Source organism: Bombina bombina, chromosome 3 (genome assembly GCF_027579735.1).
Source record: "Bombina bombina isolate aBomBom1 chromosome 3, aBomBom1.pri, whole genome shotgun sequence".
Lineage (NCBI taxonomy): Eukaryota > Metazoa > Chordata > Amphibia > Anura > Bombinatoridae > Bombina > Bombina bombina.
Window position 1 is genome coordinate 888,569,790 of NC_069501.1, and position 144,179 is coordinate 888,713,968.

The following is a 144,179-nucleotide window of genomic DNA, read 5'->3' on the forward strand; positions in this document are numbered from 1 at the left end:
ATGATTCTGCCCTGATCTCATTTTACCCCTGCAATTTAGTTTACAGGGACAAGTTCTCTCTGTACCATCACTTGGATCTCATTTGAGAATTAATGTGAGAAAAAAGGCTTTTTTCTAAGTTCCATTACTGCACACAAACTTTTTAACATTTCTTTCTGTTACATTTACTCTCTGTTTCATGAATAATATATGAGTACACAGAATTTGCTTTACAATAAAAGCAACATGAAGCAAATGAGTGTAAACATATTGGACCAGATTACAAGTGGAGCGCTATTTAACACTCCCACTCGAGCGTTAACTGCGCTAGAAGTAAGCTTTTTTGCACGCGTTGGATTGAGTTCGTAGTTGAAAGTCAACTGTTTTTTGCTTGCGTGCTATCCCAACACATGTTAAAAGACAAACTTAAAATATCACGTCCACAGTAACCTATTTCCCCATATACAGGTAAGTCAATCAAGAAAAAGTGTGTGGGGGGAAATAACACCCTACTCACGCGCAAACACGTGTGCTAAGCCGACATGAAAATAAGAATATTTTACATCACAATGTTCTTCACATAGAAGAATATGTTCTATTTATAAAATAAATACATATTTCTACATATATCTGATGATATTTTGGTAAAATATATATTTACTAGTCCTAAAGCCTGTGTACACGGGCCAATTTATGCAGTACAGCGGTTCCACCCCTTGCTCTCTCTCTATCCCCCCTCTCTTCTGCTCTCTCTCCCCCCTCTCTTCTGCTCTCTCTCCCCCCCCTCTCTTTTGCTCTCTCTCTCCCCTCTCTCTTTTCCTCCCTCTTTTGCACTCTATCTCCCCCTCTCTTTGTGCTCTCCCCCTCTCTTTTGCTCTCTCTCTCTCCCCCTCTATTTTGCTCTCTCTCTCCCTCTCTTTTGCTCTCTCTATCCCCCTCTTTTGCTCTCTCTCCCTCTCTTTTGCTCTCTCTATCCCCCCTCTTTTGCTCTCTCTCCCCCCCTCTTTTGCTCTCTCTCTCACCCTTTCTTTTGCTCTCTCCCCCCTCTTATTTGCTGTCTCTCCCCTTCTATTTTGCTGTCTCCATTCCCCTTATTTTGCTCTCTCTCCCCCTCTTTTTCTCTCTCTCCTCTTTCTTTTGCTCACTTTCCCCCTCTATTTTGTTCTCTCCCCCCCATCTCTTTTGCTCTTTCTCTCCCCCCTCTCTTATGCTCTCTCTCTCCCCCTCTCTTTTGCTCTCTCTCTCTCCCCTCTCTTTTGCTCTCCCTCCCCCCTCTCTTTTGCTCTCTCTATCTCCCCTCTTTTGATCTCTCTCTCCCCTTTCTTTTGCTCTCCCTCCCCCTCTCTTTTGCTGTCTCTCCCTCTCTTTTGCTCTCTCTATCTCCCATCTTTTGATCTCTATCTCCCCTTTCTTTTTCTGTCCCTCCCCTCTCTTTAGCTGTCTCTCTTCCTCTCTTTTGCTCTCTGTATCTCCCCTCTTTTGATCTCTCTCTCCCATTTCTTTTGCTCATCCCCCCTCTCTTTTTCTGTCTCTCTCCCTCTCTTTTGCTCTCTCTATCTCCCCTCTTGATCTCTCTCTCCCCTTTATTTTACTCTCCCTCCCCCTCTCTTTATCTCCCCTCTTTTTTGATCTCTCTCTCCCCTTTCTTTTGCTCTCCCTCCCCCTCTCTTTTGCTGTCTCTCTCCCTCTCTTTTGCTGTCTCTCTCTTTTGCTGTCTCTCTCCCTCTCTTTTGCTCTCTCTATCTCCCCTCTTTTGATCTCTCTCTCCCCTTTCTTTGTCTCTCTCCCTCTCTTTTACTCTCTCTGTCTTCCCTCTTGATCTCTCTCTCCCCTTTCTTTTGCTCTCCCTCCCCCTCTCATTTGCTGTCTCTATCCCTTTTGTTTGCTCTCTCTATCCCCCCTCTTTTGAGCTCTCCACACAGCGTTGAACAGCTCTTCCGGCCCCGCCCACGCCACACCTGGCCCTGCCCACTCCCACTGACCCCGCTCCCATCTGCACCCCGTCCGCTCACCACCCAGACACGCCCACATCACACCCGGCAGCCCGTCACGCTACTCACTCTGAGGTCTGCAGTCTTGAAGGCCAGGTGTGTTTGTCCTCGCGCACAGTCTCTACTGTGCATGACAGCTTCGGACAAATACACTTGGCCTCTTATTATATAGGATACCTATATATATATATGATATAGGTATAGATATTTACAGATATATATAGTTATTTATAGAACATATTCCCTTACGTGAAGAACATTAGAATGTGAAGTATTTACAGTAAATACACAATATAACAATTTATTAAATATGAATATTGCATATAAATGTTTTTCAATGTTTTCCTCTACTTAACTGCAAAGGGCTCCAATGCACTTATGTATATGTCTATATATGTATACATATGTATTTATGTGTTTCTATGTGTACATATGTTTGAGACTTCATATCTTTGAGCTCTTTTTTTTTGCAATTTGTTTGTAAATATTTTTTTATTAGATATTAGTGTAAGTTTACTTTGCAATGTATTTTTGATGTGTTTTGTGCAAACAGTTAACCAGAGCACTGAGGACACAGTAATCGTTTTAGCATAAATCGAGATTGCGCTCAAGTTATTGTGTTTACTTTTAACAATACAAGTGAAAAGCCGACACGCGCAAACGCTATTCAGGGCCATATTGTTTATGAGAAGTCTAGGATAACTTCCCTGCTATTGGGCATACATATGTTTTATGTTATTATTATTATCAGTTATTTGTAGAGTGCCAACAGATTCTGCAGCGCTATAAACAAATGCGGAGTACAACAAAACAATTATAGGGATCAAATGGGTAGAGGGCCCTACCAAGAATTGCACTTTTGTAGTCAGCTCTTAAGAAGGTGATCAACAAACAGCTGGACTCTTAGGCTTACATGCTAAGGGGTTCAGGGGATAGCAATGGAGGAGAGGAACTGGTATAAAGAAAGGTTAGCATAGGTTATATGCATCCCTGAACAGTAGAGTCTTTAGGGAGCGCTTGAAGCTTTCAAAACTAGGGGAGAGTCTTGTGGAGTGAGGCAGAGAGTTCCACAAGATGGGAGCCAGTCTGGAGAAGTCCTGTAAATGGGAGTGTGATGAGGTAACAAGAGAGGAGGAGAGTAGGAGGTCGTTAGCAGAGGGAAGGGGATGGGAGGGAGAGTATCTGGAGACAAGGTCTGAGATATCGGGGGGAGCAGTGCAGTTGAGGGCTTTGTATGTCAGAGTGAGAATTTTGTGCTTGATTCTAGAGGCAAGAGGAAGCCAGTGAAGAGATTGGCAGAGAGGTGCAGCAGATGAAGAGCGACGTGTAAGGAAGATGAGCCTGGCAGAGGCATTCATTATGGATTGTAAAGGAGCTAGGCGGCAGGTGGGGAGACCAGAGAGGATAGAGTTGCTGTAATCGAGGCGGGAAAGGATGAGAGAGTGGATTAAAATCTTAGTTGTGTCTTGTGTAAGGGGGTGTCTAATTTTAGAGATGTTTTTGAGGTGGAAGCGGCAGGCTTTAGCCAAGGACTGAATGTGAGGAGTGAAAGAAAGATCTGAGTCGAATGTGACCCGAGACATAGGGCATGCGGGGTAGGGGTAATGATGGAGTTCTCGACAGTTATAGAGAGATTGGGGGTGGAGATTTTGGAAGAAGGGGGGGGAAATAAGTTGCTCAGTTTTGGAGAGATTTAGGTTGAGGTAGTGAGAGGACACCCAGGAAGAGATGTGAGAAAGACAGTAAGTGACACAGGTTAGCAAGGAAGGAGATAGGTCTGGTGCAGAGAATTTGATTTGGGTGTCGTCGGCATACAAATGATATTGGAAACCGTGGGACTTTATTAGGGAACCTAGTGATGACATGTAGATTGAGAAGAGAAGAGGACCAAGGACAGAGCCTTGCGGTACTCCGATAGAAAGTGGTGGCGGGGCAGAGGAGGCCCTAGAGAAGGCTACATTAAAGGTACGGTTTGACAGGTAGGAAGAGAGTCATGAGAGGGCTGTGTCACAGATGCCGAAGGGTTGGAGGGTTTGGAGCAATAAAGGGTGGTCAACAGTGTCAAAGACTGCGGACAGATCAAGGAGGATAAGCAGAGAGAAGTGACCTTTTGATTTTGCTGTAAGTAGGTCACTGGTAACCTTAACAATTGCTGTCTCTGTGTAGTGATGGGGACGAAATCCAGATTGCAGTGGGTCAAGGAGGGATTTTAATGTAAGAAAGTGGGATAGGTGTGCATATACTAGTTTTTCGAGAAGCTTTGAGGCAAGAGGGAGGAGGGAAATAGGGCGGTAGTTGGATGGGGAGGTAGGATCAAAGGAAGGTTTTTTGAGGATAGGTTTGACCAGTGCATGTTTCAGAGATGAGGGAAATATACCGGTGCTGAGGTAGAGGTTGAAAATGTGTGTGAGTATAGGGGTAAGGGTAGCAGAGAGGGAGGGGAGTAGCTGTGAGGGGATAGGGTCAAGGGGACAGGTAGTGAGGTGAGAGCGCAGTAAAAGTGCTGAAACTTCTTCCTCAGTAACAGGGGAGAATGAGCTAAGTTTAAGGATATGTGGGTTGTGGTTGATTGAGAGCATTTGAGGGGGTGAGAGAATGGAATTATGTTGAGAACTGATTTAGTTTCTGATGGAGTCGATTTTGTCTTGAGCTGACAGATAAGTTGTATTAGGAGGTGGGGGAGGGCTGAGAAGAGTATTGAAAGTGGAGAACAGACATTTTGGGTTTGAAGAAAGATTAGAAATAAGAGTAGAGAAGTAGTGTTGCTTTTGGAGATTAAGGGCAGAATAGTAGGAGTTCAAGGTGAATTTATAATGAAGAAAATCAGCTGAACTCCGAGATTTTCTCCAGTGGCGCTGAGCAGTATGGGAACATCTGCGTATGTACCGTGTCAGAGGAGTATGCCAGGGCTGAGGATGAGTGTGTGATTTCCGAGCTATGGTAAGAGGGGCCAGATTATCAAGGACGAATGTAATGGTGGATATTATAGTGGCAGATAGATTGGTCAGGGCAGGAAAAGGAGGAGAAGGATGAGAGGAAAGGTTTGAGGGAATTAGCAAGCTGTTGCTGATCTAATGACACAATGCTTCTGTGAAGTTTGGTGTGAGGATTAGAAGAAGGGAGAGTTGTAGGGAGGGATGATATGTTACAAGTAAGGAGATGGTGGTCAGAAAGAGGAAAGGGGGAGTTTGTGAAGTTTGAGAGAATTCATCGATAGCTAAAGATCAGGTCATCCGTCCATTGTGACAAACCGAAAGAGGTAGTGAGTTGCAGAAGTTGTTTTGCAGATTAGGCAGTGGGATTGACAAGAGGGATGTTGAAGTCACCAAGAATGAGGGCAGGGGTGTCTGAGGAAAGCAAATAAGGTAGCCAGGCAACCAAGTGATCTAGAAATTGAGTTGAGGAGCCAGGGGGTCGTTATATGACTGCAAAACGTATAGAGAGAGGAGAGAATAAGCAAATCATGTGGGTTTCGAATGAGGAAAATGTGAGGCAAGAGATGGGTTGTATTTGTTGAAAGGTGCATTGAGAGGAAAGTAAAATACCTACACCACCTCCTTGTCTATTACCAGACCTAGGAGTGTGGCTGAAGTGGAGACCCCCATGTGACAGAGCACCGGTGGATGCTGTGCCTAGGGGAGAGAGCCCGGTTTCTGTTAGGGCCAGAAGGTTGAGGGAGCGAGAGATAAAGAGGTCATGTATAGAAGTGAGTTTGTTGCAAACAGAGCGAGTGTTCCAGAGTGCACAAGTGAAAGGTGTAGTGGCTTTAGATGCACGAGGAATGTGAGTAAGGTTGGCTGAGTTTTGTTTTCTGAGTCTATGGGATGGTACACATGGATGTGTATGGCTAGGCAGTTGTTGGGGACCCTGATTAGGGGAGATGTCACCAGTAGGTAGTAAAAGCAAGAGGGAGAGTGACATGAGATGAGATACAGATTTGCAGTAATAAGACTGCTTTTGAGACGAGGTGCAGGGGGAGAGAGAGTGTTTAAGAATAGGTAAAGTTCATGTATTTGTAAATAGATGTAACTATATATATCTGTAAATATCTATACCTATATATAATCATGTATATATAGGTATAAATATATATTTCTCCTGTTAAGTGTGGTCAGTCCACGGGTCATCATTACTTCTGGGATATTAACTCCTCCCCAACAGGAAGTGCAAGAGGATTCACCCAGCAGAGCTGCTACATAGCTCCTCCCCTCTACGTCACCTCCAGTCATTCTCTTGCACCCAACGAATAGATAGGATGTGTGAGAGGACTGTGGTGATTATACTTAGTTTTATACCTTCAATCAAAAGTTTGTTATTTTATAATAGCACCGGAGTGTGTTATTCCTTCTCTGGTAGAATTTGAAGAAGAATCTACCTGAGTTTTTTCTATGATTTTAGCCGGAGTAGTTAAGATCATATTGCTGTTTCTCGGCCATCTGAGGAGAGGTAAACTTCAGATCAGGGGACAGCGGGCAGATTAATCTGCAAGAGGTATGTAGCAGCTTATTATTTTCTGACAATGGAATTGATGAGAAAATTCTGCCATACCGATATAATGTAAACTCAGCCTTAAATGCAGTAGCAGCAACTGGTATCAGGCTGTCATGTATGTATATTTTACACTTCAGTATTCTGGGGAATGGCACTTCACTGGAATTATACTGTATGCATAAGACTTTAGCCTAATTTGCAGGGACTAGCAACAGGCTTTTTAATAACACTTAATTTATTTATGTTAAACGTTTTTTGCTGGCATGTAAAATCGTTTAATTTTCTGAGGTACTGGGTGAAAAAATGTTTTGGACACTATTTTTTCCACTTGGCAGTCGTTTTTATTTAATTTATGACAGTTTACTGATCTCTCTCACTGTTGTGTTTGAGGGGGAGGGGCCTTTTTTGGCGCTTTTGCTACGCATCAAAAAATTCAGTCAGAAGTTTATTGTCTTCCCTGCATGATCCGGTTCATCTCTACAGAACTCAGGGGTCTTCAAAACTTGTTTTGAGGGAGGTAATCACTCACAGCAGAGCTGTGAGATTGTAGTTGACTGTGATAAAAAACGTTTATTTCTGTATTTTTTTTTTTTCTCTGCTATCAGGGTTAATTATCCTTTGCTAATGGGAGCAATCCTTTGCTAAAAGTGTGTTTTTTACAAAGATTTGATGCTATAACTTTTCAGTTTATCAATTTTCAACTGTCATAAATTTTTCTGTGCTTCTTATAGGCACAGTACGTTTTGCATATTATAGTAAATTACTTGAAAAGTATTTCCAAGTTGCTAGTTTATTTGCTAGTGTGTTAAACATGTCTGATTCAGAGGAAGATATCTGTGCTATATGTGCTAAAGCCAAAGTGGAGCCCAATAGAAATGTATGTACTAACTGCATTGATGCTACTTTAAATAAAAGTCAATCTGTACAAATTGAACATATTTCACCAAACAACGAGGGGAGAGTTATGCCGACTAACTCGCCTCACGTGTCAGTACCTGCATCTCCCGCTCGGGAGGTGCGTGATATTGTAGCGCCGAGTACATCTGGGCGGCCATTACAAATCACATTACAGGATATGGCTACTGTTATGACTGAAGTTTTGGCTAAATTACCAGAACTAAGAGGTAAGCGTGATCACTCTGGGGTGAGAACAGAGTGCGCTGATAATATTAGGGCCATGTCAGATACTGCGTCACAATTTGCAGAACATGAGGACGGAGAGCTTCATTCTGCGGGTGACGGTTCTGATCCAAACAGACTGGATTCAGATATTTCAAATTTTAAATTTAAGCTGGAGAACCTCCGTGTATTACTAGGGGAGGTGTTAGCGGCTCTGAATGATTGTAACACAGTTGCAATACCAGAGAAATTGTGTAGGTTGGATAAATATTTTGCGGTACCGTCGAGTACTGACGTTTTTCCTATACCTAAGAGACTTACTGAAATTGTTACTAAGGAGTGGGATAGACCCGGTGTGCCGTTCTCACCCCCTCCAATATTTAGAAAGATGTTTCCAATAGACGCCACCACACGGGACTTATGGCAAATGGTCCCTAAGGTGGAGGGAGCAGTTTCTACTTTAGCTAAGCGTACCACTATCCCGGTGGAGGATAGCTGTGCCTTTTCAGATCCAATGGATAAAAAGTTAGAGGGTTACCTTAAGAAAATGTTTGTTCATCAAGGTTTTATATTGCAACCTCTTGCATGCATTGCGCCTGTCACGGCTGCAGCAGCATTTTGGTTTGAGTCTCTGGAAGAGACACTTGAATCAGCTCCATTAGATGAGATTACACACAAGCTTAAAGCCCTTAAGTTAGCTAACTCATTTATTTCGGATGCCGTAGTACATTTAACTAAACTTACGGCTAAGAATTCCGGATTCGCCATTCAGGCGCGCAGAGCACTGTGGCTAAAATCCTGGTCAGCTGATGTTACTTCTAAATCTAAATTGCTTAATATTCCTTTCAAAGGGCAGACCTTATTCGGGCCCGGGTTGAAAGAAATTATCGCTGACATTACAGGGGGTAAAGGCCATGCCCTGCCTCAAGACAGAGCCAAACCTAAGGCTAGACAGTCTAATTTTCGTTCCTTTCGTAATTTCAAAGCAGGAGCAGCATCAACTTCCTCTGCACCTAAACAGGAAGGAGCTGTTGCTCGCTACAGACAAGGCTGGAGACCTAACCAGTCCTGGAACAAGGGCAAGCAGGCCAGGAAACCTGCTGCTGCCCCTAAGACAGCATGAATCGAGGGCCCCCGATCCGGGAACGGATCTAGTGGGGGGCAGACTTTCTCTCTTCGCCCAGGCTTGGGCAAGAGATGTCCAGGATCCCTGGGCGTTAGAGATCATATCTCAGGGATACCTTCTGGACTTCAAATCCTCTCCCCCAAGAGGGAGATTTCATCTGTCAAGGTTGTCAACAAACCAAATAAAGAAAGAGGCGTTTCTACGCTGCGTACAAGATCTTTTATTAATGGGAGTGATCCATCCGGTTCCGCGGTCGGAACAAGGACAAGGGTTTTACTCAAATCTGTTTGTGGTTCCCAAAAAAGAGGGAACTTTCAGGCCAATCTTGGATTTAAAGATCCTAAACAAATTCCTAAGAGTTCCATCGTTCAAAATGGAAACTATTCGGACAATTTTACCCATGATCCAAAAGGGTCAGTACATGACCACAGTGGATTTAAAGGATGCTTACCTTCACATACCGATTCACAAAGATCATTACCGGTATCTAAGGTTTGCCTTTCTAGACAGGCATTACCAGTTTGTAGCTCTTCCATTCGGATTGGCTACGGCTCCAAGAATCTTCACAAAGGTTCTGGGTGCTCTTCTGGCGGTACTAAGACCGCGAGGAATTTCGGTAGCTCCGTACCTAGACGACATTCTGATACAAGCTTCAAGCTTTCAAACTGCCAAGTCTCATACAGAGTTAGTACTGGCATTTCTAAGGTCGCATGGATGGAAGGTGAACGAAAAGAAGAGTTCTCTCTTTCCACTCACAAGAGTTCCCTTCTTGGGGACTCTGATAGATTCTGTAGAAATGAAGATTTACCTGACAGAAGACAGGTTAACAAAGCTTCAAAATGCATGCCGTGTCCTTCATTCCATTCAACACCCGTCAGTAGCTCAATGCATGGAGGTGATCGGCTTAATGGTAGCGGCAATGGACATAGTACCCTTTGCACGCCTACATCTCAGACCGCTGCAATTGTGCATGCTAAGTCAGTGGAATGGGGATTACTCAGACTTGTCCCCTACTCTGAATCTGGATCAAGAGACCAGAAATTCTCTTCTATGGTGGCTTTCTCGGCCACATCTGTCCAGGGGGATGCCATTCAGCAGGCCGGACTGGACAATTGTAACAACAGACGCCAGCCTACTAGGTTGGGGCGCTGTCTGGAATTCTCTGAAGGCTCAGGGACTATGGAATCAGGAGGAGAGTCTCCTACCAATAAACATTCTGGAATTGAGAGCAGTTCTCAATGCCCTTCTGGCTTGGCCCCAGTTAACAACTCGGGGGTTCATCAGGTTTCAGTCGGACAACATCACGACTGTAGCTTACATCAACCATCAGGGAGGGACAAGAAGCTCCCTAGCAATGATGGAAGTATCAAAGATAATTCGCTGGGCAGAGTCTCACTCTTGCCACCTGTCAGCAATCCACATCCCGGGAGTGGAGAACTGGGAGGCGGATTTCTTAAGTCGTCAGACTTTTCATCCGGGGGAGTGGGAACTTCATCCGGAGGTCTTTGCCCAAATACTTCGACGTTGGGGCAAACCAGAGATAGATCTCATGGCGTCTCGACAGAATGCCAAGCTTCCTCGTTACGGGTCCAGATCCAGGGATCCGGGAGCGGTTCTGATAGATGCTTTGACAGCACCTTGGACCTTCGGGATGGCTTATGTGTTTCCACCCTTCCCGATGCTTCCTCGATTGATTGCCAGAATCAAACAGGAGAGAGCATCAGTGATTCTAATAGCGCCTGCATGGCCACGCAGGACTTGGTATGCAGATCTAGTGGACATGTCATCCTGTCCACCTTGGTCTCTACCTCTGAAACAGGACCTTCTGATCCAGGGTCCCTTCAAACATCAAAATCTAATTTCTCTGAAGCTGACTGCTTGGAAATTGAACGCTTGATTTTATCAAAACATGGGTTTTCTGAGTCAGTTATTGATACCTTAATACAGGCTAGGAAGCCTGTTACCAGAAAGATTTATCATAAGATATGGCGCAAATACTTATATTGGTGCAAATCCAAAAGTTACTCATGGAGTAAGGTTAGGATTCCGAGGATATTGTCTTTTCTACAAGAAGGTTTAGAAAAGGGTTTATCCGCTAGTTCCTTGAAGGGACAGATTTCAGCTCTGTCCATTCTTTTACACAAACGTCTGTCAGAAGTTCCGGACGTTCAAGCTTTTTGTCAGGCTTTAGCTAGGATCAAGCCTGTGTTTAAAACTGTTGCTCCACCATGGAGTTTGAACTTAGTTCTTAATGTTTTACAGGGTGTTCCGTTTGAACCCCTTCATTCCATTGATATCAAGCTGTTATCTTGGAAAGTTCTATTTTTAATGGCGATTTCCTCGGCTCGAAGAGTCTCTGAGTTATCCGCCTTACATTGTGATTCTCCTTATCTGATTTTTCATTCAGACAAGGTAGTTCTGCGTACTAATCCTGGGTTCCTACCTAAGGTGGTCACTAACAGGAATATCAATCAAGAGATTGTGGTTCCATCTTTGTGTCCTAATCCTTCTTCGAAGAAGGAACGTCTGCTACACAATCTAGATGTAGTCCATGCCCTGAAATTTTATCTACAGGCAACTAAGGATTTTCGACAAACGTCTTCCCTGTTTGTCGTTTATTCTGGTCAGAGGAGAGGTCAAAAAGCTTCGGCTACCTCTCTCTCTTTTTGGCTTCGTAGCATAATTCGGTTAGCCTATGAGACTGCTGGACATCAGCCTCCTGAAAGAATTACAGCACATTCTACTAGAGCTGTGGCTTCCACTTGGGCCTTTAAGAATGAGGCTTCTGTTGAACAGATTTGCAAGGCTGCAACTTGGTCTTCTCTTCATACTTTTTCCAAATTTTACAAATTTGACACTTTTGCTTCTTCGGAGGCTGTTTTTGGGAGAAAGGTTCTTCAGGCAGTGGTTCCTTCCGTATAAAGAGCCTGCCTGTCCCTCCCGTCATCTGTGTACTTTAGCTTTGGTATTGGTATCCCAGAAGTAATGATGACCCGTGGACTGACCACACTTAACAGGAGAAAACAAAATTTATGCTTACCTGATAAATTCCTTTCTCCTGTAGTGTGGTCAGTCCACGGCCCGCCCTGTTTTTTATGGCAGGTAAAAAAAATTTTGAATTATACTCCAGTCACCACTACACCCTTTGGCTTCTCCTTTCTCGTTGGTCCTTGGTCGAATGACTGGAGGTGACGTAGAGGGGAGGAGCTATGTAGCAGCTCTGCTGGGTGAATCCTCTTGCACTTCCTGTTGGGGAGGAGTTAATATCCCAGAAGTAATGATGACCCGTGGACTGACCACACTACAGGAGAAAGGAATTTATCAGGTAAGCATAAATTTTGTTTTTACCCAAATACCATCAGATATTTGTAGAAATATGTATTTATTAATAAATAGAACATATTCTTCTTAATTGTTTTACTTTGTTCGTCATTTACCTTAAAAGTATAAATAAGGTACAGGTGTTTTACTATAAAATAATTTGTTTAGATTTACTTTAACTGTTTACTATAATGAACCTTCTAATTGGGAATTTTGCAAAATCATATAATTGCAAATTACCATTTGTATTCTAATATAATTACCTAATTACCAAGTTAGCTATTCACTAAAGGCAAATTGATTGCAAAGTTAAGGGGACATTCTAGTCAAAAATACTTTTATTATCAAATTTGCTTTATTCTTTTGGTATTCTTAGTTGAAAGCTAAACCTAGGTAGGCTCATATGCTAATTTCTAAGCCCTTGAATGCCATCTCTTATCTCAATGCATTTGACAGTTGTTCACAGCTAGAGGGTGTTAGTTCATGTGTGCCATATAGATACAATTTTTCTCACGGCCGTGGAGTTACTTATAAGAGGGCATTGATTGGCTAAAATGCAAGTCTGTCAAAAGAACTGAAATAAGGGGGCAGTCTGCAGAGGCTTAGATACAAGTAATCACAGAGGTAAAAAGTATATTAATATAGCCATGTTGGTTATGCAAAACTGGGGAATGGGTAAGAAAGGGATTATCTATCTTTTTAAACAATAAATATTCTGGAGTAGACTGTCCCTTGACAGTCCCGTAGACTGTACGCATTAAAACTGACTCACACAGTCCAAGTCAGTCAAGCTGCTTCTGTCAGAAACATGGTTTTGCTAGTATAAGTAGAGAAAGTCTGGTATCCACAAAGCTCAAATGTAGCCACCAATCAGCAAGCACTACCCAGGGTTCTGAACCAAAAACGGGCCAGCTACTAAGCTTACATTCTTGCTTTCTCAAATAAAGATATCAAGAGAACGAAGAAAAATTGATAATAGGAGTGAATTAGAAAGTTGTTTAAAATTGAATGCTATGGGGTAGATTTATAAAGCAGCGTATGCTGCTGTTTTCGCGTGAGCCTTCTGGCTCCCTGGAAACATAAGTTAAGAAGCAGCAGTCATAAGACCACTGCTCCTTAACTCATCCACCACCTTTGAGGTGGCGGACTGCAATCATCCCGATCGAATACGATCAGAATGATTGAAACCCCCTGTTAGCAGCCGATTGGCCATAGCGGATCATGTCCGCCCGACAAGTGATAAATCTACCCCTAAATCTGAATCATTAAAGAAAAAATGTGGGTTTCATATCCCTTTAAGAATGACTTGTGAAATCAAGATGGCATTCTGGGCTTGCAACCTTCTGCTGGTGGGATTCTCTAAAGGCAGTTTTACCTTGAGAATGGTGTGTGTAGTATATGTTCATTCCCTGAATTTAAGTATGTGTGGGAGATGTATACATTACAATAAGGCTCACACATATTTTTTTTAAAAAAAATGGTATCAAACAAATAAATGAGTTATTGAAATTTCATACTTATAAGTGCAAAACTCAAACACCTAGATTACGAGTTTTGCGGTAATAGGGGTGCGGTGCTAACGGGCAGTTTTCCCTCACCTACAGACAACTCTGGTATTACGGGTTTTTAGAAACCCGGCGTTAGCCGCAGAAAAGTGAGCGTAGAGCAAAATTTAGCTCCACATCTCACCTCAATACCAGCGCTGCTTACGGTAGCGGTGAGCTGGCAAAACGTGCTCGTGCGCGATTTCCCCATAGGAATCAATGGGGGAGAGCCGGCTGAACAAAAACCTAACACCTGCAAAAAAGCAGCATTCAGCTCTTAACGCAGCCCCATTGATTCCTATGGGGAAATACATTTTATGTCTACACCTAACAACCTAACATGAACCCCAAGTCTAAACACCCCTAATTTTACACTTATTAACCCCTAATCCGCAGCCCCCGACATCGCCGACACCTGCATTATATTATTAAACCCTAATCTGCCGCTCCGGACACCGCCGCCACCTACATTATACTTATTAACCACTAAACTGCTGCACCCAACATTGCAGAACCCTACATTATATTTATTAACCCCTAATCTTCCACCCCCAATGTTGCCGCAATCTAACTACATTTATTAACCCCTAATCTGCAGCCCCCAACGTCGCCACCACTATATTAAATGTATTAACCCCTAAACCTAAGTCTAACCCTAAACCTAACCCCCCCCTAACTTAAATATAATTTAAATATTTCTAAATACTTACCTATAAAATAAACCTTAAGATAGCTACAATATAACTAATAGTTACATTGTATCTATCTTAGGGTTTCTTTTTATTTTACAGGCAAGTTTGTATTTATTTTAACTAGGTAGAATAGGTATTAAATAGTTATTAACTATTTAATAACTTCCTAGTTAAAATAAATACAAATTTACCTGTAAAAAAAATCCTAACCTAAGTTACAATTACACCTAACACTACGCTACAATTAAATTAATTACCTAAATTAAATACAATTAAATACAATTTAAAAAAATATCTAAAGTACGAAAAAAAACAAACACTAAATTACAGAAAATAATAAAATAATTACAAGTTTTTTAAACTAATTACACCTAATCTAATCCCCCTAATAAAATAAAAAAGCCCCTCAAAATAATAAAAAGCCCTACCCTATACTAAATTACAAATAGCCCTTAAAAGGGCCTTTTGCGGGGCATTGCCCCAAAGTAATCCACTCTTTTACCTGTAAAAAAAAGTACAATACCGCCCCCAACATAAAAACCCACCGCCCACACACCCAACCCTACTCTAAAACCCACCCAATACCCCCTTAATAAAACCTAACACTAACCCCTTGAAGATCACCCTACCTTGAGAAGTCTTCAACTAACCGGGCCAAAGTCCTCAATGAAGCCGGGCGAAGTGGTCCTCCAGACGGGCAGAAGTCTTCATCCAAGCCGGGAATGAAGGCTCCTTTAAATGATGTCATCCAAGATGGCGTCCCTTGAATTCCGATTGGCTGATAGAATTCTATCAGCCAATCGGAATTAAGGTAGAAAAAATCCTATTTGCTGATGCAATCAGCCAATATGATTGAGCTTGCATTCTATTGGCTTATCAGCCAATAGAATGCGAGCTCAATCCTATTGGCTGATTGGATCAGCCAATAAGAATGAACTTCAATCCTATTGGCTGATTGCATCAGCCAATAGGATTTTTTCTACCTTAATTCCGATTGGCTGATAGAATTCTATCAGCCAATCAAAATTCAAGGGATGCCATCTTGGATGACGTCATTTAAAGGAACCTTCATTCTTCAGTTGGACTTTGTTTGAAGAGGATGCTCCGCGTCAGATGTCTTGAAGATGGAGCCGCTCCGCGCCAGAAGGATGAAGATAGAAGATGCCGTCTGGATGAAGACTTCTGCCCATTTGGAGGACCTCTTCTCCCGGCTTGGATGAAGACTTCTGCCCGTCTGGAGGACCACTTCGCCCCGCTTCGTTGAGGACTTTGGCCCCGTTGGGTGAAGACTTCTCAAGGTAGGGTGATCTTCAAGTGGTTAGTGTTTTATTAAGGGGGTATTGGGTGGGTTTTAGAGTAGGGTTTGGTGTGTGGGTGGTGGGTTTTAATGTTGGGGGGGTATTGTACTTTTTTTTACAGGTAAAAGAGCTGATTACTTTGGGGCAATGCCCCGCAAAAGGCCCTTTTAAGGGCTATTTGTAATTTAGTATAGGTTAGGGCTTTTTTTTTTTTTTTTTTCCAAAGGAGCTTTATTTCAAAAAATAAAAATATTAACATACATGCACAAACAGTGCTTTATAAAGAAGCAGTGTACATTTACAATTATACATTTTGCCCCCCGCTACCCAACATAGTGAAAAGTCTGTCATGTTTTTAGACCAAGTAGCTACGGAATTGGGGGTGGATGAGATGCAAGACTCCTATTTTCTTCCATTTTCTTAAATTTCCTTGCCGAGTGTTAACAGAGAAACAATTTATACATCACATGTCATGAAACCAGCAAATTGCTCCAGGGAGCAAATTTCTTAAAAGAAAAACAATTGCAAACTTCAAAACAACAGTAACAGTTATTAACAACACTCCACAGACATCAATCCTAGACCCTTATATATAAATTGCCTGTCCTACCATAATAGAGAGAGAAAGAGAGTATACAGAGAAAGAGGAAGAGAGAGAGGGGTTGAGGGTAGGGTTAGGAGGAGGGGGAAAAAAAAAAGGAGGGGGGGAGGGAGGGGAAGACACCAGATACAATTGGGTGGAATCCCTAGCACTTTCATGATCACTGCCCTACAGAGTGCTCGCCACTCCATAGCTGGATCAGCATCTCGTAGCTGTCCAACCTCCCAATATTAGCATAATGGAATCTTCCCAGGCTTAGTAAACTGTGCACTGCCTGTTTCCAATCTTTTATCAGGGGGATCTGAGATGTTTTCCACCTGGCCGGAATTAAATTCTTAGCACAAGTCAGCATTATCAATAATAAACACCTTTTAGTTGAGTCCTGAATCTTATCAGGGAAGTGAAACAACAACGTTTCAGCAACCTTTGGGATCACAATCTCCAAAACTGACTGCATGTGTTTCCAGACCTCTCCCCAAAAGCCCTCCAACATGGGGCAATCCCACCAAATGTGCGTTACAGAACCTATACCCCCACATCCCCTCCAGAATTTATCCGATGTATTTGGGTAGATCTTTTTGAGACGAGATGGTGTAAGGTACCACCGGCTCATCAGCTTATATTGTGATTCCTGTATGTGTGCAGATACCGAAACTGTCTTGGTAGTCATAAACACCCGCTGCCACTCCCTCATCTCCAGCTCATCCCCTAGCTCTGCCTGCCACTGTCTGATATACGTTGGAAGGCTGCCTTCTCCGGTCAGGAGAAGCCGATAAATCTTTGAAATTAAGTGTCTTGGGATGTCTTTTTGTGTGAAAAGCCCCTCGTAAGGCGTGTGATCTCGCAGAAATGATTGTTTATGTCTATGTGTTGTAATATAGTGACTTATTTGTAAGTACGCAAACCAAGGGACCTCGAGAAAGGGTTCGTTAGTTAGCAGGTCTTCTCTAGTTCTCATAGTCCTATTGGCTACAAATTGTCCGATCCGATTGTGTGTGGGGTGAGTGTGTTCAGGTGTAAGTTGGGCCTGTATCGGGATTCTCAAAGACTGGGGTCATCGGTGAGCACATAGTGGATATATGTGAGTCTATTCGCACAGTCCTGTCCCATTCATCTAATACTACGCCAATCATGGGGTTATTGGCCACCAACACTGTTCTATGTTTTTTGTCAGTCCAAGGGAGGGAGGTGAGATTCTTTAGTCGAAGGATATTAGTTTCCAATTTTATCCAATCCTTTTGAGGATCATTATGGCACCATTCCACTACCCTCTGAAGAAGAACCGCCCATCTGTAACAGAGTATATCTTGGAGCCCCAACCCCCCCGCCTCTCTAGGGAGATACATTGTCTTTCTATTCACCCGAGGTTTGATGCCTTTCCATACATATTCCTCCATCAGCCTCTGTAGAGAAGGAAGGAAGGAGTGCGGCAGAGGGATTGGCAAAGTCTGTAAGACATATAGTACTCTGGGAAGAACATTCATTTTGAGAACATTTATGCTCCCTAGCCATGAGATTGTTTAATGTCTCCAAGTAGATAAATCGTTGGAAATTTCTTTCCTGAGTGTAACATAATTGGCCTCAAATATATATGTAACCTTGGCGGAGAGCTTTACCCCCAAATATTTTAGTGAGGTAGAATTAATGACAAATGGGCTATAAGTTTTGAGCCATTGCAGAGTTTTCGGGGTTAATTTAATACTTAGTAATTCAGATTTGGTGTTGTTAAGATGAAAATATGATACTTCCCCGTATTTCTGAAATTCAATTAACAAAGCAGGAATAGAAGTTTCTATCTCAGTGATGGTAAACATGAGATCATCTGCGTACATTGCAATTTTGTACTCATTACCATTTACCTGAACTCCCTGAACCAGGCAGTTGGCCCTGATGTTACACGCCAGCGCCTCAACCGATATAGCAAACAACAGGGGCGACAATGGGCACCCCTGCCGAGTGCCATTTGTAATCTCAAAGGGGGACGAGAGAATGTTATTCACCTTAACTCTTGCATTGGGCGTGGAGTATAGAGAAAAAAACATTCTTAAAATTTTTCCCCAAAGCCTATCTTTTCCATCGTACGTCTAAGAAACTGCCAATTAACTCTGTCAAATGCCTTTTCTGCGTCAGTTGACAGTAATGCAAGCTGAATGGCGTTAGCTTTAGAGTATTCAATTAGCTGTAAAACCTTCAAAGTATTATCCCTCGCCTCCCTCCCAGGGACAAACCCCACCTGGTCCTGTGAAATCAGTCCAGGGAGGATGCTATTCACTCTGTTTGCTAGAGTCTTGGCCAGTATCTTTACTTCAGTGTTTAGTAACGAAATCGGTCTATAACTCTGAGGTAAGTCTGTGGGTTTGCCTGGCTTTGGTATTACTGTTATATATGCAGTCAACATTGAAGCAGGCAGCGTCTCGTTTCTGAGGTATTAGTAAATAGAGTTTGCATGTGGGGGAGGAGGATAGGCAGGAAAGTTTTATAGTATCTAGCTCCAAACCCATCTGGACCTGGGCTTTTTTCATTTGGCAGATCTAACAATGCGGATTGTATCTCTTCTTGTGTAAGGGGGGACTCAAGGTAATCTACAGTCTCTTTCGTCAGAGTGTTCATGCATGTTTCTGCTAAGTAATCCATTATTTTAATAGTCCTCTGCTTGTCCAATAGGGTAAGGGAGGTCAGGGAAGTCTTTAGGTTGTATAATTTGCTATAATAATTGCAGAAGGATTCCGCTATGGCTGTGCTGTCTTTTTGAGTCCTGCCATCTTTATCTCTGATCGTGTATACATATGATTTTAGTTGGGAGCGCTTGAGGGCTCTAGCTAGTAATTTCCCTGCCTTATCACCACCCTCGTAATATGTTTGTTTCAGAAGCAGTGCCTTTCTTTGGTTTCTTTGGTTGTCAGTAAGTCAGTGTCAGCGGGGGACCTCTTATGTTGCTCTTCTAGTCTCCCTATCTGCTTGAGAGTGTTATTGTATTTTTCCCTATTTTGCCTCACTATTCTACTTTTGTGATCTATAAGAATTCCCCGGATAACACTTTTGTGGGCCTCCCATACAGTGGTCATTGCAAGGTCCTCGGACATGTTTAAGGTGAAATATTCTGTCATCTTAGTGTTGATGTCCTCCACTACGAGCAGGCAGGACAGCAAAATGTTGTCTAGACGCCACAGATAGGGGGTTGCCGGAGTATCCGGCCAATTCATCAAGCATGAGACCGGTGCATGGTCTGTCCATGTAATAGATGAGATATCGCTATGTGTGACATACTCTATGCCCTGTGAGTCTGTGTAAAGGTAGTCGATACATGAGTATTTTGAATGTGGACTAGAATAGTAAGTGAAGTCTGTCTCTGCTGGGTGCATTGTACGCCATATATCATGCAGTAAATGTGTTTTCATGGTGTTGTTGATATGTTTGAGAATATGATGTGAAAAACTCGATACACCATTAGAGGTGTCCATTTTAGGGACAAGTGGCGCGTTAAAATCACCTCCCAGGATCACAATTCCCCTGGAAATTTCCAGAAGCTTTGTGGAGAGTGTCCTGAAGAAAACGTGCTGCGCCGTATACACATTGACCAGTGTAACAAGTCTGCCATACAAAAGCCCCACCACTATAAGGAATCTACCTGCTCTATCACGCTCCACTGTTTGTACTTGAAATGGGACTCTGTGATGTATGAGAATTCCAACCCCACTGTGTTTGTGAGGCCTTCATGCGAAGAGAGCAACTGGGTATCTGCGATCATGCCATTTTTGCTCTTTGTGCCTGGCAAAGTGGGTTTGTTGGAGGAATAATAAGTCCCCTGTAGGCGATGCAGCTCCCTGGTAACTATAGATCTTTTCCCAGGACTATTTAGTCCCTTTACATTTATAGTAACAAATTTAGTCGGATGAACCCTTGGTTCTCTTCCAGGGGGTGCCATAATGAAGAGGGAAAAAAAAAAAAAAAGGGGGGGGGGGAGTGAGGAGGAGGTAGGTGAGATAGAAGGGAGTATAGAGGAGGAGGGGATAGGGTGGAAAGGTAAAACGCGAGTAAAGAGAGTATAAAGGAGGGTAAATATATAGGAGAAAGGGTGAGAGTTTAGCGGAGTGTGATGGGTAAAGAGTTAGACAGAGAAAGTGTCTGAATGCAGGTCAGGTATACAAAGTGGATTATTTACCATATACAGATAAGGCAAATTCAAATATTGCTACACCTTGTCCTGTGGTATAAGCAATACAACAGTAAAACTTTTGTGTAATACAAACTCTAAGGGGAATGTGCCTATGGCTGGTCTAGTCATAATAGTATATAATGAGCTATAATATAGGTGAAAACTGAAAAGTGGCATCTAAACCAGATACCAGTTATTAAACAAGTATTTTAAGGCATATTAAAATGTATTAAGTGAACCGAGGGGGGGGGGAAGAGTATAAAAAAACAATGGGGGGAATTAGGAATGCCCTTGAATATCAACACAGGTGTAACCATGGCTGCCAGGTGGTGTCCTACTACTTACAAATACATCATATGTGACCAATTATTTGTGTGGTTGAACAAACAACATATGGACGCTAAATGTATCTAAATGACGCATATAATAAACATAGAGATAACAACCCTTACCCTTCTACCTGTTGAGGATCTCTGTGAAAGTATAGATTATTAGGCAGTCCATCTCATCAGATCCTATATAAAGAAAAAAGCAAAGTTAAACCAGTCAATAGTATTGCCAGTCCTCTCCGGCTGTTACTGTTGTTGAACATCATCCTGTGGTTTCCCAGGCTGTTGTAGATCCTCATAAACTGGGACTGGTACTCCCAGTGCAGTACAAAAGGCTTCCAAGTCGTCTATGGTTCTATAAATGGCCGTGCTTCCATTGTTGGTGGCCACAATGCAGGTTGGAAAACCCCACCTGTATTGGATTTTGTTGTGTTGTATAGTAGTGAGGAATTTCATTTCACTGCGTTTCTGAAGGGTCGCAGGGCAAAGGTCTGAAAACACTTGTATAGTGATGCCCACGTGCTGAATTGGCTGCTTGTTCCTACTGTGTTGGAGAATTTCTTCCTTGTCCTTAAAGTTCAGGAGTTTAAGGACCACATCCCTAGGAGGTGCTTTCGCTGAGGGTTTAGGGCGCAAAGCCCTATGAGCTCGTTCTATGACAATTTCTGGTGACATAGGGGTGCCCTTGATAACCCTGAATAGGTCTTGTAAATATCCCTGCAAAGCAGTGGGATTAACACTTTCCGGTATGCCCCTAATTCGTAGGTTATTCCGCCTACCGCGGTTATCCAAGTCCTCAATTCTTTCTAGCAAGCTGTGTATTAGTGTTTTGCTGCACCTGGGGTATTGTCTCCTTTATTTGGTCTTGCATGGTGTTCTGAGCGTGCTCAATATTTGTGACCCTTTGGGTCAGATCTGACACATCTTTGCGCAGCTCCCCAAACAGATTTTTAATCTCACACACTACATCTTTAATATCTTGTTTAGAAGAGAGGGTTTTTAAATCTTCTTTTGTGACATATTGTGCAGGAGGGGAAGCCCCTGTAAGAGAGTGGTCTTGTTCCACAGCCAGGGAATCATTTGGAAGTGTGAAGTCCACAGAAGATTGAGACTCTGGGCCTTTTAGGTAATGGTACATGTTCCTAGTTTTTGAGCCTATGTCACCCATGCCAGATTTTTTATTAGCCATGATGTCTGGGAAAAGATCTTGTAATCAGACTTGTGCTCAAACCAATAAAGCAGGAATGTCAGTAGTCTTTTGGGCCTTTTGGAACAGCCTTTGTAAACACAGTTTATTACTTTCTTTATTTTTATTGTTTTATGGCCTGTCTCCAGCAGACTGTTGAAACAGAACAAAGTCTCACAGTATGTGTGTCTCAGATATACAGTTTCTCCCACACTGCAGTCGTTAAAGGAAGCCTGCTGTGCAGTGTTAAGATTATACACGTTTTGCTACTCTATGAGGGCCACTCGGTTAGAGAATGCACAAAAACAAGCTGCTTCCCATGTCTAACTTACTTATGCTAATGTGGTTATTACTACCCCCGGTGACAGCCGCTCACACTGAGAAAGTGACAGCCGCCATCCTCCGGGCTCTTCATCGCACCCCCAACCTTCACCATGTAATTGTATATTATGCCGCCTCCGGTATTTTAAGTTCCTTCGGGTTTTATGTCTTACCCGGTTGCTGCTGTGTTGGAGGCTCGCCGCGTGGTTGTACTGACCTGACTCTGGAGCCGCGCGCTGGGCCTGCTGCGGGTTGATAATGGATGTCTCCCCAGTGCGTTGCTCCGTTTGGGTATGAGTCAGCGTATGAAGCCTCAGTGTTGGGGCGGCAGGTCCGTATGTACACTACACCAGTGTACAGTGGGAACGGTCTAATGTTCAATGCAATGGCCAGCTCAGCCTCTGGCACATCTCAGGATTTTGCTTGGGCCTGAAGTCTGAAGCCGCAATGTCGCTCACTCTTCACTCCTCAGTACAGTTATCGGCAGAAAATAAATAAATAAAAGATATTCCCCTCGGTTCAGTTAGGGTATGTTCTTGTCTAATTTAGCTCTACTCAGCTGCGGCCATTCTCCAGCACAGCCAGGCTCCGCCCCCTAGGTTAGGGCTTTTTATTATTTTGCAGGGCTTTTTATTTTATTAGGGGGATTAGATTAGGTGTAATTAGTTTAAAAAAACTTGTAATTATTTTATTATTTTCTGTAATTTAGTGTGGTTTTTTCACACTTTAGATAATTTTTTTAAAATTGTATTTAATTGTATTTAGTTTAGGTAATTAATTTAATTATAGTGTAGTGTTAGGTGTAATTGTAACTTAGGTTAGGATTTATTTTACAGGTAAATTTGAATTTATTTTAACTAGGTTGTTATTAAATAGTTAATAACTATTTAATAACTATTCTACCTAGTTAAAATAAATACAAAGTTGCCTGTAAAATAAAAATAAACCCTAAGATAGATACAATGTAACTATTAGTTATATTGTAGCTATCTTAAGGTTTATTTTATAGGTAAGTATTTAGTTTTAATAAATGTAGGTAGGTGTCGGCGATGTTAGGGACGGCAGATTAGGGGTTAATAAAATTTAACTAGTGTTTGCGATGCGGGAGTGCGGCGGTTTTTAGGGGTTAATATATTTTTTATAGTGGCGGCGATGTCTGGTTCGGCAGATTAGGGGTAAAAATTTTATTTTAGTGTTTGCGGGGGGGGGGGGGGGCCTGGGTTTAGGGGTTAATAGGTAGTTTATGGGTGTTAGTGTACTTTTTAGCACTTTAGTTAAAAGTTTTATGCTACAGCGTTAGCCCATAAAACTTTTAACTACTGACTTTTAAATGCGGTATCAGTCTTGACAGGAGAGGCTGTACCGCTCACTTTGAGGAAGACTCGTAATATCAGCGTTAGGCAAATCCCATTGAAAATATAGGATACGCAATTGACGTAAGTGGATTTGCGGTATTTTCAAGTCTGGACAAAAAAGTGAGCGGTGAGCCTGTCATTTCAAGACTCGTAATACCAGCAGGCGTTAAAAAGCAGCGTTGGGACCTCTCAATGCTGCTTTTTAAGGCTAATGCAAGACGTCACTCGTAATCTAGCCGATAGTGTCTAGTTTTCCTTATTGTAAAATTTGTTTCCCCATCCCTGCGTGTGCTAAACAAGGGGGGTTCTATGGGTGTAGCTGAAAGTTCTCTGTCAGGTATCAGCATATTTTTGAATAATTTTAATTATTTCCCTCTGAAGATCTCCCTATTTTATTACAAACTGAAAAGTGGTAAGATTGAGGCAAAATTCACAAAACACTTATTACCCTAATAGAAAAACACCTGAATATAAAAATAGAGGCAATTGTAAGATAATATACACTGACAACAGGGTACTCTGATTTTAAATGGTGGCAGTTTTGTGCCCTCTCCCTGCTGATCCGCTCTCCCCTGCAAAGTTTCCCTTTCTAGCAGACTTCATTAATTACTATGGCCTAGATTTAGAGTTCGGCGGTAGCCGTCAAAACCAGCGTTAGAGGCTCCTAACGCTGGTTTTGGGCGCCCGCTGGTATTTGGAGTCAGTGATTAAAGGGTCTAACGCTCACTTTTCAGCCGCGACTTTTCCATACCGCAGATCCCCCTACGCCATTTGCGTATCCTATCTTTTCAATGGGATCTTTCTAACGCCGGTATTTAGAGTCGTTTCTGCAGTGAGCGTTAGAGCTCTAACGACAAGATTCCAGCCGCCTGAAAATAGCAGGAGTTAAGAGCTTTCTGGCTAACGCCGGTTTATAAAGCTCTTAACTACTGTACCCTAAAGTACACTAACACCCATAAACTACCTATGTACCCCTAAACCGAGGTCCCCCCACACCGCCGCCACTCGATTAAAATTTTTAACCCCTAATCTGCCGACCGCCACCTACGTTATATTTATGTACCCCTAATCTGCTGCCCCTAACCCCGCCGACCCCTGTATTATATTTATTCACCCCTAACCTGCCCCCCACAACGTCGCCGCCAGCTACTTACAATAATTAACCCCTAATCTTCCGACCGCAAATCGCCGCCACCTACGTTATCCCTATGTACCCCTAATCTGCTGCCCCTAACACCGCCGACCCCTATATTATATTTATTAACCCCTAATCTGCCCCCCTCAACGTCGCCGACACCTGCCTACACTTATTAACCCCTAATCTGCCGAGCGGACCTGAGCGCTACTATAATAAAGTTATTAACCCCTAATCCGCCTCACTAACCCTATCATAAATAGTATTAACCCCTAATCTGCCCTCCCTAACATCGCCGACACCTACCTTCAATTATTAACCCCTAAACTTCTGATCAGCCAATAGAATGCGAGCTCAATCTGATTGGCTGATGGGATCGGCCAATCGGATTGAACTTGATTCTGATTGGCTGATTCCATCAGCCAATCAGAAAATTCCTACCTTAATTCCGATTGGCTGATAGAATCCTATCAGCCAATCGGAATTCGAGGGACGCCATCTTGGATGACGTCCCTTAAAGGAACCGTCATTAGTCGGGAGACATCGGAAGAAGAGGATGGATCCGCGTCGCCTGCTTCAAGATGGACCCGCTCCGCACCGGATGGAAGAAGATCGAAGATGCCGCTTGGAGAAGATGTTTGCCGGTCCGGATGTCCTCTTCTTGCCGGATAGGAGGAAGACTTTGGAGCACCGGATTATGGATCGCCAACCCCCGCTTGGGTTGGATGAAGATCTTGGAGCCAGGACGGATCGGTGATACCTGGATGGTGAAGACAAGGTAGGAAGATCTTCAGGGGCTTAGTGTTAGGTTTATTTAAGGGGGGTTTGGGTTAGATTAGGGGTATGTGGGTGGTGGGTTGTAATGTTGGGGGGGGGGTATTGTATTTATTCTTTTACAGGCAAAAGAGCTGAAATTCTTGGGGCATGCCCCGCAAAGGGCCCTGTTCAGGGCTGGTAAGGTAAAAGAGCTTGTAACCTTTTTAATTTAGAATAGGGTAGGGAATTTTTTATTTTGGGGGGCTTTGTTATTTTATTAGGGGGCTTAGAGTAGGTGTAATTAGTTTAAAATTGTTGTAATATTTTTCTTATGTTTGTAAATATTTTTTTATTTTCTGTAACTTAGTTCTTTTTTATTTTTTGTACTTTAGCTAGTTTATTTAATTGTATTTATTTGTAGCAATTGTGTTTAATTAATTTATTGATAGTGTAGTGTTAGGTTAATTGTAGGTAATTGTAGGTAGTTTATTTAATTATTTTATTGATAGGGTAGTGTTAGGTTTAATTATAACTTAGGTTAGGATTTATTTTACAGGTAAATTTGCTATTATTTTAACTAGGTAACTATTAAATAGTTCTTAACTATTTAATAGCTATTGTACCTGGTTAAAATAATTACAAAGTTGCCTGTAAAATAAATATTAATCCTAAAATAGCTATAATATAATTATAATTTATATTGTAGCTATATTAGGATTTATTTTACAGGTAAGTATTTAGCTTTAAATAGGAATAAGTTATTTAATAAGAGTTAATTTATTTCGTTAGATAAAAATTATATTTAACTTAGGGGGGTGTTAGTGTTAGGGTTAGACTTAGCTTTAGGGGTTAATCCATTTATTAGAATAGCGGTGAGCTCCGATCGGAAGTTTAGGGGTTAATAATTGAAGGTAGGTGTCGGCGATGTTAGGGAGGGCAGATTAGGGGTTAATACTATTTATGATAGGGTTAGTGAGGCGGATTAGGGGTTAATAACTTTATTATAGTAGCGCTCAGGTCCGCTCGGCAGATTAGGGGTTAATAAGTGTAGGTAGGTGTCGGCGACGTTGTGGGGGGCAGATTAGGGGTTAATAAATATAACATAGGGGTCGGCAATGTTAGGGCAGCAGATTAGGGGTACATAGGGATAACGTAGGTGGCGGCGTTTTACGGAGCGGCAGATTAGGGGTTAAAAGTGTAATGCAGGGGTCAGCGATAGCGTGGGCGGCAGATTAGGGGTTAATAAGTGTAAGGTTAGGGGTGTTTAGACTCGGGGTACATGTTAGAGTGTTAGGTGCAGACGTAGGAAGTGTTTCCCCATAGGAAACAATGGGGCTGCGTTAGGAGCTGAACGCTGCTTTTTTGCAGGTGTTAGGTTTTTTTTCAGCTCAAACAGCCCCATTGTTTCCTATGGGAGAATCGTGCACGAGCACGTTTTTGATGCCGGCCGCGTCCGTAAGCAGCTCTGGTATCGAGAGTTGCATTTGCGGTAAAAATGCTCTACGCTCCTTTTTTGGAGCCTAACGCAGCATTTGTTTGAACTCTCGATACCAGAGTTAAATTTATGGTGCGGCCAGAAAAAAACCCGCGGAGCGTTAACAGCCCTTTTACCGCCGAACTCTAAATCTAGGCCTATGGAAGGCATCTCACAACTTGCAGGGATGCCCCCCCCCCCCCCCCTTTTTAAAGAATTCCCTCATGGAAGCCCAAGGGAATGTCAACAAGGGTTGTGGCAAATTTTAGATAACAGGGCCTATATTACTTTTTCTTGATTACAAGTCACATGCTCTTGATACATTGGCAACAATCTTTGTTGTGTTAACAGTTATTAAAGTGTGTTTTTAAATATATTAATTGTATTTAAGCAATTAAATACCAATTATACATTAAAAAACATACTCCTGAAATTGTTGTAAGCATTACAGGTGTAATCTTAATATTAGGGTGGTTTGGACAGAGAGAAACAATTTAATACAGGTACTTAATTGGAATCTCCGCTGCAAGTGTAGCAGTGATATTTTATAGAAGGAAACAAAGCAAAACAGTACATATAATATTTCTTAGCCCTGCCCCTACACCTTACTAGAGATAAACTATGCCCTGCATGATTCCCTGCTTGCTCCATTTTCTAGCTTGTTTTTTTTTTTACATATTTGTCTCAAATGGTGGACTATGCTGACTGTGTGGAGTTTTATAGTGATACTATTCACTGATTTACTGTTTTAATTATTGGACCATTGATGTGTATATACTATGCAATTTAAAGGTGTTTTATGTGTTTCGGCTGTGTGTTGACTAGTAAGAAGGTTTAAACATCAGTAGAACCATCTTGGAACGGAACCATAAAATGTTGAGTTTAAACTTAATTTCAAGTTAAAGCAATTTGTAAGACAGGATGCTTGAAGTTGTGTCAGTTACAAATTGGTTTAGGTAGTTTTTCTTTATTGTCAGTTGTTTGTGAATAGCTGGTCTGATTTATACAACCTGCTTTTTTCTGTTTTATGGAAAAAAACTTTAACCGTTAGAAGGAGTAGTTGGCTCACCTCATTATGAGCAAAATTAGAACGTAGTGTGCTATTGAGTTTGTGTGGTATGCTTTGCACTAGGACTAGGTCATCCGCAGCATAAGATTTAGTATTACAGGTTGTAAGTAAACTTGTTCTACCAAAGCATTCTTAATTTCTTAAATTCCTAATTTTTTCTCCCCTTTAATATGTTCCCAATGATTCAGTCTATCAGCTAGAGTGCATTACATTATTTACAAATAGCTCCTTTATTTTTATATCAGGATATGGAGATGCTGCTTTTGCCTATGGTATCCCTAGCTATACTGAAAATGTCTTTATTTAAGTATAGGCTAAAGAAAAGAAGTGTACACATAGCCAGCAGAAGAAATTACTCTCCCAGTGGGAGGTAGGGGAGATAAGTAATACAATACTAGTTTTCAATTTTTCTCTCTAAGTGCCTGATGATAAAAGATTCTCATGTTTGCAATATATAGTTCAGACTTCACAGGGGCTGAATGCTAAAAGAAGTCCCAGAGAGATGAGAGATGCCTTCCATAAAACTCTCTGCTCAGATGAGATGATCTCTCACACAATTCTAGACAGGCACATTTTACTTTACTTATCTAAAGGGTGTTTTTTGCATTTCTGTATGTAAAGGAGAGACAAGCCCAGTGCAATAATAGCACTGCATGACTGTAATGCTCGTGGGATATTTCCCTATCAGACCAAACTTGGCCAGTAGTCTTCTTATCCTGGCGTCAAGTGGAAGGATAAGGAAATATCCCAGAATAAAGTGAGTTTATGAAATTAGATAAGCAGTACTCACGGTAGACAGGGTAGTCCTTCACGGCAATTAGGTTAAGACAGAGAAAGATCAGAGACAGACAGAGTTCAGCAACAGAAAGACAATCCAGCAGTTTAGCAGTTCAGGGGTAAACCAGAAGAATGGTCCAGAACAGGCAGAGGTCAGCAACAAAAGGTAATCCAGCAGTTTAGCAGTTCAGGGGTAAACCAGTAGAATGGTTAGACAGGCAGAGTTCAGGCAATCCAGCAATTCAGGGGTTAAACAGCAGAGTGGACAGACAGGAAGAGTTCAGTAACAATAAGGCAATCCAGCACTTCAGGGGTTAAACATCAGAGTGGTTAGACAGGCAGAGTTCAGTAACAATAAGGCAATGCAGCAATTCAGCAATAAGTAACACCCAGGAGCACACACATTAAGTCCTATGCTTGGGCAGTGTATGCAAGTTATGCAGGTACTTACATAGGTGCCGATTTGCACCAAGGAGGACACAGCAACCGCTGTGTCCCTGGCAACAGCCAGAGCGGCTCAACGGGAGTGGCCTGTAATAGCCCCCACTCAAGGTTTCCCTCCGGGAACCAGAGTCGGCTTCGAAGAGTGAGCAGCATGGAACTTGGAGACCAGAGGTGGAGCAAGCTAATTACAGGCAGGAACCCAGGAACGCTCCGCCACAGAGTATCCCTTCCAATGTATGAGGTATTGGAGCTGCCTGTGCCTGATTCTGGAATCCAGGATTTTGGCAACCTCATACTCTGGTTCTCCATGAATCAGAAGTGGAGGAGAAGGATGTCTGAGTCGAGTATGTGTTTTTGATGTAGGGTTTAAGCAAGGAGATGTGAAAGACTGGGTGAATATGCAAGGTCTTAGGCAAGACCACTCTATAGGCAACAGGAGAAAATCTTTTGAGGACCTTCTAAGGACCAATATACCGAGGTCCTAATTTGTGACAAGGTTGATGTAAGTGGATATGTCGGGTAGAGACCCAGACATAATCACCTACAACAAAGGCACGAATATTAGTTTGATGATGATCGGAAAACCTCTTGTATATGGAGGTGGTTGAGTGTAACTGAGAGCGTATTCATTGCCAATGGGTAGTGAGGTCAGTGAAGCAACGTTCTGCAGCAGGGGCTCCTGTGGATTGAGCAGAAAGACGAAAAACACAAGGTTGATAACCAGCTGCGGCCTGGAAAGGAGAGCATTGTAGAGATAAATGCCAATGAGTGTTCTTTGCCAGTTCAGCTAGGGGTAATAACCCAGACCAATTAGTATGCTGTGAATTGACATATGATCTGAGATAAGCTTCAAGATCCTGATTGGTTCTCTCCGTCTGCCCGTTAGTCTGGGGGTGATAACCAGAGGACAAAGAAACCGTGGTTCAAAGTAATTTGCAAAAGCTTCTCCAAAAGGTAGAAATAAATTGAGGTCCTCTGTCAGAGATGATATAAACTGGTATACCATGGAGTGGTACCACATGTAACAGAAAAAGAGTGGACAATTCTTGGGCTGTAGGTAACTTAGGTAAAGTTACAAAATGAGCAAGTTTGAAGAATAGATCCACCACAACCCAGATGACTGTATGATTGTCAGAAGGAGGGAGGTCTTCAACAAAATTCATGGCTATGTGTGTCCATGGTTGTTTTGGTATGGACAATGGTTGAAGTAGGCCATGAGGTAGGGAATCCTGAGAGTCCGACCTCATGGTATGCCACCACAAGTGTTGGGAAAGGAGTTTAAAGGTTCTAGTCAAACCAGGATGACCTGACAATGCGCTGTCGTGAAACCAGGATAGCACAGGAGAGCAAAGGATTGGAGGAACATAAAGGATCTCAGGAGCAGCAGGGGCTTCAGTGGGTTTTCTTGACTAGGCACGTTGCAAACTTTGAAGAAGAGAGGTGTTGAACTGAGCAACCACACAGGAAGGGGGTATGATGTTTTCGATAGGAGCTTCAGAAGAGTCGTTAGACTGAGGAAACTGACGGGAAAGGGCATCAGCTTTTTATTCTTGGTCCCAGGAAGGTAAGAGACTAAAAAAGTTACAACGGGAAAAAAATAGGGCCCACCTGGCCTGTCAAGGATTGAGTCGATGAGCAGTCTCTAGGTACGTCAGATTCTTGTGATCAGTGAGAATCTGATTGGGGTTGGCGGTACCCTCTAGCCAATGATGCCATTCAGTTAGGGCCATCTTAATGGTTAAGACATCATGATTACCCACATCATAATTCCTCTCTGCAGGAGTAAACCATTTAGTAAAAAAAAGGCTACAGGGTACAACTTGGAGGTTTAAGGGTCCGTTTGGGTTAAGACTGCACCAGCCCCTATCTCGGAGGCATCAACCTCTAGAGTAAACTGTAGGTCAGGATCAGGATGGCAGAGCACATGAGCAGAACAAAATACCTTTTTCAGATGAGGGAAAGCATCCACAGCTACAGGAGACCAAATTTTTGCAGTCTCTGTTTCGTGCAGTCAGCTCAGTAAGTGGAGCAGCGATTTGGGAGAAGTTCTTTATAAACTTGTGATAATAGTTGGAAAACCCCAAGAATCTCTGTAGTTCCTTTAATGAGGTGGTTTGAGGCCATATAGTTTGGCTACCAGAGAATTATTTCTGAGGAGAAGAAGTACCTGTTTTACATGCTTATGATGCTCCTCAAGGGGGGAGGAGAATATAAGGATGACATCCAAATAGACGATGACAGTGCAATTAAGGAGGTCGTGGAAGACATCATTGACAAATGCTTGGAAGACAGCAGGGGCATTGCACAACCCAAAAGGCATTACAAGGTATTCGTAATGCCCTGATCTCGTGTTGAAGGCAATCCTCCACTCATGTCCTGGGAAGATACGAATGAGATTTTACACCCCACATAGATCTAACTATGGTAAAGTAGCAAGCATTTTGGAGTGAATCACATAATTTAGTGATCAAAGGAATAGGATAACGATTCTTGATTGTAATGTTGTTAAGGGCTCTGTAGTCGATACAGGGTCTGAGGCCACCATCGTTTTTACTGACAAAAAAGAAGCCAGCTCCGGCAGGAGAAGAAGAAGAAGGGCGAATAAAGCCTTTAGCCAAGTTCTCTTGGATATATTCCTCCATGGACTTGGTTTCAGCTTTGGATAAGTCCACCCATTAGGCAGTGCGGCTCCAGGAAAGAGGTCAATTTTGAAGTCAGTGAGGTGGCAGCACATCAGCTGCTTTTTTTTCAAAGACCTCCGTAAATTGTGCATATACTGAGGGAATATTAGAAGGGGTCAGAAGGCTGGCTATAGGGATGTGATGCAGTAAAGTAACTTTAGCCAGGCAGGAGTGAAAATAGGATATACCCGAGGAGGCCAACTGTCCCTCAGTCCAGTCGAATTGAGGATTGTTTTTATGTATCCAAGGAAGACCAAGAATAACTGGTTGTGCAGGAGAATGAATGACATCAAACTGCAACTGTTTGGTATGCAGGACTCCCACAGTCATGGTTAGGGGCGCTGATTTGAAATAGATTAAACCTGATTCAAGGGGAGTGCCATCCAGAGTGGTTATTTTAAGACATTGTTTTTTTCTGTAGAAGAGGCAACCCTGCCTGAATCGGGAAATAATGAACTAGAAAATTTCCAGCTGCCCCTGAATCAATAAAGGCTTGAGCGTGGACAGAATTCTGAAGAAAGGTAAGGGTAACAGGTACCAGGATCCAAGAAGATTTTTTTATCCTCTAAGTGTTCGCTTTTCCCGACAGTATATCACAATTCTTAAGTTGGTGTGAATTAGAACCACAATAGAAACACAGTCTTAATCTCCATCTTCTCTGTCTTTCAGAGTCAGAGGGCTTAAGGGAAAAGAGATCCATGGGTTCTTCTTCAGAAGTAACTGGAGGTGCTGAAGGGGTAGAGGATAGTCTAGAGACAGAACAGGTAGGAGGACGAGAGTGAAGGTTTCTGCGAGTTCTCTCTCTCTTTGATGCACTCATGTAGGTCTCTCCTGAAGGCCGCTTTGAGAGCACTGCCATCCCAACTGGTCTCATGTGCCAAGGTGCGAAACTCGATGGCATATTGTGCCACAGATCTATTGCTCTGGTGGAGATCCAAGAGAGAGTATTCTGCAGCAGAAGTGTGGCCAGAGGTCCCAAATGCAGAAGATAATGCAGAAATGAAGGTATCTGTGTTGTTCTGTAGCTGAGCACTCTATTCCAAAAGGGGAGAGACCTAGGCTAGAGCCTTGTCTTTCAATAAAGAAATGATAAAAGTGACCTTTGACTAATGAGACTGGAAGGTGTGAGGGTTATTGCGGAAGTGCAGCCTGCACTGGTTGACAAAACCCCTACAGTCGGTAGTACCATCTATACTTGTCAGGCAACGGTATCCGGGGTATACTACCAGAAACGGGGGGGGGGGGGGTTGCGGTACTAGCAGCAGGGACTGGCTGTGTGAGAACAGGAGTGGCATTTTTCTGTACAAGCAGTGAGGAGATCATAGCGGTTATAGTCTCTAGCTTAGAATCCACATTCTGCAAGTAAATGGCATGGGTTCCCAGGGTCTGTCCCTAAAGAGAGACTGCTCTTGCTACCTCATTTGGGTCCATGGCCCAAGTATAATGTAATGCTCATGGGATATTTCCCTATCAGACCAAACTTGGCCAGTAGTCTTCTTATCCCGGCGTCAAGTGGAAGGATAAGGAAATATCCCAGAACAAAGTGAGTTTAAGAAATGAGGTAAGCAGTACTCATGGTAGACAGGGTAGTCCTTCATGGTAATAAGGTTAAGACAGAAAAAGGTCACAGACAGGCAAAGTTCGGCAACAGAAAGGCAATCCAGCAGTTTAGCAGTTCAGGGGTAAACCAGAAGAATGGTCCGGAACAGGCAAAGGTCAGCAACAAAAGGTAATCCAGCAGTTTAGCAGTTATGGGGTAAACCAGTAGAATGGTCAGGAACAGGCAGAGATCATCAACAAAGCTGTTTAGCAGTTCAGGGTAAACCAGTAGAATAGTCAGACAGGCAGAGTTCATTAACAATAAGGCAATCCAGCAATTCAGGGGTTAAACAGCAGAGTGGTCAGACAGGCAGTGTTCAGTAACAAAAAGGCAATCCAGCAATTCAGGGGTTAAACAGCAGAGTGTTCAGACAAGCAGAGTTCAGTAACAATAAGGCAATCCAGCAATTCAGCAATAAAAACACCCAGGAGCACACACAGTAAGTCCTATACTTTGGCAATGTATGTAAGTTATGCAGGTACTAACATAGGCGCCGATTCGTGCCAAGGAGGACTTCAAAAGATCCAACTGGCTTGAGAGGGTAATAGACGTGTGGCGATGACGTTATCGCTGCATGCTCACAGCAACCGCCGCGTCCCTGGCAACAGCCAGAGCGGCGTGACAATGACAATCCCTTACACTTAATACACATATACACTTATATTTTGTGATTTGTATTTTATATTACTTTACACTTAAGATTGGGTACTGTCAATATTATTACATTTAAGCTTTGAACTTTCTCTTTTGTATGCTAATGCATTCAGATTTAGACCCAAAAGTGATTTTACAAATTCTGCTAATTTTTTTAGATTTTTTGTGTTACTTTAACAAATTAGGATTGTACTTTGTATATTTCTGTGTATCTTTTACATATTACATTGCACTTTTGTATTGTTCTATGGTACCAAAAATCACAGCTTGAGAAAGTGGGAGGGAAAGGGGAGTTCACAGGGTTGAACAGGGAAGTTCCAAGTGTTAAACAGGGGAGTTTTCAGGTTATGCCTAAAGCTCTCTCACAATTCTTGTAAAATGCTCTAAGCAGTTTAAACAAACTGGTATCACTGAATTATATCATCAGCTGTATGCAGGTGAAGTTTGCTCAGAATTCACAATTCTCTTATTTAACTGACAGAAAAGTAATATATATACTAAACTAGATGCAAAAGCAAGTTAAAGGGACAGCCTATTCCAGAATTTGTATTGTTTAAAAAGATAGATAAGCCCTTTAGAAATGGAACCATCATTTGGTTCAGACATTGTTGACACTCTAACTAAGAGACTTAATGATTTACAAGAAAATTTGATCTCAGCTATTAGAGGCTCAGTTGCAGATCTCAAAAAAGAGCTCATAGCAATGGGTGAAAGGACAAAAGCTTTGGAGCGCAAACAGGAGGATCTTGCTATCGAACAGAAGAATATAATAGCACACTCTCAAAATCTAGCAGACTACATGTCAGACCTGGAACAAAAGGTGGCGGACCTAGAGGATAGGTCATGCTGTAATAATGTGCGCTTTGGAGGGATCTCAGAAGATGTTCTTCAGGCAGATTTGGAGGCCTTCATCAGAAATTTTCAGCACTTAAAGATCTCCTTAAGAAATGGGACCAATCCCTGGGTAGCAGTGATAACATAATGCCTTCCTCATCAGAACTTAGACCTACAGCGGAACAATGGAACCATCTTCCACAACGTCCACTTTCCAGCAAAAGAAACTCGGTTTCCAGAGACTCCCCTCTGGATCAGCCTGAAAAGTATACAGATGATAAGCTGTAACCTTTTGCTGTTTTTAGGCTGGAGACTTTGATCTACTTAAGTCCAGATCTGGTCTTGACAGACTAGTTTATATACTGACTTTGCCTTATGATTATTTCAAACAATTTTTTAAAAGACTATACCCTAAATGTTAATAGAAAGATGGTATTTTAATTGCTCCTAATATCTCACTGTTAGAAACGTAAGGCTACAAAATCCTAGTGCCTATTCATGCCTCCTAGGGACAGTTGATAATTCCCAAATCTTACACTCTGTGTCAGGCTCTAGGGTTGGAACTTGTTTTGATGCTAGCTAAAGAGTGCTTTCCTATGAGACCCACTGACATACTGCTATAGGAGATTACATCTTTGAGTTGGATCACCCCCTTAGAAAATAGAACCATTGCGCATGTCTTTGGTCCCCATTTGAAAGTTAGAGTGTTAATCTTCCATAATGCTACTATGGATGAATGTTTTATTTGTTCCTCTTAGAGGCAGCTGAGTTTTTTAAAAATGTTATGCATTGCTATCTGTTGTGATAAGTTTAATGTTAAACCCTTTGTTGTTCTAGGTTAATGATTACTTTTTGAGAACCCTGGATCCATTCTCATAAGTTTTAAAAACATTGTAGTATCTAAAAGGACAGGATAATGTTCTAGAGGCTTTTTAGCTACCCCTCTGCGACGCTAGAGATGTTTTTGAGACGTTAAGTATTCATTTCCCTTAGAACATATTTTGGCTATATACTCCAAGTTCTATTTGTAATTGCTACTGGATGTTTTTAGTGGGACATATAACCTCTTGTCTATGACATACAATTAAGTTGCAGATAGAAATTTAAATGTTTATGTTAAATTGTTTCTATGTCTATAACCATCCATATCTAATTATTTCCTCAAATGATAATTATTGTCTTATAACCAGTTCTACTGGTTAAGTTCCCTGTCATGTTAGGGCAATATTTACATTTTGCTGTTATTTGTTTGGATATATCAACCCCACTACTCAATTCCACTTTGTCAATTCACTGTACCCTTATCCTTAGAATTCCCCTTTTGTTACTAGGTGTACCCATTTTAGATTCTCCTAATCAGTAGATATAATCTCAAAGAATTTTAAATCTTAAAATAGACCCCTCCTTGGGTATCTCCCCTAATATACTCCATGGGTGGGGGCACTTAATTTTCTTCCATGATTCAGATAGAGAATACAATTTTAAACAACGTTCCAATTTACTTCTATGTTTTAATTTGCTTCCTTCTCTTGTTATCCTTTGCTGAAAGGTGTATCTAGGCAAGCTCAGGGGCAGCAGAGAACCTAGGCTCTAGCTGTTAATTGGTGGCTGCATATATATATTGATTGTGATTGGCTCACTCATGTGTTCAGTTAGAAACCATTAGTGCATTGCTCTTACTTCAACAAATGAAACCAAGAGAATGAAACAGATTAGATAATAGAAGTAAATTGGAAAGTTGTTTACAATTGTATTCTCTATCTGAATCATGACAGACAAATTTTGGGTTTCATGTCCCTTTAAGTGTGTGATATTCTGTAGAGCTAAGGAGATCTACAGAAAAACTCAGTTTAACTAGAAATGGCATAGAACAATCTCTTTTTGTTAATAACTCCTTCTAAGGGATTCCGTAAGGAGCTTGTGGGCCTGTGTTTCTGGCAAGTCTTCAGACTCGCCAGAAACAGCAGTTATGAAGCAGCGGTCACAAAAACTGCTGCTCCATAACCCTGTCCACCTGCTCTGAGCAGGTGGACAGGAATCGCCGGAATTCAACATGATCGAGTACGATCGGGTTGATTGACACTCCCTGCTGGCGGCCGATTGGCCGCGAGTATGCAGGGGGCGGCGTTGCACCAGCAGCTCTTGTGAGCTGATGGTGCAATGCTGAATACAGAGAGCGTATTGCTCTTCGCATTCAGCGAGGTCTTACGGACCTGATCCACACTGTCGGATCAGGTCCGCAAGACCTTTGATAATTCGGCCTCTAAGTCTAACTTGCTCTGTTGTGATTGTCACTATTAGTATTGGTGTCTTCATAACCAGTCTTTAAAATGGGATCATGAGTTCTGAATTAACCTACTGCAGTAAGTTTCCATCCTCGCCACTGCTAAACTATCTGAATGCCAACTGTATATAGGAATGGTGGGCATACTGAGCGTGATTACTCAATCACTATATTGTCACTTTTAATAATTTACAAGTATTGTGGTTTTTTTTTTACAATATTTAGATTTGTAAATGCCAGAACAGAGATGTTCAACCATCGTTAATTATTAGTTTTGTTTTAAAAATCTATTTATGCAATACTCCATGAAAAAAGCACTGTTGATAATAATATGGTTTTATAAATGATTGTAAAACCAATTTCAGACACTTCCACAAAATCATCCCAATCTATGCACATATTTATCTAAGCCTAGAATAGTAGAGCACTATCGATAGTGCAGGGTGTGCTATCCATACCATGCCCCTGTGCTTAAAGTAACACACAATCTGGTATTACAAGTGAATGGTAAAAAAAAGTTTTAACAGAGAATCTTAGCTCGGCCAACATTTTTAAGCACACCCTATACTTTCAATGGATAGTGCAAGTGGTGAGTTATGTGTGCAACACATAATAGCGCTGATATATTTAGCATACATGGAGACCTTAAGTAAAGTGTTATAGACAGAATATATGCATAACAAATATACGTCTAGATTACGAGTTTTGCGTTATAAGTGGTGCGGTACTAACTTGCAAGTTATTGTCACTGCTCACTTACCTACAGCGCTGGTATTGCAGGTTTACAAAAACCCGGTGTTAGCAGGCAAAAAGTGAGCGTATAGCAAAATTGAGCTCCAAACCGCACTCCAAAACCAGCGCTGCGGTGAGCTGCGATAAGATGGTTTTACATGCTCATGCACAATTTCCCCATAGACATCAATGGTGAGAGCCGGCTGAAAAAAAGTCTGACACCTGCAATAAAGGAGCGTAAAGCTCCGTAACGCAGCCCCATTGATTCCTATGGGGAAAGAAAATTTATGTTTACACCTAACACCCTAACATGAACCCCGAGTCTAAACACCCCTAATCTTACACTTATTAACCCCTAATCTGCAGCCCCCCACATCGCCGACACCTTAATTATACAAATCTAAATAAAACTTACTATTAATAACTAAATCCTAGATTTAGAGTTCTGCGGTAGCCGTCAAAAGCAGCGTTAAGGGGTCCTAACGCTGCTTTTGGCCGCCCGCTGGTATTTAGAGTTGTGTAGGTAAGGGTCTAACGCTCACTTTCAAGCCGCGACTTTTCCATACCGCAGATCCCCTTACGCCAATTGCATATCCTATCTTTTCAATGGGATCTTCCTAACGCCAGTATTTAGAGTCTTGGCTGAAGTGAGCAGTAGACCCTCTACCGACAAGACTCCAGCCGCAGAAAAAAGTCAGTAGTTAAGAGCTTTATGGGCTAACGCCGGTTTATAAAGCTCTTAACTACTGTGCTCTAAAGTACACTAACACCCATAAACTACCTATGTACCCCTAAACCGAGGTCCCCCCACATCACCGCCACTATAATAAATATTTTTAATCTGCCGACCGCAAACCGCCGCCACCTACATTATCCCTATGAACCCCAAATCTGCTGCCCCTAACATCTCCGACACCTATATTATATTTATTAACCCCTAATCTGCCCCCCTAACATCGCCGCTACCTACCTACACTTATTAACCCCTAATCTGCCGACCGGACCTCGCCACTACTCTAATAAATGTATTAACCCCTAAACCGCCGCACTCCTGTATCACAAACCCTATAATAAATAGTATTAGCCCCTAATCTGCCTTCCCTAACATAGCCGCCACCTAACTTCAAGTATTAACCCCTAATCTGCCGACAGGACCTCGCCGCTACTATAATAAATGTATTAACCCCTAAACCTAAGTCTAACCCTAACCCTAACACCCCCCAAAGTTAAATATAATTTTAATCTAACGAAATAAATTAAATATTATTAACTAAAGTATTCCTATTTAAAGCTAAATACTTACCTGTAAAATAAACCCTAATATAGCTACAATATAATGAATAATTATATTGTAGCTATTTTAGGATTTATATTTATTTTACAGGCAACTTTGTATTTATTTTAACTAGGTACAATAGCTATTAAATAGTTATTAACTATTTAATAGCTACCTAGTTAAAATAATTACAAAATTACCTGTAAAATAAATCCTAACCTAAATTACAATTAAACCTAACACTTCACTATCAATAAATTAATTACATAAATTTACTACAAGTACCTACAATTAAATACAATTAAATAAACTAAACTAAATTACAAAAAACCCCCCCACTAAATTACAAAAAAAAAAAAAGATTACAAGAATATTAGGCTAATTACACCTACTCTAAGCCCCCTAATAAAATAAAAAAGCCCCCCAAAATAATAAAGGTCCCTACCCTATTCTAAATTAAAAAGTAACCTGCTCTTTTACCAGCCCTTAAAAGGGCTTTTTGCGGGGCATGCCCCAAAGTAATCAGCTCTTTTGCCTGTAAAAAAAACACAATACCACCCCCAACATTAAAACCCATCACCCACATACCCCTACTCTAACCCAAACCCCCTTAAATAAACCTAAAACTACCCCCTGAAGATCTCCCTACCTTGAGTTGTCTTCACCCAACCGGGCCAAAGTCTTCATCCGATGGGGCAGAAGAGGACACCCAGACCGTCAGAAGTCTTCATCCTATACGGGCAGTTCCTAGGGTTGTAGGGACGCCCCCAGATGCGATCCAATAATGGAAATCTCGCGATCGTGTGCACGATCGCATGGTTTCAATTTGTCTACATCGGAACAGTTGTTCTGATGTAAGCACTTTAGCCCTGACACAAAAGGGTTAAACTAAGTACACCTAATCTAATTTTTTTGGGGGGGGGCTTTTTTATTTTGATAGGGCTATTCCCCTATCAAAATAAAAAAGCCCCCCCCCCCCCCCAAAATAACAAAAATCCTTGCCTAAACTACCAATAGCCCTTAAAAGGGCCTTTTTGCGGGGCATTGACCCAAAGAAATCAGCTCTTTTACCTGTAAAAAAATACAAACCACCCCCCAACAGTAAAACCCACCACCCACACAACCAGCCCCCCAAATAAAATCCTAACTAAAAAAACCTAAGCTCCCCATTGCCCTGAATAGGGCATTTAGCTCTTTTTCCACACAAAACCCTAATCTAAAAATAAAACCCACCCAATAAACCCTTAAAAATGCCTAACACTAACCCCCAAAGACCCACTTACAGTTTTTGAAGACCCGGCATCCATTTTCAACGATGCCGGCAGAAGTCCTCAACGAAGCGGCAAAAGTCTTCATCCAACCGGGCAGAAGTCTTCATCCATCTGGCGCAAAGCGGGTCCTTCTTCAAGACATCTGGCATGGAGCATCATCTTCAATCGACGTCTTCTTCCGAATGAGGTTTCCCTTTAAATTACGTCATCCAAGATGTCATCCCTTAGATTCCGATTGGCTGATAGATTTCTATCAGCCAATCGGAATTAAGGTTGAAAAAATCCTATTGGCTGTTGCAATCAGCCAATAGGATTGAGCTTTCATCCTATTGGTTGATCCAATCAGCCAATAGGATTGAGCTCACATTCTATTGGCTGATTGGAACAGCCAATAGAATGCGAGCTAAATCCTATTGGCTGATTTATTCAGCCAATAGGATTGAAGCTCTATCCTATTGGCTGATTGCATCAGCCAATAGGATTTTTTCACCTTTAATTCCGATTGGCTGATAGAATTCTATCAGCCAATCGGACGTCATTTAAAGGAACCTTCATTGTTTAAGAAGACGTCGATTAAAGAGGATGCTTTTTTTTTTTTAATTTAATTTTTATTGAGGTTTTCAGCAGATACAAAAATAAGCTCATGCACAACATATTTTGGAAGTGACATTATGCTGATTGCTACATTGAAAAGTTAACTGAACAGTGAAAATTTTAGAACCGCAAACATGTTATTGCACAAGATAAAGTTAAAACCTCTTTTTACAACACTAATTTTCCTATACATGAGTAATAAGGTAATATACTGTATGTAGTTATGTAAACTTCCTGCGAAGGGGAAATATTATCAATATCATGTTGTACTGCAGGATGTACTCATGAAAGAAAAAAGTAGGGTGCGGCATAGTCGAGAGGAGCCGCATAGTTAACCCTCCTAAGTTAGGAGGTATATTGTGGTATGTTGGGGGGGGGGGGAGGTGGTTGTTAGAGCATGAGAGCTACCTTACAGGCTAAAAATATATAGCAGAATGGTATTATATTTAGTACAGGGAATCCCCAAGTTGTATATTAATATAGCCGGCAAAGCTTATGGAGCTTGCTCAGGATGTGATGTAAAAAAAGACCAAATATAGTAATAGCAATGCAGGTCCAGCCTGCACTAGAAACGTTATTAGGGTCTTTGGAATGGAGCTATATGTCCCAGTATATCTATGTCTTTACCGGCATATTAAGAACCTGCTCATTTTGCTCCACACTATGGCAACCTAACATTCAGTAGGACAATTATAAACTAAGCAGCCAATCCTATTAGCAAATGAGTTGTAACTTCTCCAGATAGTAGATATATCAGCGTAGAGCAAAATTAAAAATATATATCCCCAGCAAATATTAAAGTAACCCTCTCATATATCAATATATGTTGATGCCATTTGCTAATTTATAAATATTCAACCAACTTAGTAGCATTCTAAATGAGTTTAACTCTTTCACAATGTGTTGTGGGTCCAAGAAATGTAATATGTTGTTAAGTAGGAGTTAAGAAGAAAATGATTATATATGCGGTATAATACATGAAAAGCCGCAAAAAAACATTCTGAGCATAAACACAAATGCCAGAGTGTATTAGTGGATGTGGGGGAGAATATAGATAAGCAGTATAGGTGAGGAACCTGGGGCTCTAAACAATTGACCAGTAAGGATTATTGTATAGGATATAGGTGCTATTACTATGAAATAAGTATACTGCTAAAACAGGTAGAGTACAGAGTATTGCCTTGGCTGCAGCCAACCTCCTTGCATTAATCTTAAAGGAAGCAGCATTAAAAATAGTATATATAAGTGACTATATCACTCACAGATCCCCCTCTATAATAATAATGATGATAAGTTTTTTTAAAAAAAGGTACCTCTATAAAGGCTATATCGGGCATTACTATAAATATGTGAGCAGTCAGTTGGCAGCATAAGAAGCAGAGTTAAATACTGTAGATATAAAAACGTACATAAAATATTAAATATTCAGATACTCCCTAGCCCTGGGATCAATACTGATCAGCACATCCAAAACTATAGCAGTGTAACCTGGCTCAGGGTACCTAAACAAGTTTTAACTCCCAAATAGGTTATAACCAGCACTATTATAGAGACTCAGATGGCAAGTTCTTATATGTGAGTATCAGAGTCTCAAACTGATGAGGATAGGAATATAGTACAACCTATGCTCAGCAAAGTAGCTCTACAGGGAAATGAAGAAGAAAAAGGATAGTATCTAACTTGGTGCAACCCTTAAGTGGTGTGTAATATACCATATATATGATAAATAGTACGATCACAGGAGGAGCTATCAGCATAAAACTTACTGATCAGGGGTAACAAGGTAAACATAGTCATATGCAGTCTGTATTTTAAGGCATGAGAAAGGTAAACAAGATGCGCTAAAAACTAATTAGAAGCTAAAACATTGGAAGTGACTACCCTTCTTTATAGCAGAGTGTGCTTGTGATAATATACTGACAGTGACAAAATATATGATATACACAACATTTGGGAATGCATGTGAGAAAATAATACAGAAACTATCAGGAAAATAATGGAGTTCTTTCCTATAGGTAAGGAGAGAAAAGCAAAATAAAGTCCACTTTCTATTGGTATATTAACCAGCCAGGAATGAAATTGCCATTAACCCTACTCCGGCCCTCATCCATATTTGTGGTAGTCGAAGGGATGCCACACACTTGATACTCAGTTTAGGTGTAAGAAACTGTGGCTCAGGAGATGTAAACCCTCCGGTGGCTAAAAAAACTCGTTAGACCAGATCTGCCTCCACACATGCATTGATTGAAGCATCCGACACTGGGAGAAGTGTCACATATTTGTTACCCAGTTCAAGCCTAAGCAAGTGCGGCTTAACAGCTGTGAAACCCACGCTAGCAATAAAGACCCGGGAGAACAGATCCGCCGCTGTACAAGCATCAATGGAGACGTCCGCACCACCCGGCTTCATCTGTTTCATATAGGAGTAAGTGTCCACTGTAGTAGAGTAGAGAGGCTGATCCTGGGTCATCATATGCGGCACAGTGGAGATGCTACTCCCCGCATCTATTGACACCTCCATACTTCTTGTAGTCGAGTGTTATGTGCAGAAATAGGGTCAGTAGGCAGAATGAATGAGAGCGGTGCCCTCTCCACTGAGCTAGGGGTAGGTACGCAGCATGTTTGTTCAATGTCCCCATGTATAGGTGTCTTGAATATCAAGTTTTCTAAAGTGGAGTGATGTGTCCAAAGCATACAGCGTAGTTCCTCTATGCATCTGCTAGCGTCTAGCATATTAGAGGGATGGTTGTGGTTTATAAAGCTCCATAGTCACAAGGGTATGAAGATGGCCGCTGTATATGTAATGTGAGACCAGGCCTCCGATCTTAGTGTGACATTACCACTGCGGTGGTTAGGTTTAGCACACCCCAAGTGTGGTGTAGGGATCTAGGAAGTCTTCATGGGATTCTGTGAAGCTTATTTAAAGTTTATATATTTTCCAGGAGCTATCATTGATTTGTTAGTACCGGAGCAGTGTGGATATGCGACCGTTCTTGTGTGCTGCTGGCTCCGCCCCCCCCAAAGAGGATGCTTTTGGGCAGAAAAAGAGCTAAATGCCCTTTTAAGGGCAATGCCCATCCAAATGCCCTTTTCAGGGCAATGGGGAGCTTAGGTTTTTTAGTTAGGATTTTATTTGGGGGGTTGGTTGTGTGGGTGGTGGGTTTTATTGTTGGGGGTTGTTTGAATTTTTTTTTACAGGTAAAAGAGCTGATTTCTTTGGGGCAATGCCCTGCAAAAAAACCTTTTAAGGGCTATTGGTAGTTTAGTTTAGGCTATGGTTTTTTTTATTTTGGGGGGCTTTTTTTATTTTCATAGGGCTATTAGATTAGGTGTAATTAGTTTAAATATCTGATAATTTCTTTTTTTATTTTGTGTTTTTTTTGTAATTTAGTTAATTGTATTTAATTTATGTATTGATTTAAATGTAGTGTAAGGTTAGCTGTTAGTTTAAGACAGGTTAGGTTTTATTTTACAGGTAAATTTGTATTTATTTTAGCTAGGTAGTTACTAAATAGTTAATAACTATTTACTAACTAGTCTACCTAGTTAAAATTAATACAAACTTGCCTGTGAAATAAAAATAAAACCTAAGCTAGATACAATGTAACTATTAGTTATATTTTAGCTAGCGTAGGGTATATTTTACAGGTACATATTTAGTTTTAAATAGGATTTATTTAGTTATTAATAGTAGGTTTTATTTAGATTTATTTTAATTACATTAAAATTAGTGGGTGGTAGGGTTAGTGTTATTCTTAGGGTTAGGTTTAGGGGTTAATAAATTTAGTATAGTGGCGGCGACGTTGGGGGCGGCAGATTAGGGGTTAATAAATGTAGGTAGGTGGTGGCGATGTTAGGAGTGGCAGATTAGGGGTTAATAATATTTAACTAGTGTTTGCGATGCGGGAGTGCGGCGGTTTAGGGGTTAATATGTTTATTATAGTGATGGCGATGTCCGGAGCGGCAGATTAGGGGTTAATAATTTTATTTTAGTGTTTGCAATGCGGGAGGGCCTCGGTTTAGGGGTTAATAGGTAGTTTATGGGTGTTAGTGTACTTTTTAGCACATTAGTTATGAGTTTTATGTTACAGCTTTGTAGCGTAAAACTCATAACTACTGACTTTCAGTTTACGGCATGGATCTTGTAATTATAAGCTGTACCGCTCACTTTTTGGCCTCCCAGGCAGACTCGTAATACCGGCGCTATGGAAGATCCATTAAAAAAGAACTTTTTGAAAGCTGCGGTAGTTACGTTGCGTTACGGCCAAAAAGTGCCCCTAAACCTGCAAGACTCATAATACCAGCGGTAGTGAAAAAGAGCCTTAACGCTGCTTTTTCACTCATACCGCAAAACTTGTAATCTAGCCGATAGTATAATATATTTAAAAAAAGTATTTCACACACACACATATTAAATGTAAAATTTAGTTTTCTTATTAAAATCATTGCTTAAACAGTTATTTAAAGGGATATAGTATATGACAATGTTTTGGACTGGGAATGGTTCAGAGGTGTATATATATATATATATATATATATATATATATATATATATATATATATATATGTAGATTTGTATGTGTGTGTGTGTGTGTACATAGTGTGTGTGTGTATGTATATATATATATATATATATATATTTGTGTGTTTGTCGTTATGTGTGTGTATATATATATATATATATATATATATATATATATACACAAACAAAAAGGTATCAGCGCACATCCATTTTCAAAAGCACAACATATTTTTTGAACTGCTGCAAAAAATTGCCTGCAAATACATCAAGAGACAACTATTCTTTTTAATTAATATTGGGAACTTAGTCACACAATATGGCCATATTTTGCTTAGCCAGCCACCACTTACAAGGTGCCCCAATTCGACTGGTCCTACACTACAGTCCTATTTGCCACAGAGGGCTGAATCGTTCCTGCTTTTACTCTTCATATTAGAATGAGACTCCCTGGCTTTTTATTCACAACTCTATTACACTGTTATGAGCACACCTGAACTTGGGTGGGGTGCTTAAACCAATGGGAGATGGTCAGTCTCCCTGGATATGTTAAATACAAATACAAAATTTGTTTTTTTTAGCACACCTTACAAAAAGTTTAAATCCACATCTGGGAGTGCTGCCAATATGACCCAGTAATTACACAAACAAAAAGGTATCAGCGCACATCCATTTTCAAAAGCACAACATATTTTTTGAACTGCTGCAAAAAATTGCCTGCAAATACATCAAGAGACAACTATTCTTTTTAAATAATATTGGGAAATTAGTCACACAATATGGCCATATTTTGCTTAGCCAGTCACCACTTACAAGGTGCCCCAATTCGACTGGTCCTACACTACAGTCCTATTTGAGTTGTGAATAAAAAGCCAGGGAGTCTCATTCTAATATGAAGAGTAAAAGCAGGAATGATTCAGCCTCTGTGGCAAATAGGACTGTAGTGTAGGACCAGTCGAATTGGGGCACCTTGTAAGTGGTGACTGGCTAAGCAAAATATGGCCATATTGTGTAACTAAGTTCCCAATATTATTTAAAAAGAATAGTTGTCTCTTGATGTATTTGCAGGCAATTTTTTGCAGCAGTTCAAAAAATATGTAGTGCTTTTGAAAATGGATGTGCGCTGTTTGTTTGTGTAATTACTGGGTCATATTGGCAGCACTCCCAGATGTGGATTTAAACTTTTTGTAAGGTGTGCTAAAAAAACAAATTTTGTATTTGTATTTATATATATATATATATATATATATATATATATATATATATATACATTCATATATATATACATATATTCATAGAAAAGCATAATGTTAATGTTAGTGAAGAACTTCATTTGACATACGACTTAGTGCACCTATCGATAGTCGAGCAATAGTCAAATTGATTTTCTTTAGCATGCCCTATAGAATCTATTATGTGAGGGATATCCGCACACCATATTAAATGTAAAATATAGGTTTATTATTAAATTATATTTTAAACAGTGATTTAAAGGGATATGATATATGACAGGTACATAGTCATGTATCCATGTATAAATGTGTATATGTATGTATATATATTTACAGAAAAGCATAATATAAGCTTACGCTTAATGCACCTTCAGTTTAGTGCTTGAGTGATAGCCAAAATTAGTTTCTCAGTGAACCCTATTATATGTCTGATATGTGAGGGATGTTAGTGTGTCCTAGACTATTGCTGGAGTACTTATATTTTGCTCTCAACTTAATCTCAATATGAGTTAATGAGAATAAAAATAGAAACATTATGTATTGTGGTCTAGCAATATTATAGAACCATAGCGCTAACGTTCTTGTGCTGAACTTGCAATTTATGCCTTAAACGGTTACACTTTCTCTATACAAAAATGTTTGTTTTAATTATATGAATTATTCTTAATGAATTAACTTAACTACAGGTAAAGCATTTCATACAGTTCATAACTGAGAAATGAATATCAAGCAACATATTATACATGTACAAAAAGAATCATAGGCAACAGAAAAGAAAGCACCAAGTATATTTAGTCTTGTGCCAGAATAAGATAACCAACATAATCACTGTGGCTCCATAGCAATTATAACATAGGAAGTGAGCTCATAAAGCTCAGTCAAAATGTTATTCAGTTGCATGTGTAGCAGTATGTTGGCAGAAACATCACCTTATTTTCATTTCTGGACATTAGTTGATGAGTCGCTCAGTACTGACTCAGCGGTGCTCGTTTTCTCTTGGGGTCCAGTACGCCACAGCTGCTGTTGCTCTACATTTGCCTAAAGCAATGTGCCAGCTGTCTCTAACAGTATTAGAGTACAGCGATGTGAACAACTGGAAGCAATAATGCGTTCTCCCATTTGCCTAACAATACCAACATGAACAATAATTCAGGAGACTGAAGATTTGTGCTGTAATTTAATAAACCCCATGCACATTTTTACAATTGAGTATCACATCTGTGCAATGGATCCTAGATGTATAATATTCTTTTATAAGAGGCTATTAACCAATCTTAAGTTTATAGGTTTCCTTAAATCTTTTTCATCAGCTGTTAAACTACAGTAAAGACAAAATTACTAGTTACGAGGCATGGGACGGTAAAATACAAAAATCGTGATTAAATGTCAATCAATTAAAGACTACTCTACAATAATATACAGACAGATGAGAAAATTGTTTTTATTCTTGCAAAAACGCACAAATTAAAAAAATAATTTTAGTGTCTTTAAAATACGAAACATTTTAGTTAATCAAAATAAGTTGTTTAAATAAATAAATTTATGTCTAACAGCTAATCCCATTATTAGATTAATTAATTGTCTAAATATTTTTGGCATAACAATGCATTATTTCTTTCTTTTATAATTTGCTAAGCTTATAATTAAAAGCAACAACATATAAACACAATATGATATTAAACTAGTATACACAATTCAAAGATCTATAAAATAAAGTATAATTTCATAATTAACAAGCGCATAGCAAAAAGACAATGCAATTGAACTTACTCTGAGTTTCAAACAAGCAGTATATTTTTTTCTAAAACATTCATTTTTTCCCCCATTAGCTGCCCCCCTGTATCATGTGACAGCCATAAGCCAATTACAGACTAGTATACATATACACTATGAACTTGTGCACATGCTCAGTAGGAGATGGTGCCTCAGAAAGTGTGTATATAAAAATACTGTACAAAATGTAATAATGGAAGTAAATTGGAAAGTCTCTTAAAGCTGCATGATCTTTCTGAATTTAATTTGACTTTAGTGTCCCTTTAACTATAGCATTGCTTTATTGATAATATCACATAGTATTTGACTACTCGCTTTGATCATTACATCACTGATGACAAGTTAGATATTACAAATTAGATTATATGGCAAGAATGATAATATTGCACAGATCATATGCATAAATTCAAGTCATAAAAAATATGTATTATTCATATTTTCTTTATTTCAGAATTTTGATTCAATAAAACCTGTTTGTGAAACTAATATCCTATGGGGAAAAAAAACATTGCAACCTGTTGTTTGTGACTTTACATTATAATTAAGAGAGGCAGATCTACCCTCATAACCATTCACTTTTCAGCAGACAGAACAAACTACACGGTGAAGGATAACGTCATCACATATCGGCTTCAGTACATTACAATTAAAATGGAAAGTACACCATTGATAAAGCAGTACAAAAGAAAACTTGAAAAAGTAAAAAAAAAGATATCTTGACAACTCCGAAACAGCGAGAGACCGCTGTGAGACAAAATATTGCACATGGGCAGTAGAGTCCTCTTGAATTCCGCATGCTTGGTTTTAGTGTATGTGGAAAATCCCAACCACACCCCTTGAACACCCAGAAAACACACTATCAACCCCTTGTTTGTGTCTGCAATGTCGTTAAGACACCTCTTGTTCTATCCATTTTTCTATAATAACTACAGAAATGTCGATATTATAGACTTACAAACAGTAACATTAACCTATTATCAAGCAGTGATGAATTTCAAACTTATTGGTACCCTCTCAAGTATCTATGAATTTAGCCCAATATTATTCATATAAATGTCTATTTTAATTATTAATGTGAGACATGAATATAAAGTCATAGAAGTCATTATTAATGATGACTAGTGGATATTTGGATACTATCATTTGGCCAGATTACTAATGGCAAACTAAATATATTTTTGCTCGCGAGCTAACTGCACCCAAGGTTAAATTTTAACTCAGCCGGGTTTGTATGCTTACTACACGTTGAAAGTAAAAAGTTAGCATGCGAGCTAAAGATCAGGACTTCAGATATCCCCACTGCGCTAAATTCTCACCATATACTTCTATGGGACAGGCTTTAAAAAAAAACAACAACTAACAGTTATCGCTCGTGCACTAAGCTAACACCGCACTACTTCAGGATAGTCCTCCTCTGTGAAAGCACAATTGGGCAAAAAGAGGCTGTTCCCGGTGGCAATTTGCAAGAGAATAAGTAATTGAGCTACTGTTCAAATTTGACTGAGCGCTTCTAATTGTTGCTAATATGTAAAATATGACTCTAAGGCCCTCATATTATAAACATTGACAGACCAATGAGAAACTGTCTCTTTGAGTTTGTAAGGTTCACAGCCTGTCGGTTTGTTGATATATTGAATCTGAACCTCGTTGTGCTGACGAGCGGCGATGTGCCTCCCATAGGAAATATTAGGCATTACAGCTTCAGCAAAAGTCCGACCACATCACCATTCACCTTTGATATCAGCTAAGGCGGGTGCTGTACTTGAAGTGAAACAAAAAGAGGTTTCTGTGTAGGAACACTTAAAATAATGTCCGTGCAACCTTACTTCTACAGTACCTACTGTATGGCTGAAAATCTGTACCTAACCTGTAGGGCAGCGATTGGAATATATCGGACTACTGGCGATTTTTCCCAATTAAAATTCAGGTTACTCCCATGGAACATCCAGCAAACTACCACCGAATGCCTTAATCTACGTCATGTCTGCGATCTACCTTACTAATAAAGACAAAAAAAATCTTATTAAAACTATATGATCTATGTCGATATATATATATATATATATATATATATATATATATATATATATAAACAATATTTCACGTTTATGTATCCTATTGTACAACGTAATGCTATGTATTTTAAGTATTGCACTGATTTTAAATGGCGACTTTATAGTTTTACATAACTGCATAATGTTTAACATTGCAAAGTTAAAGAAATGCAGTTATGTAAAAATTCAAAGTTGCAGCTACTGACTTTTATAACATTTTAACATTTATATAATGAAAAATAAATATTATTGTTTAAAAAAAGAAAAAGAACACGCAAAAAGATTAAAAACTGTTTAAAATCAATACAATACTTAAAAGGACAGTCTAGGCAAAATTAAAGTTTCATGATTCAGATAGGGCATGCAATTTTTAAAAACTTTCCAATTTACTTGTATCATCAAATTTGCTTTGTTCTCTTGGTATTCTTAGTTGAAAGCTAAACCTATTTAGGCCCATATTCTATTTTTTAACCCTTGAAGGCCACCTCTAACCTCTTAACCTTTTTTACAGCTAGAGGATGTTAGTTCACGTGTGCCATATAGATAACATTGTGCTCACGACTATGGACTTACCTAGGGGTCAGTACTGATTGGCTAAAATGAATGTCTGTTAAAAGAACTAAAATTAGGTGGCAGTCTGCAGAGCCTTAGATACAGGGAGTGCAGAATTATTAGGCAAGTTGTATTTTTGAGGATTAATTTTATTATTGAACAACAACCATGTTCTCAATGAACCCAAAAAACTCATTAATATCAAAGCTGAATATTTTTGGAAGTAGTTTTTAGTTTGTTTTTAGTTATAGCTATTTTAGGGGGATATCTGTGTGTGCAGGTGACTATTACTGTGCATAATTATTAGGCAACTTAACTAAAAACAAATATATACCCATTTCAATGATTTATTTTTACCAGTGAAACCAATATAACATCTCAACATTCACAAATATACATTTCTGACATTCAAAAACAAAACAAAAACAAATCAGTGACCAATATAGCCACCTTTCTTTGCAAGGACACTCAAAAGCCTGCCATCCATGGATTCTGTCAGTGTTTTGATCTGTTCACCATCAACATTGCGTGCAGCAGCAACCACAGCCTCCCAGACACTGTTCAGAGAGGTGTACTGTTTTCCCTCCTTGTAAATCTCACATTTGGTGATGGACCACAGGTTCTCAATGGGGTTCAGATCAGGTGAACAAGGAGGCCATGTCATTAGATTTTCTTCTTTTATACCCTTTCTTGCCAGCCACGCTGTGGAGTACTTGGACGCGTGTGATGGAGCATTGTCCTGCATGAAAATTATGTTTTTCTTGAAGGATGCAGACTTCTTCCTGTACCACTGCTTGAAGAAGGTGTCTTCCAGAAACTGGCAGTAGGACTGGGAGTTGAGCTTGACTCCATCCTCAACCCGAAAAGGCCCCACAAGCTCATCTTTGATGATACCAGCCCAAACCAGTACTCCACCTTGCTGGCGTCTGAGTCGGACTGAAGCTCTCTGCCCTTTACCAATCCAGCCACGGGCCCATCCATCTGGCCCATCAACACTCACTCTCATTTCATCAGTCCATAAAACCTTAGAAAAATCAGTCTTGAGATATTTCTTGGCCCAGTCTTGACGTTTCAGCTTGTGTGTCTTGTTCAGTGGTGGTCGTCTTTCAGCCTGTCTTACCTTGGCCATGTCTCTGAGTATTGCACACCTTGTGCTTTTGGGCACTCCAGTGATGTTGCAGCTCTGAAATATGGCCAAACTGGTGGCAAGTGGCATCTTGGCAGCTGCATGCTTGACTTTTCTCAGTTCATGGGCAGTTATTTTGCGCCTTGGTTTTTCCACACGCTTCTTGCGACCCTGTTGACTATTTTGAATGAAACGCTTGATTGTTCGATGATCACGCTTCAGAAGCTTTGCAATTTTAAGAGTGCTGCATCCCTCTGCAAGATATCTCACTATTTTTGACTTTTCTGAGCCTGTCAAGTCCTTCTTTTGACCCATTTTGCCAAAGGAAAGGAAGTTGCCTAATAATTATGCACACCTGATATAGGGTGTTGATGTCATTAGACCACACCCCTTCTCATTACAGAGATGCACATCACCTAATATGCTTAATTGGTAGTAGGCTTTCGAGCCTATACAGCTTGGAGTAAGACAACATGCATAAAGAGGATGATGTGGTCAAAATACTCATTTGCCTAATAATTCTGCACTCCCTGTACAATGTAATTACAGAGGTAAAAGTATATTCATATAACCCTGTTGTTTATACAAAAATGCGGAATGGGTAATAAAGAGATTATCTATCTTTTTAAACAATAACAATTCTGGAGTAGACTGTTCCTTTAAAGGGACATGAAACCCCCCCAAAAAATTAAGATTCAGACAGACAATACAATTTAAAAAAAAGTTTCCAATTTACTTCTATTATCAGGTTTGCATCATTCTCATGTTTTTCTTTGTTAAATAGATATCCAGATAGGTAGTATGCATAAGTCTGCAGCTCTACATGACAGGAAATAGTGCTGCCATCTAGTGCTCTTGCTAATGTATAACATTATTGTATAACTGCTGCCATATAGTGCTGTAGACACGTGTACACGCCTAAACTTACCTTACTGCTTTTCAATAAAGGTTAACAAGAAAACAAAGAAAATGTGATAATATAAGTAAATTTAAAAGTTGTTTAAAATTGTATGTTCTATCTGCTATTAACCTCATGCACTATTAACCCCTAACCACTACACCCTCATCTCAAACTACCCCGCTATACAATTAACCACAACGCTGCCATATTCCCCCCATTGCAAACTACCCCTAACTTATTAACCCCCTAACTGCCACACCCCCCATCTCAAGCTACCGCTGCACTACTTAACCCCCTAACAGCTATCCCCCAAGACCTCTAGCCTAAGACCCACTAAGTTACAAAAAATAACAAAACACTACCAGTAAAAGCCCTATCCTAAAAGTAAAGTCCCCTTAACCACCCTAAAAAAGATACTAAAACTAAAACCTACTCTAAAGATTGCCCTAGTTGAAGTAATTGTTGCAAAAGAACTGTGTATACTTCAACAAGGGCCATTCAGGGCAATTTGTAGTAGTTTTAGGAAAGCTGGTATTTTTTTTTTTTTTGGTATTGTTTTTTGTAATGGTAGTATTTTTTTATTTTTTGTAACTTAGTTGGTCTTAAGGGTGTTAAGTAGTGTAGGGGTAGTTTGAGGTGGAGGTAATGGCGGTTTAGGTGTTAACTATAGTAGGGTTTATTGTGGTGGGGGTATTGGCGGTTAAGAGGTTAAATAGAGTAGGGAGTTTACTGTGCGGGGAAGTGGTGGTTTTATGGGTTAAATAGAGTGGGAAGTTTAATGCGGTAGGGGATGTTACAGTTTAGGGATTAAGTAGTGTAGGAATTATTTTGGTTGGGGATGTGGTAGTTTAGGGGTTAAGTAGTGTAGGGCTTATTGAAGTGGGCGTTATGTCGATTTATTGGTTAATAGTGTAGGGGGTTAATAGCGATGGGGGTTATAGCTGATTAGGGGTTATTCTTGTAGGCTTCTGTACGTTTATTTGGCTCAGTTATATATTTAAAAGGGGTCCTTTACTTTACATCATCAATGTAGGTGGCGATGCTGCTTGGAATATATTGCCAGCATCGCCACCCATTGTGATGTATAGTAAAATTCTTATGAGCGATAATGCCTTTAAACACTTATGTCAGTCACTTGGTAAATTTCACCGGCTTTCTCAACAAGGTGATGGATCCCTTTTGAATATCTCACTGCCTTGTGGAACTTTTGATCATCAGGGCATTAGTGTCATGGGGAAAACCGTGCCAAATGTGCCTAGATGGATATGGCTGCACCTCGCTGACGAGGCCCAAATAAGGCCGAAATGATTGTTTGGGGCTGGAATGACCTGTATAGGCGGGATAAGACTGGTAAAGATGAGAAAGTTCTCATCTGTGAAAGCACAACTGGGCAAAAAGAGGCTGTTCCTGGGTGGCAATCTGCAAGAGAACAAGTCATTGAGCTATTGCTCCTACTTGATTGAGTGCTAAAGTTAGCGCAGGTCGCAATAAGCAATATCCTTACCACGCTAACTTGTGCACCTATTACAAGTTGAAAGTATGGATGCGTTTGAGCTCAAACAGAATTTGCGCTCTGTAGGTAGTGTCATGTGTATGTGTATGTGGTAAAAAAAAATGTACAACAAACACAGAATAAATACATTAAAATATAATGTTATACTCACATATATACTTACTGATTAAAACGATTTACATAAATATTATAATTTTTTCAATAAAGGTTAAAGGGCATATGGTATATGACAAGGTATTTGATTGGAAATTACTATAATATATTTTTCAGTATGCAAGTTAGAACAACCTTCCTGACTGTATACAGTGTTGAAAATGGATTTACGTATATAAGCAGGTATGCAGATGTAAAAAAGATCTTGTTTGTCTTTTTTACTATTTTTTATGGGCATTTGATAAATGTGTCAGTATGACACCAAAACGTCATGCTATGTGACAGGTAGATTACGAGTTGTGCGCTATAGAGGGTAGTTAACGAACGCAACAAAAGTTACTTATTTCACACTCCATATCGCTGCCATTACGAGTTTTAAAAAGAAGCCACGTGTGATATGGCTGCGTTGAGCTCCATACTGCACAAAATACAAGCGCTGCTTTGACGTGTTCGTGCATGCTTTCCCCATAGACATTAATGGGGAGAGAGTGTTAGAAAAAAATCTAACACCTGCAGTCGCGGAATGAAAAGCTCCGTAACGCAACCCCATTGATGTCTATGGGGAAAAAAAGTTAGGTTTAAATCTAACACCCTAACATAAACCCAACGTCTAAACACCCCTAATCTGCTGCCCCCGACATCGCCGACACCTACATAATGTTATTAACCCCTAATCTTCTGCTCCCGATATCTCCGCCACCTAAATAAATCTATTAACCCCTAATCTTCCGCTCCCGATATCGCCGCCACTATACTAAAGTTATTAATCCCTATTCCCCCGTACCCCAACATCGCCCACACTATAATAAATCTGTTAACCCCTATTCTGCAGCACCCCGACATCACCGCCACTAAATAAAGTTATTAACCCCTAAACCTCTGGCCTCCTACATCACTAGTTATTAACCCCTAAACCTCTGGCCTCCTACATCACTACCACTAAATAAACTTATTAACCCCTAAACCGCCAGCCCCCCCACATCGCAACAACCTAAATTAAACTATATTAACCCCTAAACCTAACCCTAAACCTAACCCTAAACCTAACCCTAATCGTAACCCTAAACCTAACCCTAACCGTAACCCTAAACCTAACACCCCCTAACTTTAACATAATTAAAATAAAGCTAAATTAAAGTTACAATTATTAACTAAATAATACCTATTTAAAGCTAAAAACAAACTTACCTGTAAAATAAAACCTAAGATAGCTACAATATAACTAATAGTTATATTGTAGCTATCTTAAGTTTTATTTTTATTTCACAGGTAAGTTGGTATTTATTTTACCTAGTTAAAATAAATACAAACTTACCTGTGAAATAAAACCTAAGCTGCCTAACATTACAAAAAAAAACTACTATTACAAAAAATAAAAATCACTAAAATTACAAAAAATAAAAATCACTAAAATTACAAAAAATAAAAAAAACTACCATTACAAAATATAACAAACGAAATTATCCAAAACAATAAAAATTATTCCTATTCTAATACCCTGTTTTAAAAAAAAAATCACCCCAAAATAAAAAAAACCTAATCTATAATAAACTACCAAGGTCCCTGAAAAGGGCCTTTTGTGGGACCTTAAAAGGGCCTTTGTAGGGCATTGCCCTAATGAAATCAGCTCTTTTTCTACAAAATAAAAAAAAAACACCCCCTAACAGTATACAAACTCCCTCCCACCCCCCCAACCCACAAAATAAAAATAAAGTAAAACCTAATCTACCCATTGCCCTGAAAAGGGCATTTGTATGGGCATTGCCCTTAAAAGGGCATTCAGCTCTTTTGCTGCCAATTAAAAAAAATGGCTATTCTAAAAAAGAAAAAGAAATTACACAAAATAACAAACTAATTATCCAAAATAATAAAAATTATTCCTATTCTAATACCCCATTTTTTAAAAAATACACCAAAATAAAAGAACCCTAATCTATAATAAACTACCAGTAGCCCTTTGAAAGGCTTTTTGTAGGGTATTGTCCTAAAGAAATCAGTTTTTTTTCTAAAAATGAAAACAAACACCCCTAACATAACAAACCCCCACCCCCCCAAACCCACAAAATAAAAAAACCTAACTAAAAAAAAGTTTTAAACCCCCCCAAAAATCCTTAAAAAAACCTAAGACTAACCTCTCTTTAGGTACTCACAGTTGCTGAAGTCCCGCTTGAACGATCTTCATCCCGGCGGCTCCATCTTCATCCATCGCAGGACCGGTATCTTCTTCATCTTTGCGGAGGCGGAGCGGTCGATGTAGTAAGAAAACTCAAAGTTCCAGGCACTTCTGAAAAAAGCACGTTCAAGAAGACAGGATAATGTCCTAAAGTTAGCGTGTATAGGGTTTTTCTCGCTCGCGCTCAAACAATTTACTTTCAACTTGTGATATGCGTGCTTACCCGCCCACATTAAAAATTTGTGAGCAGAAAAAAAAATAGCGCCCACTTGTAATCTGGCCCATATTGTTTAAAAAAAAAATTAAGCTTATGAAATAGCTTTCAGATTACTTTAACATGAATGTTATTACTATAATATAACTAAATATGATATAGATCTAAACACATTGTGTGAACATGAAACGTCATATACTAATATATGTGTTGTTAAAAAAACTTTATTTTGTCATAGCCTTGAGCTCTCTGGTTGTAATGCTTGAAATGCAACTTTTCCCCAGGCTCTATCTGCCTAAGGTTAGATTCAAGATCAGGGAGCCAGAGGCAGAACCATCATTAAAAAGTATAGGAGTTCATTAAATAAATCTAAGCTAAGGATTCCATTATTGTATTGAATCAAGTAAGAAAAACTTAAAATTGACTGGCATTTACCATAAATGTCCATTCTTTAAGTATATTTCATTTACATATTTAAAAATAAATAATAATTCACAGGTTGACAGAAACACTAACAACATAATGATATTCTTACCATTATAAAGAGCTGCCAATCATTCGACAGCTCTTCATTCTATTCATGTGAGGAACTGATCGAACTGTAGCTGCTTGACTGGCAGACTGGTTGCTAGAAATAGATAGATACTGTAGATAAATAGATAGATAGTCATACAGACAGACAGATAACCAAGTAAAAGTGTATATATCTGTCAGTCTGTCTGTCTACCTCCTCTAACATTACATATTAAAAAATCCAGTTAAAAAAAAAAACTATAGAGAATTTGAACAGAGGATAAGATAATATAGATATCTGAGTAGAAGAAAGAGTAGGCTGTAAAAAAAAGAGGATACCATTCTGAATTTCCTAAAGTTGGAATCCTGATATTCAGAAAATATTTTAGTAAAAGTTCAGTATTAAGACGATTTTGGAACACAGTAACCAGTGAGAGCCATCTGGACAAGTATACAAACAGTATTAGAAGGTCATCCAGATGGTCTCAGTACACAGATCTTAGTGAGACTCAAGCTTTTTCTTGCACTCCAGGTCATAGTGCATATACAGGTAGCAAATTGGCTCCCTGTCTTGTTGCGTTCCTCCACCAAAGCTTGTGCCTGCTGGGGAAGGAAAAAAGAGGGAGGGGGAATTAGAAAAGGGGGTGAATGTGGGGAAAAGGAGCGAGGAGGGGACAGCTTAACTTCCAATGATGAGGTAAAAATATACATACAAATACACACTATAGTCAGGAGTAAGAAAATAACAAAAAAGGATCCAAGCTAATTAATTGTGAAAAATAATTTGGTCTTTAAAACCATTAAATACATTAGAGTTGCATAACTAACAAGTGCATAGTAAAAAAGCAATGCAATGACACTTAAATAACTCTGAATTTCAAATAAACAGAAGTTTTTTTTTCTGGCTAATTTATTTTTTTCTCATTTGCTGGCTCCCTCTATCATGTGACAGCCATCAGTCTAAATTAATGTTCCTGTGCTGTATATTTGTGGTTTTTATGATTTTGCTGTGTGTCTTTGTCTACCAATTGATCTGTAAAAGTGTTCCTTATTAGCTAGTGAGCCAGTCTCAGTGAGCCAGGACCATTCAATAGTTTGGTCATGCCTCATGATCTTGAAGACCTTTTCTTCTAAAGGCTTAAATGTTCACAATTTTTATTGTTCTACAAAACTATATATGAATAGCTTTACACAACTAACATGTTAATTTTTTTTTTTTTTTGAAATGCACACAAACAGTATTTCATTTAAAACGTCACTGAAATTTAGAGGTGGAGAAAACTGACCAACAATGATGAAATCATCATCCGTAATATGGCATAAAATGCTTTTACATGACTTTTACTGCTGGTTATTAGTCTAGTGGTAAAATAAATATATTGATCCTCTTGATTGTGGAAACTTCATTGTGGATACTGTGGAGCAATACCGTTATTGTGTTAACTTGTGCTCATATTACAAGTTGAATGTAAATGCAATCACTCGAACACAATCGCATTTTACGCTTGAAGCTTGTGTAAAGTTTTTATGCATGAAATAAGTTGTACTAAACACAAAATAAACATTGAAATTAAAGTCTAATCAAAATTAAATTTCATGATTCCAATAGGGCATGCAATTTTAAACAATTTTCTAATTTACTTTTATCATCAAATTTGCTTTGCTCTCTTGGTATTCTTTGTGGAAAGCTAAACCTCATATGCCAATTTCTAAGCTGTTGAACTGCCTCTTATCACATTTTGAAAGTTTTACAGTTAGTTTTAAAGTTAGACACTGCTAGTTAATGTGGGTCATATATATATATATAACACTGTTGATGGGAGTTAGATAAATTTAAATGTGTACCTTCTTATGGACATACAGTATCTATTCTCCAGCTAATTCGGATTAATATTGGAGATCATAGGGGTTTGCAGCTATATTGATATATATATAATGTAAATTACACAGAGATACTTTTGGGTAATACTCTAATGCGATTAGTATATGTCAGTCTTAGGCTAAAATATTGGAATTCTAATTTTCATTCCCACATTGGTAGGCAGGTAGTACAGAAAGCCCCCCATAAGAAATATGAAATATCTTCATTAATTCCCTTTTTCTTCTTTTATGTATATATGCCAGAAGATGTGTATCTTAATTGTTTTAAATATAATTTGTAGCTCCTCAACACAACATCACTCTCAACACACTTTTTTTGAACCAAGTCACTGATTTATTTGTTATTCATGTTGAGCTCACACATGTTTTCTCACTTTATTTAATTTTATATTTATTTACATTATTTGTCATGTATTATATGTAACACATATGCAAATTTAGCATTTTCCACTTATTCAATTTATATTCCCCTGTATTAGTTTTTTTAGGGGGTAGTGATAACAAATTTGAAAAAATATTTTTATTAATGCACCTTAAGACATGATCAAATAACATATTCTAATTGCCGAAATATCATCTTTAATAATTATCTGTCAGGGTTTTTTCCCTGATGTATTCGCCATGTGCTGCTGGAAGCCATTTTACTCACCTCTCTTCCTGGTGCATTGTGAGGGATGCTGCTCCTTTCCTGCACTTCCTTTTATGGCCAGACTGGTGTGCATCATCCATGTGAGACAGGATGCAGTCTCAGAATTGTGATGTCATCACTTATTATTTAAAGGGCCTCTGTTCAGTATGCTTTGCCTTTGCGCTGTCTCAGACCTGTTTGTGAGAGTTCCTGTGTATTACCTGGCTGCCTGACAACCTTCCTGGTTCCTGATCCCTGGCTTGTTCCTGACTCTGCTGTTTTCCTTGTTCCTGATTCCGGCTCGTCTGACTATTCGCTTTGGCTCCTGACTCGGCTCGTATAACTACCAGCTCTGGTTTTGACTCCTGGCTTGTTATTTGACTTGTGGACTTTTTATTATTGTGGGGGATGCTGCTCATTTCCTGCACTTCCATTTATGGCCAGACTGGTGTGCATCATCCATGTGAGACAGGATGCGGTCTCAGAATTGTGATGTCATCACTTATTATTTAAAGGGCCTCTGTTCAGTATGCTTTGCCTTTGCGTTTTCTCAGACCTGTTTGTGAGAGTTCCTGTGTATTACCTGGCCGCCTGATGTCCTTCCTGGTTCCTGATCCCTGGCTTGTTCCTGTCTCTGCTGTTTTCCTTGTTCCTGATTCCGGCTCGTCTGACTATTCACTTTGGCTCCTGACTCGGCTCGTCTGACTACCAGCTCTGGTTTTGACTCCTGGCTTGTTATTTGACTTATGGACTTTTTATTATTTTTTGCTATTAATAAAGGTGTGATTATTTTTGCACTTCTCGTCTCAGTCTGATTCCTGGCACCCTGACATTACGCAAAGGCCATGAATCCTGATGGTGCTAATAATCCACCTTTACCTGCCATCATTTCCAGGATGGATGAACAGGATCACCGCTTGGATCAATTTGCACTAGCCCTGCGAACCCTGCTCACTCGCACTGCACATTTGGACCAAAGTGTCCCGCAAGTTATGGCTGCTCCTGTTTCCGCTGCTGCACCTATGCCTACCAGGAGCATGTCCGGTTCTGCACCTCTACCTCAGCGATATGGAGGTGATCCTATTTAGTGCAGAGGGTTTTTGAACCAGGTGGGCATTTACTTTGAGATGTTACCTCAGGCGTTTCCCTCTGACAGAGCTAAGGTGGGATTTCTCATCTCGTTACTCTCTGACACAGCTCTTGCCTGGGCTAATCCCTTGTGGGAGACTAATAAACCTGTGATTTCAAATTACCCTGAATTTGTTACCTCCTTTCAAAGGGTATTTGATGTTCTGGCTCGCTCCTCCTCTGCTGCTAAATGACTCATGTCCATTCAGCAAGGTACAAGATCTGTTGCTCAGTATGCTATTAAGTTCCGTATGCTTGCTGCAGAAGTAGGTTGGAACAATGAAGCCCTTGTTGCCGCCTTCTTTCATGGGCTCTCTGATGCAATTAAAGACGAAGTTGCTGCCAGAGATTTACCAGAGGATCTCAAGGCATTGATGTCTTTTTTTATCCTAATTGACATCAGACTCAGAGAGAGGCCCTCTTTCAAGGAGCGCTTGCGGAAGCTTCCTGTTCCGTTGTCTCCTACGTGTTTGTTCCCACCCATGCCTCCCTCTCCTCCCATGCCTCCTGGTCCCGAGTCACCAGGTACTGCTGAGCCGATGCAGCTGGGAATCACGCGTCTCTCTGCGGCGGAGAGGGCCTTTAGGAGGAGGGAGGGGCTCTGCCTCTATTGTGGGTTACAGGGCCACCTTTTGAAGTCTCTTCCTACACGGCCGGGAAACGCTCACACCTAAGGTGCTGTCAGGGGCAGACCTTGGGTTGTTTATCCCCATCCCCGGAACCACTTAAGGAGAAACCTTTGGTCATGGTTGTCCTTTCCTGGGTGGACTCCTTCATAGTCACTCAGGCTCTTGTTGACTCCAGTTCTGCGGGCTATTTCATTGACAGTGTTTTTGTATCAAAGCACTCTATTTCTGTTTTGCCTCGGTCCGTTCCGCTTGCTATTGAGGCCATTGATGGCAGGCCCCTTCAGCCCGCACTAGTTACTCATGAAACTGCTCCGTTGTCCATGGCTGTTGGGGCTCTACATTTTGAAACCCTCCAGTTCCAGGTGATAAACTCTCCGTGTTTTCTGGTTGTTCTGGGTTATCCCTGGCTCCAAAAGCACAATCCCAGTCTCGACTGGCGCAGGTCTGAAATTTTGTCGTGGTCCCCGCAATGTATTTCCACTTGTCTTCAGAAACCAGTTAAAGTCTTCTTCAGTCTCTCAATTGCCAGAGGAATACCAAGAGTTCCTAGACGTGTTTGACAAGGTGCGTGCCGGTACATTGCCTCCTCACCGGTCTTACGATTGTGCCATAGACCTGCAATCCAGAGCCATTCCTCCTCGGGGCCGGGTGTACCCTCTGTCTGTTGCAGAGAATTGTGCTATGGAGGAGTATGTTGCCGATGCTCTGTCACGGGGGATCATCCGCAAATCCTGCTCTACTGCAGGGGCTGCCTTCTTCTTTGTGAATAAAAAGGGTGGCGAGTTAAGACCTTGTATCGATTATTACGCTTATTACGGAACTCTTTGACCACCTCAAGGGAGCTACAATCTTTACTAAACTTGATTTGAGAGGAGCGTACAATCTCGTTAGGATTAAAGAGGGCCACGAATGGAAAACAGCATTTAACACCAGGAGCGGGCATTATGAGTATCTTGTAATGTCCTTTGGCCTATGTAATGCTCCTGCTGTTTTTCAGGAATTTATTAATGATGTCCTACGAGATATATTGCAACAGTGTGTTGTGGTGTACTTAGATGACATCCTCATACACTCACCCACAATTGAGGCTCATCGTTCTGATGTTACACGGGTTCTTCGGAGACTACGTGAGAACGGCTTGTTTTGTAAACTGGAGAAATGTGAGTTCCATCAGACTCAAGTAACCTTCCTAGGTTATGTTATATCCGTTGCAGGGTTCTCCATGGATCCTGTCAAGTTATCTGCAGTTCTACAGTGGCCTCGCCCAGTTGGTCTTCGGTCTATTCAACGTTTTTTGGGGTTCGCCAATTACTATAGAAAGTTTATTAAAATTTTTCTTCCTTGGTCAAACCTATCACAGACATGACCCATAAAGAGAATGATCCACTCCATTGGTCACCTACTGCCATTAAGGCCTTTGATAGTCTTAAGACTGCCTTTGCTGCCGCTCCAGTTCTGGCTCATCCTAACCCTGTCCTGCCTTTCGTTCTTGAGGTCGATGCATCTGAGACTGGAGTAGGTGCCCTCTTGTCTCAACATCCTACACCTGACGGTTCCTTGCATCCATGTGGTTTCTTCTCTAAGAAATTGTCTCCAGCGGAGTGCAATTATGAAATTGGTGACAGAGAATTACTAGTCATAATTTTGGCACTTAAGGAATGGAGGCATCTTTTCGAGGGTACTAGCGTGCTAGTGCTCATTCTTACTGACCACAAGAATTTAACTTATATATCTGAAGCAAAACGTTTGTCGCCCCAACAGGCTAGATGGGTGCTATTTTTGTCTCGGTTTAATTATGTGGTCTCCTACCTGCCTGGCTGTAAGAATGTTAGGGCTGATGCCCTCTCTCGACAATTTTCACCTCTATCCAAGGAGGAGTCTGTACCAACTCCTGTTATACCTCCTGACCATATTTTGGCTACCATACGTACTAATTTGACTTCTCCCTTGGGGGAGGAGATCCTGGCTGCACAAACCAATGCCCATCCTGAGAAACCTAGTGGTAAGTGTTTTGTTCCTGAGAATCTTCGAACTAAACATTTGCACACTTACCACTATCCTAAAGCCGCAGGTCACCCAGGCAAGAACCAAATGATTTGGTCTGTCACTCGACAATTCTGGTGGCCAGGTCTTCGTTCTGATGTTGCTGCATATGTTGCCTCCTGCTCAGTTTGTGCACAGAATAAGTCTCCTCGACGTCTTCCTGTGGGTCTTCTTCAACCTATTGCTAATGGTGAGCATCCTTGGACACATCTTTCCATGGACTTCATTGTCAAGCTCTTGTTTCCAATGGCAATACTGTTATCCTTATGGTGGTTGACCATTTTTCTAAAATGTCACATTGCATTCCCTTGATGAAGCTGCCTACCGCTCAGGAGCTTGCTTCAATTTACATGGTTTACCCAAGGCGATAGTGTCGGACCAGGGTAGCCAGTTTGTCTCCAGATTTTGGCATTCCTTTTGTTCTCAAATGGGGATCCAGCTTTCCTTCTCCTCGGCATATCACCCTCAATCCAATGGGGCTGTGGAACGGTCTAATCAAGCTCTGGAACAATTCCTCCGTTGCTATGTCTCAGATCACCACAATAATTGGTCTGAGCTGTTACCTTGGGCAGAGTTTGCTTGTAATAGTGCTATTAATACTTCCTCCAAGTTATCATGGCCAAACATGGCGAATTATGGGTTTCAACCATCCTTGTTGCCCCATTCATTCATGTCTCAGGGTATTCCGGCTTTGCAGGAGCATCTCCGGCAACTCCGTTCCACCTGGGTGCAGATTCAGGATTGCCTTCATCGTTCTATGCAGCGCCAAAAGTTCCAGGCTGATCATAGACGTCTGCCCGCACCTTCCTACCAGGTTGGTGAGAGGGTTTGGCTGTCCTCCCGCAACTTGAACCTTCGTGTGCCTTCCAATAAATTGGTTATGTTGGTCCTTTTCGAATACTCCGACGGGTTAATCCTGTGGCCTACGCTCTTGACCTTCCTCCTGCTATGCGCATCTCCAATGTTTTTCATGTCTCCCTCTTGAAACCATTGGTTTGTAATCAGTTTACCACTGTGTTGCCTCATCCCCATCCTATCTTTGTTGACAACCATGGGGAGTATGAAGTCAGCAGCATTATTGACTCTTGTATGTCCAGGGGCCGTGTACAGTATTTGGTTCACTGGAGGGGCTACGGTCCGGAGGAGCGTTCTTGGGTTCCCTCCTCTGAATTTCATGCTCCCACCCTCCTCAGTGCCTTCCATGCCCGTTTCCCCAATAAATCTTTTGTCCTCCCACGGGGAGGGGTCGTTGAGGGGAGGGTACTGTAAGGGTTTTTTCCCTGTTGTGTTTGCCATGTGCTGCTGGCAGCCATTTTACTCACCTCTCTTCCTGTCTATGGTGCATTGTGGGGGATGCTGCTCATTTCCTGCACTTCATTTTATGGCTAGACTAGTGTGCATCATCCATGTGAGACAGGATGCAGTCTCAGAATTGTGATGTCATCACTTATTATTTAAAGGGCCTCTGTTCAGTATGCTTTGCCTTTGCGTTGTCTCAGACCTGTTTGTGAGAGTTCCTGTGTTTTACCTCGCTGCCTGACGTCCTTCCTGGTTCCTGATCCCTGGCTTGTTCCTGACTCTTCTGTTTTCCTTGTTCCTGATTCTGGCTCATCCGACTATTCACTTTGGCTCCTGATTTGGCTCGTCTACTACCAGCTCTGGTTTTGACTCCTGGCTTGTTATTTGACTTGTGGACTTTTTATTATTTTTTGCTATTAATAAAGATGTGATTATTTTTGCACATCTCGCCTCAGTCTGATTCCTGGCACCCTGGAATTATCACCTTTTGTATACTTAATATACTGCAGCCCACTGATCTCCATAAGGAAAGGATGTCAGAGATTCTAAACAGATCCGATACTCAAGATGACGTTTAGACTGGGTGCGTGGCCAAGACGAACAGGCTATAAAAGTGGACAGATAGGTGGCGTGCTTACCCTTTGAAAAAGCAGGTATCTGCGAAACATGTTAGGGACTTGGTAAGAAGTCTTAGGAGCTCCTGAGTTTTAATTTGCCTTAGGCAATCCTTACTGTAGTCTGTTAATTTACCTATTTTGAGCCGTTAAATTTGTGCATCATTTGAGATGATTTAGCGTTCTTGTTAGGAGGCATTTTACCAGTTGGTGATGGTGAATGTTTGCTTCAGCAAATATCTCAGGGGATGTTTCCTCTGTGTATCTGACTGCTGTACTTTCATTTTTTTGTGACAAACAGAGAATACTATAATTTTATATCAATACATAACAATACACAACCACTACACACTATATAGTATTTAAAAGTTCAGGATCATAAATGGTGCTTTATATGCCTGATGAAACAGTGATTGTGAAGCCGAGAAACGCGTTGCATTGGTGGGCTATATGTCTATGCCCCTTTACACTTGATGCTCTATGTTTTTAATGTGAGTTTTAATAAACCCCTTTTTTAACTAATGCCAAGTGTTAACACTTTACTATCCTTGATACTGCACCCTGAGGCGGAGTACACAGGGGATCCAATTCCAGTGTTCCAGTCATCTGCTGGGATTAGGGTGAGCTGATACACCCCAAGGTATCAGCTTGTTACTACCAGCACATAGGTGTGCTCCATCTAAATGTAAGTACCCATTTGGGAAATGTTGATATGATGTTGGATTACATTTTGGATCTACACATGAGGCGCCCCTCTGTTTTGTATCCATATATCAATACTTAAGCGGTTCACTGAATAACTAATTGTAATAGCAACATTATATACTGTGTGTGTTTGTTTGTTACAATTGTATGCAATACATCTATGGGTACTAATCTATGTACTTCAACCATGTAACAACACAACACACCACATGTGGCTGTCTCTTTAATCTATAATCAGATGGTTATAAGGTATGATAATACACATTTGATTAACCCTTTAGATGTACAGAGACTCCCACAACATTATCTCTTATATTGCTTATTAGCTCACAATTGGGCACACCTCTTGATCCACTGTCATCTCATGCATTCCATTTGATAACCGCTCTCACATAACAAATAAGATTTCATGAATTGTCTAAGTGTGTTTTGAGTATTCATGTATTCCTTATTTTAGTTTTTACACATTAATACAAGTTAAATTTTAACTTACAGGGTCCACACCCCTTTGATTTAGTTGATTTCTTGTATTTAGCAATTCAAGCTTCACAAGCATTCTCACAAACTCCTGAGTGCTACTAAGTGTATTCTCTATAGGTGGGTTTCTTTTTACCCTTCTTTTATACTTTTAGTTAAGTGACAATACACAGAACCTATTACACTTAGTAAATACATTTCATATTAAGGATTATGTGCTTGTATTAGCTAATTAGTAGTGCCACTGGTTTCTGTATTTCAAGATAACTCTGTGCTAACTCCAGTGGAGTTATTTATGATTCAGCACTGATTGGCTAAAATGCATGTCTGTCAAAAGAACTGAGATAAGGGGGCAGTCAGCAGAGGCTTAGAAACAAGGTAATTACATAGGTAAAGAGTGTATTAATATAATAGTGTTGGTTGTGCAAAACTGGGGAATAGGTAATAAAGGGATTATCTATCTTTTTAAACCATAAAAATTCTGGTGTAGACTTTAAGTTTTAAAACACACACTATCCACCCCAATACTTTTAACCTCTAATGTGCCACATCCCCATTGAAAACTACCCTGCTACACTCTTAACCTCTAATCCGCTACATCCCTAAATGCAAACTACCCTGCTACACTATTAACCCCCAATCTATCATAACCCCCATTTAAAACTACCCTGCTACACTGTTAACCGCATAAACTGCTATAACCCCAATCGCTATTAACACTCTACTCTTTTAACCCCAAAACTTCCACAACCCCCACCGCAATAAACCCCCTAACCTATTAACCCCTAAACCATTGCAACCTCCACGTGATAACCTCTACACTACTTAACCCCTAAACTGCCATTACCCCACCGCAATAACCCCTACACTACTTAACCCCTAAAAGCTAACCCCCAAGACCTCTAACCTAAGACCTCCTAAGTTACAAAAAAATAAAAAAACATTACTGTTAAAAAACAAAATTACCAAAAATAAAAAAAACACTACCAGTATAAGCCCTATCCTAAAACTAAAGTGCCCTAAAAAAAAAACACTTCTAAAACACCTATATTAAAACTAAAATACCCTCCAGAAAAAAAATATTTTAAAAAAACCTTATCTAAAAATCACCTTGAAAAGGGCAAGTGATTATAACTCTTGCAAAAAAAAAGCGAATAAGCTCTTTTGCAAAAAAACTTAAGCTCTGTTGAAAAAAACGAAAACCTATACTAAACCTACCCCCGCATAAAAAACTAATGCTAAACCCCAACATTTTTACTCACCATCTTTAATTCGGCTTCTTTGGGGGGCAGCGTTGGGTCACATGGCATCAGTGGTCCTTTGGCGGAACCACTCGGTCCTCTTGGGCGGTCCTCTTCTGATCTTTCACCCGATCTGTTTTCATGCTGTCACTGCAGCACACTGAAGATTAAATGCAAGGTTCCCCCTTATATAGGGGTGTCTTTGCATGTATTTTGGCTGATTTTGGAATTCCAATTCAAATCAGCCAATAGAAAAAGCTTTTAGGAATTTAACAGTTCTCACACTGTAAATAAAGAAATCGCTAAGTAACAAGGTTTTAAAGAAGTCCAAAGTTGCAGAACTCACTACACAGACCACAATTTAAAAAATCCACTGTACAAACATTCGGCTAGATTACGAGTCTTGCATTAGCCTTAAAAAGCAGCGTTGAGAGGTCCCAACGCTGCTTTTTAACGCCCACTGGTATTACGAGTCTGGCAGGTACAGGTGTACCGATCACTTTTCTTCCGCAACTCGTTTTAATGGGATTTGCCTAATGCCGGTATTATAAGTCTTGGAAGAAGTGAGTGGTAGACCCTCTCCTGTCAAGACTCCTACCGCATTTAAAAGTCAGTAGTTAAGAGTTTTATGGGCTAACGCCATAACATAAAACTCTTAACTAAAGTGCTAAAAAGTACACGAACACCCATAAACTACCTATTAACCCCTAAACTGAGCCCCCCGCCCCCCCACATCGGAAACACTTTAATAAAGTTTTTAACCCCTAATCTGCCGACCGGACATCGCCGCCACTGTAATAAATATATTAACCCCTAAACCGCCACACTCCCGCCTCGGAAACACTAGTTACATTTTATTAACCCCTAATCTGCCGTCTCTAACATCGCTGACACCTACCTACATTTATTAACCCCTAATCTGCCGCCCCCATCGTCGCCGCAACTATATTAAATGTATTAACCCTAAACCTAAGTCTAACCCTAACCCTAACACCCCCCTAACTTAAATATAATTTAAATAAAACTAAATAAAATTACTACAATTAAATAAATTAATCCTATTTAAAACTAAATACTTACCTATAAAATAAATGCTAAGCTAGCTACAATATAACTAATAGTTACATTGTATCTAGCTTAGGGTTTATATTTATTTTACAGGCAACTTTGTATTTATTTTAACTAGGTACAATAGTTATTAAATAGTTATTAACTATTTAATAACTACCTAGTTAAAATAAGTACAAATTTACCTGTAAAATAAATCCTAACCTAAATTACAATTACACCTAACACTATCATTAAATTAATTCCCTAAGCTAACTACAATTAAATAAAATAAAATAAAATAAAAAAGTACAAAAAAACCACTAAATTACAGAAAATAAAAAAATAATTACAAGAATTTTAAACTAATTACACCTAATCTAATCCCCCTAATAAAATAAAAAAAAGCCCTCCAAAATAATAAAATTCCCTACCCTATACTAAATTACAAATAGCCCTTAAAAAGGCCTTTTTGTGGGGAATTGCCCCAAAGTAATCAGCTCTTTTACCTGTAAAAACAAAATACAATACCCCCCACACATTAAAACCCACCACCCACACACCCAACCCTACTCTAAAACCCACCCAATCCCCCCTTAATAAATCCTAACACTACCAGCTTGAAGATCACGCTACCTTGAGCCGTCTTCACCCAGCCAGGCACAAGTGGTCCTCCAGAGGGGCAGAAGTCTTCATCCGATCCAGGCAGAAGAGGACCTCCAGATGGGCAGAAAGCTTCATCCAGGCGGCATCTTCAATCTTCATCCATCCGGAGCGGGTCCATCTTGAAGCCAGCCGACACAGAGCATCCTCTTCTTCCAACGACTCCCGACGAATGAAGGTTCCTTTAAACGACATCATCCAAGATGGCATCCCTTGAATTCCGATTGACTGATAGGATTCTATCAGCCAATCGGAATTAAGGTAGGAAAAATCCTATTGGCTGATTGGATCAGCCAATAGGATTGAAGTTCAATCCTATTGGCTGATTCAATTAGCCAATGGGATTGAGCTCGCATTCTATTGGCTGTTCCAATCAGCCAATAGAATGCGATCTCAATTCTATTGGCTGATTACATCAGCCAATAGGATTTTTCCTACCTTAATTCCGATTGGCTGATAGAATCCTATCAGCCAATCGGAATTCAAGGGACACCATCTTGGATGACATCATTTAAAGGAACCTTCATTTGTCGGGAGTCGTCGGAAGAAGAGGATGCTCCGCGTCGGCTGGCATTAAGATGGACCCGCTCCGCTCAATGCAAGCTCAATCCTATTGGCTGATTGCATCAGCCAATAGAATTTTTTCAACCTTAATTCCGATTGGCTGATAGAATTCTATCAGCAAATCGGAATCTAAGGGACACCATCTTGGATGACGTCATTTAAAGGAACCTTCATTGTAGAAGAAGCTGTCTATTGAAGAGGCTGCTTCGCGCCGGATGTCTTGAAGAGCCGCTCTGCTTTGGAAGAATGAAGATAGATGATATCGTCTGGGTGAAGACTTCTGCCTGTCTGGAGGACCACTTCTGCCGTCTTGGCTGAAGACTTCTCCCGGCTTCGTTGAGGCCTTCTTGCCGCTTCGCTGAGGACTTCTCCGGCTTCGTTGAGGATGGATGTCAGCTCTTCAAAACTGTAAGTGGATCTTCGGGGGTTAGTGTTAGGATTTTTTAAGGGTGTATTGGGTGGGTTTTATTTTTAGATTAGGGGTTTGGGCTGCAATAGAGCTAAATGCCATTTTAAGGGTAATGCCCATCCAAATGCCCTTTTCAGGGCAATGGGGAGATTAGGTTTTTTTAGTTAGGCTTTTATTTGGGGGGTTGGCTGTGTGGGTGGTGGGTTTTACTGTTGGGGTGGTTGTTTGTATTTTTTTGACAGGTAAAAGAGCTGATTTCTTTGGCGCAATGCCCGCAAAAGGCCCTTTTAAGGGCTATTGGTATATTAGTTTAGGCTAGGTTTTTTTTTTTATTTTGCGTGGGCTTTTTTAGTGTAATTAGTTTAAAGATCTTGTAATTTGTTTTTATTTTCTGTAATTTAGTGGGGGTTTTCTTTTGTAATTTAGCTAATTTTATTGAATTTAGTTAATTGTATTTAATTTTGGGAATTTATTTAATTGTAGGGTTAGGTGTTAGTGTAAGACAGGTTAGGTTTTATTTTACAGGTCAATTTATATTTATTTTAGCTAGGTAGTTATTAGATAGTTAATAACTATTTAGTAACTATTCTACCTAGTTGAAATAAATACAAACTTGCCTGTAAAATAAAAATAAAACCTAAGCTAGCTACAATGTAACTATTATTTATATTGTAGCTAGCTTAGGGTTTATTTTACAGGTAAGTATTTAGTTTTAAATAAGAATTATTTAGGTAATGATAGTAATTTTTATTTAGATTTATTTTAATTATATTTAAGTTAGGGGTGTTAGGTTTAGGGTTATACTTAGGTTTAGGGGTTAATAAATTTAGTATAGTTGCGGCGATGTTGGGGGCGGCAGATTGGGGGTTAATAAATGTAGATAGGTGGCAGCGATTTTAGAGATGGCAGATTAGGGGTTAATAATATTTAACTAGTGTTTGCGAGGCGGGAGTGCGGCGGTTTAGGGGTTAATATGTTTATTCTAGTGGCGGCAATGTCGGGAGTGGCAGATTAGGGGTTAATAATTTTCTTTTAGTGTTTGCGATGTGGGAGGGCTTCGGTTTAGGGGTTAATAGGTAGTTTATGGGTGTTAGTGTACTTTTTAGCACTTTAGTTATGAGTTGTATGCTACAGCTTTGTAGTGTAAAACTCATAACTACTGACTTTAGAATGCGTTACGAATCTTGACGGGATAGGCTGTACCGCTCACTTTTTGGCCTCCCAGGACAAGCTTGTAATACCGGCGCTATGGAAGTCCCATTGAAAAAAGACTATATGCAATTTGCGTAAGTTGATTTGCGGTAAGGCCAAAAAAGTGTGCGGTGCCCCAAAATCTACAAGACTCATAATACCAGCGGTAATGAAAAAGCAGCGTTATAACCTGATAACACTGCTTTTTCACTGTAACGCAAAACTCGCAATCTAGATGTATAACAGTAAGATAATGGTTTCGAACAAACGAGACTTAATGGAAAATACTTAAAGGGACAGTCAACTCCATTTTTATTTATAGATAATCATTTACTACCCATTCCCTAGTTTTGCAACACGGTTATAATTATATACTTTTAATCTCAGTGATTACCTTGTATCTAGGCCTATTTTGAAAGCCCCTTATCATATGGCTATTTATTTATTATCTATTGACTTGCATTTTAGCCAATTAGTGCCGTGTCATCCACATCTCACAGGCATGAGCACAATGTTATCTATATGGCCCACATGAACTAGCAGACTCCTGTTGTGAAATCAAATAAAAAAGCAAATGATAAGAGGCTGTCTGTAGTGGCTTATAAACAGGGAGAAATTTAGAGGTTTAAAGGTTATAAAATATATTAATATAACAATGTTGGTTGTGCAAAGCTGGGGAATGGGTAGTAAAGGCAGTGTCTCTTTAACATCTGATCATGATGAGGCGATATGCGCGGATATAATCTGAACTTTTCCCAATACGAAAATGGTTTTATTATTTGGATTGTGATCACTCAGAACTTGAAAAACACAAATTGTGAGCTAAAAAATTCAAGTTTCGGAAACATTGCCAATTATCAGCATTTCTACATACAGACTAATACATTCTTTACTGAATTCAAGCAGCAGACAGAGCTCAACATTAACTATTTAGAGGAGACTGTGTAAATCAGATTGTCATGATAGAAATGCTGCAAATAAACAACTATTAAAGGTGAAAAATAAAATAAAAGTCCTACATGAACAACACACAGGTAGTGAACATCAGACCAGCAGAACTCTGCTAATTGCAAAGTGAAACCACAAGTTTGCAGGAACATTAACCCACCTTTTGTAATGTCTGGTTATTTAATGTGCATCTGTAAACGTGCAAATTTGCCCCTTTACATGAGCACATTAAGATTAGTGCTCCACTCGTAATTTAGCCCATAATATCAAACATAGAAGTCAAAGAACATTTGGGTAACAGTGATCATAACATGGTCACATTTGAAATCACTTTCCATAAGCAGTGGTATAAGGGTTCAAATAAGACTTTTAATTTTAAGAAAGCAACATTCAATGATTTAAGGAAATCGTTAAATAACATACACCTAGATTACGAGTTTTGTGTTATGATTGAAAAAAGGAGCGTTATGACCCATAACGCTTCATTTTCCCTAACGTTGTCGGCATAGGTATACCGCACACCTTTTAGCCTGTCACGCAACGTCAGTATCACACTTTAAAAAAAGTCCTTTTCAATGGGACTCCCATAGTGCCGGTATTGCGAGTTTGCCTGGGAGGCCAAAAAGTGAGTGGTTCACTCTATAACCACAAGATCCGTAACGCCATCTAAAGACAGCAGTTATGAGTTTTACGCTACAAAGCTGTAACATAAAACTCATAACTTAAGTGTTACAAAGTATACTAACACCCATAAATTACCTATTAACCCCTAAACCGAGGCCCTCCTGCATCACAAAAACTATAATAAATGTATTGACCCCTAATCTGCTGCTCCGGAAATCGCCGCCACTATTAAAATGTATTAACCCCTATTCCGCCGCTCCCCGACATCGTCGCCACTAAAATAAAGTTATTAACCCCTAAACCACTGCCCTCCTGCATCGCAAACACTATTTGAATATTATTAACCTCTAATCTGCCGTCCGCCCACACCGCCGCTATAATAAACCTATTAATCCCTAAACCGCAAGCCCCCCACAACGAGATATACTAAAATAAATTATTAACCTCTAAACTGAAAGCCCCCCACAACAAAATAAACTATAATAAACCTATTAACCCCTAAACCACAAGCCCCCCACAACGAAATATACTAAAATAAACTATTAACCCCTAAACCTAATAACCCCCTAATTTTAAATTAAAATTACAATTTCCCTATCTTAAATTAAATTAAAACTTAACAATTAAAGTATTATAATTATTAAACCTAAAATTAAACTAACTACCAATTAAATTAAACTAAACTACATATTAAAAAAAATCTTAACACTACTCTAAAAATTACAAAAAGTATCTAATTACAAAAAAGATAACTAAATTACAAAAAAAACCCACTAAATTACAAAAAATAAGAAACAAATGATCAAAAATGAAAAAGAATCACACTTAATCTAATAGCCCTATCAAAATAAAAAAGCTCCCCCAAATAAAAAAAAAACCCCTAGCCTACAATAAACTACCAATGGCCCTTAAAAGGGTCTGTTGTGGGGCATTGCCCCAAAGATATCAGCTCTTTTACCTGTAAAAAAAAATACAAACACCCCCCCAAAAGTAAAAGGGCATTTGTATGGACATTGCCCTTAAAAGGGCATTTAGCTCTTTTACATGCCCAAACCCTAAACTAAAAATAAAACCCACCCAAAAAACCCTTAAAAAACCTAACACTAATCCCCGACGATCCACTTACAGTTCTTGAAGTCCCGCTTGAAGGATCCATCCAGCTGGCGAAGTCATCATCTATGCGGCAAGAAGTCTTCATCCAGGCGGCCTCTTCGATTTTCATCCAGCCGGCAAAGTCCTCATCCAGAAGGCAAGAAGTCTTCATCCAGCCGGCGCGGAGCAGGTCCATCCTGAAGACATCCGGTGCGGAGCATCCTCTACATACGTTCGCCGCCATAAACTGGAACTTCAATGCAAGTGACGCAATCCAAGATTTTGTCCCTTGCATTCCTATTGGCTGAAAGATTTCAATCGGCCAATAGGAATTAGAGCTGCTAAAATACTATTGGCTGATCCAATCAGCCAATAGGATTGAACTCTCATCCTATTGGCTGTTCCAATCAGCCAATAGGATTGAGCTCTCATCCTATTGGCTGTTCCAATCAGCCAATAGGATTGAGCTCTCATTCTATTGGACTTCGCCAGCTGGATGAAGATCGAAGATGCCGCCTGGATGAAGACTTCTTGCTGCATGGATGATGACTTTGCCGGCTGGATGGATCCTTCAAGCGGGACTTCAAGAACTGTAAGTGGATCGTCAGGGGTTAGTGTTAGGTTTTTTTAAGTTTTTTTTGGGTGGATTTTATTTTTAGTTTAGGGACTGGGCATGTAAAAGAGGTAAATGCCCTTTTAAGGGCAATGCCCATACAAATGCCCTTTTCAGGGCAATGGTTAGCTTAGGTTTTTTTTAGATAGTTATTTTATTTGGGGGGGTTGGTTGTGGGGGTGGTGGGTTTTACTGTTAGGGGGGTGTTTGTATTTTTTTTACAGGTAAAAGAGCTGATATCTTTGGGGCAATGCCCCACAAAAGGCCCTTTTAAGGGCCATTGGTAGTTTTTTGTAGGCTAGGATTTTTTTTTTATTTTGGGGGGCTTTTTAATTTTGATAGGTTTATTAGATTAGGCATAATTATTTTTTATTTTTGATAATTTGTTTCTTATTTTTTGTAATTTAGTGTTTGTTTTTTATGTCATTTAGTTATTTTTATTTTTAGTAATTTTAGTGTTTCTTTTTTTTTGTAATGTTAGGTTTTAGTGTAGGGCAGCTTAGGTTTTACTTCACAGGTAAGTTTGTATTTATTTTAACTAGGTAGATAGTAAATAGTTAATAACTATTTACTAACTAGTCTACCTAGTTAAAATAAATACAAACTTATCTGTGAAATAAAAATAAAACCTAAGATAGCTACAATATAACTATTAGTTATATTGTAGCTAGCTTATGGCTAGATTTAGAGTTTTGTCGGTAAGGACCTGCGTAGCTAACGCTGGCTTTTTTCTGGCCGCACCTTTAAAATAACTCTGGTATTGAGAGTCCATATAATGTCAGCGTTAGGCTCCAAAAAAGGAGCGTAGAGCATATTTAACGCAAATACAACTCTCGATACCAGAGTTGCTTACGGACGCGGCCAGCCTCAAAAACGTGCTCGTGCACGATTCCCCCATAGGAAACAATAGGGCTGTTTGAGCTGAAAAAAAACCTAACACCTGCAAAACAGCAGCGTTCAGCTCCTAACGCAGCCCCATTGTTTGCTATGGGGAAACACTTCCTACGTCTGCACCTAACACTCTAACATGTACCCCGAGTCTAAACACCCCTAACCTTACACTTATTAACCCCTAATCTGCCGCCCCCACTATCGCTGACCCCTGCATATTATTATTAACCCCTAATCTGCCGCTCCGTAAACCGCCGCTACTTACATTATCTCTATGTACCCCTAATCTGCTGCTCTTAACACCGCCGACCCCTATTTTATATTTATTAACCCCTAATCTGCCCCCCACAACGTCGCCTCCACCTGCCTACACTTATTAACCCCTAATCTGCCGACCGGACCTGAGCGCTACTATAATAAAGTTATTAACCCCTAATCCGCCTCACTAACCCTATAATAAATAGTATTAACCCCTAATCTGCCCTCCCTAACATCGCCGACACCTAACTTAAATTATTAACCCCTAATCTGCTGACTGGAGCTCACCGCTATTCTAATAAATGTATTAACCCCTAAAGCTAAGTCTAACCCTAACACTAACACCCCCCTAAGTTAAATATAATTTTAATCTAACGAAATTAATTATCTCTTATTAAATAAATTATTCCTATTTAAAGCTAAATACTTACCTGTAAAATAAATCCTAATATAGCTACAATATAAATTATAATTATATTATAGCTATTTTAGGATTAATATTTATTTTACAGTTAACTTTGTAATTATTTTAACCAGGTACAATAGCTATTAAATAGTTAATAACTATTTAATAGTTACCTAGTTAAAATAATAACAAAATTACCTGTAAAATAAATCCTAACCTAAGTTACAATTAAACCTAACACTACACTATCATTAAATTAATTAAATAAAATATCTACAATTACCTACAATTAAACCTAACACTACACTATCAATACATTAATTAAATACAATATCTACAAATAACTACAATGAAATAAACTAACTAAAGTACAAAAAATAAAAAAGAACTAAGTTACAAAAAATAAAAAAATATTTACAAACATAAGGAAAATCTTACAACAATTTTAAACTAATTACACCTACTCTAAGCCCCCTAATAAAATAACAAAGCCCCCCAAAATAAAAAATGCCCTACCCTATTCTAAATGACTAAAGTTCAAAGCTCTTTTACCTTACCAGCCCTGAACAGGGCCCTTTGCGGGGCATGCCCCAAAGAATTCAGCTCTTTTGCCTGTAAAAAAAACATACAATACCCCCCCCCAACATTACAACCCACCACCCACATACCCCTAATATAACCCAAACTCCCCTTAAATAAACCTAACACTAAGCCCCTGAAGATCATCCTACCTTGTCTTCACCATACCAGGTTCACCGATCGGTCCTGGCTCCAAAATCTTCATCCAACCCAAGCGGGGGCTGGCGATCCATCATCCGGCGGCTGAAGAGGTCCAGAAGAGGCTCCAAAGTCTTCATCCTATCCGGGAAGAAGAGTAGATCCGGACCGGCAACCATCATCTTCCAAGCGGCATCTTCTATCTTCATCCGATGAGGACCGGCTCCATCCTGAAGACCTCCACCGCGGACCCATCTTCATCCGGCGACGTCCAACTGAAGAATGACGGTTCCTTTAAGGGACGTCATCCAAGATGGCGTCCCTCGAATTCCGATTGGCTGATAGGATTCTATCAGCCAATCGGAATTAAGGTAGGAATATTCTGATTGGCTGATGGAATCAGCCAATCAGAATCAAGTTCAATCCGATTGGCTGATCCAATCAGCCAATCAGATTGAGCTTGCATTCTATTGGCTGTTCCGATCAGCCAATAGAATGCGAGCTCAATCTGATTGGCTGATTAGATCAGCCAATCGGATTGATCTTGATTCTGATTGGCTGATTCCATCAGCCAATCAGAATATTCCTACCTTAATTCCGATTGGCTGATAGAATCCTATCAGCCAATCGGAATTTGAGGGACGCCATCTTGGATGACGTCCCTTAAAGGAACCGTCATTCTTCAGTTGGACGTCGCCGGATGAAGATGGGTCCGCGGTGGAGGTCTTCTGGATGGAGCCGGTCCTCATCGGATGAAGATAGAAGATGCTGCTTGGAAGATGATGGTTGCCGGTCCGGATCTACTCTTCTTCCCGGATAGGATGAAGACTTTGGAGCCTCTTCTGGACCTCTTCAGCCGCCGGATGATGGATCGCCAGCCTTGGGTTGGATGAAGATTTTGGAGCCAGGACCGATCGGTGAACCTGGTATGGTGAAGACAAGGTAGGATGATCTTCAGGGGCTTAGTGTTAGGTTTATTTAAGGGGGGTTTGGGTTAGATTAGAGGTATGTGGGTGGTGGGTTGTAATGTTGGGGGGGGGTATTGTATGTTTTTTTTTACAGGCAAAAGAGCTGAATTCTTTGGGGCATGCCCCGCAAAGGGCCCTGTTCAGGGCTGGCAAGGTAAAAGAGCTTTGAACTTTAGTAATTTAGAATAGGGTAGGGCATTTTTTATTTTGGGGGGCTTTGTTATTTTATTAGGGGGCTTAGAGTAGGTGTAATTAGTTTAAAATTGTTGTAAGATTTTTCTTATGTTTGTAAATATTTTTATATTTTTTGTAACTTAGTTCTTTTTTATTTTTTGTACTTTAGTTAGTTTATTTCATTGTAGTTATTTTTAGGTATTGTATTTAATTAATGTATTGATAGTGTAGTGTTAGGTTTAATTGTAGGTAATTGTAGGTATTTTATTTAATTAATTTAATGATAGTATAGTGTTAGGTTTAATTGTAACTTAGGTTAGGATTTATTTTACAGGTAATTTTGTAATTATTTTAACTATTTTAGCTATTAAATAGTTCTTAACTATTTAATAGCTATTGTACCTGGTTAAAATAAATACAAAGCTTTAAATAGGAATAATTTATTTAATAAGAGTTAATTTATTTCGTTAGATTTAAATTATATTTAAGTTAGGGGGGTGTTAGTGTTAGGGTTAGACTTAGCTTTAGGGGTTAATACATTTATTAGAATAGCGGTGAGCTCCAGTCGGCAGATTAGGGGTTAATGTTTGAAGTTAGGTGTCGGCGATGTTAGGGAGGGCAGTTTAGGGGTTAATACTATTTATTATAGGGTTAGTGAGGCGGATTAGGGGTTAATAACTTTATTATGATAGCGGTGCGGTCCGCTCGGCAGATTAGGGGTTAATAAGTGTAGGCAGGTGGAGGCGACATTGTGGGGGGCAGATTAGGGGTTAATAAATATAATATAGGGGTCGGCGGTGTTAGGGGCAGCAGATTAGGGGTACATAGCTATAATGTAGGTGGCGGCTCTTTGCGGTCGGCAGATTAGGGGTTAATTATTGTAGGTAGCTGGCTGCGACGTTGTGGGGGGCAGGTTAGGGGTTAATAAATATAATATAGGGGTCGGCGGTGTTAGGGGCAGCAGATTAGGGGTACATAAGGATAACGTAGGTGGCGGTCGGCAGATTAGGGGTTAAAAAAATTAAATTGAGTGGCGGCGATGTGGGGGGCCTCGGTTTAGGGGTACATAGGTAGTTTATGGGTGTTAGTGTACTTTAGAGTACAGTAGTTAAGAGCTTTATGAACCGGCGTTAGCCCAGAAAGCTCTTAACTACTGACTTTTTTCTGCGGCTGGAGTTTTGTCGTTAGAATTCTAACGCTCACTTCAGACACGACTCTAAATACCGGAGTTAGAAAAATCCCATTGAAAAGATAGGATACGCAATTGACGTAAGGGGATCTGCGGTATGGAAAAGTCGCGGCTGAAAAGTGAGCGTTAGACCCTTTTTTGAGTGACTCCAAATACCGGAGGTAGCCTAAAACCAGCGTTAGGAGCCTCTAACGCTGGTTTTCACGGCTACCGCCAAACTCCAAATCTAGGCCTTAGGTTTTATTTCACAGTTAAGTTTGTATTAAGTTTAAAATAGGTATTACAGATACTCGTCGACTTACGACTGCGTTACGTTCTGAGCTTCCGGTCGTAAGCCGATTTGGACGTAACTCGGTCAAAATATATGGCATGTAAATAATATGGTCTATTGTGTGGTGTGTTGGGCTGATATTTCATGATTAATAATAAAAATAACACCAGAGTTGTTTTAAATTCCTTTACTAATACAGTATCATTACAGTATGAATAATAAAATAACATTTGCTGTACTGTACCTGTACTGTGCAAATAATAAAATAACATTTACTGTACTCTTCCTGTACTGTGCAAATAATAAAATAACATTTACTGTACTGTACCTGTACTATGCAAATACTGTACTTTAATAAAATAACATTTTTTTGTACTCTACCTGTAGTACTGTGCAAATAATAAAATAACATTTACTGTACTCTACCTGTAGTACTGTGCAAATAATAAAATAACATTTACTGTACTCTACCTGTAGTACTGTGCAAATAATAAAATAACATTTACTGTACTCTACCTGTAGTACTGTGCAAATAATAAAATAACATTTACTGTACTCTACCTGTAGTACTGTGCAAATAATAAAATAACATTTACTGTACTCTACCTGTAGTACTGTGCAAATAATAAAATAACATGTACTGTACCTGTACAGTAGTTTGCAGGAACTTTAACACTTATTTTACTTTAAACTTTTAAGGAAAAAAAGTAACTGAACTTAAATTTTTCTTTTACTGTTCTTCTTGTAAACTTTTACAGTTATATGTCATCAGAGTTATCATCTTGGTGAGTTGAGGCTGGAGGGGTTTCAGATGCAGTGTTCTTTTCAAAAAAACATGCTGAGTTTTGTTTGAAGCGTTTGTTTCTTTTTCTCCTCATAGATTTCACGATAGCCGCGCACAGCTTCCTGAATTTGATGGTCAACATTCTGGTCCATGTTTTCAAAACAGAAGACAGCTTTATTTAGCAATGTAAAGCCTTCAGCCAACCCCTTTGCAGTGAATTTCTTCTCTGGCTCTTCTTCTTCTTTGTCTTCTTCCTCTCTCCTATTTTTCTATGCAACTCTCTCTGCTTCCAGTTCTATTAGATCTTCATTTGAAAGTTCTTTTGACTCATAATCTAACAGCTCTTCTACATCTTCCACTTCACATTCCAATTCAAGATAAGTAATACCCAAAGGAGTATAAATAGGGGCGCTATCAAAAAAAGATAATTGGCGACAAATAGGTGTAGCTACAATATAACAACAGTACAACAAGGATATCACCAATGTTAGGAGAAAAATCCAAAAGCACATAAAAAGACAGGTAATCAAATCTTATAAATAGTAAGAGAGAGTCCCACAAATATATAACATATGTTCAGATATAGGGAGCAAATGGTAGTCCAATGGGTATCCAGTATCGTGCTAAATAGGTGTAAATAGGCAGCTCTCCGCGAGGTATAAGGCCATCCACATTGAATTATTCTATAAGAAGATAGAGAAGGCGCCACATAGCATAATTCTGTGTGATATTTCAGAATAGTAATTCAAACTTTGATACACTCACGTTTTGTGAAGCACCAAGATGTGCTCACTCTTGGTGCTTCACAAAACGTGAGTGTATCAGAGTTTGAATTACTATTCTGAAATATCACACAGAATTATGCTATGTGGCGCCTTCTCTATCTTCTTATAGAAACATTCCAATTCAAGATTGTTTGCAAGTCTCACAATGTTTTCTCTAATTTCATCGAGCTCTTCCTCTGTTTCAAATCTCTCAAATCTGTTCACATATCGTTTTAGGCACTTCTTCCAAATTCCGTTCATGCACTTTTCTGTTACATCCTACCAATCTGCTGCAATATTTTTTATGCACTGAAGAATGTTATAACTTTTCCAAAATTCATGCAATGTTATGTCATCATCAGCATCTGTAGCAGCTATGGCTTGGGAGAATGTAGATCTGAGGTAGTATGCTTTAAACGTGGCAATTGCCCCTTGGTCCATCGGTTGAATGAGTGGTGTTGTGTTGGGTGGCTTATAAACCACTTTTACATCAGGATTAAGGTCGCCCAGGTGTGGTGGATGTCCAGGTGCGTTGTCTAAAATCATTAACATTTTGAACTGGATTACTTTCCCTAAGCAATATTCACAAACTTGGGGAATGAAACAGTTAACAAACCAGTCTGTGAACAATGCCTGAGTCATCCACGATTTAGCATTTGACCGGTAATACACAGGCAGCGTGTGCTTATGAATGTTTTTAAATGCACATGGGTTTTCTGAGCGATAGATAAGAAATGGCTTAACCTTAAAACCAACAACGTTTCCTCCAAGTAACAAGCTTACCCGATCCTTGAATGCTTTAAATCCTGGCATGGTTTTTGATTCTTGGTGAATGTATGTGCGCTCAGGCATCCGTTTCCAGAACAGACCCGCTTAATCAATGTTGAATATTTGTTCAGGTAAATACCCTCTCTCTTGGATTAATTCATCCAAAGGGGCATATGTATCAAGCTCCGAATGGAGCTTGATGCCCCGTGTTTCTGGTGAGCCTGCAGGCTCGCCAGAAACAGCAGTTATAAAGCAGCGGTCACAAAGACCGCTGCTCCATAACCTGTCCACCTGCTGTGAGCAGGCGGACACACATCGCCGGAAATCAACCCGATCGAGTACGATCGGGTTGATTGACACCCCCTGCTGGCGGCCTATTGGCCGTGAGTCTGCAGGGGGCGGCGTTGCACCAGCAGCTCTTGTGAGCTGCTGGTGCAATGCTGAATACGGCCAGCGTATTGCTCGCCGTATTCAGCGAAGTCTGGCGGACCTGATCCGCACTGTCGGATCAGGTCCGCCAGACTTTGATAACTTGGGGCCAATGCGTCAATCAACTTTGCAGCGGCTTCTGAATCTGCACTTGCTGCTTCTCCTGAAACCTGCACATTATGCAGACTGAATCTTCTAAAATATTTAAACCATCCAGTGCTTGCCTGGAAATTCTCCTTGTAATCCTCACCAGCTTTCTCCTTTAAAGTCTCAAACAAACTTTTAGCCTTCATCTGAATTGTTAAAAGGCTTATGGGTGTACATTTTTGTATTTGATCTTCTATCCACAACATTAATAATTTCTCCATTTCGTGAATGAGCCCTTGATGTTGTTTTGTTATTATTGTTGATTTCATTGGTGCGGAACCTTTTACAGCTTCACGTATGCGTTCCTTGTCCTTAATGATTGCGGAAACTGTGGAATGCGACAGTTTCATATCACTGGCGATCGCGTTCACTTTTTTACCTTCGTTGTACTGCTTTATGACTTTCATTTTTATCTCCAAATCAAGAGCTTTCCTTTTCTTTGTAGCTACACGGTACCAGCCTTTTGGACTGCGACATGGTGAGACCCATGCAAAGGCTGCTGCTGCTTACAGTCACTTCTCACCACACACATGCACCACCTTTGCGCACACAAGCACTGCCTTGCCTTTACGCACATACGCAAATAAGCATCGCCTTCAGTGCGACCGATGGTCATAAGTACGGATGGCCGTAAGTCACATAGGTCGTACGTTGACGAGTATCTGTATTTAGTTAATAATTGTAACTTTAGTTTAGCTGTATTTTAATTATGTTACAGTTAGGGGGTGTTAGGCTTAGGGTTACGTTAGGATTACGTTAGGGTGAGAGTTGGGTTTAGGGGTAATGGATTTATTTAGTGGTAGTGATGTGGGAGGCCAGAGGTTTAGGGGGTTAATAACTTTAGTATAGTGGCTGCGACATTGGGAGCGGCAGATTAGGGGTTAATAGTTTTATGTAGGTGGTGGCGATGTTGGGGAGGCAGATTAGGGGTTAATAACATTATGTAGGGGGTGGCGATGTTGGGGGCGGCAGATTACGGGTTAATAACTATATGTAGGTGGCAGCCATGTTGGGGGTGGCAGATTAGGGGTGTTTAGACTCAGGGTTTATGTTAGGGTGTTAGGTTTAAACATTAGTTTTATTTTCCCCATAAACATCAATGGGGCTGTGTTACGGAGCTTTTCATTCCGTGATCGCAGGTATTAGACATTTTTTTTGCCGGCTCTCCCCATTGATATCTATGGGGAAATCGTGCACAAGCTCGTAACAGCAGCGCTTGATTTTGGTGCGGTATGGAGCTTAACGCAACCATATTGCCCGCACAAGCCTGCTTTTTTAAAACTCGTAATACCAGCGCTATAGGGAGGTGAAATAGCGCCTCTTTTGTGGCAGTCGTTAAAATCCCTATGGCGCTCAAAACTCGTAATCTAGCTGATTGATTGGGACAAAGTATTCTTTAATAAAAATGCAGAGGATAAATGGATAACATTTAAAACTTTGTTAAATAAATATACATATCAACACATACCACCTGGTTATAAAAGTAAAAGAAATAAATCCAAGTCAATGTGGCTAAATAAAAATGTGTTAAGAGTAATAAGGAAAAAGCGTAGGGCATTTAAATTATTAAATGAAAATATTACAGACTCAACATAACAAATATATAAGAAATGTCATAAAGCATGCAAAAAAGCAATCAAATTAGCCAAAATTTAAAATGAAAGATTAATTGCAAAGGATTCTAAGTACATAAATGGCAAAAAAAATCTAAGAACGACAATATAGGTACATTAAAATGTGTGAATGGCAGCATGATTAACAGTGACAAGGAGAAGACTGAGGTACTAAACCAGTTCTTTACTTCAGTATACACAAGAGAGAAACCAATGGGAGATACTTTTAAACAAACTAGGAAATTAAAGTCCATACCATTAACAGGGTTATCTCAAGAGCAAGGGTGCTCAAAAGCGCTGCTGGTAGATCACGGCCGATGTGATCAAATTTATGTGATCAAGTTACACAATCTCAACACTGGGGCATGAGTAGAGTATGGTTGCTAGGGATACCGCTTTATCTACCGCAGTGTGTGAAGGGGCAAGTCATTAAACAGTCTGTTGGTTGGACACGAAAAGTGTTACAGGATTGGATCTTGAGGGACAGCTCAACCAATTAATGAAGATGATTTTTGAACGACAACACAATTGGCCTATCAAAAGCATGGTTGAGTGAGTACTCTCCCAATGGATATAGCGGTATTGTATAGTTAGGAGGGTAAGTGTCAATGGATAGAAAAAGTAAAGGCTATGCTAAAGGAACAAGTTTGATTGACGTCCGGCAAGTGAACGTGTTGACCAGTAAGAAATGGTCTGCAGGGCATGCTATTGAAATTTATTTGTGTAAGCCTCACTAAGTCATATCAGGCCAAGCTCATGTCGCAAAGTAAAGGGGGTCAGTGGCAGTAATTTGAATGTAGTGTTTTGTAACATGGCACAAGGGGTTGCTCCTGTTAACCCGAATTAAAGTCAGTGCTACTTTTGTTGTCAGGATTAATCTATTGTATCTTTATGCTTTTGAACATCCATGTGTTGCTAAATCATGCAGCCTTAAAGGAATATGAAACACACATTTTATTATTTTTCTTGATTCAGATATAGAACATGCAACTTTAATCAACTTTCTAATTTACTACTATTATCAATTTTTCTTCATTCTCTTGGTATCTTTATTTGAAATGCAGGAATGTAAGCTTAGAAGCCAGCCTATTTTTAGTGGGTAGATCTCGTTGAGCTGGTCATTTGAAAAGTAGATCCCAACACAAAAATGTGTGGGAACCCCTGCTCTAGAGGATATCAGGAAAAACTAGAGAATATTATGTTAAATAAAACTCCAGGCCCAGATGGAATACACCCAAGGGTTTTATAGGAACTTAGCAATGTTATAGACAAACCTCTACTCATAATTTTCAAGACTCATTATCCTCAAGCATAGTACACCAGGACTGGTGTAAAGCTGATGTGGTGCCACTTTTTAAAAAGGGAAGCAGGGCTGATCCAGAAAGCTATAGACCAGTTAGTCTGACATCAATAGTGGGGAAGATACTTGAACGGATTATAAGGTATTATACTTATGAATATATTTGTGTAAACATGATAATGAGTTCATATCATCATGGTTTTATGAAAAAAGATCATGTCAAACTAATCTAATTAGATTTTATGAGGAAGTAAGTAAAAATATAGATAAAGGGGAATCAGTGTAGCCACAAATCAGCAAGATCTAACCAGTTTGCTGAACCAAAAATGGGCTGGCTCCTAAACTTACATTCCTGCTTTTTTAAATAAAGATACCAAGAGAACAAAGAAACATTGATTGATTATTTCTTATAATTTCGGATTTAAAATATTTGAATACAACTGGCTGCACCTCACTGACGAGGCCCACAATAGGCCGAAACATATGTCTGGGGTTTTGCTGTTTCTCTTGTTCAGAGAGGGATTGCCTGGTATTTCGGGGCTGGACTGTACTGTGAAGTCAGGATCAGACTGATATGCTACAGGAAAGTTCTTCTCTGTGAAAGGCACATATTGAGCAAAAAAGCCTGCTTCTACGGTGGTAACTAGCCATAGAACAAGCTATTATGCTATTGTTCGTTCCCAGGTTGAGCGCTTCTCTCTTTTTATTTATGCAAATTATGACACTTAGGGAAGTCTCCCTAAGTGTGATGCGGGAATCAAGACGTGGACCCGTTGCTCAGTGTGCCTAGAGGGATGTGTCTGCACCTCACTGACGAGGCCCACAATAGGCCGAAACGTATGTCTGGGGTTTTGCGGTTTCTCTTGTTCAGAGAGGGATTGCCTGGTATTTCGGGGCTGGACTGTACTGTGAAGTCAGGATCAGACTGATATGCTACAGGAAAGTTCTTCTTTGTGAAAGGCACATATTTAGCAAAAAGAGGCTGCTTCTAGGGTGGTAACTAGCCATAGAACAAGCTATTATGTTATTGTTTGTTCATAGGTTGAGCGCTTCTCTCTTTTTATTTATGCAAAGGGGAATCAGTGTAGCCACAAATCAGCAAGATCTACCCAGGTTGCTGAACCAAAAATGGGCTGGCTCCTAAACTTACATTCCTGCTTTTTTAAATAAAGATACCAAGAGAATTAAGAAACATTGATTGATTATTTCTTAAAATTTCGGATTTAAAATATTTGAATACAACTCCAGTATTTTATTAACTGATGGACCATATCTATCTATCTATCTATCTATCTATCTATCTATCTATCTATCATCTATCTTTCTATCTATCTATCTATCTATCATCTATCTATCTATCTATCTAATCTATTATGTTTAAATAGTGCATCATATGTATGTTAAAAAAAGGAAGCAATTTCACTGGGACTAGAAAACAAATCACAACCAAAATCTAGAATATTACACAAACCATACAGATAAATTTACAGTGCAACTTTAAAATAGCACACATGCATTTCTTAATCTACAAATTCAATCACACCCAAACTCATGCAGGCATATAATATATGTTTGATAATATGTCAACAATATGGAATGTAGATTTTCTGTAAGCCATAAATCATAAATCATGAGATATAAATAATGTATAATATAAAAATACAGTATTTGCAAAATATTTTAACAAAATGAATAGTGCAATAAATATTTTCATTTCTATGTATATAACAAAAAGAACTTAGATGGTAGATTTAAAAGTCATTGAATGTGTACTAATCCACTGTATGCTTTGCTGATCTAAGCCCTGTCCCTTCTAGCTATCAATGTCTCTTCTTACTTTGATTGATGATTATATTGATGATTACGTGTGCTGCATCAATGACTATCCATCACAAACGTCTATGAGTGACCATGTCTTGCTCTATGATCCGATACTTGAAGCAATTACACCTGGAATAAAGCCAGAATCATAGCTCTATTGTCTATTCCACACAGCAGCAGTGCACTCAAAGTCTATCCTATTCTCATTAGAACTCTCTGACAGGCATTCAATAGGCTGACATCCCTTTGCTTCTAACAAGATGCAAAGATTCTGATTACAACAGGTTGTATTGATAGGAGACACTTGGCCTTACAGATACATTATAATCTGTTTTTTTTGCTTGAGATGTCTAAGAGCCAGATTTGCTCTATAACCTATTTTTATATAACTTCATGTGTGGATAAAAGGTATGTTTTGTCTTTAAACAGATGTATATAAAAACAACAAAAAAAAGATCTATAAAATTATGGTAAGCTAAGGCATTTTGGGTAGAAAATAAATACAAATTAGCAGATGTATCCAAAGACATATAGAGGCCCATTTATCAAGCTCCGTATGGCGCTTGTGGGCCCGTGTTTCTGGCGAGTCTTCAGACTCGCCAGAAACAGCAGTTATGAAGCAGCAGTCTAACGACCGCTGCTCCGTAACCCTGCTCCATAACCCTGATTGACACCTCCCTGCTGGCGGCCGATTGTGAGCCTCTGGTGCAATACTGAATACGGAAAGCGTATTGCTCTCCGCATTCAGCGAGGTCTTGCGGACCAGATCCGCACTGTTGGATCAGGTCCACAAGACCTTTGATAAATGGGCCTCATAGACTAGTGCACCATAAATCTGCTTCAAAACTGTCCCTTCATTTTGTAAGCTGTTTCATAAAAGACCATGTGCATCATTTTCACAACAAGAATGGGGTGACATGCTCAGCATTTCTGACTAGGTCACACTTTGCTACATATATTGCCTGTTCATCCACCCTATCATGATCTACTCAAAGTATAAGTGCTGCATTACATAAGCTGAGACAAAAACGATGTCACCATCAACACTTCTAATTTGGGTTTGCATATGCCAGACCAAACGTAAGATGTTTTGAAAGAAGCATTATGGTATTTAATGTGAGTGAAATATATTAATAAATGTGAATGTATGTTTTAAAAATGTTTCTTTCATGATTCAGAGCATGTGATTTTAACCAACTTTCTAATTCACTTCTATTATCAATTTTTCCTTGATCTCTTGGTATCTTTAGTTGAAAAACATGGACGGATGCTTAGGAGCCAGCCCAATTCTGGGGCACTATATGGCAGCAGTTTTGCAAGAGCACTAGATGGCTGCACTATTTCCTGCCATGTAGTGCTCCAGTTGCCTACCTAGGTATCTCTTGCAGAATATCATGGGCACAAAGCAAATTACGTAATAGAAGTAAATGGCAAACTTTTTTAAAATGAGATGCTCTGTCTGAATCACTAAATAAAGTTTGTGGGTTTCCTATCCCTTTAAATATAGCTTACAATACTGAGTACATGTTATTTAATCTGTAAATATGTTTTCCTTCCTATCACAAATAGAACTCTAGTAGTTATATCGTATTCCACACTAAGCAATTTTTTACTCTTTCAATTTTAACTTGACATTGCTAAATAGTCTATTTTTCAAGAACCTTTGTAGCCCTATTCTAATATTCATCTTTTAGTTTACCTAATTTTGACCTTAAGGGCCTGATAATATAAACCTCTCTGCTCAGACAAGATCCTCCGGCACTGCAAGAAACCTCACAATATTCTAAAAACAAAGACTTTGCTATACTTCTCCAAGAGGCATTCTTATATGCAAAAGAGAGACAAACCCAGTGCAATATAGCACTGCATGCCATGACAGTTCTGCTGCATGTACACTTTATACTTTGTATTTTAGATTACTTTACACTTCAGATTATGCCCTTTAAAGGGACAGTCAAACCAAAATTAAACTTTAATTATTCAAATTGGGCATGCAATTTTAAATAACTTTCCAATTTAATGTTATCATCAAATTCTCTTTGTTCTCTTGGTATTCTTTGTTGAAAGCTAAACCTAGGATATTTAATGATTACATTCCTTAAATAATTACAGATCTGGTCAAAATCAAGTGGGTGCCCAAACATGCTTGAAAAATACTTTCCATGTAAGATCAATAATAAGGCAGCAGTTCCACACATTCCTGGGGACACATTTGTTTTTGCAGGAAAAAATATGGGCATGTAATTTTGTGAGTTTTATTGCTGGGACAGTTATTCAGAAACCCAGTAAGAGGTTTATTACACATACATCCACGCGATAATATAGGGCAGAGGTTCTCTAGTTCCATACTGGGGAACGTCATTAAATCCAATCACCAATTGACAGCTGTTACTAAACTGAGATAATACACTGTACTTAAAGGGTTAATAAAGCAGCACTTATTTGTGGGCTCCCCTGCTTTACATGAAAAGCAGCTTTGCTACGTTTCATATAGACATGTTCCCTAGGTTATATATTGCATCATTTCTGGCATCTCAGTGTTTAATGTTTCACTGTTAACACCCCGGCCTGCCACAAGCTATTTGGGCAGAGTTCCCATATAAGCTGCAAACAACATGCACCCTCTTTTACTCACTTGGCTTCGTAGGTGACATTGATTGGCTGTTTGTCCTGGGATATCAAGGGAAGAAGCTGGCCATTCACATCAACTGTAGAAGGAATACAGCAAAAAGGGGTTAGACTTGAACTCCTGACAAATTATTGGTAAAGCTTCTGACTGCTATGGTTATCATTATACACAGACATGTAGAGATGAAAGGGAACAGTGCTGTTTGGTGATATTATGTAGACAAAACATTCCCAATGTCTGCTCCTCTGCAAAGATCTTCAAGTATTTCTCACTTTTATCATTTCAACAATACTAGTCTGCAACCATTTATGTCTGAACCTAGGACAATTCTCACATGATCCTCATAGACCAGTGAAGGAAGAATATTTCCCAGGTAGTCTAGGAAACGTGAGTAGCTGCATCAGAGGGAAAGATCTTTTAGTATCACTATATGGCCCTGTGCTTTAGGGAGGATGGATGTGGTTTTTGAAAAACATATGACTAAAAAAAGACTGCAATCTGAGGTGTAAGGTTATTGGATATTTTAATAATAAAACATAGATAACTTGCTCCTGGGCTTTTTGAAGACTTCAGATATTTAATGGCCACATGCAGCTCTTCATGATAGCTCACACGGAGAATCATCTACGTTTGACAGATCATAAACACAATGTAAATAAAACAGTCTAGTCACACCAGAAGGGGAGGGAACATACTGGCCATGTGATCAGAGCTCAATATGTCAAAGCATCACTACTGTTCTTCACCACAACTATGTGGTTTAATTTTTTTTTTTTTTCTTAGGTTGAAATTCTTGGAACTTTTTTTTTTTCTTCATTTGCAGTGCGCTAACATATTACACAGCCCTTAGTCATTTGTTTATGCATAATACAAGTTAACATTGTCACGGTTTGGTAAAAAGTAGTGCATTAAAGGGACATAAAACGCACATTTTTTCTTTCATGATTTAGAAAGAGCATGCAATTTTAAACAACTTTCTAATTTACTTCTATTATCCAATTTGTTTTATTCTCTTGATATTCTTTGCTGAAAAGCATATCTAGATAGGCTCAGTAGCTGCTGATTGGTTGCTGCACTTAGAAACCTCGTGTAATTGGCTCACCCATGAGCATTGCTTTTTCTTTAACTAAGGATATCTAAAAAATTAAGCAAAATAAATAATAGAAGTAAATTGTAACTTGTGTACATTTGTATTCTCTATCTGAATCATGAAATAATTTTTTTGGGTTTAGTGTCCCTTTAAGGGCTAGATTACAAGTGGAGCGCCAAATTATCGCACTCCCGCAAACGGGCAAATGTGCTCATTTGCAGGAGTGCGGTAATTAACCAGCCATTACAAGTGGCTGGTTATTGCTACCGCAAGCTCGTGCTAGCAATTAGCTCTCCGAAACTTAACCAGAGATTAGCTCTCTGGTTAATTTTCTAAAAGTGCCCAAATGCCCTCAAAATAAGGCATTTTAGTTTTCAATTAAAAGAAATTTAGCATTTTTTTTTTTAATTAAAAACAACTTCACTATGCAGTTTTTGGGATTTAAAACAAATAAATATATGTATATAATAATATACATATATATTTATAAATACTGTGCTACTTACCCCCTTTGCAAGGTTCTAATGCTGTTTAAGACGGCATCAGAAGGAGGCTCCCATAGGAGACTATGAAAGCGCAATGTTGTGAGCACAATGCTTCCTAGAAATGCAAATGCGAGCATTGTGATATTTAGCACTCCACTTGTAATCTGGCCCTAAGTTGCTTGTAAATAGAGATGTGTATTGATAGCTATTTCTCCAACATAGGTGTGCCCGGTCCACGGCGTCATCCTTACTTGTGGGATATTCTCTTCCCCAACAGGAAATGGCAAAGAGCCCAGCAAAGCTGGTCATATGATCCCTCCTAGGCTCCGCCTACCCCAGTCATTCTCTTTGCCGTTGCACAGGCAACATCTCCACGGAGATGGCTAAGAGTTTTTTGGTGTTTAAATGTAGTTTTTATTCTTCAATCAAGTGTTTGTTATTTTAAAATAGTGCTGGTATGTACTATTTACTCTGAAACAGAAAAGAGAAGAAGATTTCTGTTTGTGAGAGGAAGATGATTTTAGCAAACGTTACTAAAATCGATTGCTGTTTCCACACAGGACTGTTGAGATGAAGTAACTTCAGTTACTTAAGCAGTTGGCAGACTTTTCTGCCTGAGGTATGATGGCCACATTTCTAACACGACTTGGTAATGCTGGAAGGCTGTCATTTTCCCTATGGGGACCGGTAAGCCATTTTCTTAGATTAAGTATAAGAATGAAGGCTTTATAAGGGCTTAAAAAACTGGTAGACATTTTTCTGGGCTAAAACGATTACTTGCTAAGCATATTTGACAGATTATAGTGCTTTATAGTTATTATAATCTTGGGGATTGTTGTTAAAAAACGGCAGGCACTGTATGGACACCTTTTTCAGATGGGGGCCTTCTCTAGTCATAGGCAGAGCCTCATTTTCGCGCCACTAATGCACAGTTGTTTTTGGAAGGCAAGGCATGCAGATGCATGTGTGAGGAGCTAAGATCCACTGAAAAAGCTTATAGAAGGCGTCATTTGGTATCGTATTCCCCTCTGGGCTTGGTTGGGTCTCAGCAAAGCAGATTCCTGGGACTGTATAGGGGTTAAATGTAAAAACGGCTCCGGTTCTGCTATTTTAAGGGTTAAAGCTTTCAAATTTGGTGTGCAATACTTTTAAGGCTTTAAGACACTGTGGTGAAATTTTGGTGAATTTTGAACAATCGCTTCATACTTTTTCGCATATTCAGTAATAAAGTGTGTTCTGTTTAAAATTTAAAGTGACAGTAACGGTTTTATTTTAAAACGTTTTTTGTGCTTTGTTGACAAGTTTAAGCCTGTTTAACATGTCTGAACCATCAGATAAACGATGTTCTATATGTATGAAAGCCAATGTGTCTCCCCATTTAAATATATGTGATAATTGTGACATGGTGTCCAAACAAAGTAGGGACAATGATGCCACAGATAATAATAGTGCCCAAGATGATTCTTCAGATGAGGGGAGTAAGCATGGTACTGCATCACCCCCTTCTGTGTCTACACCAGTTTTGCCCACACAAGAGGCCCCTAGTACATCTAGTGCGCCAATACTTATTACTATGCAACAATTAACGGCTGTTATGGATAATTCTATTGCAAATATTTTATCTAAAATGCCTACTTATCAAAGAAAGCGCGATTGCTCTGTTTTAAACACTGAAGAGCAAGAGGACGCTGATGATAACGCTTCTGACATACCCTCACACCAATCTGAAGGGGCCAGGAGGGAGGTTTTGTCTGAGGGAGAAATTTCAGATTCAGGGAAAATTTCTCAACAAGCTGAACCTGATGTTGTAACATTTAAATTTAAATTAGAACATCTCCGCGCACTGCTTAAGGAGGTATTATCTACTCTGGATGATTGTGACAATTTGGTCATTCCAGAGAAATTATGTAAGATGGACAAGTTCCTAGAGGTTCCGGTGCCCCCCGATGTTTTTCCTATACCCAAGCGGGTGGCGGATATAGTAAACAAGGAATGGGAAAGGCCCGGCATACCTTTTGTGCCTCCCCCTATATTTAAGAAATTATTTCCTATAGTCGACCCCAGAAAGGACTTATGGCAGACAGTCCCTAAGGTCGAGGGGGCGGTCTCTACTCTAAACAAACGCACTACTATTCCCATAGAAGATAGTTGTGCTTTTAAAGATCCTATGGATAAAAAATTAGAGGGTTTGCTTAAAAAAATGTTTGTTCAGCAAGGTTACCTTCTTCAACCAATTTCATGCATTGTTCCTGTCACTACGGCAGCGTGTTTCTGGTTCGAAGAACTAGAAAAGTTGCTCGATAAAGAATCTTCGTATGAGGAGGTTATGGACAGAGTTCATGCACTTAAATTGGCTAACTCTTTTATTCTAGATGCCGCTTTGCAATTAGCGAGATTAGCGGCGAAAAATTCAGGGTTTGCTATCGTGGCGCGCAGAGCGCTCTGGCTGAAGTCTTGGTCAGCGGATGTGTCTTCCAAGACAAAATTGCTTAACATCCCTTTCAAGGGCAAAACACTGTTTGGGCCTGATTTGAAAGAGATTATTTCAGACATCACCGGAGGAAAGGGCCACGCCCTTCCTCAGGATAGGTCTTTTAAGGCTAGAAATAAGCCTAATTTTCGTCCCTTTCGCAGAAACGGACCAGCCTCTACTTCTACATCCTCTAAGCAAGAGGGTAATACTTCTCAACCCAAACCAGCCTGGAGACCGATGCAAGGCTGGAACAAGGGTAAGCAGGCCAAGAAGCCTGCCACTGCTACCAAAACAGCATGAAGGGATGGCCCCCGATCCGGGACCGGATCTGGTGGGGGGCAGACTTTCTCTCTTTGCTCAGGCCTGGGCAAGAGATGTTCAGGATCCTTGGGCACTAGAAATAGTTTCTCAAGGTTATCTCCTGGAATTCAAGGAACTACCCCCAAGGGGAAGGTTCCACAGGTCTCAATTATCTTCAAACCAAATAAAAAGACAGGCATTCTTACATTGTGTAGAAGACCTGTTAAGGATGGGAGTAATTCATCCAGTTCCAATAAGAGAACAAGGGATGGGGTTTTACTCCAACCTGTTCATAGTTCCCAAAAAAGAGGGAACGTTCAGACCAATTCTAGATCTCAAGATCCTAAACAAATTTCTCAGGGTTCCATCGTTCAAAATGGAAACCATTCGAACGATCCTTCCTACCATCCAGGAAGGTCAATTCATGACCACGGTGGATTTAAAGGATGCGTACCTCCATATTCCTATCCACAAGGAACATCATCAGTTCCTAAGGTTCGCTTTTCTGGACAAGCATTACCAGTTTGTGGCACTTCCATTCGGGTTAGCCACTGCTCCGAGAATTTTCACAAAGGTACTAGGGTCCCTTCTAGCGGTTCTAAGACCAAGGGGCATTGCAGTAGTACCGTACTTGGACGACATCCTGATTCAAGCATCGTCTCTGTCAAAAGCAAAGGCTCATACGGACATCGTCCTAGCCTTTCTCAGATCTCACGGATGGAAAGTAAACATAGAAAAAAGTTCTCTTTCCCCGTCAACAAGAGTCCCCTTCTTGGGAACAATAATAGACTCCTTAGAAATGAGAATTTTTCTGACAGAGGTCAGAAAATCAAAACTTCTAAGCTCTTGTCAAGTTCTTCATTCTGTTCTTCGTCCTTCCATAGCGCAGTGCATGGAAGTGATAGGATTGATGGTTGCAGCAATGGACATAGTTCCTTTTGCACGAATTCATCTAAGACCATTACAACTGTGCATGCTCAGACAGTGGAATGGGGATTATACAGACTTGTCTCCGACGATTCAAGTAGATCAAAGGACCAGAGATTCACTCCGTTGGTGGCTAATCCTGGACAATCTGTCACATGGAATGAGCTTCCGCAGACCAGAGTGGGTCATTGTCACGACCGACGCCAGTCTGGTGGGCTGGGGCGCGGTCTGGGAACCCCTGAAAGCTCAGGGTCTATGGTCTCGGGAAGAATCTCTTCTCCCGATAAACATTCTGGAACTGAGAGCGATATTCAATGCTCTCAAAGCTTGGCCTCATCTAGCAAAGGCCAAATTCATAAGGTTTCAATCAGACAACATGACGACAGTTGCTTATATCAACCATCAGGGGGGAACAAGGAGTTCCCTGGCGATGGAGGAAGTGACCAAGATAATTCAATGGGCGGAGGATCACTCCTGCCACTTGTCTGCAATCCACATCCCAGGAGTGGAAAATTGGGAAGCGGATTTTCTGAGTCGTCAGACATTCCATCCGGGGGAGTGGGAACTCCACCCGGAAATCTTTGCCCAAATAACTCAATTATGGGGCATTCCAGACATGGATCTGATGGCGTCTCGCCAGAACTTCAAGGTTCCTTGTTACGGGTCCAGATCCAGGGATCCCAAGGCGACTCTAGTAGATGCACTAGTAGCACCTTGGACCTTCAACCTAGCTTATGTTTTCCCACCGTTTCCTCTCATTCCCAGGCTGGTAGCCAGGATCAACCAGGAGAGGGCTTCGGTGATCTTGATAGCTCCTGCGTGGCCACGCAGGACTTGGTATGCACACCTGGTGAATATGTCATCGGCTCCACCATGGAAGCTACCTTTGAGACAGGACCTTCTTGTTCAAGGTCCATTCGAACATCCGAATCTGGTTTCTCTCCAACTGACTGCTTGGAGATTGAACGCTTGATTTTATCGAAGCGTGGGTTTTCAGATTCTGTAATAGATACTCTTATTCAGGCTAGAAAGCCTGTAACTAGAAAAATTTACCATAAGATATGGAAAAAATATATCTATTGGTGTGAATCTAAAGGATTCCCATGGAACAAGATAAAAATTCCTAGGATTTTATCCTTTCTACAAGAGGGTTTGGAGAAGGGATTATCTGCAAGTTCTCTGAAGGGACAGATTTCTGCGTTATCTGTTTTACTTCACAAAAGGCTGGCAGCTGTGCCAGACGTTCAGGCGTTTGTTCAGGCTCTGGTTAGAATCAAGCCTGTTTACAGACCTTTGACTCCTCCCTGGAGTCTCAATCTAGTTCTTTCAGTTCTTCAAGGGGTTCCGTTTGAACCCTTACATTCCGTAGATATTAAGTTATTATCTTGGAAAGTTTTGTTTTTGGTTGCAATTTCTTCTGCTAGAAGAGTTTCAGAGTTATCTGCTCTGCAGTGTTCTCCGCCCTTTCTAGTGTTCCATGCAGATAAGGTGGTTTTGCTTACTAAGCCTGGTTTTCTTCCGAAAGTTGTTTCCAACAAGAATATTAACCAGGAGATAGTTGTACCTTCTTTGTGCCCGAATCCAGTTTCAAAGAAGGAACGTTTGTTACACAATTTGGACGTAGTCCGTGCTCTAAAATTCTATTTAGAGGCCACTAAAGATTTCATACAAACTTCTTCTTTGTTTGTTGTTTATTCTGGTAAAAGGAGAGGTCAAAAAGCAACTTCTACCTCTCTTTCTTTTTGGCTTAAAAGCATTATCCGTTTGGCTTATGAGACTGCCGGACGGCAGCCTCCTGAAAGAATCACAGCTCACTCCACTAGGGCTGTGGCTTCCACATGGGCCTTCAAGAACGAGGCTTCTGTTGACCAGATATGTAAGGCAGCGACTTGGTCTTCACTGCACACTTTTGCCAAATTTTACAAATTTGATACTTTTGCTTCTTCAGAGGCTATTTTTGGGAGAAAGGTTTTGCAAGCCGTGGTGCCTTCCATTTAGGTGACCTGATTTGCTCCCTCCCTTCATCCGTGTCCTAAAGCTTTGGTATTGGTTCCCACAAGTAAGGATGACGCCGTGGACCGGACACACCTATGTTGGAGAAAACAGAATTTATGCTTACCTGATAAATTACTTTCTCCAACGGTGTGTCCGGTCCACGGCCCGCCCTGGTTTTTTTAATTAGGTCTGATGAATTATTTTCTCTAACTACAGTCACCACGGTATCATATGGTTTCTCCTATGCATATTTCCTCCTGTACGTCGGTCGAATGACTGGGGTAGGCGGAGCCTAGGAGGGATCAGATGACCAGCTTTGCTGGGCTCTTTGCCATTTCCTGTTGGGGAAGAGAATATCCCACAAGTAAGGATGACGCCGTGGACCGGACACACCGTTGGAGAAAGTAATTTATCAGGTAAGCATAAATTCTGTTTTTTTGTGCAGTGTTCGTGACACTAAGTATTTTAAAGGTAACAATCTTGCATGCCCTGTATTTCCATCAAAATATAAATCTGCACCCATCTGACAACATTCTTGTGTACTTGGCAAACCAGCATTCAATGACCATAAAGATAGGTAGTTTGGTGAAGAATGATAGGGAGAGGCAGTCCTCTGCACGGTTGACGTCCTTAAACAGTGAAAATTCTAGAACTTACACATGGAGAGGGGGGTAATTAAAGCTAAAGTATGGAGGGTGCCATAATTTTTGTTTTTAATGCTTTTCTCATTTACATTTAATTTTGCAGCACCACATCTTAAATCCCCACAACTTCAAAGGGACATTACAGCCAAAATTAAATGTACACAGGTGCATTTCAATTTTGAATAGAAGCATTTTTACAATATACATGTATTAGCAAAAATCTGTTTAAATTGTGTATTTAAAGGGACACTGAATCCAATTGTTTTCTTTCATGATTCAGACAGAGCATGAAATTTTAAGCAACTTTCTAATTTACTCCTATTATCAATTTTTTTCCGTTCGCTTGCCATCTTTATTTTAAAAGCAGGAATGTAAATCTTAGCAGCAAGCCCATTTTAGGTTCAGCACCACGGATAGCGCTTGCTTATTTGATGCTTTTATTTGCCCTCCAATAAGCAAGCATAACCCAAGTTCTCAACCAAAAATGGGCCGGCTCCTATGCATCATATTCCTGCTTTTTAAATAAAGATAGCAAGAGAACGAAGAAAATTTGATAATAGGAGTAAATTAGAAAGTTGCTTAAAATTGCATGCTCTGTCTGAATTATGAAAGAATTTTTTTGGGTTTAGTGTCCCTTTAAGTATGCTCCGTACACCAGCATTTTAAACACAACACTGGCTCTGAGAATCTAAGCTGCTTGACTCAATTTGCATCTTTGCTGACATGATTTAAAATACCAGTACACTGAGAGTATGTAGCTATGCTTCACATGTACGTGCAGAGGAAAATGCTAACACTAAAACAGTAAAAATGTTTACTCGAAGCATTTTTGCCAATATACGTATATTGTAAATATATTTCTATTCAAAGATGTAATTCATCTAACATTTCAATTTTGACCAGAATATCACTTTAAATTGTGGAGCAGATTATCATACAGAATTACAGGGCCTGTCTTTTTTAATATATAGTAGACTTGTTTTTCAGTTTTTTTTTTTTTTTCTTTTTTCTTACTATGTCTTATTAACATTTTCAATATTTGTAGCAATGGCTAAGGGTTATAGGCCAAATCATGGAAGTTACAGAATAATCCATATTAACAGCAAAGAGGAAGGTTAGGGAACTATTGATTTGCTCCTTTTAAAATGTTCATTTGTTTGGAGTTTTTTGGCCTTCTATGGCAAGATAGCTTCAGCAAATGGATTAATGAATGTATTGATTATTATCTTAGACATATGCTGCTAAATTCACTAAGAGGTCTCTCCAGCCTCCCCAGCCTGACTGGTCTCATCAGCTTCTCCAGTGAATTGGCTACACAGAATAACTGGTGAAACTGGAGAGACCTCTTGGGAATCTTGCTTACATAAAAGTAAGTCCATACATTTTGTTTTTGTAAGTAAGGATTATTTTATGTTTGTTAAAATAGGGAGTCTGTTATAGTTATGCTGTTTTATCAGTTCTTTTCACTCCTTTTTTTTCTATGTATCCAATTCAGACCAATGCATGGAAGTCATAGGAAGAACAATTTCTATTAATGTGGTTTGCAAATGAACCTAGTGTATCATGTGTGGGTAAATCCATGACATGACCAAACAGAAATAACCTTAAAATCTGTTATCTGTGTTTTGATGACTGGAGCATATGGAACATATTCGCCTTGAGCCATATCTCTGACAAGCCTGACACTACTGACAACTCACTGGAGTCCCCCAAGGGGAGCGATATGAGGTGGCAAGAAAAGATATCGATATTTATGGGGTGTTAAGTTCCAAGGGGGTGGTGGAATAGTGGATCACTCAATAAAAGAAGAATTCTGTATTTGAGCTCCATTGCTATTATTTATATTATTAATTATTATGTGACTAATATTCCAATGGTATTTCAGAGAAAGATTACGTTATTAACAGGTGAGTCTCATCTGTTTTTTATAGTAAAATGTTTATCAAAACACAGTTTTCTTTGGTGTAAATAGATTTAAAAAAAATAAATAAAGCTTCTGCGGTGAAAACACAGCATTCTTTTTAAAAAAAAAAATATAAGAAACATTTTGCAACTCAGAAAAACCCCCATTTAGAAATGGACTGGCACATAAACCACAATACTATCTTTAACTACATTTAATTTCATATCATACCATTTAAAAATAAGTAGAATAATAATTTAATATACTCATAGGAACATCTGACATAAAGAACCTTTGTAACATTATAGATATACTTTAGGTGTTTTTTCATAATTAAAATTACCATTACATAAAGAATTAACACATATTTAAAAGTAAATCAAGTACAGTACATTATATTTTTATATAATAATTTGTTAAATACATCAAATGATTTGTGTTTCATTTCATGCTATTAAAGTTAACAGTAGAAAAAGGCGACTGACAGGCTTTCAGGTTGATTTAAGCAATAATGAAGTACTTTTTTGGTGACTCTAGCCAAGCTCAAAGGAAAAACAAAATGAAGGAAAATGTCAAGCACATTCTTTTTAAACCCTCAAAATCTTGCAGAAGATTCATTGTGTCTCCAAATAACTGTACATAACACTTGACTGCTGTGGAATAAGAGTGTTTAATAAAACATCAAAGGTATTTTAAAACACAAAGCTGAGAAAACAAATAGAGTCAGGCTATTAAGGATCAATAGTATCTACGTAGTGGGAAAAAAATGAGCATTGTTTAAAAAGACTTTGTCAATTTAATTTTTGAGTGGCAAATTATATTGTTGTAAAACATCCATGGATGGATGCCTTTAACTGTGGTTGACACACTGGGTGAATGTTTCTATTGACTTACAAGCTAGATGCATGTGTCAAAATGCAGTCCGGTATTTTTGTAATAATAGCTAGCAGTCATGGCTGTAAATTATTTATGGGGACTATTCAGTGTGAACAGGTTAGCATACACATCCTCTTCAGCTTGACTGGTCTGATTTTAGATCACTCAGACATTCAACTCCACAGAGACCTGCTCTTCTCCCTGCAAACCCTAAAAAAGTAGCAAAACTACAGTCGTTCTGACAACTCAGAATGTCCTAGCAATTTGTTAACTTTTCCTTTAAGGTTCATTGAATAAATCCCTATCCAGTTGTTAAACATCCTACCTAAGATTTATTTTTCTCAACACAATATTAGACATAACGATTGATAGATCTATGGCTATATAATCCTGCTCGGCACCCATATATATATTTAATAAACACAGTACACACACACACACACATATATATATATATATATATATATATATATATATATATATATATACATAATACAAACAGTACACATACAGTACATACATATATATAGATAGATATATATACAGTACTGTATATATTGATCAATAGAAAGATATACTGTACATATTGTATTAGTGATTTCTTACCCCATTTATAAACAATAGTTTATTTTCAGATTTTAGTTTAGCTCTTCTTTTTTATTCTGTGCATAAACACGTCTCCTTGTCAACTAATACAGATAAATCAGATATATTTAAATAAACCTCACCTAGAAGTTTTAATTTAAATAAATCAATGCATAATACTAATTTTCTGTTAATGTCTCTGAACAAACTTGCTGAACAAGAAACCTTATTGATGGTTATAGGAGAGGTTGAAGAGGATCAGGTGTATTGGATTATGTAGATCATTAAAGGTTAAATCATTTTATTCACACATTTTTGCTTATTTCTTCTTATGTACTAAATTCACCTCACTTACCAATTATTTTTACCTTATGCATTTAGCTGGGCAGGACATTTGTAAATACAGTTTTTCAGTTTCACATGTTGGACAATGTGTGTGTTTTACTAAGCACTGGCTCATCATTTATCATTTGCTTAATGTTTTTCTGCTACTTTCTTAACCTCCTACTTTCTAAGATCTTCCATTTATTGGAGTTTTTTGAATTGGCCATATCTGATGCTGGGTGCATCAATATGACCAAATCAGTAGGAATGTTTATTGCTTCCTTATGTGTTCTTCAATACTATGGGTTTTCTAAAATTGGGGCTAACCATAGGAATACTTCCTCTTGCTCTTGTACTATATGAAAGCTCTTGTTTTAAAGACAGTAATGGTACTTCTGAACTGAGGATGGAACTGAAGAGACTTTTCTTGCAGCTGCTTTTCTGCAGGTGGGTGTGTGATCCAGATGCTGCTATTGGTATCAGCCTTGCAATAAGCCTTTCCTCATTAAAAATGAAGATGATGCTAATACACATAGATAATTAACTTGTTAAGCATTTAAATATTGTTAGAGGACGACAGCTTTATGTCTTAACAGACTCTACTGAAGGGACCAAAACATTTTGACTATTTTTTGCTAGCTTAAAGGGACACTGAACCCAAATTTTTTTTCGTGATTCAGATAAAGCATGCCATTTTAAGCAACTTTCTAATTTACTCCTATTATCAATTTTTCTTCGTTCACTTGCTATCTTTATTTGAAAAAGAAGGCATCTAAGCTTTTTTTTTTATTCAGAACTCTGGACAGCAGTTTTTCATTGGTGGATAAATTTATCCACCAATCAGCAAGAATAACCCAGGTTATTCACCAAAAATTGGCCAGCATCTAAACTTACATTCTTGCATTTCAAATAAAGATACCAAGAGAATGAAGAAAATTTGATAATAGGTTGATAATAGGAGTAAATTAGAAAGTTGCTTAAAATTGCATGCTCTATCTGAATCACAAAAGAAAACATTTGAATTCAGTGTCCCTTTAATTCAAATGAAGCTGTTATAACTATATTTGATACGGGTGTAAAGCTATCTGCCTCTCAGATACCATATTCTGCCTGAAAAGGACAGAGTGACAAGGTGGGAGCTCTACTGGAAGTCACCAATCACAGGGAAGCGCTGCAGGACTTAGAAAAAAGGAAAGGGGTAAGTGGAAAATCCAATTGGAATAGTTTGGAATGCGAAAAGCAGTGATCACCTGAAGTCTTGGGTCTGCATTTGGGATAAAATAACAAACTAATAAGAAACAGTATTTCTAATGACTGCCTTTGTTTTATTTCACATATAAGTCATGACACAAGCAATTACTAATTTAAAATGGTTTTGGATAATTTTATATTTAACATTTCTTTTTTTGCCTTTTTTTAACACTTAATTGTATAAATGAACATTCTAGTGATCGTATTTTAGCTGTGTACAAGTTCTATAGTTTCAAAGTGTGTTCTGAGCTATAGTTTTAATTTTTTATAAAACCAGAAAAATATAGGGCAAGATTACATATGCGGCATCGCCCGCAAAAGCCAGCAATGCCAGTTTTTATGCAGTTTTGGTATCACATATACAGAGCCGCATAATCCCTTTATTAGGTATATAGCGTTGTGGGGGTTGACAGATTAGGGGTTAATAGGTTAATAAGATGTTTCGCGATGTGAGGGTTGGCAGATTAGGGGTTAATATAGTTTATTAGTTATTGCGGTGGGGGTTTGCGGTTGACAGGTAGATAGATATTGCGCATGCCTTAGGTGTTAGTTACTATTTTCAGGGGGTTACATTGCTCACATACTCAGCGCAAGGCTTCCTGTGCCTGCATATGTGTTTTGCGAGGTAAAAATGGAGAAAAAATTCTATTTTTTTGCCGCGTAAGTCCTTGAACTGAATATGTGATACCATTTTGCGACGCTGTTCTATGTTAGCTTATGGGAGTAAAATTTTTGGGCGACAGGTTTTGGGCGACGCCCTGTATTTATATGTGGTGCTGTATATGGGATACAAAAACCACGGAAAAACCAGTGTCCCGGGCTTTTGCGGGTGACGCCGCATATGTAATCTTACCCTATATTTTTCTTGTTTCATAAAAAATTAAAACTATAGCTCAGAACACACTTTGAAACTATAGAACTTGTACACAGCTAAAATATGATCACCAGCATATGTTATCTTGCCCAGTGTTTATTAATATGTTAAAGCATAGACATAGGACAGCTGCATTTGTAACAATGTTATACACATATAGGGGGGCAAGTATTAAACTCTGGGAGGACGAGGTTCCCTTATCAGGTACAGGGCGAACAGTTATCATCTGCTGCCCTTATTTGTCTTCACACAAGTAAATGCTTGTGCACCCCCACTCCTGCTCTCTATCAACCAATCATGTGAAAGCAGGTTTTTCAGTCATCTAGTTAGGAACCTGTGGCCTATCTAGATATGCTCTTATGTAAAGAAGCCTAGTTTCAAATAAGAAAACCAAGAGAAATAAAAGCAAACTGAAAAATACAAGGAAATTGAAAAGCTTTGAAAAAAACAGAGGCCTAAATGAGTTTTCAAAATGTCAAGGCTAATGAAATTGAAAAGTGTAAAACTCATGTAAAAGGCTATAGATAGCTTGTTTTTTTCTGATGAATTTGAATATCACTATGTGGAATTATCTTAATGCAAAATACTGGTGACATCCTTGTAGTGCAAAGCCACTGGAAAACCACATGGCAACCATTTTTTAAAGATTTTTGAATGGACTGGAATGACCTCAAGTTAAAAACTCCATGAAAAGCTATGTGAGACACTTTGGATGGCTTTTCCAATAACGCAATGGTAATGGGGCTAGAATTTCAGGATGTCTCTGCTTCAATAAATCATATTCATTTTCTTTCAAACATGTACACAAATATAATGACTTGTAGCTCATTTAATACCTTTTTCTAGAGCTTTTGTTTATACATTTATTTTGTTTTGGCTATTTTCATGATCAAAGCAAAATTCTGTTATATGCAAAATGTTTAAAAAGTTTACCAGGGGGCTATGTGTCTGTCAATTTATTTATCTCCCATGACCCTGTAACTCAGTGATCTTAGCAAATCAATGATACTTGGTGAGGTAAACAGATCTGTCCCTTTGGTTGAAAAGTAACTTAATATTGCTTCCTGTTTTTACTGACACAGTGAACAGAGAAATTATATACTCTGACATTATACCACTGAATTGATTGAGGTGCCATCTATTCAAATTAAAGCTGCAAAGAGCAAAGTGGAATAATTTCAAATTGACTACATTTTATGTTTTATATAGGAATAAGGAACGTTTATATTCATAGGGGCCGATTTATTAAAGTGTGGAAGGACATGATACGATGTAGCGTATCATGTCCGCCGCACATCGATAAATGTCAACAGCGTATGCTGTCTTGTGAACTGCTTGTGCAATGCCGCCCCCTGCAGATTTGCAGCTGCTAGCAGGGGGTGTCAATCAGCCCGATCATATAGGATCGAGCGGATTGATGTCCGCAGCCTCAGAGCAGCCAGACAAGTTATGGAGCAGCGGTCTTTAGACCGCTGCTTCATAACTGCTGTGTCCGGTGAGCCTGAAGGCTCGCACATAGACAGGGGCATCAATTCGGCCTCATAGTCTAATAATTATAATAATAATAATAATAATAATAATAGTGTTAATAATAATAATAATGAATTATTAAAATACACATTTGAAATTATTCAATGCATTGTAAAAAAATGGGTTTAACCCCTTCAATGCGCATGACTTGTCGTTCTTGTCATGCACATCGCTACTTGTACACGCATGACGAGTCATACAGGGGGTCTCTGATCAAATGCTGTTTTTGGCGATCCCCCTCACTACAGGGCATCTAAAAAAAAATACTGCACAAAGCAGTTATTAGGCTTTAAAGATGGCGGGTGTGGGGTGTTAGAGGTCCCATTGAAGCCTAAGGCCTAGATTTGGAGTTTGGCGTTAGCCGTGAAAACCAGCGTTAGAGGCTCCTAACGCTGGTTTTAGGCTAACTCCGGTATTTGGAGTCTCTCAAAAAAGGGTCTAACGCTCACTTTTCAGCCACGACTTTTCCATGCCACAGATCCCCTTACGTCATTTGCGTATCCTATCTTTTCAATGGGATCTTTCTAACTCCGGTATTTAGAGTCGTGTCTGAAGTGAGCGTTAGAAATCTAACGACAAAACTCCAGCCGCAGAAAAAAGTCAGTAGTTAAGAGCTTTCTGGGCTAACGCTGGTTCATAAAGCTCTTAACTACTGTACTCTAAAGTACACTAAAACCCATAAACTACCTATGTACCCCTAAACCGAGGTCCCCCCACATCGCCGCCACTCGATTACATTTTTTTAACCCCTAATCTGCCGACCGCCACCTACGATATACTTATGTACCCCTAATCTGCTGCCCCTAACACCGCCGACCCCTGTATTATATTTATTAACCCTTAATCTGCCCCCCACAATGTCGCCGCCAATTACCTACAATAATTAACCCCTAATCTGCCGACCGCAAAGTGCCGCCACCTACATTATAGCTATGTACCCCTAATCTGCTGTCCCTAACACCGCCGACCCCTATATTATATTTATTAACCCCTAATCTGCCCCCCACAACGTCGCCTCCACCTGCCTACACTTATTAACCCCTAATCCGCCTCACTAACCCTATAATAAATAGTATTAACCCCTAATCTGCCCTCCCTAACATCGCCGACACCTAACTTCAATTATTAACCCCTAATCTGCCGACCGGAGCTCACCGCTATTCTAATAAATGTATTAACCCCTAAAGCTAAGTCTAACCCTAACACTAACATCCCCCTAAATTAAATATAATTTTAATCTAACGAAATTAATTAACTCTTATTAAATAAATTATTCCTATTTAAAGCTAAATACTTACCTGTAAAATAAATCCTAATATAGCTACAATATAAATTATAATTACATTGTAGCTATTTTAGGATTTATATTTATTTTACAGGCAACTTTGTAATTATTTTAACCATGTACAATAGCTATTAAATAGTTAAGAACTATTTAATAGTTACCTAGTTAAAATAATTACAAAATTACCTGTAAAATAAATCCTAACCTAAGCTACAATTCAACCTAACACTATACTATCATTAAATTAATTAAATAAAATACCTACAATTACCTACAATTAAACCTAACACTACACTATCAATAAATTAATTAAATACAATATCTACAAATAAATACAATTAAATAAACTAACTAAAGTACAAAAAATAAAAAAGAACTAAGTTACAAAAAATAAAAAAATATTTACAAACATAAGAAAAATATTACAACAATTTTAAACTAATTACACCTACTCTAAGCCCCCTAATAAAATAACAAAGACCCCCAAAATAAAACATGCCCTACCCTATTCTAAATTACTAAAGTTCAAAGCTCTTTTACCTTACCAGCCCTGAACAGGGCCCTTTGCGGGGCATGTCCCAAGACGTTCAGCTCTTTTTCCTGTAAAAAAAAACATACAATACCCCCCCAACATTACAACCCACCACCCACATACCCCTAATCTAACCCAAACCCCCCTTAAATAACTAGGAATACTAATTGTACAAAGAGATACACTTAGGATTATTTAGAAAAGAATGCCACAAAAAAATATATATTTCTTTAACTCCAAATGATCATATAAATGTGAAATTACTCTATTTGTTTAAAATGTTCCATAACATTCATACTTTAATACTTTATTATAGCAACTAGGAACAAACATTCACACAGAAGTAGCCTGAAAGAGTTAACAACACTTAAACCCAGTTAAATTGGATTGATATAATAAGCAATGCTATATGTATTCAACCTGATGCCCACAGCATAATAATAAAGGATAAGCTAAGCCCTTACAATCCGAGGGCTATTTTACTTTTAAGTAGTTATATTTTTAAGGTAAATAGTAGGCACCAGGAATCGACAAATATATAGGTAGATGAAGATTTTGTTATTAACTAGGCAAGCAGTTAAAAAGCGACAGACAGGAGAGAACTAGCTTCTCCTGCTGGACCCTAGCAGGAGAAGCTAGTTCTCTCCTGTCTGTCGCTTTTTAACTGCTTGCCTAGTTAATAACAAAATCTTCATCTACCTATATATTTGTCGATTCCTGGTGCCTACTATTTACCTTAAAAATATAACTACTTAAAAGTAAAATAGCCCTCGGATTGTAAGGGCTTAGCTTATCCTTTATTATTATACTGTGGGCATCAGGTTGAATACATATAGCATTGCTTATTATATCAATCCAATTTAACTGGGTTTAAGTGTTTTTAACTCTTTCAGGCTACTTCTGTGTGAATGTTTGTTCCTAGTTGCTATAATAAAGTATTAAAGTATGAATGTTATGGAACATTTTAAACAAATAGAGTAATTTCACATTTATATGATCATTTGGAGTTAAAGAAATATATATTTTTTTGTGGCATTCTTTTCTAAATAATCCTAAGTGTATCTCTTTGTACAATTAGTATTCCTAGTTGTTTAGTTCTGCTCTCTAAGAATCCACATTAGATGTGTACCACAACTATTATAAGTGACTACTAAGTACTGGTATATTTTATACCCTCTCTGATTTATATAATAGGTACAATATCTACTACTGACTAACTCCTACCATCCCCCACCACATTTTCAAAACCCCCTTAAATAAACCTAACACTAAGCCCCTGAAGATCATCCTACCTTGTCTTCACCTCACCAGGTATCACCGATCCGTCCTGGCTCCAAAATCTTCATCCAACCCAAGCGGGGGCTGGCGATCCATCATCCGGTGGCTGAAGAGGTCCAGAAGAGGCTCCAAAGTCTTCATCCTATCCGGGAAGAAGAGTAGATCCGGACCGGCAACCATCATCTTCCAAGTGGCATCTTCTATCTTCATCCGATGAGGACCGGCTCCATCCTGAAGACCTCCGACGCGGACCCATCTTCATCCGGCGACGTCCAACTGAAGAATGACGGTTCCTTTAAGGGACGTCATCCAAGATGGCATCCCTCGAATTCCGATTGGCTGATTGGAACAGCCAATAGAATGCGAGCTCAATCTGATTGGCTGATCGGATCAGCCAATCGGATTGAACTTGATTCTGATTGGCTGATTCCATCAGCCAATCAGAATTTTCCTACCTTAATTCCGATTGGCTGATAGAATCCTATCAGCCAATCGGAATTCGAGGGACGACATCTTGGATGACGTCCCTTAAAGGAACCTTCATTCGGCTAGTAGGCGTCGGGAGAAGAGGATGTTCCGCGTCGGATGGAAGATGATGGCTCCCGAAGAAAGAAGATTGAAGATGCCGTTGATAGAAGACTTCATCCGGATCATGGACCTCTTTAGCTCTCGCTTGGATGAAGACTTCATCCGGATCATGGACCTCTTCAGCTCCCGCTTGGATGAAGACTTCAGCCGGATCTTGGACCTCTTCAGCCCCCCGCTTGGGCTTGGATCAGGACATCGGAGGAGCTCTTCAGGACGGATCGGTGAACCTGGTATGGTGAAGATAAGGTAGGAAGATCTTCAGGGGCTTAGTGTTAGGTTTATTTAAGGGGGGTTTGGGTTAGATTAGGGGTATGTGGGTGGTGGGTTGTAATGTTGGGGGGGGTATTGTATGTTTTTTTTACAGGCAAAAGAGCTGAACTTCTTGGGGCATGCCCCGCAAAGGGCCCTGTTCAGGGCTGGTAAGGTAAAAGAGCTTTGAACTTTAGTAATTTAGAATAGGGTAGGGCATTTTGTTATTTTGGGGGTCTTTGTTATTTTATTCACGGGGCTTAGAGTAGGTGTAATTAGTTTAAAATTGTTGTAATATTTTTCTTATGTTTGTAGATATTTTTTTATTTTTTGTAACTTAGTTCTTTTTTATTTTTTGTACTTTAGTTAGTTTATTTCATTGTAGTTATTTGTAGATATTGTATTTAATTAATTTATTGATAGTGTAGTGTTAGGTTTAATTGTAGGTAATTGTAGGTATTTTATTTAATTAATTTAATGATAGTATAGTGTTAGGTTTAATTGTAACTTAGGTTAGGATTTATTTTACAGGTAATGTTGTAATTATTTTAACTAGGTAACTATTAAATAGTTCTTAACTATTTAATAGCTATTGTACCTGGTTAAAATAAATACAAAGTTACCTGTAAAATAAATATTAATCCTAAAATAGCTACAATGTAATTATAATTTATATTGTAGCTATATTAGGATTTATTTTACAGGTAAGTATTTAGCTTTAAATAGGAATAATTTATTTAATAATAGTTAATTAATTTCGTTAGATTAAAATTATATTTAACTTAGGGGGTGATAGTGTTAGGGTTAGACTTAGCTTTAGGGGTTAATACATTTATTAGAATAGCGGTGAGCTCCGGTTGGCAGATTAGGGGTTAATAATTGAAGTTAGGTGTCGGCGATGTTAGGGAGGGCAGATTAGGGGTTAATACTATGTATTATAGGGTTAGTGAGGCGGATTAGGGGTTAATAACTTTATTATGATAGCGGTGTGGTCCGCTCAGCAGATTAGGGGTTAATAAGTGTAGGCAGGTGGAGGCGACGTTGTGGGGGGCAGATTAGGGGTTAATAAATATAATATAGGGGTCGGCGGTGTTAGGGGCAGCAGATTAGGGGTACATAGGGATAATGTAAGTAGCGGCGGTTTACGGAGCGGCAGATTAGGGGTTAATAATAATATGCAGGGGTCAGCGATAGCGGGGGCGGCAGATTAGGGGTTAATAAGTGTAAGGTTAGGGGTCTTTAGACTCGGGGTACATGTTAGGGTGTTAGGTGCAGATGTAGGAAGTGTTTCCGCATAGCAAACAATGGGGCTGCGTTAGGAGCTGAACGCGGCTTTTTTGCAGGTGTTAGGTTTTTTTTCAGCTCAAACAGCCCCATTGTTTCCTATGGGGGAATCGTGCACAAGCACGTTTTTGAGGCTGGCCGCGTCCGTAAGCAATTCTGGTATCGAGAGTTGAAGCTGCGTTAAATATGCTCTACGCTCCTTTTTTGGAGCCTAACGCAGCCTTTATGTGGACTCTCAATACCAGAGTTATTTTTATGGTGCGGCCAGAAAAAAGCCGGCGTTAGCTAATCGGGTCCTTACCGACAAAACTCTAAATCTAGCCGTAAGGAAGCAGGCTCTTATGAGCGCAATGCTTCTGTGCACTGCAAATACGAGGTTGTGTCCACATTACACCTAACTTTTGTGTGTGTTGGTATTACTCAGTGGAGTGCAAATATCGCTTTACCGGAAGCAATATTTTGTGCTCCACTTGTAATCTGGCCCATAATTTATGTTGGTCACTCACTGAAATTTTACTACAATATGGGTTTTAATGCAAGCAGCAAAAAAAGCTCAAAATTGGCTTAACACTGGGGTGAAAAAAAGGCTTAGAAGCAAAAGGGTTAAAAGTATTTAAGACTGTAATATTGTTAGAAAGTCCTGGTATACACCCCTTGAAAAGTCTCACTTTCTTTGCTGTGGACAATAAGAGATAGATATAAACAAGCCCCTGCACATATTAACCAATCACCATGCAGTATGTAGGAGTGTCAGCTTCTGTAGGGGGTGGAGAAACTATAATGATCAGAAATAAATTACAAGAAAATAAGGCAATGTAAATAAAGTTTTTTTTGCAAATATTTTTTACATCATTACATTTCAGCTTGGACTACAAGTGGAATGCAATAAAAGCTTAGAGCTGTTATGCTTTAAAGGAACAGTAAAGTCAAAATTAAACTTTTATGATTCAGAGTATGCAATTTTAAACATCTTTCTAATTTATTTCTATTATCTAATTTGCTTTGTCCTCTTTGTATACCTTGTTGAAAAGCATACCTATGTAGGCTCAGGAGCCGCAATGCACTACTGGGAGCTATCTGTTAATTGGTGGCTGCACATATATGCCTCTTGTCATTGGCTCAACTGATGTATTAAGCTATCTCCCAGTAGTGCATTGCTGCTCCTTCAACAAATATACCAAGAGCATGAAGCAAATTTGATAATAGAAGTAAACTGGAAAGTTGTTTGCTCTGTCTGAAAAATTGGGTTTAATTTTCCTTTAACAATGTTCATACTTAATTAATAGCACTTTAATTTATTGTTTATATTAAAAGTCCAAAGTTAATTGTTTAGTTCTTGAACACTTTGTCTACGGCATGCTTACATCTGCATGTAGTATAGCACAGGGGCACTAAATCCTTCACATAATAGACATTTATGGCAGTGAGCATTAAAATTTGTGTTGGATATCACTTGAGTTAATTATAAAACAATTCATACATTCATACATAGATACATGCATACACACACATACATACACACACATACATACATTAACACAACCACATACACACATGCACACACACACATACACACATACATACACACACACACATACATACATTAACACAACCACATACACACATGCACACACACACATACATACACATACATTAACACAACCACATACACACACATACATAAACACTGTACATACATTAACACAACCACATACACACATGCATACACACACTTTCTCACACACACATATACACATAAACACATACAATATACACATACACACATACACACACACATACATAGACACACACACATACATACACACACACATACATACATACACACACACACACACATACATACATATATTAACACAACCACATACACACATGCACACACACACACATATACACATAAACACATACAATATACACATACATACATACACACAAACACACACACATACATACATTAACACAACCACTTACACACATGCTCCCACACATGCACACACTCATATGCATACACACACCTGACCCTCATATGCATTATTATGCAAGGATGATAAATAAACACAGACACAGAGGTTGGGTTGTAAAGGCCGCAGTTTCACATTTATTTGATAAATATAAATACATAAACAATAAATATTTAAACCAATATTAACCAATTAAACTAAACCTCAGGAGGTGCTTTCCCCAACTAAGCCATCAGGCTTTGTCCACATTCTAACCACTTAGGCTCCCCTGAACCCAGGGGGTACACCTCTTTAAATCAAACCTTTTATCCACCCAGCAAGCACCCCCCACCACAAGCGAGGCACTCAATTCCTCAGCCCACCACCCAGCTGCAAGGCCTTTAGAACCCTCTTGTGTAAATTAAAATTGAAAAGATGCACACCCACCTCATTCAGGTGCACCAAGTCCTTTGAGAAAAAACATCTTCCCGATTCCCCCCCAAACTCTTCATGCCTGATTGATGTCCCCCCCACCTTATCGACAAAGCCACTTATTGTCCTATTAATTTCTCTTGTTAAGTGTATCCAGTCCACGGATCATCCATTACTTATGGGATATATTCTCCTTCCCAACAGGAAGTTGCAAGAGTCCACCCACAGCAAAGCTGCTATATAGCTCCTCCCCTAACTGCCATTCCCAGTCATTCTCTTGCAAGTCTCAACATAGATAGGAGGTTGTGAGAGTCTGTGGTTTTTTATACTTAGTTTATTTCTTCAATCAAAAGTTTGTTATTTTTAAATGGCACCGGAGTGTGCTGTTTATCTCAGGCAGTATTTGAAAGAAGAATCTGCCTGCGTTTTTTCTATGATCTTAGCAGACGTAACTAAGATCCAGTTGCTGTTCTCACACATTCTGAGGAGTGAGGTACTTCAGAGGGGGAATGGCGTGCAGGTTTTCCTGCAAATAAGGTATGTGCAGTAAAATATTTTTCTAAGGAATGGAATTGACTAAGAAAATACTGCTGATACCGAAGTAATGTAAGTAAAGCCTTAAATGCAGTGATAGCGACTGGATCAGGCTTATTAATAGACATACATACTCTTATAAGAATGTGTTTTAAAACGTTTGCTGGCATGTTTAATCGTTTTTTAACATATGTTTGGTGATAAAACTTATTGGGGCCTAATTTTTCCACATGGCTGGCTTAAATTTTGCATAGAAACAGTTATAGGGAAGGTAATCCACAGCTCAGCTGTGGCAGTTTTGTTGTGTCTGTTTAAAAAAAATGTCGTTTTTTTTTTTTTATCTGTTTTTTGCATTAAGGGGTTAATCATCCATTTGCAAGTGGGTGCAATGCTCTGTTAACTTATTACATGTACTGTAAAAATTTCGTTTGATTTACTGCCTTTTTTCACTGTTTTTCAAATTTTGACAAAATTTGTTTCTCTTAAAGGCACAGTAACGTTTGTTATATTTGCTTGTTAACTTGATTTAAAGTGTTTTCCAAGCTTACTAGTCTCTTTATTAGTTCTAACATTTCTAACATAGAGGAGGCTCTGTGTTTATTATGTTTAAAGCCATGGTGGAACCCCATTTTAGAATGTGTACCAGATGTACTGATTTCATGTTAAACAATAAAGATCATTTTTTGTATTTAAAAACCTTATCACCAGAGGATTCTGTCGAGGGGGAAGTTATGCCGACTAACTCTCCCCACGTGTCAGACCCTTTGACTCCCGCTTTAGGGACTCACGCTCAAATGGCGCCAAGTACATCAAGGGCACCCATAGCGTTTATTTTACAAGACATGGCAAAGGTTGTGTATAATACACTGGCAGCAGTATTAGTCAGACTACCTGAAATTAAAGGAAAGCAAAACAGCTCTGGGGGTAGATACAGAGCATACAGACGCTTTAAGAACCATGTCTGATACTACCTCACAATATGCTTAGTCTGTGGGCGATATTTGTGACTCAGGGAAGATGATTTAACCTGATTCTGATATTTCTACATTTAAAATTTATGCTTGAGAACCTCCACTTGTTGCTCAGGGAGGCTTTAGCTGCTCTGAATGAATGTGTACAATCGCAGTGCCAGAGAAATTGTGTAGACTGGATAAATAATATGCAGTGCCGGTGTGTACTTATGTTTTTCCAATACCTAAAGAGGTTTACTAAAATTTTTCATAAGGAATGGGATAGACCAGGTGTGCCGTTCTCTTCCCCTCCTATTTTTTAGAAGAATGTTTTCTAATAGTTGCCACCACACGGGACTTATGGCAGACAGTTCCTAAGGTGGAGAGAAGAGTTTCTACTCTAGCTAAGCGTACCACTACCTCTGGCGAGGACTGTTGTGCTTTTTTAGATCCAATGGATAAAAAATGTTTATTCAACAAGGTTTTATCCTGCAGCCCCTTGCACGCATTGCTCCTGTCACTGCTGCTGCGGCGTTCTGGTTTGAGTCTCTTGATGAGGCTTTACAGGCTCCATTGGATGAATATATTTGACAAGCTTAGAGCACTTAAGCTAGCCAATTCCTTTGTTTTCTGATGCTTTTGTTCCTTTGACTAGACTAACGGCTAAGAATTCTGTTTTTTACTATACTGGCGCGCAGAGCGCTATGGCTTATATCATGGTCAGCTGTCGTGACTTTAATAAATAAGCTACTTAACTTCCCTTCAAGGGGCAGACCCTATTCAGGCCTAGTTTGAAGGAGATTATTACTTATATCACTGGAGGAAAAGATCATGCCCTTCCTCAGGACAGGTCCAAATCAAGGGACAAAAAAGGCCTAATTTTCGTGCCTTTCGAAAATTCAAGGCAGGTGTGGCATCAACTTCCTCTAAGGCAAAATAAGAGGGAACTTTTGCTCAGTCCAAGGCGGTCTGGAGAGAACCGGACCTGGAACAAAGATAAGCAGGTCAAGGAGCCTGCTGCTGCCTCTAAAACAGCATGAGGAACGGACCCCTATCTGGTAACGGATCCTATAGGGGGCAGACTTCATTCTTCGCCCAGGCGTGGGCAAGAGATGCCCAGGATCCCTGGGCATTGGAAATTATACCTCAGAGATATCTTCTGGATTTCAAAGCTTTCCCCCCCAAAAAAGGGGAGTTTTTGCCTTTCACATTTATCTGCAAACCAGATAAAGAAAGAGACATTCTTGCATTGTGTACGTGACCCATTCAGTTCCAATAGAGGAACAGGGACACAGTTTTCCTCAAATCGGTTTGTGGTTCCCAAGGAAAGGAAACCTTCAGACCTATTTTGGATCTAAAAGATCTTAAACAAATTCTTTAGAATTCTATCATTTAAGATGGAAACTATTCGTACCATCTTAACTATGATCCAGGAGAATCAATAGAGGACTACAATGGATTTGAAGGATGCTTATCCTCACATTACGATGCATAAAGATCACCATCGGTTTTTCAGGTTTGCCTTTCTAGACAGGCATTACCAGTTTGTAGCTCTTTCCTTTGGGTTAACTACAGCCCCTAGAATCTTTATGGAGGTTCTGGGGTCACTTTGGCGGTCCTTAGGCCGCGGGGCATAGAAGTGGCCCCTTATTTAGACGACATCCTGATACAGGCGTCAAACATCCAAGTTGCCAAGTCTCATACGGACGTAGTACTGGCATTTCTGAGATCGCATGGGTGGAAAGTGAACAAGGAAAGAGTTCTCTATCCCCAATATCAAGGGTTTCCCTCCTAGGGATTCTGATAGATTTTGTAGAAATTAAAATTTACCTGACGGAGTCCAGGTTGTCAAAGTTTCTAAATTTCTGCCGTGTTCTTCATTCCATCCGCGCCCTTTGGTGGCTCAGTACATGAATGTAATCGGCTTAATGGTAGCGGCAAGGGACATAGTACCGTTTGCACGCCTACATTTCAGACCACTGCAACTATGCATGCTCAGCCAGAGGAACGGGGATTACACAGATTTGTTCTCCTGTTAAATCCGGACCAAGAAACCAGAGATTCTCTTCTCTGGTGACTATCTCGGGTCCATCTGTCCAAGGGTATGACCTTCCGCAGGTCAGATGGGACAATTGTTACAACAGATGCCAGCCTTTTAGGTTGGGATACAGTCTGGAACTCCCTGAAGGCTCAGGGATAGTGGACTCAGGAGGAGACCCTCCTTCTAATGAATATTCTGGAACTGGGAGCGATATTCCATGCTCTTCAGACTTGGCCTCAGTTAGCAACTCTGAGGTACATCATATTTCAGTCGGACAATATCACGACTGTGGCTTACATCAACCATCAAGGGGGAACAGAAGTTCCCTAGCAATGTTAGAAGTCTTAAAATAATTCACTGGACAGAGACTCACTCTTGTCTAAAAGCTATCCCTATCCCAGGTGTTGAGAACTGGGAGGCAGATTTTCTAAGTCGTCAGACTTTTCATCCGGGGGAGTGGGAATTCCCTCCGGAGGGGTTTGCACAAGATCAAGCAGGGGAGTGCTTTGGTGCTTTTGACAGCGCCTGCGTGGCCACGCAGGACCTGGTATGCAGATCTGGTGGACATGTCATCCTTTCCACCACGGTCTCTGCTTCTGAGACAGGACCCTCTACCTCAGGGTCTTTTCAACCATCTAAATATAACTAATCTGAGATGGACTGCCTGGAGACAGAACGCTTGATGTTATCAAAGCATGGCTTCTCCGAGTCAGTAATTGATACCTTAATACAGGCATAAAAGCCTGTCTCTAGGAAAATTTAACATAAGATATGGTGTAAATATCTTATTGTTATGAATCCAAGGGTTACTCATGGAGTAAAGTCTGGATTCCCAGGATATTATCTTTTCTCCAAGATGATTTTGAGAAAAGGGTTGTCAGCTAGTTCTTTAAAAGGACAGATGTCTACTCTGTCTATTCTTTTGCACAAGCGTCTGGCAGGTATTCTAGACGTTCAGGCATTTGGTCAGGCTTTGGTTAGAACCAAGCCTGTGGTTAAAAATGTTGCTCCGCCATGGAGCTTAAAGCTGGTTCTTAAGGTTCTTCAAGGAGTTCCATTTGAACCTTTTCATTCCATAGATATCAAACTTCTATCTTGGAAAGTTCCTTTTTGGTAGCTATTTCCTCGGCTCATAGAGTCTCCGAGTTATCTGCGTTGCAATGTGATTCTCCTTATCTGGTTCTCCGTACGGATAAGGTAGTCCTGTGTACCAACCTGGGTTTTTACCTAAGGTGGTATCTAACAAGAATATCACTCAAGAGATTGTTGTTCCATTCTTGTATCCTAATCCTTCTTCAAAGAAGGAACGTCTATTACACAATGTGGACGTGGTTCGTGTTTTAAAGTTTTACTTACAAGCTACTACAGATTTTCATCAAACATTCACCTTGTTTGTTGTCTATTCTGGACAGAGGAGAGGTCAAAGGACTTCAGCAACCTCTCTGTCTTTTTGGTTAAAAAGCATAATTCATTTAGCTTATGAGACTGCTGGACAACAGCCTCCTGAAGGGATTACAGCTCATTCTACTAGAGCTGTGGTTTTCACTTGGGCCTTTTTTAAATGTGGCTTCTGTTGAACAGATTACAAGACGGAGTCTTGGTCTGCGTTTCATACTTTTTCAAATTTAACAAATTTGATACCTTGCTTCTTCGGAGGCTATTTTTGGGAGAAAGGGTTTTTTACAGGCAGTGGTAACTTCCGTTTAAGTACCTGCCTTGTCCCTCCCATCATCCGTGTACTTTAGCTTTGGTATTGGTATCCCATAAGTAATGGATGATCCATGGACTGGATACACTTAACAAGAGAAAACATAATTTATGCTTACCTGATAAATTTATTTCTCTTGTAGTGTATCCAGTCCACGGCCCGCCCTGTCACTTTAAGGCAGGTAATTTTTCCATTAAACTACAGTCACCACTGCACCCTATGGTTTTCCTTTCTCTGCATGTTTTCGGTCGAATGACTGGTAATGGCAGTTAGGGGAGGAGCTATATAGCAGCTTTGCTGTGGGTGGACTCTTGCAACTTCCTGTTGGGAAGGAGAATATATCCCATAAGTAATGTATGATCCGTGGACTGGATACACTACAAGAGAAATAAATTTATCAGGTAAGCATAAATTATGTTTTTTCATCTAGAAGCATCCTGCTTCGCCTCGTCCCATGCCACCCTCCACGAGCACCTAGGTTCAATCTCTGACCATATCAACAATAACCCTGGGAACAGTTCCAACAGTCTTTCCATTTCCTTCTGAATCATCTCAATTAAGGTCTTTTGAGGGAGATAGCCCAGATCATTGCCCCCTGCATGTATAAGCAACATACCTGGTGGGTGAAAAAGCAGAGCGTACTGCACCTCCTTTATCAGCACCTGATCCCATTTCATGCCACCAAAACCAAACCACCTTAAAACAGCCGTATTTGGGTCGATTCCCAACTGGCTCCCCTTCTCCTTTTTCATAGCAGTCATCCTGGCCCTCGCTATATAAGAGTGCTCGATTATCCAACATAAAATGGAACCTGTAACATAAAAAAATACACTATTAATCATCATAGCACCAATGCCGGGTGAACATATGATTTAAATCAACTCAATTCCCACCTCCCAATCTTCCTTATCATCTGGTCCCCCAAACCCAACAAACTAGCTTTAGTAGCGGCCCCTATCCTAAAAGAATGGGACCCAAATTCAGATGCTGCGAAGCACGCTCCACCCAATGCCTTCCTGAAAACTGCCACAAATTGAAAACAGGATAGGAACGACCCGTCTGCATGCACTAATAAGGGCCCACTCACCTCACACCTTGCCCCCAAAAAAACAACTACAGATGCAACGGGCAACATTCCCTACCAACTGCACCTAAGCTAACCAGTTTCCCCTTCCCTTGCTGATCCGTCTTGGATCTCTGCAACCATATATGAACTTTTCCCCCTTTTTAGCAAGATATCATTGATCTGAATCCCACCAGCCTCTCTCCTATTTACACTCACCAACTCTGACAGCCTGAACACTCCAAAAAAGGCCAACACAAACACTGCCTTGAAGAGTAAAAACTCGTAATAAGACTTGCATGTGCCTTGTAACACTCTGATCACAGCTTGCAAAACTGAAAAAACAACTGCCCTTCTAGCATCCGCCATTACCTTGTCTCGTGCCCAACCCCTGGCTGCTAGCCGAATAACAAAAGCTTTTGTTATGTCCTTCCAAGACAGCAGCTGAAATAGTAAGCCCAAAACGGACAAGCTCCACTGCACCATAGCTTTTGAGGCTCCCTCCCTTTTCCATACTTTCATCCACCTGAGCAAAAGGTCCTGCCTGTTTGGCATTCCCCCTATCCTCATTCTCACTCATGAAGACCCACTACTGTTTCCATATCTGCCAGTAGGCCCTCCAAGTGCTCCAAGCTAATGCTCCCCTTACCAAACCTGCTATGTCGGAAATGCCATGGACCACAGACTCCTCGGACACGGGTCTCCCAACTCTTCTGCGGCTGGGGCCAATGTTCAGAACCGGTCCCACTGCAAATGGGAAAGAGTGTCAGCTATCCCATTTTTTACCCCTTCCACGTGAACAGCTCTAAAGCGCACATTGTTCCTCAAACATTCCAGCACAAACATCCGCAACAAATGGATAACCAGAGGGGAACTAGCTGTCAATCTGTTGATTGCAGAAACTACCCCCATATTGTCAGATCTGAAAGTAATGCTCTTGTCATCTAACTCCCGTGGCCATACTCTCAATGCTACCCACAATGGTACCAACTCCAAGAAGGTGACATTCTTCATAAGACCTGCCTCCATCCAATCCTCGGGCCATTGCCCCATACACCAGTGTCCACCCAGGTAAGCCCCAAACCCAATCCCTCCAGCCGCATACGTGAACAGTTCTAGATCAGATGCCAGCACCCTAGGTGGTGGTATCAAGGCTCTCCCGTTGAAACTGTCTAGGAATGCCATCCATACCTTAAAGTCTTCCTTGTGAGACCGGGAAAGGCGCACATGATGATGCAGCTCTTTCACCCCCGCCAAAGCCAGGGACAGCCGTTTGGAAAACACCCTGCCCACTGGGATGATAAGGCAGGCAAAATTTAGTTTCCCCAACAGCGATTGCAATTCCCGCAATGTCGCCTTCTGCTTACCCATCAATGCCGCTAAGGTTGCCTTCAGATCGTCTAACTTGTCCTGTGGCAGGCTGCATTCCATCCTGACCGAGTCAGTGGATATACCCAGGAAATTCAGGGATGTACAAGGCCCTTCTGTCTTCTCCACCGCCACAGGGATACCAAATTCCGCCGATACTTGCCCAAACACTTCCAGCAACTTTTTACACTCCTGCCCTCCTGGTCGACCCACAAACAAAAAAATCATCCAAATAGTGCACTAATTATCGGCATTGCGCTCGCCGGGCCACCACCCACTCAATGAACAAACTAAACTTCTCAAAATAAGAACAGGAAATAGAACAGCCCATCGGCAACAATAAATCTACAAAATAAGAACCGTTGAAAAAACATCCCAACAAGTGATGGCAACTCAGGTGCACTGGGAGCAGCCAAAAGGCAGCCTCCACATCCACTTTTGCCAACAGTGCCCCCCTACCCGCCTTGTAAACCAAATCAGCTGCTTTATAAAAGAACGCCTACTTGACTGCCGTCAATTCTGGGTCAATCCCATCATTAACCAACTCCCCTTTTGGGTAAAATAGGTGATGTATCATCCAGAATTGGTCCGGCGCCACAAACGAACTGTCCATTCGACCCAGTTGGACCTCTTTTAGCAGTTTATTCCGCACTATAAGCGGGAAATCTCTGGCTGACTTCAAGTTTCTAACTACCTGCGTTTCTGGCCTGTGAACAAAAGGAATAACGAACCCTGCATTAAAACCCACTAACAGCAACTCTGCCTCTGCCACTTTGCCACTCTTACCGTAAAGCTTTAGCCATGGGGCCATCCTTTCTACCTTTACCGGGGTCCGTGCCTAGAATGGCCACCTCGCTGGACTGCCCCCCAACTTTCCCCTTTTGGAAGCACCGGCTTTGGGAATGCTGGCCCTTACAATTGGACTATTCATGCTTATACTTACAGGTATTCTCGTATCTGCACGCCCCTTCACTGAACTGGAAACATAAACCTTTTCTGATCTCCACCACTGTCCCGCTGGCCATGCCTCTTCCAGATCCTCCACTTGCCCCTCAAAAGGACTGGCTTCCTTGTAATGGCGTCATAATCTCCAGCCATATCCCCATGTCACGGTTGTCCCACCGCGTATCTGGATGAACTGTAATGAACTGACAAAATTGTTCGTCATACCACCACCACGCCATCCCTCCATAGGTTCTGTATGGCGAAGCAATCTCATCATAGTAGCAGAACAGGGCTGCTCCTTGCTCAGGAGACTTCTCTGCCTTGACGCTGGCTAGAAGGTAAAAGGCCCTAGACCAATTCGCAAACGTTTTAGGTGGTTTCCTATACCTCTTCTTCCTCTCCTCCTCTTCCTTCTTCCCCGGTTCAGCCTTGGAATCCTCTTTAATTTCCACAAACAGATCTAGCAGTAATAGTGAGAAAATTTCCAAAAACTCCCTCTTCCAAATCTTCTCCTTGGTCTCCGCTGCAAGGTGCAGGCCCAGTGGCCCTATCGAGCAAAGGCATGGTCTCCTAAATGCCTCTTCTGAAAGCTTCAAACTCCCCTGACCACTCCCTTCTGCCGGTGTGGTCCCTGGCATCCCCAATCCACTTGACCAAGTCTTTGCTGCTGATCCTCCCCCTGTTCCTAGTGTTGTCCCCTGCTTTTCCACATGAGCTATTAGTGCCCTTAAACCCTCCAAAAGTGACATCTGACCTGCATCCATCCTTCCACTCACTCCAGGAATATTAACATTCTGAGACACCTCACCTGTTGCCGTGGGTGCCGTTGAAGGTCCCGGTCCTGCCGCTGCCGGCCCTGTCGCTTCAGCCATAGGCGCCAACTCCTGTCCTCAACCCGTCCTTTGTCCCACAGGCCTCCTGGATGCCGACAGCCTCCATGAACGTGAGCGGGTGCACCGTGCCGTGTTCCTGCCCATCTCTTGGCTCTCCAGCCTCACCCAGGTTGGAGAGAACCGGTCCTGGTCTCTGCCTCTCCAAGGAAGTGGGGACCGTGACCTCCTCCTCCTGTAACCTGCACTTGAGTATTCTTTCCTCCTGCTGCTCCGTGTCTGAATTGGGCTGAGCCGTGGATCCTGCAACGTAAAGGAGAGGAACCTGGCAGTATTTTCATGCCCTTCTTTTTCCCCATACATTTCCCTGCCTCTTCTCCCCGTATCCCCCTCCTCACATCTCTTTCTCCCCCGGCCAGTGCTCCCCACTCTGCCGTCTGCATCCCCTGATAGAACTTGTAAAAGCTGGGCAAGGCAGCAGTATCACTCACCCTGCCCATGTCCACCGCTCAGGCTGTCGACCTCACTTCTCCCTCCTCCTCCTCAAAATCACTGTACTGCTCCAGAATGTGCAGGGAGTCTCCCTCCACCTCAAATAGCTCCAGATCCAGGTCCTGAGCAGCTACTGACTCACTAAAGCCCACTGAAACATGAAAAGACACTGTGAATTAATTTGCCCCCCCCCCCTCCCTTCACCCCCGAGGACAGTCTGCATCCACTTGGGTGCCCCACTATATTTCCACTTTTTTTTGGGGGGGGCCCTACCTGGCCTAACAAACCCCCGCAACTCACTTCTCTCCCCCCATGGGCAAGCCATAACGCTCATAACGCTGCTGCCCCCTATTACTGGCCCCTCAGTGACCTGCCCTAGTGTTACGCCCTAGTGTTAGGGCAGTCCTTATTCATCCCTCCATGTTGGCCAGGCCTTATGCTACAACCTGGCCAATCCCCCCTCCCCTAAATCCTGCCGTCCAGCATCCCCATGATCTCCCTGTTTCAATCCCTCATGCTGGGCCACTTCCCCTTTTCCTTATAGGCATTAGATAATTGCCTAAAAAAAAATCAAATTCCCCTAAGATGCCTTACCCATCCCCTGTGGGCCGCTCACTGGCCCTTCATGGCCCTAAATATTTTAATTTTTTTTGGCATAGGGATTCCACCTCTCCCCCCAACACCCTCATTATGATCACAGCGGGCCTTCCTGCCCTCACCCATCCGCACCCTCCACCGAGTAGTGGGCCCCCCATTGTCCCCTCCCCCCAAGGTGCCTTTCATTGGTGGCTCAGTGCTACTTACCGGTTCCTTCCTCTGTCGCGCCGTCTGTCCGCGTGGCCGCCGGCTGCTGCGGCCTCAATCCTGCTCATGCATCCTGTGCTCCTGATGCCCTCAATGCTCCCGCTCTGCTCCCCGACAGCTGCCTGCCCAGCTGCTGCCATCCGGCCTTTCCTGCCTCTCCTCCTCACTGACGCCGATCCTCCTCTCGCCCTTCTCTTCGCTTCCTTTCTCACACACACATATACACATAAACACATACAATATACAGATACACACACACATACATACATACAGACACACATTCTCACACATACGTACATACATACACATAAACACACACAACACAACACACACACTCACACGCATGCACACACGCACATTACACGCATGCACACACGCACATCACATACACACACATGCACAACACATAACTCTTCACTTGTAATAGCACACCTTGGGTGCACTAAAAGGGTTTAAGCCATGTTAAAATGCTTTGATAACAATAATAAGCCATTCATTTTTAATACTAAATTGTGCATTATTCTCTGTGCGAGGTCATGTAAATGAAAATGTACTCTGCACTATTGGTTGAGCTACATTTGTAATCTAGCCCCTTATGGGGAATGAAATGTGTTTAATGTTACTTTAAGAATCATGATGTATCATATGCAGATTTGATCCTTTTCTACCCATCTCTCTCTCTCTCTCTCTCTCTCTCTCTCTCTCTCTCTATCTATCTATCTATCTATCTATCTATCTATCTATCTATCTATCTATCTATCTGTGTGTTAGTGTGCATGTGCAGTAATAATAGTTACATGCTTTTCATATATTGTGCAAATAACTTGATGCACACTATTCTAACAGTATTAATGCTGATAACAAGCTGACAAGAGGAAGTTAAAACAAATACATGTGATAAATAAATAATCATAAAGCTGCTTCTTTCATGCAACATTCTCTTAATTTCTATTAGCATGAAGTGCTATGGCTTAGCTACAATGTTAAATATCTATTTAGTTTAAAAGAGGATTTATTGTGTTGTACACTTTCTACTTTGCTTTTCATGCTATTATTATTTCATGTCACTTTTGTTCACAGATTAAAGACAATCATTATATTCAACATTGCAATTTAAAATGTGGTACATTTTATGGTGCTAGTAATTCTAAAAATTAGGTTTATTCCACTCTATTAGGATAGCAACGCAAAGTGATTTTCAAATCACACAGCATAATCTCCACCTATACTGTATTAAAAAATGTGACCGTGGTATTCTGATTCTTTTCACATGGGTTTACACAAGTCTTAATTTACAATCTGATTTGTCTTCAAAACTCCTGTTATCCTATTTCTAGCAGCATATATTGGCAGTTATTTCAAGGTTTAAATGGACACATGAGTCAAAAATAAAAATTTTTTGCTGGTACCACAATAAAGAAACACGGATGTTTGACTAAAGTCCAGCGAGTGCGGTTTGTATATATCCTCTGTTTATTGCAGCGGCCGTCAACCTGGTTGTTGTATGATTTATGGCTAGTGAGAATGCTATCTATATGTGATTTTGTAATTGGCTTATTTCTGAAACATAAAAGTTTAATTTTGACTTTACGATGTAGTGTAGAATACTTATAAGTATTTAAAAGCATGTGGGCATGCTTAAGCATTGGATAGCAAATATAACCAGCTTTTATAATGAAAATCTGTAACATTGTACTTTTGAATTTGCACATATTGCACAGCTTCGGCAGGGATAGTTAATTTATGGTACACATTACAAGATTAGATTTGACAGGGCATGCAATACTCTCTGCAAAACCACATCTAACCTATTATAAGGTAGATTTATCAAACAGAGAATAGTTGTTGTGGTGCGAGATCACTCATAAGAGCTTGCCACAGCAATTTAAAAATTAGTTGTGCAGACCGCTGCTTCTGAACCTCTCTGTGGAGGTGGCAGGTTAAAATCACTCCAACTGATTTTCCAAGCCATGCTATAACACAATTTATTGTACAAGAGCACAATCAGCTGCTCATTCAATGATAAATACAGAGAGTAAAAACTAGACATTATTTCCTATCCCAGGTGGACAATGATAAGTCTGCCCCAATATTATACCTATAAATCAAATTCCATACAGGACTTGAATAAAATGATTAGATGCACAAAATGCCTTCTGTTAGTTAACCCATGGTAACATGCAAAGGTTCCTGTTGGATAGCAACATAATAAAAATGTTTCAAATTTCACAGTGCGCCATAAAGGAGATATTATGGGGTTAATTTATCAAATACCACATTCTAGCGGACAGGAATACACTACCTGTAGTTATCACTGCACAAACCGCAGCTTGTGCAAAGCTGCCCCTTGCTCGTGCAAAAGCTGGGGCTGTCAACCACCTTGGTTGGACAAGTCCGGGGAGATTGAAAAGTACCACTTAAAAGTGGGCATATAGGTTAAGAAGCAGCAGTCTGATGAATGCCGCCTCTTAACTATTTGCTGCAGTCTTGCATGAACCGAAGGCGTCCCCAAACTGCATTTGCAGCATCTTACATGGAGCCCTTAGTGGAGGAACATTACTAATGCGTTACCAGCATTCATCATAAGCTAACAAAATAAAGATCTTTGTCTTTAAAATGAGGGATATTAAATACAGAATTAAGGATTTTATTCAGGTTATGTTTTATTAGTAAAGTTTATGCTAAATTAGGTCTTACTATTAGGCCACAATCCAGAACATAAACACTGTCTTGTACTCAGCCTGATAAATGAGCAGCAAGCTACTTCATTAGGATGAAATGTAGCTAATATATCCAAAAAGAATAAAGAATCAAACAGCACTCCAATGCCTCTCACAAAACACTAAAGGCTATATCCTATGTCAGTAGAAAAAATCTATCAACAGCAAACTTATTTTACTGACTTAACATTGTGATCACTATTATGTTTTGACAGTTTGCTATGTAGATCATTAAAAAAAGAATGGCTGTGATATGGCATGTGAGAGGTTCACATTGGTGGTTAAATGTTGTAGGGGGTTATATGAGGATTGTGTTAGGAGAGTTTATAGTTAAAATGAGTTTGAGATGGGGGTTGGTTTAGGAAAGTAAAGGTGGGGGAGGATAAGAGATAATTGTATTAGCAGTGGGGGAGGGTCATGGCTAGGACCAATTATAATTAAGGGAGACAGTACACACAGGGTTATTTAAAGCAGGGTTGGTTGTCATTAGGATTTATTTTGGTAGGGGTTTTGGGAGAATGAGGTTGTGGGGGCAATAGAAAAGTACAAACCGTGGAAAATCTCCCCTCTCCATATATATATATATATATATATATATATAGTGCTGGCTGTAACTACAGTAACACGGTTGCTGTACAAGCAAACTGACTATGCAAAGCAAATGTCCCACAAGGTGTAATGCTCCTGACACAACAGATAGTGTTATCAATTGCTGTCAATTAACAAGCTGTATTCAAGTCAAATCTTACCCAATCACTTGCATTGTGTCCGGTCTTAGGGAGATGTAGGATCGGGTAGCGTTCGCTTCTTCCAACACATCTACATGAGCGGGCAATTACTTTCTTAGGAGGCTTCCGGTTTTGACTGCTAGCCAATCCGCTCCCTCTTCATGCGATGCAGTGGGGGGTGTTGTCAGGATGTTTCATCCTAATTGGACAATGCTGGAGGCGCAGTCAGGCCAATAACGGGGCTATAGGGAAATCGTATAGGGATATACCCTGTCAACCGTGCTTACTCGCTTAAAGTGGTTACTTCCAGAAACAAAAAGTAATTATGAAGCAGAGCACTGGTGTAAAATGAAAATAACAAATTCTTTATTCCAAAAATTCCATGTTAAAATACGAAGACAGTAGTGTATGGTTGGCTCAAATGGGAGTCAGCTAATCCAGCTGACATGTTTCAGCGTGGAGCCGTTATCAAAGCCGATAGTTGCGGAGATAGATTCTCTGCCTCTTAAAACAAGTAATTGACTCCCATTGGTCAACACTAATTGTACATAATTAACATATTAACTCTTACATATCCTCTTGTATCCTGACAACAAGTACTATGTCCCTACTGCCTAGGTTCCCTGTTCGAATATTACACTCAGAACTGTCAATGTTTGATCCTCTGTCTCTGTAATGCTAAGGAATAACGCTATCACATAATATTATATTTGTTTAAGCTATATCTTGAACGTATTTACCTCTCATTATTGTGTGTGATAGCCAGTGAAAGTATTAAACAGGCCAGGAATATGGCATTTATAACATTTGGAGTGGCCTATTCCTGTTACCTATGTGTAGAAAGGAGATGTAATGGGAAGAGAGGGGGCGGGGAGGGGCGAGGGAGGGGAAGGTGTTTCATTGCCCCATGTCCTATATCTCCATCCATATGCACAATATCCCTGCATCCAAAAATCTTTGTCCCACGCCAGTATGGGGCGGAGAACTAACAGGAACGTTTAGGTTCAATTATCATATTTTTTCCCTAAAGTCAAGTTATATTATTGTATAAGGACCTATCCTGCCTGTTATATGGGTTAAATTTAAATTGGCCTGTAGTGGACAGGGAATTATTTCCAAAAATTGATCAGATCGTATGATGAGTTCAAACCCAATGGGTGTCTAATTTTTAGTGTGAAGATCCAAAAAATCTCACACTTTGCCAGCAGTCTGTCCCTGTCTCCCCCCCCCCCTGGTAGGAATGAGAACTCTCTCTATAATCATCCAACAAAAGGTGTCAGTATTCTTATTGCGTTCCATGACAAAGTGTTGTACCAAGGGGGTACTAGCACTCCCAGTTCTGATACTTGAGAGGTGCTCCCTCATTCTTGACCTTGCCTCCCGTGTAGTGGGGCCATCATATTGTTTGCTGCAATCTACACAGGAGATAAGATAAATCACATATGTGGATCTGCAGTTTAAACACATATTTTTCTAATAAACCTGTCCTGTTACTGATGAGCTAAACTGTTCCCCTGTTTCAACCTTTTCACAGACTACATAATTCCAATTATGACATTTAAACATCCCTTTGTGTGTAAACCAAGATGATTTTTGGGTTCTTTTTGTTGGGAGCTTAGTGGGAGACATTATATTGCCTATTGTTTTATTGCGTTGATAAGTGAATTTGCAAGACTTTGGCGATAAGTTGGCCAATCCCTCATCTATTGTAAGCACTTTCCAGAGAGCATTACATCTAGGCAATTAATGCTTTTCCTGTTAGACTCAGATGTGAAACTTATACCCAGGTCATTGTTATTTAGGTACCTCATAAAGAGTTGGAGTTCACTATCCTCCCCCTCCTTCCAAATGAATAGGAGGTCATCAATAAACCTTTAATATATCACTATCTTCGAGCCGAAGGGGTTCTCACTCCCATAGATGTGGTCCTGCTCCCACCACCCCATAAAGAAGTTGGCGTACGAGGGGGGAAATTTTGCCCCCATAGCAGTCCCACAAATCTGGAGGTAGAATACCCATTTGAACTCGAAGTAGTTATGCGATAAGAGAAATTCCACTACTCGTATTACATATTCGCAAAAATCAGGGTTATCTCCATGGTACTTATCCATGAAGTAAGTTAAGGCTAATAAACCTTTGTCATGAGGGATGGAAGAGCAGAGGAATCTCACGTCTACTGTAAGCCAGAGAAATCCTTCTTGCCATTCTATGTTTTCCAAAATGTTAAGGATGTGCATGGTATCTCTCACATGGCTCCAAAGTTTAGCTACCATTGGCTGTAAAATTTGATCTAACCATTCCGCTGTGTGCTCTAGTAATGAGCCAATGCCACTAACTATGGGTCTTCCTGCTACATTCTCGGGGGACTTATGGACCTTTGGTAGATGATTAAAAATGGAGGTCATGGGGTGTGAAACCAGCAAATAACTGCTGTTATCCCTATCAATGTGGCCCCCTTCAACACCATCGTCTATAAGATTTTCAAGTTTCCTTTTGAACAAATGTGTTGGATCAGATTTTAATACCCGAAAGTCGTTGGTGTTGTGGAGTTGCCTAAGGGCCTCATTGATAAAGTCATTTTTATTCATAACAACCACCGACCCTCCTTTGTCGGCAGCTCTAATCACCAGTGAAGTATTGGAGCTTAGTGTTGTCAGTGCTTCCCTTTCCTTTCTTGTTAGATTGTGATTCATTTTATTATCCTTGTAATACAGCTTTGTGAGATCAGACTCTACTCTGCTATGAAATCTCTCAATTATGGTCCCCCTGTTTTGTATTGTATAGTACCTAGAGGGGCATTTCAGTTTGGGTACTTTTCCAGATCCCAAGCTTTAATTTCCGTCATATTCAGTGTTCAGTGCCTCCAGTGTTGGCAGACTGCACAAGTCCTGGACTTCCAGGTTATCCAAAGAGTTAATTGTCTGAGACTCAGTTTGACCCAACGGTATTGTGCCTTCAACATTGGAAGTACTGTTTGCCATAGTAAAATGTTTTTTCAATGTGATCTATCGTACTAGTCTATTTACATCTACCAGGGTATTGAAAAGATTAAATGGACACTGAACCCAAATTTTTTCTTTCAGGATTCAGATAGAGCATTCAAATTTAAGCAACTTTCTAATTTACTCCTATTATAAATTTTTCTTTGTTCTCTTGCTTTCTTTATTTGAAAAAAAAGGCATCTACGTTATTTTTTTGGTTTAAAACCATGGAAAGTACTTGTTTATTGGTGGGTGAATTTATCCACCAATCAGCAAGAACAACACAGTGTGTTCACCATAAATGGTCCGGCATCTAAACTTACATTCATGCATTTCAAATAAAGATACCAAGAGAATGAAGAAAATTTGATAATAGGAGTGAATTAGAAAGTTGCTTAAAATTGTACGCTCTATGTGAATCATGAAAGAAAAAAATGGGTTCAGTGTCCCTTTAAAGGTGTTTGTGGGCACAAAGCCCAATCCTAGGAACCTTATTTTCCAAAGTGCTTAGTTGGTAAGTAGACAAATTAATTACTGATATCTTGTTTGTCTTTGATTCCTTCGGAGTGTGTAACCTTCCTTGTACGCCCCTCTTGTACCTTCTCTCCCATCGCCTTGCGGGGGGAGGGAAACCTGATTAAGTTCAATACTTTCTATTCTATTTGGGGTTTCCGGGGGGTTTACTATGTCTATGGCCTGTGAAATATATCTAGAGGTAGTGGCGGTGTTCTTTAAAATAGAAGTGGGTGGTGCAGTTTTTTCTTTTGGTCTTACTACTTCATTTGAATACTGCTCTTTAGTAGGTTTACCCTGAATCATTGGTTTTTGTGTTATCGGCTCATCTTCACCTGAGGCTGAGTTTTCACCATATGATTCAGCCTCACTTTCTGAGAACTGAATCCTTCTCTGCTGCCAACCTCTACCTCTGCCCCTGAGCCTACCTCTATAGCCTCTACCCCTATTATCTGATCCAAAACCCTGGTTAAATTCCCTTCATTTCTGGGCCCTTTCCTTTCCGTTCCAAACATATACAGTATTGTTATTAAAGTTCATCTGATCTCTAATGTATTTTGAATGTTTAATTTCTAATAGGAGAGACTTGGCTTCTGCCATGGCATCCTGTAGCAGTCTATCAAATTTAGCAAAGTCACTGCTGTCACATCGTTTATTAAGTTCATCTTGTACTTGAACTATCTTTATAGAAATTTCCTGGGTCTGCTTTTTCTTAAATATCTGACGTTTACTACAGAGGATGAAGCATTCATGCTTGAATGGAATGAAACCCTCTCTGAGTGTTCCTGGAACTTGATGTGCTTACTAATTGTAAACAAGAAAAAGCAGACCCAGGAAATTTCTTTAAAGATAGTTTAAGTACAAGATGAACTTAATAAAAAATGTGACAGCAGTGACTTTGCTAAATTTGATAGACTTCTACAGGATGCCGTGGCAGAAGCCAAGTCTCTCCTATTAGAAATTAAGCATTCAAAATACAATAGAGATAAGATCGACTTTAATAACAATACTGTATATGTTTGGAACAGAAAGGAAAGGGCCTAGAAATTAAGGGAATATAAGGTTTTAGATCAGATAATAGGGGTAGAGGCTATAGAGGTAGGCGCAGGGGCAGAGGTAGAGGTAGGCAACAGAGAAGAATTCAGTTCTCAGAAAGTAAAGCTGAATCATATGGTGAAAGCTCAGCCTCAGGTGAAGATGAGCCGATAACAAAAAAAACAATGACTCAGGGTAAACCTACTAAAGCGCAGTATTGAAATGAAGTAGTAAGACCAAAAGAAAAAACTGCACCGCCCACTTCTATTTTAAAGAACACCACCACTACCTCTAGATATATTTCACAGGCCATAGACATAGTAAACCCCCCAGAAACCCCAAATAGAACAAAAAGTATTGAACTTAATCAGGTTTTTTCCCTCCCCCCCCCCTGCAAGGCGACTGGGGGGGACAAGAGGGGCGTACAAGGGAGGTTACAAAGACAAACAAGATATCAGTAATTCATTTGTCTACTTACCAACTATGCACTTGGAGAATAAGGTTCTGAGCCTAATCTTTTTAATACCCTGGTAGATGTAAATAGACTAGTACAAAAGATCACATTGAAAAAACATTTTACCATGGCAAACAGTACTTCCAAAGTTGAGGGCACAATAACGTTGGGTCAAACTGAGTCTCAGACCATTAACCCTTTGGATAACCTGGAATTCCAGGACTTGTGCAGTCTGTCAACACTGGAGGCACTGAACACTGAATATGACGGAAATTAAAGCTTGGGATCTGGAAAAGTACCCAAACTGAAATGCCCCTCTAGGCACTATCCAATACAAAGCAGGGGGACCATAATTGAGAGGTTTCATAGAGAATCTGATCTCACAAAGCTGTATTACCAGGATAAGAAAATTAATCACAATCTAACAAGAAAGGAAAGGGAAACACTGACAACACTAAGCTCCAAAACGTCACTGGTGATAAGAGCTGCCAACAAAGGAGGGTCGGTGGTTGTTTTGAATAAAAATGACTTTATCAATGAGGCCCTTAGGCAATTCCACAACACCAACAACTATCGGGTATTAAAATCTGATCCAACATATTTGTTCAAAAGGAAACTTGAGAATCTTATAGACGATGGTGTTGATGGGGGCCACATTGATAGGGATACCAGCAGTTATTTGCTGGTTTCACACCCCACGACCCCCATTTTTAACCATCTACCAAAGGTCCATAAGTCCCTCGAGAATGTAGCAGGCAGACCCATAGTTAGTAGCATTGGCTCATTACTAGAGCACACATCGGAATGGTTAGATCAAATTTTACAGCCAATGGTAGTTAAACTTTGGAGCCATGTGAGAGATACCATGCACATCCTTAAAATTTTGGAAAACATACAATGGCCAGAAGGATTTCTCTTGCTTACTGTAGACGTGAGATCCCTCTACTCTTCCATCCCTCATGACAAAGGTTTATTAGCCTTAACTTACTTCATGGATAAGTACCATGGAGATAACCCTGAATTTTGCTAATATGTAATATACCAGTAGCGGAATTTCTCTTATCGCATAACTACTTTGAGTTTGAAGGGGTATTCTACCTCCAGATTTGTGCGACTGCTATGGAGGCAAAATCCCCCCCCCCCCTCGTATGCCAATCTCTTTATGGGGTGGTGGGAGCAGGACCACATCTATGGGAGTGGGAACCTCTTTGGCTCGAAGATAGTGATATATAAAAGGTTTATTGATGACCTCATATTCCTTTGGAAGGAGGGGAAGGAGAAGGAACTCCAACTCTTTATGAGGTACCTAAATAACAATGACCTGGGTATAAGTTTCACATCTGAGTCTAACAGGAAAAGCATTCATTACCTAGATGTAATGCTCTCTGGAAAGTGTGGTGAAAATATAAATACCACAGTTTACAGAAAACCAATATCAGGAAATACACTTCTACATGCAAAAAGTTGTCACCCTGGGGGGGTGGAGTCTAGCCAGTCAGGGAGATGGCTGCATAATCCAGTAGCTCCTAAGCCCCACTTCCAAACCATACCACAGGTGCATTAAAGGCTTTTGAAAAAACTGGGTGCAAAATCGGATTGTTTCAAGCCCACACCGTAAAAACGAAGCCGTTTTTTCAAAACCGGAAGTGCAGCCCTGCACGCAACTTGCTACAGCTCCTCTGCCACTACGCAATAGAAATTAACAACAGTGCTGTTTTCCACACAGGGGTAGAGCCTGGAGCTGACCCTTAGTTGCCAACCTTCCTCAGCTGCTTTTACAAAAGGAGATCCACCATACAGGGTACTGTCTTGGAACTCCCCAGCCTGAACCTTCTCTAAGCTACAGGAAACAGGCTTCTCTATACAGGGGACACTGGAAGAACACAGAGGTGAGCTGGCTCCTTCATACACACAAGTGCCACAGCACACTGAATGAACTGCCATACTCTAGAACATTTGGGGCATTTTGGGCACAAATCTCAGGGCCCTCACTATCCAAAAACCCTGTGCTAAGCCTCAGCATATAGATTGCTATCTCAGGTGGGAAAACTTGCCTTCTACAATACTTTACACGCATACTGCGTTGGGGCCAGGGCTACATTGACCTCACACTGCCACCCCACTCTGCACGCACCAGCCTTTGGGCATCAGAACCCACCCTGACATTAAGCGCCTCTGGATATGCCTGGCCGCAGCTCCAAGCTAATGCAACAATTCCTCAAACAACAAGTCCTAGCCACAAAATCACCAAAAATGGCCGCACCCACAGAACAGCAGCAACACGAGAAAGAAACTACAAGTGTGCCCGCTATTACAAAAGATGATCTGCAAAACCTATGCATGAAAGATAATATTAAAGATATCTTAGGAGAGGTATGGGGAACTAAAGAGACCTATCTTAAGTCATACAAAGTGTCTCAGTCTTAGAGGAGAGCCACAACACGGTCAATAATGACATACAGCACATTTTCAAAGTTGCATATGACCAGGAAGAAACTATACATCAACTGATGGAGAAAGTTGAGGACCTGGACAACAGAGGCAGGCGTAACAACCTGCACATACGCGGGATCCCAGAGACAATCCAGGCAAACGCCATAGAAGGCTGCCTCCAGGACTTATTTAGGACCCTGAAGGGTCCAAAGAGCACCACAGATATACGCATTGAAAGTCCACAGGGCCCTGAGAGCAAAGCCCCCCCAGAAGGCGCCCCTTCGGGACATAATTGTAAAGCTATTAGATTACAAGGACAGAGAAGAAATCTTGAGACAGGCCAGACAAAAACAAAAAGTAACGCACGCTGGAATCCACATACAGATCTTCACGGACCTCAGCCCAGCAACACTGCAGAAGAGGAGGAAGCTGAGCTTCATCACCACAGTCTTGAGGGAGCAGCAGATTCCGTACCGGTGGGGATTCCCGGTCAGATTTACCGCTTCTAAGGGAGATACCACAGCCATCCTCAGGTCTCTGTAGGACCTTCCAAGATTCAACAAAACCCTCCAACTCAACATCACGCACCCAGAGGAACGCCAATTCTCCCCCAGAGACTCTCAGCGGATAAACAACCAACCGCACAAAACTCACAACTCTGCCAGTCCAGGGCCTCACTCTGTATCTGAAAGTGTGGACCAGGTCTCGAGGCCCACTAGATCCATGGCATCTCCCACCTCGAACTGACATCCCATTCTAGCCATGGCGGTTACAGGTCATATGACATAACATTCTTTTCTTTCTCCACAATTATATAGGTTTGGAAGTGGGGATACTACCCCAATTGTTTTTTATTGTTGCAGGACTGTAACTTTTTGTTAATTGAACTCTTCAGTTAGAAAAGAAAAGAAAAGAAGAAATTGAAACAAAAGAGTTTAAATTGTATTGTGTTCTTACTGCTTCTTACTGTTATTGCACATCTCAAAAGAATGTTTGCACTATTATTTTTTTAACCTGTTACATTGTCTCAGTTTGTAGTACAGCAGTAGCCTATATTACTTACCTCATACCAGATACAGTGTAAAACCTACATCAGGCAGACAGGCTATCACTCGGCCCACAAACCCATACCCATACCCGCTAGATCCACAACCATTACCACCATAAATGTGAAAGGGCTGAATAGTCCGGAAAAGAGGTCCATGGCCTTTAAAGACCTCTACAAAGTCCCCAGTGATATCCTATTTATACAGGAGACACACTTTAAGAGAGGTCACAAACCCAAACAAGCTTTCTGGCTTCGGGCGGTAACAGGAAGGGAGGGGTAGGCATTCTACTTAAAAATTCCCTACACTTCCAAGTGACCCACATAGAGAAAGTTAAGGATGGCAGGTACCTGATTCTATTAGGTTTATTATTCAATAGGCCAATTACCCTTGCAAACATATATCTCCCAAATAAAGAACAGCACACTTTATTCAGACACATAACCAACCTCTTAATAGAACACGCCCAGGGGACATTATTAATGGGAGGCGACTTTAATCTATCACTGGACCTGACAATGGACACCTCTACAGGCATCACTAATACCCCTCAACGAGTTCTAAAATCGGTAACTAATAACCTACACCTAATATGGCTGCATGACATCTGGAGGAACTTTAATCCTGACATCAGGGACTACATCTTTTACTTACACCCACACAACACATACACCAAAATAGCTCACATACATACAGACCAGCTGGGCCTTTCCATGATTACTGACTCGCAAATTTTGCCAATCACATGATCGGATCACACCCCGTACATTGTACATTGGCCGGACATGCCACAGCGTCCCTTCATCTGGCGGATGGATGCCTTACTACTAGGGAATGCACTAACTAAACAGGCTGTAGACCAGTCCATAGAAAACTATTTTAGAGAAAATGACACAGACCACATAACCTCAGCCACTCTCTGGGAGGCGCAGAAGTGCGTCATAAGAGGTGAACTGCGCACAAAGCCAGGGAAAAAAAATCGAACAGACTATTTATAAATGCTACTATGTCCCAAATTAGCTACTGGGAAAAAGAGCACAAAAAAACATCCACAGGCCACCAGCATACTAGAATCCCTAACACAGTCTAGGAAAGACCTCAAAGACCACCTAATTAAAGAACACCAAAAGAAAGCAGCACTGCTGAAACAAAAATACTTCGATATCAAAGATAAAACCGGGTCCTCTCTTGCTAAAACACTTAAGAGAACCCAATTAAATGAACACATTTACTCTATTATCAACAAACACTGAGATCTTCAAAAAGATAGTAAAAATATAGCAGAAGTGTTCAGACAGTACTATGCAACCCTGTGCAACTTAGACAGTACCCCCACCAAACAAGACATAGAAATCTATCTTGAGGACTTGGACTTACTGACCTTAGATAGAGACGAATCAGATATCCTGAATTTGCCCATCTCAGTGGAGGAAACAAAAAACGTGATTAAAGACATGCCTGGAGATAAAAGCCCAGGCCCATGACATACTATAAGACATACTTCACCACCTCGCTTGTACCTTAACAAACACCTTCAACTCATTAATTCACTCCAGAGGATTCTTAGTAAACTCACTTGAGGCTTACATCACAGTCCTCCCCAAACCAGGGAAAATACCAAACAGACCCGAAAATTTCCGCCCCATATCCCTCTTAAATTCTGACGTAAAAATCTTTGCCAAGATACTAGCAACAAGACTGAACAGATACTTACCGAAATTAATCAACACAGACCAGGTGGGCTTCATCCCGGGAAGGGAGGCTAGGGATAATAACCTGAAAAAAACTACAGATTATTTCCCACGCCAAGCCACTCGCACCCCTACCATTATAGTTTCCACGGCCGCAGAGAACACTTTCGACCATGCTTATTGGCTTTTCCTAAAAACAGTAATGCAGAAAATTCAATTTGGCGACAAATTCCTAGAATTTGTATTTTCCCTATATTCAGCCCCCACTGCTAGGGTTAAGGTTAATGGCATTTTGTCAGACAGCTTCAATATATACAATGGCATGCGGCAAGGCAGCCCTCTCTCGCTTGCTTTATTTGCATTATTCATTGAAACCCTCGCCCAACAGATCAGAAATGACACCCTCATCACAGGGATTCGTATTGGAGACAAGGAGCACAAGCTGGAGTTATATGCCGATAACGTTCTCCTCACCCTTACTCAGATAGAGTCTTCCCTCCCAGGTGCCCTTAAGGCTTTTGAGAAGTTCGGCCAGGTCTCCGGATTTCTTCTAAACTTAACAAAATCTGAATATTTAAATATAAATGATGGGGGAAGAAAAATGAATCAATTGATCCCAAACTGCCCCCTTAAAAGACAAAGAATCAAACTGAAATACTTAGGCATTTACCTAGCACCTGACATCCAAACAGTATACACAGCTAACTACAAAACTATGGAAAAAACGCTAAGCACCGACTTATCTAGCTGGAAAAACAAATCAATATCTTGGATTGGCAGAATAAATGTTGTAAAAATAAATGTTCTGCCAAGACTTCTCTATGTTCTGCAAACCACGCCGAAATACCTCCCTATACACTATCTTAACAAATTACAATCACTAATAGAGCAATACATTTGGCAGGGAGCTAGGCCCAGAATCGCTAGAAAGAACGTGTACTTACCAAGGGACAGGGGTGGGTTGGGAGGGAGTCCCTAATATCCTCATTTATAAAGAAGCTATAATGCTGCATAAGCTATTGGACTGGTGCACACACAATAACAATAAAAAATAGGTCTGGATTGATAGGCACTTACTGGGTCTATGCAACGCTGGGCTTGCAGCCTGGATACCTCACAAACACAGACCCTCTAAAATAGCACAATATCCTCTTCTCTCTGACTTTTTCATGACATGGGATAAATTAATAAACACATCCACTAACATCTCTAATACTCTGTCCCCCATGTCCTCCCTTTGCCACAACCCAGACCTGCCCTGGAACTTCAAAGACACTTCATTAGAAGTCGGGTACCACATTAAGGGCAGAACAATTTCGCTCTTCCGCGAAAATAAAACACATAGACCCCTCTCTCGCCATCCAGGAGATGCACCCCGAGATTCCTCTGAACTGGTATGCCTATTCCTAAATCTGTCACTACGTAGACACTCACCCCAAGAAACATCATCTATAAACACGACACGATTTGAGACCCTATGCCACTTAGAAAACACTCCAACATGCGCCATATCAAAACTGTAAAAACTGCTGCTAATCAAAGAGTCTCAACTCCTGCCCTCTTACACTAACTCATGGGGCAAGGAACTGGGCATTAGAATCGCTGCTAAGGACTGGCTGACTGTTTATAACACTACAAAGTGCTCATAAATTTCCACAAGAGTCCTTGAAACCAACTTCAAATTTTTAACGAGATGGTATCTGACCCCCAGCAGACTACATACTATCTACAAAATGGCTAGCAATAAGTGCTGGAGGGGATGCAGAGAAATAGGCACCCCTACACACATATGGTGGCAGTGTAATAAACTAGATGCGTACTGGAGCGCATGTCATACGCAATAGGCAAACAGCTACCAAATGATCAACAGATCTTACTATTTCTACTCTTGCCCAAACTGCACAACAGTAATGCTAGGGACCTGCTGATCATCATGTTAAACAGCGCTAAAAACCCTAATCCCAAGACATTGGAAATCCTCCAATATTCCGACTGAAAAAGAGTGGGAGGACCAGGTAGAGAGTTTTCTACAACTTGAAAGGTACCACCACCTCAAATCGGGCTCATTAGTCACACACAAGCTTAAATTATCTCTATGGAACCAGCACAAAGATCGACACAAACTTTGAACCCACTAACATCCACTACATCAAACATCAGGCTTTGCCCTTAGACACCATCTAAGCAATTTGTCAGTACCCTTTTGAGGATAACGCTATTTAATGTATGATGTAATTCATGTAATATCCCCGAGACTGTAACATAGAAGCATGGGTCATGCAGGCCTCTGCATTGAACCTATGTACTGAACTTGTTGCACTTTTATGTATGATGTACGGACCTTTAATCTGAAAGCACTTTTGCTGCTGTACCTCACTGTTACTCTATGGAAATATTCTTATATACATTTTGTAAAATCTGTTATTTTTTCAAAATAAAAACTTTAACTTTAAATAAAAAGTTGCCACCCTAGACGTGTATTCAAGGGTATTGTCAAGGGACAATTCATTCGTCTAAAGCGCAATTACTCAGATCCTGCACAATTTGAGGCAGAGTCTGAGCTACTAACAAACAGACTCCTAACTAGGGGATACACAAAGGACTCCATTTACAAGGCGCTGGAGAGTGTCAGGAGTCTGGAAAGAAAAGATCTACTATCCCCCAAACCTGGTGATGGTAAAAAGCAGGATGTTCTCTTTTTCATAACAGACCACTCAGAACAATACACCCAAGTTTGTGGCATTGTCAGAATGCATCTCCCAATGCTTACTGCAGATGAGGGATTGGCCAATGTATCACCAAAGTCTTGCAAATTCACTTATCAACGCAATAAAAAAATAGGCAATATAGTGTCTCCCACTAAGCCCCCAACAAATATAACCCAAAAATCATCTTGGTTTACACACAAAGGGATATTTAAATGTCATAATTGGCATTGCGTAGCCTGTGAAAAGGTTCAAACAGGGGAACAGTTTAGCTCATCAGTAACAGGACAGGTTTATTTGAAAAATATGTGTTTAAACTGCAGATCCACTTATGTGATTTATCTTATCTCCTGTGTAGATTGCCGCAAACAATATGTTGGCCTCACTACACGGGAGGCAAGGTCAAGAATGAGGGAGCACCTCTCAAGTATCAGAATTAGGAGTGCTAGTACCCCCCTGGTACAACACTTTGTCATGGAACACAATAAGAATACCGACACCTTTTGGTGGACGATTATAGAGAGAGTTTTCATGCCTCCCAGGGGGGGAGACAGGGACAGACTGCTGGCAAAGTGTGAGATTTTTTTGTATCTTCACACTAAAAACTAGACACCCATTGGGTTTGAACTCATCATACGATCTGATCAATTTTTGGAAATAATTCCCTGTCCAATACAGGCCACACAACACAATTTAAATTTAACCCATATAACAGGCAGGATAGGTCCTTATACAATAATATAACATTACTTTGGGACCATTTTTTGCTGTCACTTGACTTTAGGGTAAAAGTATGATAATTGAACCTAAACTCTCCTATTAGTTCTCTGCCCCATACTGGCGTGGGACAAATATTTGGGAATGCAGGGATGTTGTGCATATGGGTGGAGATATAGGACATGGGGCAATAAAACACCTTCCCCCCCCCCCCCCCGCTCTCTTCCCATTACATCTCCTTTCTACACATAGGTAACATGAATAGACCACTCCAAATGTTATAAATGCCATATTCCTGGCCAGTTTAATACTTTCAGTGGCTATCACACACAATAATGAGAGGTAAATACGCTCAAGATATAGCTTAAACAAATATAATATTATGTGATAGCATCATTCCTTAGCATTACAGAGACAGAGGATCCAAAATTGACATTCCTGAGTGTAATATTTGAACGGGGAACCTAGGCAGTAGGAACATAGTACTTATTGTCAGTATACAAGAGGATATGTAAGAGTTAATATGTTAATTATGTACAATTGGTGTTGACCAATGGGAGTCAATTACTTGTTTTAAGAGGCGGATAATCTATCTCCGCAACTATCAGCTTTGATAACGGCTCCATGATGAAACATGTCAGATGGATAAGCTTACTCAGATGGATAAGCTTTGAGCCAACCATCCACTACTGTCTTCATATTTTAACATGGAATTTTTGGAATAAAGAATTTGTTATTTTCATTTTACACCGGTGCTCCGCTTCATCATTACTTTTTGCAATAGAAAAGTGACAATTAACGTTAGCCAGGTATAAATCTGATGCCTATTTAATATGTGTTATGACAGTTTGGGTCAGTATTTTGGTGTTGATTACTTGCTATATACAGAGCGATATCACTAAATAGTAAAGGTGCCAGTATGAGCCAGCTGCTAAAAATAGCCACAATAAGAAATCTACTGCCGCTAGGCTTTTTTAGAAGCTCTATTATATTTTAGAAATATGAGAAATAGGAACACTATATGGTTGTTTGTGCATTCTTCTGAGTGTAATGATTATTACTGACACCTAGCACCCTCAAATATAGGGAACAGTTTGTGTAACTTGTATTAAATTAAAATCCAGCCAATTCTTCCATGAATGCAGTTAAATTTGATAGTAGATGGTCTATAATTACATATATATTTTTAGCATTCTCGGCAGGGCTGACTCAGCTTTCCTTGCTTCCAAGGTTGATAAACTGAGTACCATTAAGTTGGGTAATAATAGCTATTATTTATTAGCTGCTGATTATCAGTTAATAGCCGAGGCTGTGTGCTGAGTGTTTCCAGTCCCTTTTGGATTAGAGTAAAGTGCTATATAAATATCACAATTATTGTTTTTATGTTTAACTGTATTGTTATCTGTGTCAGAAGAAACTATTACATTGTCAGACTAGCATGATTTATAAGACCTCTATGATAAAAGATTCAGGAAGTTATTGAGTATATTTATATTCAGTTTAATTTCTGAGCACACATTCTAATACTAGAATTGTAGAACAACCCCATTATCTGCTCTCAACCCATAATTATTACACATGCTATTTGAATGCATCATACTGGAGATCCTGATTCTTGTTGATCCAGTTACAGTACAAACTGTATATAATGTTAGCTCAGATTCTGCATATTTAAGCTATACAATTAGTCTAACCTAATCTAACAACTACAACATTTGATCTGTGCTGCTATTCCACAAGCATTTCAAGCAAGTGAACACAGCTGCATTTACGATGCAACCAGAGAGCTTAATGTTTATTTTTATTTACTCTTGATCTTCTGTAGTCTTATTTTTTGTTTTTTTCTCTCTAATATTAACACTAAAGTCACTGCATGCATGAAAGGAACATTAAACTCATAACACATATTAGCAACTACGCAAATGACGGGGTTGATCATGATTTTAGAACATCAGCTGATATTGGGTCCGATTACCATCTTTATGATCCTGTTTATCGGCTCCCAAGTTTTTCAAGTTCAGGGTGATAACAATGCAAATGATAAGGCTATTTGCATTTTGTAAATAGATCAGATCAAAGCAGATAGTGGAAAAGTCACCCATATGATGCAAGGACAGCATCGATTTTGGTGATCAGAATCCACCTTGTAGCATTACTTTGCTTGGGGGTCTCCCTTCCTCTGTGCAAACCCAGGGGTGGCCACTGGATAGTGGGACCAGAGATATAGTTGCTGAGACCGGGGTCAAGCAAGCAGCTGTATCTCTCCAGCTGGGCTGGTCTCAGTGGGCTCCCAGGCAGGTAGCGTCCCCTCTGCCTGTCTGCTTCTAGGCAGGAATAGATCCCTATGCCTCACTGCTCACTTCCAGCAGATAGCATCCACTATGGTTTCTTCTAGGCAGGAATAGATCCCTCTGCCTTGCTGCTCATGTCAGGCAGATAAAGTTCCCTTTCTGCCACACTCCTTTCTACAGGTAGGCATTGATTCCTTACCCTGCACTGATTTTAAAGAGACAATTGGGGCTCACAAGGCCAGCTCTTTGCATACAGGCCCACAGACTCTAGCAGGTCTCTCTTGCAGGGAAAGGAGCAGCCAGAACACAGGATCAGAATCTCTGCAACTGGTATACCTGAAAGCATCAGACAGGACTATCTGTTCCAGAAAGAACTACTCCTATTGCTTTATTTCACTAAGGACTAGCTTTTACAAACACACCAGTAAGCTTATGGTGACACACACTCCTTAAAATAAGCATAGAAAAACATATAGGAAACAATATAATAAAGCAATATAACTTTGCCAACAGGATGGAGAATTTAGGT